Source organism: Ictidomys tridecemlineatus, chromosome 10, assembly GCF_052094955.1.
Source record: "Ictidomys tridecemlineatus isolate mIctTri1 chromosome 10, mIctTri1.hap1, whole genome shotgun sequence".
Lineage (NCBI taxonomy): Eukaryota > Metazoa > Chordata > Mammalia > Rodentia > Sciuridae > Ictidomys > Ictidomys tridecemlineatus.
The window spans coordinates 70589139-70733317 of record NC_135486.1 but is presented as its reverse complement, the minus strand read 5'-3'; the positions used below and the strand labels follow the sequence as shown (position 1 = coordinate 70733317).

General features: G+C 40.2%; 4 protein-coding genes across 10 annotated transcripts; 2 read left to right on the top strand and 2 right to left on the bottom strand.

The window, feature by feature from the left end:
• The first annotated feature begins 3169 nt into the window (after positions 1–3169).
• On the top strand, positions 3170–4032 carry LOC101976794 (calmodulin). Its single transcript, XM_005320313.4, has one exon. It carries the CDS (start codon positions 3293–3295, stop codon positions 3740–3742), a length of 450 nt encoding a protein of 149 aa, XP_005320370.1. The 5' UTR covers positions 3170–3292; the 3' UTR covers positions 3743–4032.
• A 26536-nt stretch (positions 4033–30568) lies between these two features.
• Net1 (neuroepithelial cell transforming 1) lies at positions 30569–59960 on the bottom strand. Of its 2 annotated transcripts, XM_005320314.4 has the most exons (12): positions 59699–59957; positions 53700–53766; positions 50377–50436; positions 37101–37208; positions 36523–36690; positions 36071–36133; positions 35654–35750; positions 35449–35525; positions 34467–34724; positions 33864–34034; positions 32737–32923; positions 30569–32474 (listed from the first exon to the last, which is right to left on the bottom strand). In XM_005320314.4, exons 1-12 carry the CDS (start codon positions 59824–59826, stop codon positions 32071–32073), a joined length of 1788 nt encoding a protein of 595 aa, XP_005320371.1. In that variant the 5' UTR covers positions 59827–59957; the 3' UTR covers positions 30569–32070. The 2 variants fall into 2 exon arrangements, with proteins under 2 accessions (XP_005320371.1, XP_077879284.1); XM_078023158.1 differs by lacking the exon at positions 33864–34034 and having other exon boundaries at positions 59699–59960.
• On the top strand, positions 42483–76887 carry Tubal3 (tubulin alpha like 3). Of its 3 annotated transcripts, none has more exons than XM_078023160.1 (5): positions 42483–42608; positions 57893–57959; positions 69411–69654; positions 74193–74345; positions 75474–76887. In XM_078023160.1, the coding sequence occupies exons 3-5, from the start codon at positions 69561–69563 to the stop codon at positions 76412–76414; spliced, it is 1188 nt and encodes a 395-aa protein (XP_077879286.1). In that variant the 5' UTR covers positions 42483–42608; positions 57893–57959; positions 69411–69560; the 3' UTR covers positions 76415–76887. The 3 variants fall into 3 exon arrangements, with proteins under 3 accessions (XP_077879286.1, XP_077879287.1, XP_077879285.1); XM_078023161.1 differs by having other exon boundaries at positions 42494–42608; positions 57827–57959; XM_078023159.1 differs by lacking the exons at positions 42483–42608; positions 57893–57959 and adding an exon at positions 65793–65860.
• A 15093-nt stretch (positions 76888–91980) lies between these two features.
• On the bottom strand, positions 91981–136966 carry Ucn3 (urocortin 3). 4 transcript variants are annotated; one of them, XM_078023154.1, is made up of 6 exons: positions 136411–136966; positions 107114–107208; positions 103671–103772; positions 102411–102498; positions 99610–99806; positions 91981–92888 (listed from the first exon to the last, which is right to left on the bottom strand). In XM_078023154.1, exon 6 carries the CDS (start codon positions 92880–92882, stop codon positions 92379–92381), a length of 504 nt encoding a protein of 167 aa, XP_077879280.1. In that variant the 5' UTR covers positions 92883–92888; positions 99610–99806; positions 102411–102498; positions 103671–103772; positions 107114–107208; positions 136411–136966; the 3' UTR covers positions 91981–92378. The 4 variants fall into 4 exon arrangements, with proteins under 4 accessions (XP_077879280.1, XP_077879279.1, XP_077879282.1 ...); XM_078023153.1 differs by lacking the exon at positions 102411–102498; XM_078023156.1 differs by lacking the exons at positions 102411–102498; positions 107114–107208.
• Positions 136967–144179: the final 7213 nt, after the last annotated feature.

The window sequence follows — 144179 nt, the reverse complement described above, 5'->3', positions numbered from 1 at the left end:
ACCTCCCTGGTGTCCCTCACACATGGCCCAGGGCCATGGCCACCATGGCTGGGGATGGATGGATCTGCTTGAGTTTGCCTCTCAAGTAGCCCCAAGGGGACAGGGAGCAAGTGCCAGGTCCCCCTCGCCTTGAGATCCTCACTGCATGAACTGTATCCCTTCCTTTTATCACACAGGGAGCCTCTCAGGAAGCACAGCCTAGTGAATGCACTTGAGCTGGGAAGGAACCCATGAAACTATGTCATCCTTAGGTTTCTACTACCTCTTTTACACACAGCTGGAATGGGCTCTGTGTCTGGGCTGCTGCACATTAAAACAGCCAAAGAAAAGGGCTTGCACAAGCTTATCCAGATTTTGGCCACAAAGGCAGTGTTGTCCCCTTTTCTAACACCTACTTTGACCCCTAGTATCAAGCTCTGTAGTGTAGGTGACACATGGATGACTGACCCAAAGAGGAGGGGAGAGTGGGTCCCATCCTTGGAGGCTGAGCCCACGTTACTGACTGCTCACTAACTGAGGCAAGAGTTTGGGTGAGAAAGAGTAAAGAAACCACTTCAGTGTTTATATCTGCTCTCAAAAGAGAAAGCATAGCCTTGCAGAGGAAGCAGGATCCAAACATGGCAGACCAAGGATGCAGAAGACATTCAGAAGTCACAGGACTTTTCTTTCTGGTAGCTCCATCTCTTCATCTAGAATATGAGAGTCAGTAAGAATGATCACCTTCCTGTCCCATGGTGGATATCAGCCGGATGCTTTTCTGAATGAAGCCCCTGCTGTGCATGGAATGACACCCCCAACAACCTCAGGGGGACAAGTCTTGTTTTTTTAGGTCAAGCAACAAAGGTATGAAAATAGAATTGAGAGTATACTCCCTCTTGAAGTGGATATCTTCCTGAGGTTTACATCAAAGGTGAGCCAGCTTGTCCTTGAACATATAGGTTCATCACAGAATAATGACACCTTCTGTGGTTCTGAACTTTAAACTTTGATCATAAGTACTCTCATTAGATATGGTGGGTGTATCATCCTAGTTAATAGGTAAAGATATCGAGATGGAAGTTTCCACATCAGTGACCGACCTGGAACCAGGAACTCGAGTCTTCTATTTGCAAAATTTGTTTAACAGCCAGGGAATAATAATAAGACCATAATTATGAAGCATTTGGATTTTAATCATGGGTCCTGCTAACAAGAGAAGAAGAAAAGGAAATTTCAAATACAGATGGATATCTTCAAATATTCTTTAAAAAAATAAATAAAAGAGCTGGGTTGAATCTAGTTATTAAGAGTTCCACCCTTCCTGTGTCTTTACCCAGCAGGATGCTTCCCTGTTCTGGTCTCCAGGCTGGAATGATGTCTCCACCTGAAACTGGTTGCCAGTTTTATTGAGAAATTGGTTGCTTAATGTATACTGAGTCCTCAGCACTATTCCAGTAGAGATGAGATAGCAATCCTTGTTCAAGAACTCTTTATAAAAGGAGTTGGGGCTGGGGATGTGGCTCAAGCAGTAGCGCGCTCGCTGGCATGTGTGCGGCCCGGGTTCGATCCTCAGTACCACATACAAACAAAAGATGTTGTGTCCACCAAAAACTAAAAAATAAATATTAAAAGGATTGGGGACACTGTGCCCAGCTGTAATCCCAGAGCCTCGGGAGGCTGAGGTTGGAGGATCACAAGTTCAAAGTCAGTCCCAGCAACTTAGCGAGGCCCTAAGAAACTTAGTGAGACCTGTCTCTAAATAAAATCCTAGTACAAAAAAAAAAAAAAAGGAGTTGAACAACTGCAACATTTCTATTTCTCTCTCTCTCTCTGTCTCTCTCTGTCCCCCCTGGACTCTGGGGGTGGCATGCCAAGCGGACGGGGCTGCACCTAAGGGAAGGAGAGAATGCTCTAAATGATTGGGTGAACCAGAGAAAGGGATTTTGTAAGTTTTGCAGGAGGAGAGTAAAGGAATTTATTCCTTATGGGAGGGGGGATGAGAATCCATAGAGATCAAGAGGAAACTTCCTTTAGAAAGTCACTGTGGGAACTCCATGACAAACCTCCCCTCAGAAGCAGGGATCCCACCACAGGAAGGACCTGAGGATGGCCCACTAAAGGCTGAGCTCTTGGTCTAAACCTTGCTGTTCTAGGCAGTGGGCAGGGATGAGCTTTTTTTCAGAGGGTAAATCAGATGGAGGGCTCTGGGGTCCCCGATAAGTAACCACACTTAGTGCTGATGCTCAGCGAAACCAGAGGCAGGCCAAGTTCACACTGTAGCGCCTGTTCTGTTTCCTCCTGCCCCACAGCATCAGCTGGGCTGGCCTTCTATGGTCAACCAGTCTCCAGGCGACTCTGTCAAGACTCCAGCCTCCTGGTATCATCCTCCTGTGAATGGGCCACAGCCACTCTCCTCCAAGGGTATCCACACAGAGGACCTTGGACTTAGCAATGGAAGAGAACTGAAGGAATCACTGAGCTGGAGGGCTCTCCTGGCAGGGGGATATAAAAGCCTTTGCCCTGCCTCTGAAATTACACTTCACATGTTCATTTGATAAGCAACAGCTTAGCATCAGCTGTGGTTCTGAATGGAACATGGCTCCTTGCTTCCTGGAAGCGAAAAACTTCCCAAAGTGAAGAGAACTCATCTGTTGCTCTAGACCTGTTGCCTGCCCTGGCCTGGGAGCTTGATGGAGCCCAAAGTTTTACCCATGGAGACTCATTTCTCCCACAGACCCCTCTACCAGCCCCTAGGGAAAGAGCAGAGAGGAGAGCAGCTCTCCTCCTGGGGACAGCTGTGCTCCTGAAGTAGGCTTCCTGCACAGCCCTTCCCCTCTCTACCCTAAGTCTCTGCAAAATTGGGGAAGCTGTCCTGAACCCATGGATACGGGTCTCTGTGAGTATCAGTTGCAAGGGAACTGTGCTCTGAGCAGGTGTCCTTGCAGTAGGGTGGCCTGCCATCAGGGCCAGGAGAGGTCACTAGGCCTGCAATTCCATGCTGCTTCCCACCCAACTCTTCCCATGGGCCCTCCCACTCCAGTTCCTGCATTTCTTGTCTATAGCAGGTCTGTCCCTCCCTGGGAGGAGGATCTTGCCTGAGGACAGGTGGAGGGTGGGGAGCCTTTCTCCTCCCTCTGCTCCAGTTGCAGAAAAGGAGGGGATTCCCACTCTGAGGCAAGGCTGTCCTGCAGCTCTGCCCTCTGACAGACACTGCCTCAGAGCCCAGTGGCTGCTCTGAACTCAGAACCACGATTCCTGGGAGCAACAGGTTGTCAGCAAACTCAGAAGCTTTGAGAGGTGCAGGGTCACAGACATGGCTGAGGAGCTGTCTCAAGAGCAGGTGGCAGAGTACAAGGAGGCCTTCACCAGGTTCGACAAGGATGGGGATGGTAACATCAATGTCCAGGAGCTGGGTGAAGTGATGCAGATGCTGGGCAAGAAATTATCGGAGGCCGAGCTGAAGGCGCTCATCGCCATGGTAGACACAGATAAAGATGGTGTTATCAGCTTCCAAGAGTTCCTGGCAGTGGTGGCCAAAAAGATGAAGGCCTGGGGCAGTGAGGAAGACCTGAGGGCCGCCTTCCGTGCCTTTGACATCAACGGTGACGGCCACATCAGTGTGGAGGAGCTCAAGCAGGCCATGGCCCAGATGGGGGAGCAGCTTTCGCAGGAGGAGCTGGATGCCATGATCCGCGAGGCTGATGTGGACAAGGATGGGCAGGTGAACTATGAGGAGTTTGTGCAGATCCTCACCCAGAAGTAAGGCTCCCAGGGTGCGGGCCTCACCCTGTCGGACTGATTCTGGCCCACCGGCTTCTCTGCCTTCTCTGGGCCTCTGCTTTTTGTGGTGCAATAAAGGGAAAATCTGGGTTGGTAGATGGGAAATTCCTCATCCATGAGGAAGACTGTGCTGTCCTTGGTCTGGATGCTGTGCTCTCTCCGGGACTGCTCACGAGCTCCTCTCTGCCGCTGAGACCCTGGGCAGAAGGTACCTCTTTGGACTGGTCCCTCCCCCTCTCCCTGCTGTGGAATGGGTGTTCCCTACCTCACAGGGCTGTCACAATGGTTTAAATAAAAGAAATGACAAGTCCAGCTGTGTGCTTGGTGTCTGATTGTAAAGTAGACAGTCCAAGGGACACAAACAGTGTATTTGAGATACTTTTGAGGCTCAGTCCCTCTTTTCACTTGGACCTGGTGGGAATACTGGTTTGAGTAAGCCCCATGGTCCACCTCTTACCTCCCCTGATACCACCAGAAAAGGGAAAGGTGGGTGGCTCTATGGGGGTGGGGAGGATGGAGGAAACAGGTGTCATGGCCCTAGGGACTGCCTGAGCTGCTGGGTGAGGACCAGGCCAGAGTCGGAGATCAGGGTGGGCAGCACCACCTATGCCCATGAAGGAAGGATAATGTCCCTGCCCACAGCCTGTTGGGTTTTAACCTCAAATAAAAAGATGGGGTGCGTCTCTATACATTTGTGTCTGCATGTATTTGTGTCTCTGTGTGTGTCTGCAATAAAGGGAAAATCTGTGTGTGGTCTGTGCGGATATGTGTGTGTGTGTACCTACCTCTTTGTTTATGCACATGTCTCTGTGTCTGTGTATGTATATGCATGTGTCTCTGTGTCTTTGTGTACATGTGTCCTATACCTGAAATACAGGATGCTATAGATATTTTTAAAAGGTGGGTCCTGAAGATGAGACCCACTTTGCATGAATGAAAGCCAGCTCGTCAGGAAGTGTCCAGAAATCAGGGCCCTGTGATGGGAAAAGTGTGGGGAGTGGCCCTGGAGGTGGGGACCACTTGCCAGTTAGATGAAAAGGGCAGAAATCCCAAGCTGAGGTGTTTCCAAGGCTGAGAGCAGGTCTCTGCTGTCCTCCGAGGACTCCAGACCTCCTGGCCTTGGGAGGCTCGACATTGCTTCTAGAGCTTCCGTCTGAAGAGTGCATCCCAGAGAGGAGTTAGGGAGAGGAGGGATGATGGAGAAGGAACACTGAGGTCTGCCAGTGGCTGCCACAGGCAAACTGACTGTGAGCAGGCCCACTCTTTGAACTTGGCGTAGGGTATTGTGTGTGGCTGTGAACATGAGACCAACAGGCAGCTTGTCATTTAACAAGCCTGGGCTTCTGCTTCATCCTCTGTGAAATGAGTTTTTTTTTCTGTTTTTGCTTGAGAGAAATTTTAATTCAAATGATCCATGATGGCACATTTATCTTCTTCTAACTGTGTTAAACCAGTGGTTCTTAGGCCAAGGTAGGGAGAGCAGGAGGGCCAGCTCACCAGGAGAGCTAACATGCTCACCCACTGGGAAATATTTTGGAATGTATCCTGCCTTTTTCTTTTGTCTCTAACCAATCCCATCCACCTCCTTGTAGGTACTTTTCCCTTCCCAGACATGACATGGTATCACACAGATGGTTCCATAATCTATGGATACCTTTTCTTATAAAAATAGTAGAGATGCACATCATTGCTTTTAGTGGTCACTTAATATCCCACTAAGTGGTGGCGTCCATTTTAGTGGCAGTCAATTCACCATGGCCTTTGGAATGAGCCAGGGAAGTCCGTAAATTCTCAATGGCCACTTGTTATCAATGTGACCATGAGCACATACCTTCACCTCTCTGAGTCTCAGTTTTCTTACCTGGAAGATGACATGCTGACACCTGAGCCACCAGACACCATGAAGGCAGCACCTGGCACCATGTCTGCACCTCATTAGAGACAACTCAAAGCCCAGTGTGCCGCAGAGTGATCCCCAGAGTAGCCATCTGCCTCTGGGATTCCACACATGGCCCCCGGGGCAGATTCTGACACCTAGTGTGCTCAGCACTGGTGTGGGTGTTCCTGACAAATCTCTTAATTGTGTAGCACTGCCAAGGGTGTGGGCGAAGGAGAGAGGATCCTGGACTGAGTTCCAGGTCTCTGTCCCTATCAGCACATGGAGCGTTACCTGGGAAAAATATCTGGGTTTCCAGAGTCAAGGCCTGCATCCCACCTGGTATCAGGAAGGCTGTGAGGCCACACCAGGGGGCAAGGGGGCGGGGAACGAGGGTGAGACTATGGCAGGAAGTTCTGTACTGATGCAGTTTGGGGAACGGCCAGGCAGACAGAAGACCATCCCCATTTTTAAGAAACCCTGACCAAAGAAGAGGAATGAAGGCCCTCCCACCCCCAGACAGCCCAGGGAGGTGAATGATGGGTTTGGGGCAGACAGGATATTAAAGACAGGACTTTGGAAGCCATTCGTTTATCACTGACAGACCCTTTCCCAGAAGGGCTTTCATGGGGCCACAAAACAGCTAAGCAGAAACTTCTCTTTATCTCTTGTCTCAGGAGACCAAAAAGGGAATCTGAGGACCGGGGAGAGGAAGTGATTCTCTTCAGGTCTCAGGGAGGTGCTGAAAAGGACCTGGAGTGGAATTCATGTGCTCAGAAGGACCACCTCCTGTTCCCAGCAGAGCCCGAGAGAGACTGGGAGCCCCCATCACGCGCAGTCCCCTGGGGGAGTCCAGGTGGAGGGTGGGATATCTTCAGCTGGTCATCTGAGTTCCACCCAAGAGCCTGTGCAGAATACCTAGGAATGGCTTCTGGGTGGGCTGTGGACTGCCCTGAAGGCCTCTGAAGACAGCAGCCGGCTGCACTCCATGACCAGGGCTTTACAACCCCAGAAGGGACCCGCGTGCATGAAGCATCTGAGAACCCAAAGCTGCTTTAGGTCATTCAGGGAAACCCAATTCTCTGAAAGCCACTTCTCTGAAAATCAATTTGCCAAAAGACAAGTTCCACAAACGGTCAGTCTTCTATTATTTCCCAATGTACCAAAAGACAAAAACCGAAAACAACAACAAAAATCACCCAAACAAAAAACAAAACAAGAATACTCCCAAAGGAACTTAATAAATTAGTTCATAGTGGAGGAGCTACTGAAATAATTTTTGAATTTCTCTCTGAAGTTTTATTTACCCCAATTTTAATTTTTTTAGCTCATTTAATTTTACATTGAGTTTAGTAAATTATTGTAGCTGCAGTCAATTCACCCAATCATTGCAGCATAACCCTGACAGAGAGTGAGGTGCTTTTTGTTTTGGTTTTATACTTTGGGTCTATGATTTGGGGGAAGGAGAGACCTTGTAACTCATTTCAAGATTCAGCTTTTGTATATGTCTTCCAAGTGAAGGATTTTATAAATTATAGATAAGGCAGGTTTCTCTATACTAACAAATTTTCAGTATAGTTGTTGCTTTTGTACTTCTCCTAATTCCCAGGTGTGTTAACTTGCTCAGTCAAATGAATATTTTCCATGTGTTTTAAGTCCTTGGTAAGTGCTCAGTGTCTGAACCATGAATCACCCCTGAAACTGACATTTAGCATGAAACAGATGACTCTCCCAGAACTGATAGGTGAAATAGCTTTGATGAAATCAAAACTAATTCAATTCAAGCAAAATTTCCCCCAAACTTCCATGATGTTAATTAGTAAACTGACTTTAGGTAAATATTAAACTCCAAATATTAAATAACACACAATTTTCATTGGATTGTCCCTGGATCTTTTAAATCCTAACTTATATTCATTCCCGAAAGGCCTGGTAACCCAGTCTGTCTTTTCAGGTGCATATCACCTGCCTCTTCCTGACAGCCTTCTAGAACAGGTCTTGACACAGCCGACCCACCCCCAATGTGCCCTTTCCTAGCAAATGATGAAATGTGAATTCACTTTTTGCACAGTTCTTATCAAAGTGCCTTCTGCATCACAATTCCTGGTGAACAAGGCTTAGTCTTCTTCCTCAGAATACCAAATATGAAAATGAAACCCATCAAAGGATTAGACCAGTGTTACAGCTTGGATACGAAGTGTCCCTCCCCCACCCCAAAAGCTCCTGTATTGATGTAGGAATATTCAGAGGTGAAATGATTAGATTATGAGAGCTGTAACATGATCAATCCATCCTCACTTGAATTGACTGGCTGGGAGGTAGCTGTAAGCAGATGGAGTACGGCTGAAGGAGATGGGTCACTGGGGGCCTGCCTTGGAAGGGTGCATCTTCCATCAATGTGACCCCTTCCCCCTCTCTCCCTCTCTGCTTTCTGACCCCAGCATAAGCTGAACTGCTTTCCCCCACTTGGTCTTTCCCACATGATGTACTTGTACTGGGCCCAGAGCAATGGAGTTAGCTGTCTATGGACTGAATCTCCCAAACCGTGAACCCCAAATACACTTTCCCACCTCTAAATTGTTCTTGTCAGGTATTTTGATCACAACAACACAAAGTTGACTCAAACAACCAGATTACAAACTCTTCAAGTACAAAACCCTTCTAGCACATGTACTGTGACAGCAGGAGACCCAAGACTTCTTCATCCACAGGCATTATCTCCAGCCCAGGAAGGATGACTCCCAAGATGTTTACAAGGCAAAAGGAATTTTCACGCCAGAGTACTCATCAAGAAGAGGGAAAACCCAAGATGAGACTGAAGAGGGCTTCTGCCTTATATCCTATTGTCTAAGAACAAAGAGCAGTCCTCTTATGATCCTAAAATTCTAAAACTTTATTTTCTTTTGGTAGAAATGAGATTCTACAGCATGTAACCCAATGAATCAGACAAAGATTTAAACATCACACTATGTCTGAATCAGTTTATAAGATCTCAGACTAATGCTTCTGATCCATAGTGGGTTATCTTCTCCCACACTGTTGTAGGGACAGACGAGGCAAGGCACTGAAGATAGCAGGAAACAGTTTTATTTGGCTGCAGCCAGGTTCAGAGGGCACAGCTTTTGCTGTAATCAATTAATTCCTGAACCCCGAGTTCAGGGAGTTTCAGAGTTTTATACCCAGTGTGTAAGGGGAGGGGCTCGGAAGTTCACAGTCTGCAGAGGTTCACATAAAAGCAGCTTTTTCTTTTACTGTTCTGGGCAAGTTAACTCTTCAAGGACAACACCTGAGAAGAAGAGAGCTTCTTCTCCCCTTTCTTTCCTCCCCCTGCCAGCTGTTACCATGGAGCCCAATTGTAACTTATCTTAAAAATGTAGACATCTCTGTGAAGCCCAGCTCAAGGCCAGAGGCCTTATTTGCACATTTCTACAAAGTACTATACTGGATATGTTTGTGAAAAACTAGTAAGGGGGTGCCCAGCACCTGGAGTGCTGGTATCTTCCCGGCCAGTAGCCAAGTAAACAGGGCGACACGAAAATAGGAAGTTTATATACATTGAACTCTTTTGCAGAGACTTTTTTGCTGACAGTCCTAAAATTAGCCATGGTGAAGATTTCTGGAGAGGCCCAGTTAAGATTTTTCAGTTGAGAAAGGAGGTGCCACTTCACCACCCCCCACCCCCACCCCCCCAAAAAAAATCATAATGGGCAGATTCCTACTCGGTATTGTCCATTTCAGATTTTCAGAAATAGCCTGGACAATTCTTTTCCATTTTCTCTGAAAATGAGTCTAGTTTTTGAGTTTGGAGATCCTAAACTTGGCTTTCATACCCATAAGGCACTGGAATGGCACTCAGTTGTCCTCTAGAGGGGGCAGATGTGGCCTTTCCCAGTCTAGTATTTGTGAAATCAGGATCCACCTATAGTCCTGGCCCAGCCCACAGATGACTTCACCTCACTCCTCCCTGGGCTTCTCTCTGGCTTGATGATAATCTGGAAAAGGGCCCAAAGGCCTCCTTGGGCAAGCTCCTTCTTGCTTATCTGTCGTTGTTCACGTCTCCAGGGATGCGTACCTCTCTTCCCCCACTTCAGGTGCCCTAGCCCCGGGGATGGGCACCTGCCTCCCATCTCAGCCCTGCCTTTCCCTCTGGCTCCTGCCATTTTGCTATAAGCTAGTGACTGTCAACACTGGCTGACATTGAAAACACCCAGGAGCTTTTGAAAAATGCCATCTGTGGGCCGAGGCCCAGGTAGTGCAGTTTCCCTCCTGCAGTCAAGGTTGGAAAACCAAGATTAAAAACTTCTGCTCTAACTTGTCCCTGGAAACTATGACAATACCTGGCACTTCCCACACCCAACTGCTCCTCAGCACCCCTGGGCAGGTTGGCACCCAGGAAGAGAAGAATCCAGGGGTGAGCATTCAGCTCACAGATCTCCACCAGTGGGAAGGCTGTGTGTTGGGCTCCCTGTGGGATCAAGTGGTGCTATGTGGGTGGCCTGCCAGCCAATGCCCCCTTGCCACCTGTAAATGCTTTGTGTGGGGTGCTCACTAATCTCAAAGCTCTGACCTTACTGCCCAGTGAACTTTGACTGTGATGGATTTCAAATCTCTGCTCCTAAAGGCCATGTTTTCCTGCATGTGGAGCCCTGTGACCATGACTGCATGGCGTTAGGAGTTGGGTACACTCAGTCCTTCCACAAGTGCTTTCTTAGGTGCCCTGCCTCACTGTAGGTCCAAGAGGACTTGGAGATACCACATCAACCTCTGCCCTTTAAGGGAGAGGAGACATGTATATATAAATGGCCACCTATGAAGACAGTGGGTGGCAGGAGCCTCCTTACAGAGTCCAGGGTTAGGAGAGTGCTCAGTGAAGGGTGGAGACTTAGAGGACATGGAGCCGGGCACTGGAGATGGGAAAACTTTCAACAGGTGAAGGGACATTCTTGGTGAGGGAACTTGGTGAGGGCCTTTTTTTAAGGCTGGAGCACCCTTATTGGTGACCTCCGTGGTTGGGCGAAGGAGCTCAGAATTCTTAAATCCCCAACAAAGTCATTTACTACGGTGTAACCTTGGGACATGTCAGACACACTCACATGCCTCAGTTTGCTCAACTGTAAAATGGGAGGTCAGAGTGACTTCTGTCTCAATGTTGGGAGAGGAAATGAGAGAGTGCTAAGGATGATGTCTGTGGAGAAGCAGAAGCACTTGATCTGTTTTGCTGTTATTAGAACAATTTTTTTTCTCCAGAAAATTAAATAAGAAGGTCTTTAATCAGAGGAGATATGTGGTCAGGTCGGTGCTTTAGGAAGATGATTTTGGCAGCAGTGTGCCGGACAGAGTAGTGTAGGGAGATGGAGCGGGTATGGGAGGGGAAACTGTCCATCAAGCCTGAGCAGATAACGACCTCAGGTGGGGGGGGTGGGGGGAGCTGGAGGCTGTGAAGAACAGAGAGGGGCAGGTGGGGTCTGCGGGACCCTGCTGGCTAACTGAGAGCTGAGTGCATGAGTTCTAGGAACGGGGCCTGACTTGTAATGCCCTGAGAGGGAGCCTCAGGGAGTTTTGGAGGAGGCAGAAAGGCTGTCTTGAGGATACCCAGTCTCTGCCAGGTGAGCCTCATCCCTGTGCTGGTCCATCCATCCCAGGTCAGGTCAGATGTTACTGCTATTGGCTATTGTTGGTGCCCTAAGGGGTGGAGAGGGCCAATATTAGGACATCTGGCCTCTTGCCTTGTCAGATGGTGAAAGCACATCGCAGTTCTCAGAATCCTGGAGCCACTGAGAGCCTCAGGGGCCTGCTGTCCAAGCGCTCAACCTTTGACAGGAACAGGGCAGAGTGTACCCCTGAACCTCCCCAGGGGCCCTGTGGCCTGTCTCCAGAATTTGGAGAGAAGACAAGCCCAGGACTTCCCTGAAGTCCTGACTATGCAGGCCTAGGGTGGGAGTTGGGGCAGCACTGGTTGAAGGAGGAGGAGGTGTGGTCAGGAGGCCAACCCACCTTCCCTCTCCCTGCAGGCCCAGGGCTGCTGCCCTCCCAGTGCATCCGGCCCAAGACAGGGCCTGAAGCCCAGCCTCACACCTTTCGCCCACTCCCAACACCCTTAGCAGGGAAAGGGAATTTCTGAGATTCTGCAGGCTTCTGCCCGGTGGGGAGTCAGGAGGGAGAGATACGACAAGGAGGCTCTCAAATATGCAGGCATTAAACAAGACCCATTCCTGAGCTGGGCCCTGCCGGGGAGTGGAGAGCTCACCGTCCTCCCTTCCTTCCCCTCCACCTTCCCCTCCTCCTCATTTCTTTTCTTCCCTCAGCCACTATTTACCAGGAAGAGCACTGGCCCTGGAGATTGGGGAAAGTGCTTACCCTAAAGGAGCTCTGCTTGGGGGAGCTGATTGACAGGGTCAGGGAAGAGCACAAAGGCTGGACTGTGGGAGCTGTGGCCACACCAGACGGATTCTGCCAGAGGGTCAGAAGTTGCCGGCCATTTCAGTTGGGTCTTAGCATCCAATAGCTCTGGAAACCAATGGGATATTGGGTATTGCAGGCTCGGGGAAGAGTATGGGGTGCTCTGGAGATTTAGGGGTTATAAAGCACCCCATTTCTGGATAACTTCTCTGGAAATCAAACTCGTGCCATTGAGAAGAGCATCCAGCAAGTGTTGTTGTGGAGGGGCTGGGACGTCTGTAAGGCTACCCAGTCCTCTTTCTTTAATGTCATTGAAAACCCATTCTGAAATTTCTATTTTTAAAAGTATCCAAAGGATCTCTACAGGGTGTGCTTCTTTCCCTGAGTGATTATCAGGGCGGGCCCACATCAGTGGCTCCACCACACCCTGCTGGGTTGGTCCTGTTGGGAGACGCCAAGATCTGAAGGGTAGGCAGCCAGGCAGGACAAGGACTGCAAGCTGTGGGTGCAGGAAGGAGAGGGGGCTGAGGTGACCCCTGCTGCCCCAGGGACTTTGCTTTAGCTGTTCTTTCTGCCTGCCTCCTTGTCACTCATATTTCAGCATAAATGGCAGTCCCTCAGGAGGTCGGCCAAACCCTCCAATAAGAGCTGTCACCTTGCCACACTCTATCATAGGACTCAACCTAACTCCCTGCACAGCATCTAACACCCTGATGTTTTTCTTGTTTCTCTCCATCTCCCTCATCTCTCTAGAACCTGAGCTTCGTGACAGCTGGATGTTGTCTGTGCCAACAGCTCACTTATCCCAGCACCAAAAATCCCTTTTTGTAGGGTGGATGCACAGCATACAGATGCCTTTTGTTTCTGTTTCTGGGCTCTCACCTCTCAAGGAACCTGTGCAAATGGGAATGGTGGGAAGACCCGCTGTGCAGCTGTGGGCCCAGAGGGGGTTCAGGTGCTGAGTTGGAGGAGGAGTCCCTTCCTGGGAAAGGATTCACTGGCTCCAGCGGCCCTAAGGCTGAAATTTGGCCAAGTGGGAGCTGCTGAGTGGCTGGTCTCTAACGGAGGACAGTGCTGAACTGCAGAACTGCCCCGTGTGCACCCTGACCTGGGGACGTTGGGGTAGGCAGAAGGGAACAGGTAGAGGAGATTCAGGCCATCTCACTGGACGTTGGGTTGGATGGATTTTGGTGTCAATTCCTCTTCCGAGATTCAGTGGTTCTCTAATTCTAATGCTGTTTCCAAAGACGAGTGTAAAGATCCTCATTCTACTGGAAGTAATGAGTTTTACATGGTTCTTAAAGCCAAGCCAACTGCCCATTTGCAATCAATATAGTATTTCTTGATATTTTCCTTCTACTTTGTGATTCATGGATGCCTTTGGGCTACAATGGCATTTCGTTCCTACAGAAACATATAAAAGTCTGCATAGTTTTTGTTTACAAAACAATATGGATTCTATCGCATTTTTTTCTGAATGTGTATATAAGCTTGAAATGCATGAAATAGAACACTACACATTGAAATATAAACAGTAGTCCTTTGTAGGATGTGAGATGATGAAGGATTTTCTTTGTTTATGTGTGTTTTCTAATTTTTCTTTGATAAACATGTACTTCTATTATTTAATAAGAAACCTCCCTGAAAAAACAAAACAAAACCCCCTAAATTATGAATAACTTAGGTGCATTTATTTACCTCTAGGGGTGTGTGTCAGAGCTGGCTCTTTCTGCCTCATGAGACTCATTACATGGATCTTTCCCCAACTGTAATGACTTTCATATTAAACCAAAGGAATCATAGACATCATGTTGGTAGCATGACATTGGTCATGACGGGAATATCTACACCACAGAAATCAACAAATGTCATAAATCAGGGCTTTTTTTTCCCCTCTCTCCTCTAAGAAAATTGGTTGTTAAACATTTCCCAGCGTACCACAATTTATATCCTGAACCAGGCAATACAAAATATTCAGGCAATAGATAAGAATGGGAAACAGTTTGCAAAGAATCTGTAAATAACCCATAAAAACAAATTTTCAAACTTTATATAACCCACAGAGCTTTACAATTTGTGGGTTTTTTTTTCCCTTCACGTACATTATGTCATTTAATCCTTAGGTTGTATGTCACAGATAAAACACTGCAAACACTGCAGATTTTGTGTTAGGTAAACTATGTAACTTTCAGTAGGGCTGAAGTCGTATCAGCTTTGAGAATATTCAGATGCCTATAAAAGCCATTTAGAGCTGGAATTCTACTCAGTTTCAAGTCTGCAGGGGAACTTTATGAAGATTGCCTATTTGTATAAGAGATGGTTTTAATTGTTTTTCAGGATGAATCAGTTGTGCAGTTTTGACATTGCTTTGACAGCACCCCCTGAGTTATTGCCCTCGGACAGGAGGGCATCAGAAGGGAGGAAAGACCTGGATGGGGCTGGGATGTGAGGAGGGCGCAGCAGAAGACCTCCACCCGGGAGCTCACTGCTTTCAGGCCCTGATGCAAACCAAGTGAATATTTCAAATTCAAAGATGTCCAGCTGCAAACAATCCCAGTGACTGAGAACACTGGATCTGGCATATTAGGTGACTGTATGAAATTTAGGATGAAAAGTTAGGGAAGAAGTAAGCAAGGCCAGGGCATGTGTTCCTCAGCCAACCCCGAGCGTCAGCACGCCCATGTGACTGCTGGCTGTGTCATGTGGTCAGGTGGCCTGCCATTCCCACAGACTTCTTGTGCAGGTAAGGTTGATGACACCTGTCCCACCCCTAGGCCTTGTCATTCCTTGTTATTTATGACGGTGGCAGGGATACCAGGATGGATGTTCATGTTGAGTACTTTCAAAAACGACTTTGCTATTTTTATGTTTCTGCTGGTTAAAGTGCTATGGTTTGGATCTTAATGTCCCCCGAAATCTCATGGGTCCAAAGCTTGGTGCCCAGTGCAACAATGTTCAGAGGTGGGCCTTTTGGAGTGACGGGTCAGGAGGGCTCTGATCTCATGAATGGATTAATCCACTACAGATTCATAGCTTACTAGGCCAGTGGGAGTAGTGGATCCTTAGGAGGTGGGACCTAGCAGGAGGAAGCAGGTCACTCACTGAGCATGTGCCCCTGGAGGTTAGGTTTTATCCCAGGACCCTTTCCATCATTTGCTTCTTGGCTGCCATGAGGTAAGCAGCTTTCCTCTGCCGTGTGCTCTGTCACAACATTCTGAGTCACCATAGGCCCAGAAACAACTGAGCCAAGTGACTATAGACTGAAACCATGAGCCTAAATAAATCTTTCCACCTTCAAGTTAATTTTCTCAGGTACTTTGTCACAGTGGTGGAGAGACAAACACTGACTTCCAGAGAAACAGCCATGGACCTTATTTTAGAAAGTAATTAAGTCCATTTAGTGTTGCTATAACGAAATTCCTGACACTGGGTACTTTATAAGGAAAAGAGATTTATTTTGGCTCATAGATTTGGAGGATCAGGTATTAATCCACTATGGTGAGGTGTTATGCTGTGTGATAACATGGCAGATGCGTCATAGGGGAAGCGTGTCCGAGGGAGCTGTGCCTGTGGGAAAGACTAAACTCGTAGGGTGGACTTACTTTGTGACAAGCCACTCTCTTAGTAACTAAGCTAATCCAAGAGACCTAAGCTGTTCCCTTGAAGTGCACATCAATCCCTTCTGAGAGTGGCTCCCTCATGAACCATTATCTTAAACTGGGCCCCACTGCTTGAAGGTCCTATCACCTCTCAATGCCATTACATTGGGGGAAAATCTTCCCCAGCACATGTGCTTTGAGACACAGACCATATCCAAACCATATCAAAAAGTATCGCAGAGACTTCTCTCACCCAACCTGAGAAAAGGCTCAAACTTCTTTGCCTTTGAGTTGAATTGTTGAATTTACACACTCAGTGAATAATGGTTGATTATTGCTAAGGAACGGAAGATATAAGAACGAGCAAGACCCGTGCTGTCTCTGTGTGGAACTTACAGTCCATGGTACACTGGGTTGAATGGTGTCCCCCCAAAGAGTCTTCCTAAAACCCACGAGTGTGATTTTATTTAGAACGAAGGTCTTCTGAGATGTAATCAAGTTAAGGATCTTGAGAGGAGTTACCCTGGGCCCTAAATCCAATGACTTGTTCTTGGAAGAAAAGACAGGAGAAGAGGGACAGACCCAGAGGCAGAGGGGAGAAGGCCATGTGAAGATGCAGGCAGAGACTGGACCAGTGCGGCCACAGGCCCGCTGACCACCTAAGCTAAGGTGGGGAGGGATGATGGGTTCAGACCTCCGGCCTCCAGAACCCTTGAAACAGATGCCTGTTGCTTTAAGTCACTCGGCGTGTGGTCCTTTGTGACAGTCGTAGGGAAGCGGGACAAGGGGATAAAAATGAAACACTAATTACTTATAAATGAGAGTCTGGAAGCAGGACGCACAAGAGCCTGTGGGCATCATCACCACAGTGAGGTCCTCAGTGTCCTCTCCAGTCCTTGATGAATACAAATAAAGAAAAGAAATTGTCACACATCGTTGTGGTTGGTCTGGCAAAAGACTCTTGGGAAATAAAAGGGATCTTTGTGAGAGACAGAGTTGGGAGCAGTTGGAGGAGAGCTTCTTAAAGATCCCTCCTGCTGCAAGGACAGAGATTTCCCAGGCCACAGAGGGGACTGGACTTGAGGCTTGGCCAACAAGAGCCAGGGTGGTGTCTAACCGTGGGGTTCATCCCGAGCCTGGCTCCACTTACTGCTTTTAAGTCAGGTGAGTCTTGAGGTTGGGCCTCCTGGTTCCTGTTAGGTCCCTGATGTCAAGGAATGAACCAGAGCTCCAGGGGCTCCGGTCAGTCCCAGAGTCCTTCAGGGCTTTGACTCCCGAGGGGCCCACCCGAGGCACAGGAGGATGGGGCATGACTCAGGGCAGGGTCCAGCTCTGTACCTGGACTCAGTTGTACTCTGGGGCTGTTGGAGAGGGAAAGGGTGGCAGGCACATCTCTTCGGGGAAGGGAGACAGGACAGACCAGAGCCCAGCTCACCATCACAGAGAAAGTCCTGGGCCCACTGTGGCTGCAGAGGGGTGGGATGAGCTGGCACCTTTAACACACCCATACTCTCCTCTTCCTGTGGATTTTCTCTTTCCTTTCTCACTCTGGGTGCCCAGGTCAGCTTCCTGAGTGGCCTTGGAGGGCTGAGCTGGGTGAGTCCATGAAGGCACTAGGCTAGATACACTGAGTGGAGCCTCATGCAGAGCAGTGAAGAGGGAAGGCAAAGGGAGCAGAGGCTCCATCACAGGAGGGGTGGGGGCGTGGCCTTGATGTTGACCTTGATCTTGGCACCACCTCTGAATAAACTCAAAGGGAAAGAACACCATGGCAGACTATGAGAAGAAGGGTCAAGGTGTTTTTGTTTGAATTAAGAAAGCTCACCCGAGTTCCCTCTTGAGCAAACCCTCTTGGCAGCGGTTTCCTTGCTTGGGAAAAGGAGACCTCTTCCTCTAAGGCTACCTGTCGAGTGGTTGTAAGAGGCAAAACCACCTCGGGCCTGGTGAATACAGTGAAGATGCCACAGAGGGAGGTGGTCGTGGTTGTGTGTGTGTGTGTGTGTGTCTCCGCATGGGCTCCGTGTCCCTGTGAGTGGGTGTAGCGCTTGCCTCCAGGGGCTTCAGGGCCTGGCCAGAGATGGTGGGCCTGTTTCTCGTGTGCAGTCCTGGGTGGAGGCTGACCAGCTTCAGTGGAGCTGTGCGGCTTCCTTCTGTGGGTTTTCCATGAGGCAAAGGGGATTTCCTGTCAGGAACCACCATGGTATCTGTGGACCCAGGGGGAGGGGATTGTGAAACAGCCCTTTATCTCTCCCCGAACACAATGCTGGCCCCTTGTTCTTTGGGCTGACTATGGAAAAAAGAAAAAAAAAAAAGTTCTTTTTAAGAATGCACTTTTAGACCAGAGAATTGTTTTTGTGTGTGTTATAATTATGGCAGGGAAGTGGATAGAGCAACTGGGAAAGAGAGGGGGAAAGAAACAAAGAAAAATAACTACAATGATAGCCCTGAAGAGCACCACAGAGAGCTTCAAATCCTAGTTTGCCCAAGTTTGGGATATGTATGACTTGTGACATCAGAAATGATTTTAAGACGGGCAAAGAGAAGAGGTGGAGAAGGTGGCCTCCCTCTGAGAGGCAGAAATATCCAGGCCGAGCTTAGGCACATGATTTTGTTTGTAGTGGGTTTATTGTTTCCCTCTGTTCTCAGCAAGGGAAAGAAGCTTTACACTCAGAGCAGTTTCACTCCTAGCGATGATATAAAGTGTCCACTTAAAACACACTTAGGTAGGGAAGTTCAGATTAAAGAGATCAAGTTAGATGATACATTTGGAATGAAACACTGTGATGTGGTATTCAGATGAGTGAACTTTTAAAGACATGGATGTAGGATGTAACACAAACCTCTCATGTTACTGAGGAGCAGACCGAGGTCACAGAGGGGTGGGCTTGACCAGCGACTTTCAAGAGAGAAGAACATGGTAGAGACAGGTGCCGGGGAACTGGAGAGAGCCAAGGTGTTGGAGCCTCCCACCTCCCAGGCCTGGTTGGTAGGCGACCCCGGCCTGGACACTCCTGTGTGTGAGGACTCAGCCAGAGTTAGGGCACAGCAGGTGCCTCTGGTCCTTGCTCAGAGTTGGGGGAGAAATTATGACCCACACCAGAGGTGAGTCTGGCCCCAGCCACAGAAGGGACTTTCTGAAGGTACAGTTCCAAATCTTGTGTTTCATTTCACCAAAGCTTTCTGAAAATTCCCTGAGATCTCACAACTTCTGTTTTTGCTTATCATGAAAAGTATTAGGGCCACTATTTTTTTCCGTGACCCATATAAATTTGTAGTCCATCCAAGGGGAGGCAGAGAAGCAGGGAGACTTGGAGCTATGTGGCCTGAAGGAAGGAAAGAGGGAGAGGTCCAGGAAAGGAAGACACTGGAGATCACCTTGAGCCCAGCAGGATCTTGGATAAATGTCTGGGAAATCTCAGCAGCAGACAGGTCATCTGGTAAACCTGCACAAGCCCTGGAGCCAGGAGCTTGGACTAAGTGCCTCTGGAAGTCTCTCTAGAATGAAGGTTCTTGAGTGGGTGCACAAGAGTGAGGGATTTTCCCTGGGGGTCAGCCCTTCTCACTGCACCTAATTCCCCTGGGGGCTTCCCTTGCACACTGGAGCACAGAGCTCAGGGCTGGTGAAGACCTCTGTGGGGAGCAGGAACCATGAATGGCACCAAAGACTGGATGGTTGAGGTCCTGCCCAGGCCTGGGGAAGCGTGTCTGAGTTCAGAGGTCTGTCGGGGACCACCAGATCACATCTGTGGATTACAGAGCCACTCAGGCTGTGAGGCTGGCTCCACTGTCTGAAACTCTGAGACTGGGACCTCAGTGAGGTGCAAGGACTCCCAGGGGCACCTTGAAGGACTGGCAGGGGAAGGAGCAATGACCATGCTGACAACTTGGGATCTTCAGGGGACGTGAGACATGGCTGGAGTCAGTGTTTCCCAAGCCCACTCCTAGATTAACGTCTCTGAGGACAGAGTATCTTCTGTCCAAGGAGGTGGGGACAGGAACAGGGCTGAGCAAAGGGTGGGTAAGACTGTTAGCCTGGGAGCCAGGAGGAGGCCGAGGGTGGCTTCTTGGGGGCACCAGAGCAGTCAGTGTGCGGAAGGTTCTGGACTACAGTATTCTCAGGTCTATCCCTTTTCAGGGTCTTAACTGAGATTTAAGTTCCTGGAAAAATTCCCTCAGTGGTGGTTGGTTATATAACTCACCATGCCAATAGATTCCAAACATTTCAAAGGTGCAACATTTTTAAAAACTCACATCATGTGCAGAGGAGCTGGAAAGAAGTAGTTAGGGATTAGTATAAACATATTCATAATGTCAGATTGATAACATGAGTTTAGATGAAGACTTTCCCAGAAAAATTGCTAAACAAAGTTAGGTAAGCGCATGACTGTAGCTTCTCATCCTGCGGTGGAGCACGGATTAGCTACCCTTGGGAGGAGGTGTGCTTAATTGCAGCCACTCTCAGTGATCATGGGGCACTGTGACTTCTGTTTTGTGGCTATTATCGGAAGCCCCCAATTTGTTATCTCTGTCTACAGCATCTGGACATGTAAGCCCCATGTATCCCCATCACAGTCCCGTGGCAGGACCATGCAGGTGCTGAGGGTCACTGTCAATCTCCCGGGGATGTCTGCTGAACACCCTCCAAGCTTCTCAAAGTAGATTTTAAGATTACCTAGCCTGTGAGTTTAGGTCAGACCATTCCAACCCTGACCTTGAAATTCATTGAAAATATCTCTTTGCAAGAATTTTCTTGTGATGTAGTAATAGAGGAGAACTTTATTATACTTATGAACACAAGTTAATGAATGGGAGCAAGGTAGTATTTTGGAGAATACATGGAATTAAAATTTGGAATACTGCAGGATGATCACAGGTTCCCACCAGTCTCTGTGTCCCTGACTTGGCTCCAATGCCCCTTGACAGCAAGAAGAGGAGGGTGTCTTGGCTGGGGGAGAGGTTGTGATGTAGGACCCCCTGTGGAATTGAGGGTTAGTTTTATAGGTCCTTGTCACCATAGCCACCCACTCAGCTCCAGGCCTCCCAAGCCAAGGGCAGCACCGACCATGCCCTTAGCCTGAGATGATGCTATTGAGCCACTTCCAGGGAAGGTCACTTCTAAACTTCTAAAGTGAACACACAGCTAAGGCAGGATGGAGTTTCTCCCTGGGCCCTGGTGATTGAGATCTCATGGGACCAGTAGAAAAATGTCAAGGATGCCTCTCTGAGAGAGATCTGGCTTCGTGCATGCTGAGAAAATCTTATCTTGTTGCTATGGATGGAGAATTAGGATGATCAGAAACCTTTAGGTGTGTGTCTGTAATCCCAGTGACCCAGAGGCTGAGGCATGAGGATAGCAAGTTAGTGAGACCCTATTTAAAAAAAAAATTTTTTTTGTTTTGAAAAAATAAAAAGGATTGGGGATGTAGCTCAGTGGTAGGACATCCCTGGGTTCAACCCCTATTACTGCAAACAAGAACAAAAACACAAACCCTTCAAGTATAGGAGAGAGATAGGGGGAAGAAGGAAGTAGAGAGCAAGAGGAAGAAATAGAGGGAGAGGAGGAGGCGGGGGGGGGGGGAGAGGGAAGCTCCTCTATTCATAGGGTAGTGCAGCAAAGAGCCAGAGGAACTGGGTTCTGGCCTCGTCAACAAGTGGATTCCCCTCTGGGTCTGTGTCTCTCCTGTGAAATGAAGAGAGATTGAGTAATTCTGGAACATTCCAGGTCAGGTTATTTGCTTGTGTCCACTGGGACATAGGATTCTTGGACAGAGGGCACAGGCCTCTGGCTTCAGACCACAGCAAGGCCTGGTGAATGTTTCTGTGGCCTGGTCCTCGGTTTTGGGCCCTGGGGAGACAAGGTCTTGGTGTCTTCCTGAAATTTACTTCTTGTTTGTTCTCTCTGTTTGTTCCAAGTGCTGGGGTGCTGATGAGGCCTTGCTGACCTGGCTACAGAGCTACAGCATGGCCCAGCCTTGAGGACTTAGATTTGTTATATGTGGCTGCAAAATTACGTAAAATCCTAGTGGTTTAAAACAACAGTAAACATGCGTCACCTCAAAATCTCTGTGGGGAAACAGCCAAGTGGTTCTGTCTCAGCATCTTCTCTGAAGTGCTGTCAGGCAGTCAGTGGGGGAGAGTGGCTGTATCATTTGAAGGCCCAACTGGGGGCCCTCACAGGGTAGGCAAGTGGGTGCTGGCCCTCTGCAGGAGGCCTGAGTTCCTGAACCCCTGGACCTCTTCACGGGCAGTTTGAGTGTCCTTGTGACATGATGGCTTCCTCCAGACTAGGGTAACACCTGTCATGATCTGGCCTTAGAAGGTACACTCAGTCACTTCCATCTTATTTTATTGGTCTTTTTCTAACATACCATCCCGAGACCCTGTGAGAAGGGTGTGTGAGTCCCAGGCGGTGGGACCCTGGAGGCCATCCTGAAGGCTGGCTCCCATACAGCCCTCTCAGCTCTGAGTGTCTGGCTAACTTGTGCCTGGTATCGTGGATAGTTGTTGATGGAGAGCTAAAATTGTGCAGAGCTTTCCTGGTTCATTCAACAAACAAGTTTGAACACGTTCTCCGTGTCAGGCAAAATGGTAGGATTGGGGGACACAAAGACCAATAAACTTGTAGACTAGTAGAGAAGGCGACACTCAACCTGGACAGTGTTAACTATGACAGGGGCAGCAGTAGGGCCTTGGGTGGAGTGAGTGGGGGCCAGTGGAGGGAGTGATGGGTTCTATGAGGGACTCAAGGAAGGTGAGACTCGGTTGGGGTCACCAGGCAAGGGTGGAGGAGGGAGAGAGGGCATTCCACACAGGGGCACAGTGAGCAAAGGCACAGAGCGATTGCTGGCCTGAGCGTTGCCAGAGTTAGGATGCCATTTCTCCACGAGCCCTGATTTCAGGATCATCTAAAACCAACAGCACATTGCTCATCGCTGCTTTGTGTGTTCCTGCAACCAAGAAACTCATCGGGTAGCTCTGCTGACGTTCTGCTGTGGAGGACCTGGCTGTTAGAACAGCAGAGGACAGAAATAGTTTCCATTCATGGAAAAGATTGTCTCATGCTCCTTTGCTGGAGGCAAACGTAGTTTTGGAGCACCAGGGATCCATTCCCACTTGCTGTCTGGGGGGTTGTTCTTGAGTGTGTATTTACAGACTGATGTGTCATTTTATTTTGTCTTGGAAGAGTGCTTTACCTGCTGGGATCAGTGGAGGTCCCCAAAAGACACCTGGCCCTCCCAGGTCTCCCATAGCAGAGAACTGAAAGGCTGTATTTGATTTTCAGCCACATCTGCTACCTGTAAAATGCAATGAAGAATAACAGGCTATCAACTTACTGAAACATGTACTCTGTGAGCCTGCTCAAGGTTCACCCTGTGGTCTGCTTTGAGTTTGCCTTAGACTATCTATTCCTTGAGGGCAGAGACTTTCTGCAGACTCCTGCCCTCCTGTCCCATGCACAGAGAGCTTTGAGACACCAGAGCGCAGACTACAGTCGACACATCTGCTTCCCCTTATCCGGGGAGGCCTGGCTGGCTCCCCATCCCTGCTTCTCCCTCCTTGAGTCCCTCACGGCTAGTTTACCTCCTTCCTCGGCTTCATTCCCCCAGCCATGGCAGAAACCATACATTTCTCTGGACTGTGGGGTGAGCTCACACCTGGAAACCACCCAAGATGAAGAGAACTGCGCATGCCTGAGCCTGCAGGGGGCAGGGTGGGATGGGCAAGGCCTGTTATGCTCCGAGGTTGGCAAAGGCAGGCCACGTCAGATCACAGATGTCTTTTTCCAGCCCTGCAGCAGTTTCCGGGCGTGGAGGGAGGACTGATGCCAACCTCTCCAGCCTCCTTCAACTGACAGTTGTAGTTTGAACTGCCGAGAGAGGGACCTGCGGGGGAAGAGAATCACAAAGACACGAAGGCTCCAGCCTCATCCCTCATGACCTCATCGCTCAGACTTCTGGGGAGGAGGGCAGGCAGTGACTCTGGGCCCATTCGTGGTGGACAGAGAAGAGGCCCTGCCTCTGCCTCCACAGGAGCCTTGCCTGTCCCACCTCAAGGCCCGGAAGAGAGGGGGATGCAGAGGCATGGGTCCGTCCCAGCTCAGCTAGAGACAGAGGCCAGTTATAGCCTCAGTCTTGGCTGGGGAAGGACTAAGAGGTCACGCGGCCCTTCCTCCCCAGTGGAGACTGTGATTAGGAATCTGCCCTCTCCTCCCCTGCACAGTGGCTTTGACCTGCTGGTGAAGGAGGAGCCCGAGGTTACATTCACACCCAGTGGAAGGTTGCCTGGAGCTTCAGGCTGTTCTCTGGAAAGCTGGGTGGGCCTGGGCTTAGGCCCAGAGGCTCCCAGTGCTCTGGCTGGGGAACTCCCCCAAGCCACTGTGGCCTGAGAGTGAGGGTGATGGCCCAGACATCAGATGGACAGGCTCAGCTCACTGAGCATTTACATTCAGTGTTTGTAGAATTTGTACAGTGTTATTCCCGTTTTTATGGCTATGACTCAAAGGAAGTATACTCATGGCCCATGTTTTCTGGGTTTGGGTAATTTTCCTCTTTCTTTTAAAAAAAATAGACTTTTTTTTTTTTTTAAAGAAAAGTTTTACATTCACAGTTAAAACAGAGCATTAAATGCAGAGAGTCTCGTATACTACTGGACCCACACAGGCATTGTCTCCCCCACTATCCACATCCTGCATCGGAGTGGTGCATTTGGTAAAGCTGATGAATTCACATGAATGCATCATTAGCCAAAGTCCACAGTGGAATGTGAGGTTTGCTCTTGGACATTCCAGGGGTTTCTGCAAATATGTGATCACATGTATCCACCATTACACATGAATCATACAGAAGGGTCTCACTACCCTGTAAATTCCCTGTGCTCTGTCTGTCCCCTTCTTTCCCTCCAAGCCCTGACAACCACTGATTTTCTTGTTGTCCCCCTAGTTTTTGCCTTTTCTGGTATGTTCCCTAATTGGGATCGTACAGTGGGTAAATTTTCAAATTGGCTTCTGTCACCGAGTAACATGCATTCAACATTCCTCTGTGTCTTTTCATGACCTGAGAGATCATTTCTTTTGAGTGCTGAGTAATATTTTATTGTTTGAATGTCCCATGGTTTCTTTATCTATTCACTTACTGTCAGTCCATTTGTGCTGCTCTAACAAAATACTGGAGGGAGACTAGGTGATTTGCAGAGAACAGAAATTTATTGCTTACAGTGCGGAAGGCTGGGAAGACCAAGGTGAAGATGTCAGTAGATTTCATGTCTAGGGAATGCTGCTCTGCTTCCAAGGGAAGTGGTAGCATCTGGTAGCAGCACCCTCGGGAAGTGGGTGAACACAGTGTTGTCATATGCAGAAGGGACAGAGGGAATGAACCCACTTCTTCAAGCTCAAGGACCCAAACCGACTTCGAAAGGCCTTACCTCTTAATATCACTTTGGCCATTCAGTTTCAACTTATGATTTTTAGGGGACGCATTCAGAAGAGCTAACAGGAGAGATTATGGGGAGGTTTTTATGGGTATGACTTGAAGGAGAATGTGTGTTTCTTAGAAAAGTGTTCTAAGAAAAAAGGAGGCATATGATCAGTTGCCCTGGGAGGGTGGAGCCACTGGGGATGGGTGGTGCAGTGCGTTCAGTCGCCATTTCTTAGAAGTTGGGTGGTCAGGTAGGAAGGAGTTGGGAGTCTGGCTGACAGAGCCTGGAAGTGCAGTAGCATAAGCTCAAGATGGTGGTGGGAAGAGCAGAGGGAGAGGAAAGCACCCAGGCTTAGGAGGCCTATCCCTGAGTGGTGGTGTCTGGGGAAGAATCCTGGATGGGAAGTCTGCTTGATGAAGAGCCGGTCTGTGCCTGAGCCAGGCCTTTGGAGTACCTCTGGGTGAAGAGTCTTGTATTTGGAGAGGATGGACTACAATGCAGAGAGCCCCTGCAACAGGAGATTCCACACATCAGGGTGGAAGGAGGGCAGGCTGAGTAGAGCGTCAAGCTTGCTCGTGGCACGATGTGGAGATAAAGGGCATCAGGCAGCAGAATCTTTGGGCCTGAATCTCAAGAAGCAGAGTGGGGCCTGTATCAGTGGTTTATGTGTTATGGGAGTAGGGAGCCACATTATTATCACGTAGGTTGACCCCGATAGTGAATGACTTCAGGTACTAGCCAAATGTGAGAGTGTCATGTTTCTGAAACCTAGGGAAGCCCAGTGTTTGAAGAGAAAAAAAGGATAAGGAATAGAAGTTTGGTAACTGCAGGGGGATTGTCCCAGGGCCCTCTGTGGATAGCAAAATCCCCTGATACAAATTTTGGCATATAACCTATGCAATCCTCCCATGTACTTAAATCATGCCTAGATGAATCATAATACCTAATGCAATAGAAACACTATGCAAATAGTTGTTGTATTGTATTGTTTAAGGAATAATTACAAGAAAATAAAGTCTGTAATTTTCAGTATAAACACATTTTTGCCCCCCAGTATATTTTTCAATCTGCAGTTGAATGCAGAACCCATGGATGCTGAGGGCCCTGTTTTCACTTCCAAGGTCTGTCTGCATAAGTCGAATATCAGGCAGATAAACTGAGCCAAGCTTTAGAGTGTGCTGGTAGCAAAGAGGCAGTGTCTGCAGAGGAACTAACATCAGAGATGTGTTTAATCTCAGCTTTGCCATAAACCAGCTGTATGGTCTTGGGTAAGTCGCTTGCTGTTTGTAGATTTCAGATTCCTCAACTAGCTGGTAAAGAGAGGATCAGACTAAATGATCTATGTGGGTTTCCAGGTGTAACTTGATAGATCTGTCCCTGCTTGTCAGTTCAGTAAAAGAGGGAAATTAAAAACCCTTCCACCTGCCCCCAGGAGCAGCTGTTGAGAAATCTGAATTCTATGGGAGATTATCAGAACTCTTTGAATCTAGCTAATTTTGTCTTACTTTCAGATCTAAATAACAGCACAAACATTATCAGATATTGCAACACTATCTCCTTTAAAGATGGTAATATAGTTAGTAAACTAGCCGTTGGTAGGAATTCTCAGATAGGCTGAATGCAGTTGCTTCCCTGGAAGACCTGGAAACTATATAGCAGTTTCCCTTTGTCCACAGGGGAGGTTTTGAGATTCCCAGTGGATAGTACTGAATCCTGTTTTTTCCTATATGTCCATCAGTGTTGCTAGAGTTATATCAATCACTACCCTTGTGTTCTGGGGCCATGAATAAAGAAAATAAGGGTTATTTGAACGCAAGTCCTGTGGATACTGTGACAGTCAGTAGGATAACCAAGACGACGACTAAGATAGCACATACAGCATGGGTGTGGGGCACAGGGGTGATTTGCATCCAGGATAGACAGAGAGATGTCATCAAACTATTCAGAACAGTGAACAATTTTAAGACATATGAATTATTTCTGCCATTTTTCATTTACTATATCTGGACCATGGCCAACCATGAATAGGGAAGCCACGAGGAACCACTGTACTGCTTCTTCAATGCCTTGGCGCACATAGATGTTTGTGTGGAGGAGAAAAAAGAAGTACAGAAAAAAAAAGGCAACACACAATACTGAGAGACAAAGAGAGGAGGACCACAGCCATATTGACTAAGCCAGAATCAGGTTAGGCTAATGCTATGGCCCAGTTGTAATGGAAAGAGCACAAGTATAAAGTTCAGGAAAAAGATGTGGGTTTCTGTGAGATGACAAAGGCAGCCACATCACTGAACATTCTGCCTTTGTTTTGGAAAGTAAAGGTTGGAGATTCTGAGGGAATGAAGAAGTCGAGGAACTGGAAGCATAAGTGACAGCTGAAATTTCATGTTCTCTTTAACTTCGTTTTTTAGAGAATTTCCAAACATGTACAAAGATATAGGCAAAGAACAGTTTATGGCCAATCTCATTTCCTTTTTATTCTCAACCATTTTCCTGCCCCATATTTTGAAGGACATCCCAGACATCACTTATTATATTTCTGTTTGCTGCTGGGAATTGAATGCAGGGCCTCATGCATGCTAAGGAGATGGTCTACCATTGAGCTACCATTGTTAAACATAAACTACTTCAAATATACACTTGATTCTGGGTAATTCCCTGATGATTTTACTTAAAAACTTTATTTGGTTTAGATGCAAATCAGGTCAATATGATGCAGTTGTTTGAGATTTAAGTCAGATTCTGCAAACTCCTCCATCTTTTTTTTTTCTTTTTACTGTTTTGTTGAAGCAACTGTTGTCTTAACGGCTCAGGCCTGACCTTGTCATGACTGCTTAGGTGGTGTGCACTTCTTAGGAGGTAGCAGTGCCTGTCTTCCTGTGTTGTGTCCTTCATTAGTCACACTAGGACCTCTTGGTCCATGGTTCATGAGGGTTACACGTGGCGATATTCCATATTCCCCATCAGTTGGGCTTCTGCTATGAGGAGAATCTGACCTTTCTCAGCTACTTGGTTAGCCTGAGGGTTAGTTTGTAGAGGAAAGTTTAGGGTAAATGCTTGATTCTTTTATTTACCAGGTTGCAAAGCAGTAAATTGGTTCCCTGAGATATTCCAAAGGGGATCATAAGATTTAAAGAGTCATTATGAAGCTACAGATTTAAGTATATTTGATGTTTTAATTAATCTATTATAGTTTTATCCTGATGTTCTGCCTCAAATACTTTTAAAATAATACATTATTCATCGTAAGACAACCTGTGTACTGAGATACTGGACAGTCACCTCATGCTCAGAAAAGGAACTTAGTTTCATTCAAGTCTCCTCACCATTAGCCCATCTTCTGGGAAAGAGAGCAGGAGTTTCTGGAGAGAACAAGGCTCAGAAAGGCGAAGCATTGTGAACCTAGGACTGATAGCACACTGAAAGTATTATACAAAAAGCACACTTTATTTTTGCATCATCCTGAAGATAATTATATCCAGAACAGTCAAATTTGTCACAAGTGTGGCTTTGAAGACCAACTGCAAGTATGGAAGATGAAAGTTTTCATCTATTATTTGCATAGCAAGGGTAGTATCAATGTTTTCAGAACCTACAGGGAAAAAGCAAAATCTTGTTCTCCAGCAGGTGTTCTAAGAGTCCTTGTCAGGGCAGACTTGAGCAGATCTGAACTTGACCACAGTGATTTGGGATCTTCCTGAACCCCTAAGTTGTATGGATGCATAGACACATTTTCTCAAAATACGCAATAAGAGAGTACAACTGGGTTTGAGTAACCATCAATGTATGAGGTCTGTCTTGTGGTTGGTTCTGAGGATTGCTGAGATGTGCAGAAAAAATAAAACTATTCTGGACCCAAAATAATCTAGGGAGATTAATTTACTAGCATGTTCCTCTCAGGGGGACTAGAGGTTCCTTGGACAAAGGGGCATTAACTCTTTGTAGGTGTTCTTTCAGGCCAATTTGAAAAAGCTGGTCTGTAGGTTTAGTTATCTGCTTTGAATCCTTAGGACATGCTTATTACCAACCAATTTCATATCTAGGGACAGGCAAGCATTTCAAATGAGGTGTATAAAAATGAGGATGATGATGAAAGTAGATGGCCATTTTAGGTCTTTATGTCAATCATCAAAATTTATAGATAGGAGACTTAACTAGGCAATATCTGAATCCTGCAAAACTATTAACATTATAGTTAGCCACATATACTGGAAAACAAAATGTATCCTGCTGAATCTGCATACTCAGAAAAGCATTAAACACAAAGTAGACCTAACTAGCACACAAGTAGCTGAACACTTATGGGGTCAGTGGAGGAGCTGTGTCTTAATAGATTGCAGGATGATTTAGTGACACTGTCATTCCACTGATTGCTACTTAGATGACTTGGTTTCTCCTCATTACTTTGTGTGCATACATTCTGAGATGGAGCACTGAGTTTAACAAGATCTTCTGGGTAGAAAACTATCCTTTGCTGCAAATTGTGAGCATACTGAAAGAAGTAGATTAGATTCTCTTCAGATGCAAGTCTGAACAGGTTAAAACAAACTGGGTGCACACACACACACAAAACCCTTAAGACTCAGTGAAATGGTGTAAATGTGTGCGAGGTTAGGGGGGAAGCCTCAAGTTACTTTTTGAAAGTATCCCTGGTGATTCTGATACTCAAACATGTTTAAGAACTACCGGGCTAGCTGGGCACGATGGCACATGCCTGTAATCCCAGTAGCTTGGGAGGCTGAAGCAGGAGGATCTAGAGTTCAAAGCCAGCCTCAGCAACAGCAAGGTACTAACCAACTCAGTGAGACCCTGTCTCTAAATAAAATACAAAATAGGATTGGGATGTGGCTCAGTGGTCCAGTGCCCCTGAGTTCAATCCCTGGTATGGGGGAAAATTTTTTTTTAAGAACTACTGGGCTAGATCATCAAATGTTCTCAAACATAAATGTCATTTCTGAAGAACATTCATTTCATGTATTTACTGTTTTCTTCTTTCTCCCTTGTGGGAACCAAAGGAAGATATAGCTTCAGATATAGAATCTTTCTATTTATGATGTCTGAGCTACCCTTTGCTTCTATAACTTTGGAAGTTGATTAAGGTAATTAAGGAATGATATTCTATGTAGCATCTCCAAGAAAGGAGCAGAAATTTTGATTTCCAGTGTTGCAGATCATAATCAATGGTGTAATCTACACTTCTGAGGTATTTAAGTCAAATAAGAAATTAAACAAAGTAGAACACTTTGCTGTTGGCTTTACTATTCTATCCATAAAGTGATCAGGTGTGCAGTGTCTTCAATATGATTGCAGTTGCTGTTTATACTTTGTAGAGTTCTTAAAAGATTACACAAGATTCGCAGACCTAACCTAAGTGAACCTTTCTCTTACTCATCAATTAATTTCAAAGACTTATTTGTGATTTTTATAAATTTTTCTGAGACTTGCCAATCATCTATTTCCTTTGCCATACAAACAAACATGTTCTAGCAGGTGCCCCAAAACATTCACCAGGCAAGAAATCTTCAGTGATTATGTGTGTGCTTTTTTTTAATTGTATAATTCGTTTATACAGAGAAATCATTTGATTGATCTATTTACAATTTTTTTTCCAATTTTCACTTCTACTGGCAAATATATTTCACATAATAGTCAATATTGACTTGAACTGATCACCATTACAAACCTGCAATGACACAGAACTTTTAGTCATTTCTCCCCGTCTCATTATAACAGAAACATTTTGCAGTTAAGATCCAGAAGTCTTTTTTCCACTTTATGACTAAATCCACCAAAATTGACCTAACATGGCCAAATTTTCAACACATTTCATTGTTTCTTTTCAAACTTATTTGCAGGTATCATAAACCAAGGCAAATAAAGTCCACATCCCCTCGAGCCTTCTACAACTTACTACACACCCTCAAAAAGAGCTTTTCTATCTCCTTTCATCCTCTGGCACAACCAGACATTTTTACTTTAAGACAATACTACTCTCTTTTCCCCTCTGTTTTCTTTTACTTAGTACCAGTCAATTGCCTTCCCTCTTGCTTTACAGACAACACTAAAACTTTCAATGAATTCCTTGAAGTGGTTTTTCTTTCAGTAGTCTATAGATTATATGGAGTCATTTCATGCGTCTTCACCACCCTGAAATGCTACACTGTAAAAATTTCAATTTCTTAATTGGCTCAAAAACAGTATGGCTTGGTTTCACTTGGCAAAGTTAATACAATTAAAAAAAAAAACACAAAAATATATATATATATTTATATCACGCACACACATACACACACACACATACACACATTTTTAATCAGGAAGAAAAATAAAGATATGCCAATCTGAAAAGGCATTAAAGTAAAAAAATAAAAGCAAATGCTAAAAACTACTTTACAATAAAAAAATTAAATAACTGGCAGGATAAATGAATGAAAAATGAGGAATGTGCAGTGAAAAACAAGCTAATATATAGCATTCCAGTTGATAAAATGGAAAACTTGTTAAGTTTTGTGGTTTGTTTTCCAGGAAGCTGTTTCAACATAAATTTTGAGATACTTCAAACATAAAATCTAGGTGCCAATGTTAAAATTTCAAATTTTGCAAGCAAGCCTTAATAAAGAAACTGGTAGAATTCCAGTCTTTGAAAAATCCTGTTTTGGCTGACACTGTAAATATCATAATTGTTGTTATGGAAAGTTATGATAAATTCAGAATTAGGAGGAAACCCAGTTCCTAAATATTTCATTTGATTAAAAATACCAGGCTTGCACAATCTAAATAATCTGAGAAAATATCCTTTTTTAAAAAAGTCTGCAATTTAACAGTAATCTGCATATCTTTAGCTGCCATTAAAAAAAAAAAAAAAAAAAAACACAAGACATAAAAAGAACCCCAAACCATGAAAATGTTACAACTGGTACAAAGTAACCCTATGATGTGCCCACGCTCCCATTACAAGGAAAACAAAACTGTACACATTTATAAATAAACAATCTCTCCACCAGTTAATACACAGAGCTTCCTTTACACCAAAGTCTCCTTCCGTTTGCCGCAGAGCTGGGCTTTGTCCCTGGCTCTTCGGAAGCCAGCTTGTGTCCGGTGTGCTTTTGCACTCTTGGTGTCTGCCGCCTGCAAGCTGGAGCTAAATTCTGAGGCGTTTTCATCACCTTCTACCTGCATCATGCTGGAAACTGTGGACGCCCTTCTCTGGGCTCTGAGGTTCCCAGCAGAAGGGTTGTTCTCTTCACACTCTTCATGGAGCTCTGGCAAACCCTGAAGCTCTGGTGCACTGACGGCCTGCTGGAAAGGGGCAATGGCGGTTCGGATACAATTGAACCACTGTTGCTTATGGAATACATCATTGGCTTGCAGAGTGTGAGACTGGCCTGGAGAGGGGTCTTGGAAGCGGACTCTAAAGATATTTTTAGCTGTAAAAATAAAAATTGAAAAAAATGGAAATGAGATTTAAGAAACTGTTTAAAGAAAATGGTCATATAGACCTAACAAAGGCACTAGGACATATGTAACTTGCATACTGTTAAAGTGAGCCATCACAGTCACAAAGCACTTGATAGCTCAAGGTGTGTAATGAGCACAGGATAAGAGAATCATTTCATTTTAGAATTCTTAAAAAAGTTCAAATTAGATTTATTTAGATTCTGAGCTTAAATTTCAAAACTTGTATTCTACCTTTATCTGAGTTGCCAAAAGCCCCTCGAAAGGAGCCTCCCATGCGCACATCTCCATCTTGCAGGTCTTCTAGCACCAGCTCCTGGACTGGGATGGGCTGCCGGTAAACCTGGTAGGAGTGGCGCTCATTTCGTGTAACAGGCCGGGTCAAAACCAAGATGTCTTGAAACAGGAATATGTAAAGTTTCTAGAGAAATGAGAAACAAGTGTTTTTTAAATATGAAACTTCATTGATTTCAAGTGACTGAAATATACTGTTAAAAACTTGATTTAACAATACTAATTTCATCAAATTTATTTAACTAAGATCTTTCTTTGACTTTATAAAATAATGATTTCACAACTGCATGTTTTATTTGGAAAACTCAATCCAGACTTGATACATTTTTTTTTATTATTGTGTGCTATTAGGCAACAGTTGAGTAAACTATGCATCATAAAGACCTATTAGCAGTCTCATGACTTGAATCACCACTATTTCATTTCAGTTTTCTAAAAAAGTAGGAATTAAAAAATGCAAGCCAGATGAATGTTAATGATTCCATTTTGTCCACAGAAATTTAAACCTTTGTAAAACAATTATGCCTTGTGATGGAAATCGGAGATGTCAGCTTTCAACTTTTCTAAGTAGACCTCAACTTACACACTGTGCTTTTAAACAGCACATAATAAAATGAAAATATTATTTCATGACTAAACTTAGTTCTAGTAAGTACTTTTGTAAATATTTCAAAAATAAATTTGCTTCCATTCAATCTGCTGTAGAAATTTGTTGAGTAGTGCTAAAAACTACTTCCATAACTCTATACTCTTAAAGGATTCTTTTTATTAAATATTACAGAACTTAGGAAAGAACCCTTAGCTAAACAAATTGATTTATACTTCAAAACTGGAAAATGAATGTTACTAATTCTTCTCTGAGACATTTAAGTCAGTTATTCTATTACTGTAGAAAACAAATGCTTGCTTTATCAAAACTGATAACAGAATAAAAATCAGTTACTTTCTTTCATTATGCTATAAATTTACTTTCATAAACTTGCTTCATAATTTACATGCAAAAAATTAAGCTGGGTGTGAAAAGGAAAATAATGGCTTACTTCCTGTTAATACTGAGGTGTACTCACATGTCCATTTTTATTCTTCAACTCCCCGTGGCACAGAAGCACCTTACTTGCTTCAATTCTAGGGTCCTTCTGTTTCTCATCCAGATACTCTAGCTTGTCAATGTAATACTGGCACTCAGATTCACCTTTCTTCAAGTTGATATCGGAGAGAACTCCTTGTATTATCACTACCTACAAATAATTAAGAAATGGATGGAGTAACTTTTGTATATTAACTTATCCTGCTTCCCTATGGAGTAATAATGTCACATGAAATGATAAAATTAAAGGCTTGAATCAATTAATTCAGTCAGTCCTTTCATTATACAAATGAAGAAAAACAGTCTCAAACTGGGTGATTTGTCTGAAGTTAACAGCTAGTGGAAAAGACTGGATTAAAACCCAGTCCCTAGACTAAAATATAAATGTAAAATATAATTATGACAGATGTGCATCTCCTTATTACTTAGTGCACATTACATTTATTATTTGGTACTTAAAAACAATAAAACCCTTTGCTATGCTGATTCAATACATGTAAGATTTCAGAGTACATTCTATACTTTTCTAAGGCATCCCAGTATATGAATGAAAAATGAAGGATTCATTTAATGGACTACTTACTGCTTCCTCCAGAAGCTGAACATCAGGGTGGTCTTTTGGAGTGTGTCTAAGAATTTCTTTTAACAGTAAAGGGTATTTGACTAGGCGACTTCGAGGGATATCTAGGAAGCTCCAAAGATCTAGTTTTCTACTGAAGGGAGACTCAAGACATCGCTGGAGAAAGTCTTGGACTCTTGGATCTTGTTTCTTTTGATCAAGAAGAGCTTTGGCTGCCAGCTGGTTACTACAGTAGCCTTTGTAGGCATTCAAGCCTGGTAACTGAAGAGTAATAAAAACAAGTAAGATGCATTCCTGCTATGACTGAGTGCATCCATAAGCCTGTGAACATGAAATGCAGAATGACAGTATAGCTATGCTTGAGTTTTAACAAGCTGTCGATATTTTCTAGAGATGATAATGGGAGCAGAAAAGTATTCTGGACCAACATCACAGCACTCTTTGATGAGTTCCTTAAGTTGGCTAAATTCAATTGAAGACTCACTCATATGACTTCTACTCCCCCAATCTCACTTTGATGTCAGTTGTTGGGAGTTCTAGGACACCTGAGCATCTTCAATCATATTCTTCACTGACCCTGAGACTGTTTATGGGTTCAACTATTCCCTGACAAGGGTATAAATACAGGTCTTGCACTATGGAATCCCCAGTGTCCCTTCCTTGAACAGTGTCTAGCATTTAGCAGGCACTTGAATTTTTAAGTGAAGGAATGCAACAGGTAATCAACAGCATATAATGTGAAAATTCTGTCCAGGCAGGAACATATATGTAAATATATTTGTAACATGATCAAATTGTACCATTAATCAAGTTTTATTTATTTATTTTAAAAAAAGGTAACCTTTTTATCATACAATTTGTTAGTTTTAGAGCTTTTTCTTTTTGTAGAATCTAGTTATGTGATCAAATTGTTTTGATATCCATCAAAAACTGTTGTAGGGCAAATCTACAAAAAATTGAGGGGGATCAACAACTCTATGCGTACCCAGTTCACAAGAATATGCCCGATCTGTTCCACTGTTCCATCAGGCTTGGTGGCTTCTCCTAGTCTTGCCAACAAATCTGAAGTACAAAAAAGCAAAAGGAACAAAGATTTTAAAACAGGTGAGAACTACATTACTTGTTTAGATTTAAAATTACTTGTGTTACTGCTGTTTAGATACTTATGAAAATTAAGTAGTATATCTAACCTTCATGCAGAGGTATATAAGCATCCAAATCACCAAATATGTGTGTGAGTTCTTCTTCTGACATGATAGACAACTTTAACATGGGGTCATGGTAGGCCTAATCAGAGGGAGAAATGTGTCATACAAAGATCAAGCAAAGCAAACATGATGAGAGATGCACCTGAAAGTATATGAATACATAAAAACCAGTGTGGACTCTGTTTGCCACACATAGAAGAAATTAAAGTATATATCAATCCCCCCAAAGGCTCTCTAATACTCATTTGAAGAGAGATGTCTAAATCTCATCCCAAAACTATATTTATCAGTAGATATTTTCTCCTTTACTATTTTTAAAGGTTAATAAACCTATTCTTCAGAATTTTTGAAATGTAATTTTTAAAAACTTGGGTTTCTGATAAAAAATGATCTACTAACCTTTCTTGCAAGCTTGAGATCCTCAATTAAATCCTGTTCACCCCGGGACATTTCATATATTGCCTAGAAAACACCCAACAAACATCAGAAGTCATTGCTTTCTTTGAGAAAGGAAAATTATTTATAATTGATATCTATATTTAACTAATGATTTGAACAGCTCTTTTTTAAGTGACCTAAGTCTGAAAACTATAATTTGGAATGGAATCTCAAATAAAAGGTTGTTATACGTTTTATAATTTTATCCTTTAGAGTTGTTCAAGTTGATGACGACCACCCATCACAAAGAACTGTTCAACATGAGTTATAAATTTTTACTCAAATATAAAAAATGCAAGTTAATTCTGTCATACTCATTACTATGCTATTCTTTTGGCAAAACATTTAAAAAGCATGTCTTTTTTCTTAGTATAAGCCAATAAAGATGCTCTTGGTGCTGAAAGCCAGCATACCTCCTGACGTTTGATTTCTCTGGTGGTCAAAGACTCCTTCATGCTGATGTCTAACATCTCTGACCATAGCACACTGCTTCTTCTCTTGGCTGGTGTTGGGACTGTTGATCTGCTAGATGACTTCTGGGCAGAGACTGGGGATCTGTGATCACCACGAAGGGTAAATGACTGAAAGAGGCAAATAAAAGAAAAAATGAGATTTGGAGGCTACAATAATTATCGTTCTTTAAGTGAAGAAAGAAGAAAAAGTTCTGAGTTTCTCAATGCAAATCAATCATTTGCCAAAGTTTCAATCTGTAATTTATATAAATACTTGTCAGCTCAAATTACTTTTTGAGAATAAAAATTAAGACTATCTTTTGATGCATCTTAGTTCAATACAGGTTATATAAACACTGTTCTGCTAATATTATCACTTACCAGCAGATTCCAAAAAGAAAACTCCTAAGTTTGAATATTAACAGTGCAAACATGTTTGTATAGCTCAAAGAAAAATACAACTTTTAGGCTCCTATAGAAAGTCTCCTGACTGTACCCCTTACCCTTCCCTGTATCCATTTATATATTCATTTTTTTACCTGTATTGTTTGACCAAAACGTCTGACTGCTCCATTTCTTACAGGAGAGATTAAGTTTGCCAAGGATGTGACCCGAGCAAGAGGTCGAACTCTTTTATTGCTTGGCTCCTGTAAAAACAAAACCAGACTACACTAAATGTGTGTTTAGGTGCAATGATTTCATACATGCCCGGACAAAGTTAAGCCCTCTCACAGAACAGTATTTCTATGTTTTAAGATGGACAAACACAGAACTCAAAAAATGAATATTGTTCTTCACCATTAAAACAGACTACTACTGAATAACTTGCTAAAAAATGAATATTGTAAGAAAGGCTAGTCAAATATCTGAATATTAGTTTTAATAATGTAACAAATTTACACTCAGAAGAAAAACTAAGATTAAAACAAACAAAAATCCTATAGAACTTTTTAGTTTAATGAGGAAAATAACTTAAAAAGGCCTTATGAAAAATTTCAAACACACACAGAGTGGAGAAAAGTATAATGAGTCATTCAACTTCAACAATTTCTGGTATAACTATTTGTCTCATTTCTGCCCCTATCTGAATATTTTAAAGCAAATCCTGGACATTATATAATTCCATTCTTAACGACTTCAATTAAAAAATAATTTATATAAACAAGTCTGGTATTGGAGTAAATCAAAAAAATATTTAAGCCATGACAGGGAGCTGATTACAAAGGCTTCCAGACTCTAGGAGTCAGAATGTTTTGGCTCAAATTATGGCTCTGGTACTTGTTCAGGCATTCCCTGGGCCTTAGTGCTCTCATCTGTAAAACTGGGCTAATAATTATAACTTCTTAAATGTTGTTGTTGTGAAGATTAAATGAATAAACAGGGATCAGAACAGTGCTTGGTACACACCAAATTTTAGTTACTGCTAACATTCTTAAGGTATTTCCACTTACTACTTAAACATAGGGGTTTATAAAAAATTAGGTCCTCTCTCACATGATTAATTTATTAACTTAAAGGAAAATACAAATTCAGAAGAAATAGTTATTATTCTGAGTCTACTGCTAGCAAAATGGAGGCATAACATTAGGTGACTCACATAGTTATTCAGATAAAAATGGTACATCACAAAATAGTCATGTCTATTCTTTAAAATGTTGATGGGATATAATTTTTTTTGTATTTGGTGCTCTTGACAATTATACAACAACATGATTTTGATGAGAATTCAGAAAGATATTAAAAATTATTAAGATCACTGTTTAAAAATACAAATTGTCACTTAAAAATTGTAGAAAAAACCATTTTTTTTTCCTAAAAATTCTTTGACATAACTAAAGTCACATAAAAAGGGATGAAGAAACCAAATTAAAAAAAAATTAAAAACTGTAAAGGAACTTTAATGATTGAAATATCCAAAGCAGCAGTTATACTTATGGAAGCTCCTAAATGTATAATACATATATAATATATATAAACTAGAAAGGAATGTAAACTGTTGAAGAGACTTTGTAGATAATTAAAGAGAATTAAGAACCTTGACTTTGGGAGAGAGCAAGCAAGTGAGCAAGTCAGATATGTTAGACCACTCCCCAATTTCCAAATAATACACTGCAAAGTAAGATTCTGACAATGAAACAGCTAGTGTGTAAATGTTACATGAACTAAAAAAGAAACCTTCAAGATATGCAGTAAGATGGCACAGGCTGTGCAGCGGAAGACATGTGAATGTTTTTACCATACACATCTGTGCAGACTGAGTGACACACACGTGTGCAGAGGCCAGTGCAAGGCATTCCTTTCCATTTAGTAAAGACAGTACAAAGAGTCTTCTGTTTGAATGAAGATAAGATTACCTCACAAAGTAAGATATGCCAACATTAACTAGAAACAAAGCAGTTGTCAGAAAGTTCTGTTCTGCTTTTTGGAAACAGAAGTTAGCTGCTCTTCCTTGTTTAAAGTGTAACACATTTGACTTCCCAGTAAATCATAAAACATGTAAGTCCAATTTAAAAGTCTTTGAAAAGGTTCTTCCTGGTGAATTTGAAAGGAGAAGCTAGTTTAGCCTGGGGAGAAAGAATTTTTGATATTTATTTTATTACATGAAATCAAATTCATGTTAAAATTTTTTATCTTTATAGAATTAGTTATCGTACAACTATTAATTTCCTGGCAATTAAAAATTAGGTAATATTAAAAAAACTAAAGAATTTAGATTTAGATATAAATATATCACAGCATGTTTCTGACACTAACATGGACTTTGTTTATTCAGTCTCCTTAGGGTGGTGGGATATCATGCCAAGCAATATTTGGTGATTAAGTTGCATGGTTCTTTAAAAACAACTATAATCTTGTTTCTCCACAAAGGACATGTTACACTTCAAGTTTATCAAGCCTAAAGTGCTTGCCAAGAAAGGATGATGCTAAGTCACAAAATATGAATGGGGGAAGGGAGAAGGACACCTCCGCACTTTTTTGTACATATTTTTTGGGACATGATAAAAACCTTCCTGCTTTAGTCAAAGAACATATAGGAAGAAAGTTTGTCAGATACAACACAGGCCTTTTAGCATACGTGTATTTCAAAAGAGTTAAATTTTAAGGAATAAAATAACTTTAAAAGTGTGATTATGAAATTTAACAGTGCAATACTAAAAATGGCCTACTGCCAATTTCAGAATTCATATGCTATTTGAAAAAAAATGCAGAAAATTTTTGTGGAAAAGTAATATTGATTAGGCATTCATGGGTTACCTAAAAAGCAGGGACAAAAAAACCTATCCCTTTTGGAACACGGGTTAGGATCTGGCCCATGTGACTTAGAAACCTAAGTAGTAGTCCTAATTGAAAAAAAAAAAGGTTTTTCTTTACAGATCCTCTGAACCATTTCAATGATCGGAAGTTTATCATTAAAAATCCAAATATGTGTCACTGTCACAAAACATATTTCTAAGACAAGGTTTTTAGAGAACTGGTATTACACCTATATTCACTTCTTAATACTTACAGGAAATAGATAAGGTATTTGGAGGCAATGAAAAAAAAGTAGAATAAGAATATGCATAACTTCCCACCACCTAAAGAAGGCTCAGATAATTTTGGTGGTGATGTATTTATTTCGAAGTGCTGGAGGCATGTTATGGTGAATACAAGAAGCTTAGAACAGATGTGGATATTTAAACAATAACTCTCCTCAAAAGACATTTCAATAACTCTCCTTCCTCAAAAGATAATCTGAAAATCATGGGTATAAACAAAGAATACCAATAAGGTTTCCATGCTCAAAGACTTTCTACTGTAGACAATTTTTCACCAGGGATAAAGTTCACTTGGAAGGGGAAAAAACCCAATGCTTTCACAATAAGTTTGTTGTTTGTTTTGGTTAATTTTTAATCAGACTATCCAGTTTAGATAGACAGTCCCATGTATTATCACAGGAAATATGCCTTTACACTGGGCTTATACTTACTTTTCATAATTCAATTATAGTCAGCTTTTTGTGCCCTAAAATATTTTCTGGATGTCCATAAACAGAAAATTGTTAAGATTAATTTAGTTTTTTTATCAGGATATACTTTATAGATAAATGTAACACCACAGAAGTACATACATTTAAAGTCTGAATTTAGCTTTTTTGCCAAGAAGGGTTTTTCTAACCGTGCCACTTAGAGAGTATATTTTAGGACATTGACTTTTCTATGGTCAATTGAATCAAGACAAAAAAGTCAGTTTGTGTCTGGGTTTATTTGTTCTGGGTTACTAGATTAACAATTCTTTCCTACCTAAGGAGAACTTTAAAATCAGAAGAGTAAAAATAAAGTTATTTTCAAAAAACATAAAAATAAGTTATGATCACATGGGTTTTTTTTCTCTTTTAGACTTGGAAACAGAAATAACTCAAATTATTAAGCTGTTCTAAAACAATACATTCCCGGTGTTTTTAATCTTCAAATAAAGGTATGACAGAAACATGGCCCATATCCAAAACTAAATAAAAAAGCCTAGTTCTTGATGGGCCAAAAGATGATCAGTTTTAGAATTAACATTGATGACCGTGTATGTATGAGTTGTTTTACTCAAACAAAACACTTATATATTTAAAGAACATTGAAGCCCACAAACCAAAACCAAAACCAAACAAACAAATATACAAGGCAATCCACACTAAATAAAAGCATACCTCTCTCTTAAAGATGGTAGCTATTTTAACTGCCAAAAGGTGTGTAGATATGTATGAAAAATGGCTTCACAGAGGTATACAATAAACTGCACATATGTAAAAATGTATAAGTTTTGACATATGTATACGTCTGCAGATCCATTACCACAATCCAGAGGTATACAGTTAGCTGAATACAGGAATATTATTTCTATTACATAAGTAACAACGTGGTATATACCAACAGTTCAAACTTTGCAGTACATAGTACAAATACTTCCCAGTACATAATACATACAGAATACCATATAGTGTTAAATGCCAAGATTATATAAAATGTCAAAAAATAATTTTATTAAATGTTCATAAAGACTTTAAAAAGCCAAAATGACATCAGAAAATTAAAGCAAGGAGAAATACTTAAGCAAGGAGAAAGAACTTAGATAATGTTTCTGTGGCTTAAATATTTTAACACATTTTTTTCTTTCTGAGAAAAAAGTTGGTACACAATGAGCTTATTAGAGGTGGAAAGAAAAACAAACACACGCATCAGTTCAGACAACACTTCACTGGCATTTTGTTCACTAGCATTAATTTGTGAGGAAGAGATTCTTATTTTTTCTTACACCACTAAAAGAGTTCCTAAGACTTGGTAATATAAATTCAAACAAACAAAAAACCCAAAATGCAACCACATTAATCATCAGAAAGAAATGTGACAAATGTAACCAGAGAAGTACATACATTTAAAGTCTAGTGCATACCCAAGCAGTTATATATAAGCCTATTTATTTCAATTTAGACTACAGCTCCTAAATGTATTTCAAACTTGCATATCAAAGTCATACATTTTAAGATTTAATAAGACCAAAAATTTAAAATCATAGTTCATAAATTGTTAAAAATTCCCAAATGTTCCGTGGAGTTAGAAAACATTCCTCTGGCCAGTTCTCTTAAAATTCTTACCTCTTGTTCTCTGAAGGACTGGTTATTAACATCTAGGACTCGGATAGTCCTTTTAATAGGTAAGAGACCTCCAATATCATCATGCGCCACCATGCTTTACCGAGTATCCCTTCAAATCTCTTGAATTAATCCACATGCAAGTCAGCCCCGTAAGGAAGCACCTAGGAGGAGCACAGGCTTTTCTTCTGAGTGCTCAGCCTCCGCTGGCAGCCATGCGCCCATGCCTCCTGCTAGTGGTGGGGCTGGCCGCGTCTGCGAACCGCAGGCAGCAAGCACTCAGACCTCAGGGCTCTGGGGGCGGAGCTGCAGCCAGCCAGGCTCCAGGGGCGAGGCCCCGGTGCCTCGTGACTTCAGTTAGCCGCCTGCTGGGTACACCTAGGCTTCTCAGCTTGCACTGTGTAAGAGAAAGCTCTACTAAAAGGTATGGGACTTGTGGGAGGGCAAGTGGTTAAAGATGGGCAGAACGTCTCTCCTTGATTTAAAATGTGTTCTCAAAGGAAAATGAAATGCTATCTAAATTATCTACTCTTTCACTTAGTCAGACGAGGGCTCCTTCTTTTCCCCCTATAACATTCTATTGCCTAGGAATAGAATTAACTATAGTAAGGAAACAGGAATTTAGGGTTAAGTAACAATATATTTAAGAAAAGCCTAATTATCCAGGGAGCTTGATTTTATTATACATAAGTGTAAGCATATTAGCAATTTTAACATTATGAGAGTCTTTTATAAGATGGTTCTTACCATTCCCGCCCTCCACCCAAGACTAGCAGGGTAATACAGTAGACAAACTATATTCACTCCATTGCTGAAGAAAATCTTAACTTTTAGGATCAGTATTACAGCAGATATTTTCCCTGTAATGTTTAAAAAACTTAAAATCTGTGTACCAAATGTTTTGTAAAATAAAAAAATAGATGATTTTTGTTCTAAAAATGTACAATAGGGTCCCTCTCTAAATTAAAAGAACTGATCTTGATATAGTTCTAATAGAGTCAGTCAAAAGACCTGCTTAAAAAGTCTTGTGATACACAAGTGAGGAAATAAGGCTAATGAAGGTAAAGTGATCTCCCTGAAATGATACACTACTAACAGTTTTCTAAATTTCTAGTCTTAAGATAAAAGAAATTTACTGTATAAAAGGCACCATTCTAGATGCTTGGGTGATTAAAACACAAACAAGTAGGTTTCATTCTGCTCCTAAAGTGCTGCAGGCCCCATGAAGTGATACTGATACAAGATGGCTTTTGCAAATTGCAAATAAATGGTGTAGCTTAGTAAGTGCCTCAGGCTGTAAGATGTTATTTCAATAGGGTCTTGAATGCCATGTTATTTGTTCATGGGTTTAAGCAAGAGAAAAATGCAAGTGGGATGAGGGAGTAAACTCACACTATAAGGTAACAGGTTGTGGGTAAAGACATAAGAGCAGATGACTTTACTAAACAAGTGAGAGAGACAATGAAAACCATGTTGTAATAAGATATGTGACTGGTGTTTAAGGTGGTTGAAACTGAAAAAATAATGCAAAATCACAAGGAGGGGTCAAGAACTTTTCCTAAGGTAGGGGCTTTGGGAAAGGAAAGAATATATTCAAGAAGTCAAAGATGCCTAAGATTTTAAGCATAGGACTATAAACGCAAATAAAGAAATAAGGAGGAACAAGTTTCAAAGGAAAATTATTTCACTTTAAACATACCAAACCTGAGGCAGTGAAGAACATATAAATGAAACTATTCAGTTGGTAGATGATGGACAAGGCCTTGGAAAAAAAGGCTGGAGTGGATTTAAACTGGAGAGTCAGCTACACAGAGATCAGAACTAAGCCTTGGGAATGAATGAGATGCCTCAGAGGGAAAATCTGGACAAAAAGAACACTGGTCCAAGGACCCAGGTCTGCAGAACTGCCAAGGGAAAGAAAATTTTGCAAAAGGAATAGTTGGAAAGAAAGAAAGAAGCCAAGGGCATAAAAAGTATAAATTATAGCAAAGACGTTAAGGAAGGTAAGAAAAGATCCATGGACTTAGTGATTACAAGTTTCATGAGGTTCTCAATAGTGCTAGTACAGTAGAATAAAGATAGGTGAATAAATAGGTGTTGAAGATTGAACAGTGAAAAATAATGGACATAAATACTGCTAATAGCAAATAATCTATAAAATGTAATTTATTAGGATATGTGAAATAGTGCTAGTTTTTGCAGGAAGGACCATCATTGCCCTTCTGTAGCTACCACGGATGTATTTTGTATACAAGATGATGCTAATGCTTCATCTTTCTGTTTTGAATTTTTTAATTTTTAAGTGATTTTTTAAAAAAAGAGATTGGTTATATTTTATCATCTATTCTCTATTATTTGGTCACATATTTTGGAACTAGGTGTGATGTGGTTGGTGTTAAGAGTGAAGAACTGTTTGTAGAAGATATTTCTATAGAGTATTACAGTGGAAGCACCTAGACAATGTGAACTCTAGCTCCCTAATGTTACAGGTAAGAAAACTAATCTCCCCAGGTTCTCAAGAGCTATAGGAATAGCCTAGGCTAGAACCTTACAGTTTGGTTCAGTTAGCTTTATCAGTTAAAAGTGGTGTCAGTGAAGCCAATACTTTATGGTCACTTGGTCTCATAAGGGAATAAAGGATAATGTGCAGAGAGTTAGGAAAGAGGTTATTAGGGAGTTCTTGTGGGTCTCTTACCCTATGTCTTTCTCAAAATTATGTTTTTCAATTTAGTTCTGTTTGAAGTTATTCCAAGTTAATGAGGGAGAAGGGATATCTTTCATTTTCCTCTTTTAGCTGGGGACTCAAGAGGTAAAGGTAAGAAGTCTTTCTATGTACAAACAGAAAACATACATGAAACAAAAAGGTTCTAGTGATAATAAATAAAAAAAAATTCCTGGCACATCAACAATGAAATTTTAGTTTCATTTAAAATGTGTAGGTTTGTAGTCTAATTACATGTAGATGTTCAATTAGTATTCTGAGAGAATGTGAGTCTTTGGATTCCATAAAATCAAGGTGCAGGGTAGGCAAAAAGATAATACAAGGTGCAGGGTAGGCAAAAAGATCCTATTTCAAAGAATCATGATACTTTAATTATGTTGTTAATAGCAACAGTTTTTTACTTTCTGTAAATGGTATAATAGAGGCAGATTGGTTAATTGTCTTTGTGTAGAAAATCTAGAATTTATAAACCTAAAAACCAAACTGAGTTATCTAAAAATAATAATGTAGTTTTGTAAAAAGGATCAAGCTTTTTAAATTTTTTAAAATACTGTTTCCTAAAGACATGTTTAGTTGTAGCCTCTGTTTTGCTTTTAAAAATGGAGCTTTTAAAAATGCTTTCTTCTCCTAAAATATGAATAAAATACAGAGAATATTGTTTCGACCTTCTCTATAAAAAAATGACTGCTACCTACTTTTCTCCCTCTTTTAATGTGAAATATGTTTTGAAATGTAGAAATAAAGTAGAATTTAAGAAAAATCTGAGCTGAAGATGTAACTCTGTGGTAGAGAGCTTGCCTAGCATGTGTGAGACCCTGAGTTCAATCCCCAGAACTGAGGAAAAAAAAAAAAAAGGATAGTCCTTATCATTTTGGTCTAGGTACTATTTTTACTTACTTATATCTACAATAATAATGAGCATTTGAATACTAAGCTAGGAAAGCCATATTATGGGCAGAGAAAAACATCTAAGTTCTCTTCTGCCCTCTACAGGAGATATTATGAACTGCAACGAAATTTTTAACTTGTTTTGTTTTTGTTTTTCAATTTTGTAATTATGTTCGCAAAGACATTGTAAAGATGACTACATCAACAATCTTTGAATCTGTATAAAAATATGAATGACAGCAAAATTTGTATATTCAGTTCTTATCTAGTTTTCACGTTTCGTATTACTAAATTAAACATATTTAACAATCAAGTATATTAGAATTTTACAATTCACAGGAAATATAAAGGCTTTTCTAAAATAAGAAAACCATGTTCCATTTTAAAATTATAGATTTAAAGATTGCAAATACTACTATATCTCACTAAAAATGGGTTAAAAACAGAATTAAAAATCTTACTTAAAAAAGGAAGCACTGATTAGAAAATGGAACTTTTGAGAAACCAGAGCTCTAAAATATCTAGCAATAAGTTAAAAACAACACACACAAACACAAAAGGAAGTTACAACATTTGGACTAAATGAGTATGAAAGAAGCTAGTAATGAAATTATATGTGGATTTGGGTTTTTAATATCATTTGGATAAAAATTTGAGTGTCCTATTTATGTTTTATTAGGAATTTGGTCTAGGAAAAGATCATAAATTTGGATCAATTAAATACTATTAGAAAGAGGTATATAAACAAATAGTTTGGCAGGCTAGGAAGTATTTATCAAAGCAATGGTTCTTTTTGCAGTGATAATAAATAATAATAAACAGTAAATAAAATAATGTACACAGGATTTTAGTGATGACTTTTTATCTCAAGTATACATACAGGTTAAGAAATAATTTCCAGTATAATGTATGATCACTTATGCTCATGTAGTAGGATGTTAGGTGGGATCCCTCTCATTTTCCCTGACTTTAATTAAGACTCCACATTAAATACAAAACACTATTGAGTCTTAAACCCAGTTTCCTCTTTTTTCAGCCCATTCTCACTTCACTCACTGCTGTAGCAACCAGCTTCTTTAAAGGTGACCTTGCAGCTCCTGGTCTTAGCTGCACTGTGCATCCCTTGCCTTCCACCTGCTTACTGGAGGCTCTGTGTAAAATCTATGCATACGTAGCCTTACAGGGTAAGTGACAGATACCTCAAGGGCCACCAATGACTAGTGGAGAACAGAAGGTCCTCTCTTCAGTCCCCTGATAGAGCCCCAGTAAGACCAATTCCAGTTGCCCACAGTGGTGTCCAGATTAATTGTAGACATTGCATGAACCCCCTCTGTTTTACTTCCTCATCACACCTCAAGATAGATCACCTGTCAAATGAGCCCTCATTTCAGGCCCTGATTTCTGGAAATAATTTAGGCTAAGACACTGTCAATGAAACTGGTCTAGTGGTGAGACACAGGACAGGACTCTGGAATAGGATTTCTCATTAGTAAAACGGTGACATGGTATGGATCAGGAAGAGGTACAGATGAAGCAGTAAAGGCAATGGCTTCGGTACTCATGGTAGCAAATGAACAAGACAAGGGGCAGTGGTAATTTTAAGCACTGTAGAATTGGGCTGGCATTTATTAATTAATTGCTTAAAAAAACTTGAAAAAGCAGCTGGTAGATCCTTCATGTTTGTCCTTAGTTATTAAGTGGGAACAGCCAAGTAAGAGTACCTGAAATTTCATCACCCCAAGTGGGCCAAAATAAATCAGAAGCAGTATTGCATACCAGGAGTGTTGGTCCATTAACCAAGGTCCAGAATGTAGGAGTGTTGGTCTCCACTATATGCTCATTCTGTTTATCTGAGTGCCTCTTACAATGAGATGAACTGTGGCGAATGACAGTGGACCACTGCAAATTTAAAGTTCTATTCTCAGCTATTGTATAAAATGTACAATCTTTAATGGGAACAGACAACAAATTCTCTAGCATTTGGTATATGGCTTTAATCTGGCCTATGTGTTCTTTTCAGTTCCTATTGGTAAGGTTGATCATAGTAGTAGCTTTATTTTCTGGACACATGACAACTGCCCCAAACTTTGGGCTAGCTGATAAGTATTCATATTATTTTTCCTAAAGATTATGGTAATTAAAATAATACCAGTAAATCCAGTATCAATGAACTCTGCTACAATTAGAAGAAACTGGACGTTGCCTTTTACAATACGTATAATGTAAGGCTTAACTTTGGAAAAAGGCTGTGGAAGTGGCAGTTTTATGGTTTCACTTAATCTGCCCATGAAAGCTCGTGGAACAAAGACTGCAAAACCAAAACCCAAAGTCAGTATGTATAGCACTACATGACAATCCAAAATTACAAGTTCATGTGGATAAACAACTGTAAGACCTGTATAAGAGAAGAAAGCACAGAAATATGAGGCATCTGCCAGATCTCAGTACAGAATTCCAAACTATCAACAAGTACTCGAAGCAAAGTGAGATAAGCCATTTTGGGAAAAGCAGCTGAAACTGCGAAGTGTTTTACATATGCAAGAGTAATGGTAAGGGATTCATGGCTGGCACACTCCAACCTTAGAACTCTCAAAGCTCACTCACAGGACAAAGCTCTGTACTATGGAGAAAATTTAGAGAGTAGAGCTCAAATCGAGTGGGACAGAGGAGATGGAAGCAAAGGAAGAAGAAATAAAAGTTGGGGAGGAAACTCAGGAAGTAGGAATACATATATTTAAATATATGTATTTATTTCTCAAAAAAACAGAAGAGCAGAAGAGCTTTGGAGTCAAGAAGCTAAAAAAAGATCTCCTGAACTCACTCACTCTTCCTTTTTCCACACAAAATGAGCAGTATTGTAGTCAAATCTTATAAAAGTCTTTATAAGAAAAACAAACATCCCAACAATAGAAATATGATAGAAAAATATGCGCCCAAACATAAAAAAACTATAACAATGTTTTAAAATTAACCACGACACAACATAAATCAGAATTAGATGATAAGAATTAAGGAAAGAATTAGAAATAAAAGAAAAAACAGCTCAGACCAAAAAAAAAAAAAGACTAACCTAGAAAAAACACAGAGCAAATTAAAATACCTTTACCTTCAATACACTAGGAAAATCTGTCATCACTCTTTATCATCTGGATCCAAATGACTAAATGTTTTTAACATTTTAACATCTTAAGTCATTTTACAAAGCATGAACAAGAGGTAATAGGGAAAATAGATTCATTAGTAATTTTAATAATTTAAACATAGCAAATTTCTTTATATCAAGTAAATTTTGATATAAAGAAATTTAAAAAAAATTTTCTTCAAACACTGTAAACATCACATTTGGCATATAAACAATACATCACTTTTTAGTGAAACAAAATGGTCCAGATATCTAAAATCCTTTACCACAATATTTTATCATCATTCTTACTCAAATTAATCAAGTCCTCTTCCCTAATAAAAGCTTCATTTTAAAACCAGATTTACTTTCCCCCCTTCTAAAACATTACTAAGATTGTTGAGGTTAATTAGTGTTCTCTCTTATTACAGTGTAGAATAAACTCAACTTTTTCTTACCAACAAGTTGTTCTGGTAATATTTTCAAAAAGCCAGAATTCAGTAGGTTATGAAGTGTAGAAATAGCACTGTTATCTGTCAATATGCATTCACTATCTAATAATTATGAAAATGTCTCCCTCTATTTCCTTCTCTTTGCCATTATGGAGAGAAAAGACTAAATTCTGATTCAATGAAAGCTAAAAGCAGACAGTAGAGATACTGTCTCCAGTCTTTTTTCACACTTTCCTGAAAGATAATTCAATGTTAGTCCTCCCTTATTTGCAGTTTCACTTTTTTGGTAGTACTGGAGATTGAACCCAGGGTACTCTATCACTGAGCTACATCCCTCACCCTTTTAATTTTATTTTTAAGACAGGGTTGCACTAAGTTGCTAAGGCTGGCCTTGAACTTGTGGTTCTCCTGCTTCAAATTCTCAAGCTCCTGGCACTACAGGCATATGCCTCTGTGCCCAGTGGTTTCACATTTTATAGTTTCCATTTACTTGCTGGTCAACTTATCAGAAATGTAAGTAATACCATAACATGGAAAATGATATCATGGAGATGTGGAAAGCGCTAAAGGAAAAAAATGACAGTTTCTTCAATAACAACAACAACAAAAAATTATAAGAAAACAAAGAGCAACAGGGAATCTATAAATTAAAAAAACACTTAGATATAAGTAATCACAGATCATCAAGTATGAACTGTATCTGATCATATTAAGGGATTTTTGCTATTCCTTAAAGGCTAGAGCACCACAGTGCTTCCTCTTCAGCAGACTTGGCTGCCACACACTAGCCCCAGTCTAACAGTTTTGAGAGTGGTTCCCCCTTATTTTTAACCAAGAAGTAGAATAGCAAAAAAGAGGGTCTCTGTGAACCAGTATTATTCATTTTGCACTTAAAAATTCTACAAACCATCTTTCCCCTAGAAACTTGATATTCATTCTTATAGCATAGAAATAAAAGGATATCCACAATTTTTAAAGTGGTTTTCTTTAATAGGGCATCAAGGCTTACCTTCAGATCAAGGCTGCTAAGGCTCACAACATCATCATCTTTCTCTCTTCGTTTTCTTTTCTATAAGGAAAATAAAAAGATTTCATCCTTATGTACAAGTGGTACATGTTAGCCCATAAACAGACTGCAACAAATAGAAAAATCACTTAAAAATGTTAAGCTTTTGTACATATATGCAAAGGGAAAGTATTTTGATGAGGAACATTTATAAATTGTCTTTGGCACATACACTATCAAAATAGCCTCCCCCCCATAAGTGATCTCTTGCTGAGAAGTGATTCCACCATATAAAAAAGTGTATTTATGTAAAGGTCTCAGAATAGTACTCATATTGTTATTGGTCTGTGTGTACTTTGAGGAAAAAGTAAAATAGATTTTATAAGAGAAGGGCAACACTTTTTTTTTTTTAAAGGAATACTTACTGTTTATCCTGGGGGCAGAGGAGGGAAATTTTCACTAGGGAAAAAAAGTCCTTTTTTCTTCCTGGCCCAAAGTAAAGTAACTAAGCAGGATTTAGCAAGTGAAAGCTGAAACTGATATCCCTGGATTTACTTTCCACTATCATTCAGCTCTACTGGTGATAAGCAGTAGAAAAACTGTGTACCTATTATTTATGGTTTATAGTCAATATTGAATAACTACCCTTAAGTAACACTTCATCTCAATATAACTTTTTACAGTACTTGCGACCAGTTTAGCTCTTGTGAAATTTCAAAAATGGATCAACCAGGACTCCCTTAAGAGTTCTTGGCTCCACACAGAAGAGAAACTACTAGGAGTCTAATCAGAGTTGAGTAGCACAGAGTCAACAGAGAAAAGGAAAAAGGAAAGACAAAGTACAGAAGGGAAAGGGGGAAATAATAGAACCAGGAGGTCTCAGAAAGCAAGCCAACATAAAAATAAGGAGCCCTGTGAAGTTAGAAAAGTTACCTAAACCCAGCCTCCTTGTAAAAGTGGAGAAAAACAAAATTCACATTAAGATGAACAAAAATTCTCAAGTTAAATCCTGTACAAAATCATTCTAAGAAAAAAAGAGAATAAGGGGCAAACTACCATCCTTTTAAGGAACGAAGGCACAGCAGAGGGAAATGCTTGAAGGGGCAGACAAAACTGTAATACGCTATTTCAAATTGAACTAAAAGAAATTAAGAAAATGAAACGAGAAACGAAAGAACAATATAAATCAGAACTGGAAAAAAACTTGAATATAAGGCGACAACATGAAAAACAAAAAGATCATATCCAGATGATACAGAAAAGTATGAATAGTATGATCACAATGTTGAAAAGCCAACTAGCCAGATATCCTGCATATGTGTATCCATCTGTAGGCCCATGTGTGTATTAGTTAATTATAATATGAGCAAAATATAGAAGTATACAAATGGTGTTATTGTTATGGGTTAGAGTAGAGGCTGGGGATAGAAAGAAGGACTTACATGGGGAAGGACAGGGAGGAAAGAAGGGAAAGGTAATTGCCTAGCAAAAAGATTACAATGAGAGAAAACATGTAAATGTCACATGAAATTGCATACGTGTGAGTACATGCTTGAAGAACCTTTAATAGGCTTTGAAACATTCCACTGTAATTTCTTTAAAATATCTTGAAATCTCACTTCATTGAGCCATCTGGAATTTACTTTTATATGTATGTAGTATGAGGTAGGACAGTCAGTTACTCCCACCCTGACAGAATTTGTTGAGCGCCTATGACTCCTTTATTATGCCTGTGATACAGTAAGTTCTAGCATCATGTGGGTAAGTATCTGGGTTCTTTATTTTGTTTGTTGGTCTGTTTATCATTCCTGTTCCCATATCACCCTGTGTTTTAATAACCAATACAATATAGTTAAGTCATACACTTCCTATCTTGTGTACTGCTTTTTGTTTTGGGGTCCTCTACTCTTCCCCATGAATTGTAGAATGAGATCTATCAAATTCCAAAAGGATTTCTATTAAAACTTCACCAAATATGGAGTAATTTGCAAAAAGTTGTCATTTTTATGATAGAGTTCTTGCATGAAAATAGTAATTTCTTTATTTAATTAGGTCTTTTATATTCTTTTTTAATGCTTTCCAATTTTCTCCATAAAGTTCTCATACATAAATCTTTCATGGATTTATTGCTAGTTTTTAAAAAAATTCTTCCTATATTCATATAGGTCTTTAAAAGTCACATTTGATTCTTTTATTGCTAATGTATATAGATTCTTGTTTCAATTTTTATTATTTTAGTAGATGCTATGTACATAGTATTCTATGTAGACAATCATACTGATTGATGCTCACTATCATTAACCTTACCCTAAGTGAATACTGTGCTTTAAGATAGCTCAGAATATTACTACATAAATTAAAATATACACTAGGAGTACATGCTCAATATATTTTTACTAATAGGTCTGCACAATCAAATGTATGGAGACTCTTATTTACTGAATTTCTGTTTGAGGTTAGGCTTATCAGCCTATAAGGAAAAAGGGCCAAGATGGGAAACGTTTCAAAGGAAAATATAGAATTGCACTAAAAATTAGGAGACTCTTGCTATGAATGCTTTAGTGGCTAAATGACACATGTAATGGGAATAAAAGCACAGAAATCTTCAACAAGAATACCCAACAGAAACATGTATTAAACAGAAAAGAATGCAAATTAATTCTGTATTGCCTAATTCATTAGAACATTATCAAAAGATATATGTCACAACTGGCAAATTAGAAAAAGAACCATTTTTGCTATCTTCCCCAAATATAAAAGCATAAGAAGTATATGATCTATTTGTATAATTTATTTATATATGTATTATACTGTAATCAGGTTTCTAGTGTTATATCACACAAAAATAAATGCCTTTGTAAAATCTTGCCTTAAAAATAATGCATCAATTTCTCCATCCTGAGATGATCAATAGCAAAAAATGATTTATCTTATATATGTATATTTATTTCGAATAACTTGTTTACACTAAATATGTATATATGTAATTTTATATATGTATAATCAAACATCTTATATTTTTAATTAATATTTCATAACATATGATCTTAAATTTAACATTGGTAGGAAGTGAGAAAGGATTGTATAAAGATTAATATATATTATATATATATGAGTGCTTTGCAAATTGTGTTTTACTGACTTGAAATAAAAAAATTCTTCCAGTTTATTAGCAGAAAAGAAAAGGACTAAATTGGGCTGCAAAAGATGGCTGTAGAAATTCTATTCAAGATATTCAGAAGTAAAGACAAGTGAGACAAGAGACTGAAAGACAACCCAGGAACTAATTCTAATGCCTTGAAATAAAAATCCCATTATGGACTTACCAAAGTGAAGTCCCAGTGGGGGCCAGGTGTTAAAAATGTGAAGGAGCTACCTCTCCGAAGGGAATATCTATGAAGAGAAAATTCAAACAATAAATAAATAGACTACATAGTTTTAAAACCATTTAAAATTGCCTGATTAGTCATTCAATCTTGGAAATAAGAGGGACAGGGCACAAAACAAAAAAGGACACAGATCCTGGTCATGTTCAAAATCTTTAGAGTAAAATACCTTATATAAAATTAGTGAACAAGCTGGGCACAGTAGTGCACACCTGTAATCCCAGCAACTTGGGAGGCCTAGGCAGGAGGATCATGAGCCTCAGCAGATAAGCAAGTCACTGTGAGACCTTGTCTCTAAATGAAATATAAAAAAGGGTGAGGATGTTGCTCAGTAGTTCAGCACTCCTGGGTTCAATCCCCAGTATTCCCCTCTTCCCCAAAAAAAGAGAATAAAAAAATAGTTCACCAAACCAAGCAGAGTTTATTTTAGAAACACAGAGATCAATAATATAGAATTTATTAATATAATACATTGCATTAATAGGTTAAATAAAAACCGGCAAGTTGAACTTTCTTAGATTAAAAAATATGAAATTCATTCATGTCTAATATTTAAACAAATAAAAACAGAAGAATATTCTTAACAAGTAAAACCTAGCTGGGTGTGATGGTGCACATCTATAATCCTAGATTTTTTTAAATCAGGAGGCTAAGTCATGAGAATTGCAAATTCCAGGCCAGCATAGACAACTTGGACAGATCCTGTCTCAAAAAAAAAAAAAAAAAAAAAAAGGGTTGTGTAGCTCACTGGTAGAGCACCACGGGTTCTATCCCAGTACCACCTGCCCCTCACCCCCAATTTAAATCCATGTTATTTACATTGGTATTGAAAATCCCTGCTGATTTAAAAAATTCAATTTTAAACTATATATAAAGCTCTGAATAATACATTTGAGATAAAGACCTCAAGTAAGATTAAACTTTGGTTAGAATTTTGTTCCTTAAGGATTTTGTTTTCCATTCACTCTAAAGAAATAAATCAGAATATTCCTATGTCAAAAGCTGTCTTTACTTTCTAAAATACAAACCTCTCTCTATATAAAAATATAAACTTCTTTGTTTATAAAATATGTAGAAAAGCAAACATAGCTAGCATAGGAGATAAAGGCAGTTTATAAGCCATATTTATTGTTAAATTAATTCAAATGTAAAGAAAAATAAAGCAGAGATACGTCCCCAATCTCACCACCATGGAAATAACTGAAGAGCAACCATATGAGAAAAGTAAAGAGTATTATGAGTTTACTATGGCAATGGAGTCAGCTATCATCATTTGCATTTTAACAGAGGAGCATGAAGCCTTATAATGAAAAAACAGGGGAGGTTCAAGTATGTCCTGAATGTAGACTGTCATTGAAGGGAAGTTGTAGGCGAGCTAACTAAAAGAATGTGTGTGTGTGTGTGTGTGTGTGTGTGTGTGTATTGTGATTGGATAAGGTGCCTATCTGGCTTACTTTGGTTGGTCCTAAGTAGGAAATGGGACCAAAGTTAGGAAACTGACAGTTATTAATGAAGTCCTGGCTATTTTAGGCTAAGTATTATAGAAGTTATTATTTAGCTTCTTGGATTGTCGGGCCATAGTCCATTTGTGAATCTGGTCTTTTCCTTTGACTTTCATGATCTTTGTTCATCATAAATTTAAAAACACCACAGATGGCTGTCATTCCTGCAGAAATTTACAAGTTTAAATTTGCAAGTTTAAATCAATTCAAGGGTTTCTGTAGTTTTCTAAGTTCAATAAAGTGTGTACTTTATGATAAGTCAGTTCTTTATAGTTTTGTAGTTTAATTGGAAGAGTTGTGATGTTTTCATAAGAATATATATATGTATATATATATTTATATATACAGTGCTTGTTACACAGTAGACAATAAATGATAACTAGCTATTGCTTTTTTAACTGTTTGTTTTAAACTTCATTCCATTCTACATTTTACAATGAAACACCTTGAAAATAATTCTGTTTTTAAGAATGTGATTTTTCTTCCTGTTGGCAATCATATTGTTTGATACATTGTTTGAGAATGCCATTAAACAGTTTAATACCTTTCTTCTATTTATAATTCTACTTCAACTCATATCTGTCATGGTAGAAGAAGGCAATGACATATCAAAATCTCTGAAGATATAATTTGGCTTTAGAAGAATTAACAGAATGATTCTCTTTTCAAACAGCAGCCTTACCATTTCTAATTATGCTTCATTTGTATTAAAACTAGTTTAATGTAAAAATAATTTACATTGTTCAGAAACACATCAAATAATATTAAAGAAAGTATGTTGGATACAAGGGAAATCACAGTGGCATTAAATAAAAAAATATGTAATAAACCACAATAACTCATTAATGTATTATTTTTTACTTCAATTTTATTATTGGGCATATTTAAAAGTATATTCAATATATGGACAAAAATATTTGTATATATGGATAAAAATTTTCGAAAAGATGAAGGACTACCATTTCCAGCTTACATTTCAATCTTTTAAACCCCTTCCCCCACCTTTTAAGTAGAATGTCCTGTGGGGCCTATAAAAAGGCCACTTTTAATCTTAAAGTCTTATGAAATTGAAAAAATTTTCCCATAAGAATTTAAAATAGATACTAGATTTTGAGTCTGCCTTCTATAAAAAAAAATGTGTATCTTTCCAAGATTTTTGGAAGTCTGGCACTGTCACACATGCTTTCTGGACATAATTTGTTTTTTAGGTTTCTTTTTTCCATGGGAATTCAAAATAAATAGACTCTTATTATTAAAATGGGGGAAAATAGCATTATTGTAAAGCTGATTACAGATAATACTGGAAAGAATCTACCATTGATTTGGAAACGTTTTTCCATTCGTTAATGTCTTAAGAATTCTTAAGAGCTATTTTTCTTTCCAACTTTTAGACATCAAACTCTTTCTGAGCCCGACATGGTGGTATATACCTGTAATCCCAGCAGCTCAGAAGGCTGAGGCAGAAGGACAACAAGTTCAAAGCCAGCCTCAGCAATTTAGTAACCTGTCTCAAAATAAAATATAAACAGAGGTGCACATGTGGCTCAGTAGTTAAACGCCCCTCTGGTTAAATCTCCTATGCCAAAAAACAAAAAAAAATCCAAAACAAAACAAAACAAAACAAAAAAAAACCTTTCTGAGGTCAGTACAGTTATTTCTGTGTAATAAAAAGTATTAATAGCTTTAGATTTGTAATTCTTCTTAATACTTGTCCTATACCCAAAAGGAAACGCTTATTAAATATTTTAAGTGCCACTGTGAATGCTACTTTGTAACATATATTTGTATTAGATTAAAAATAATCTTTTGAGATCATTAATTGCTGCTTCTCAACCCACTCCTCACATATGGCTTCCATGTAGTTATACAATAGCACTTTTCTACAGCAGTATTTTTAAAAGTCTAATCTGTGCACTTATATAGGAAAGAGAGCCTGTCATCCGCATAATCTTTTATCATTTATCATATTATATCTACATATTATTAAGTGACATGAATTATAATTTATTTCAGAAGACTTTTTTATTAAAGTGCCTTGTTCTAGCTTTTAATAAAAAAAAAAACTTTGTTGTTCCTTGACTGTGCCCCCAATATAAACACATTTCACCACCTCTCATGCTCACATGTTGTATCAACTGCAATAACCTCCTAATTGGTCTTTTGTTATTCCATCTTTGCTACATAATAGAGTGAGTCTTTAAAAATATATATCACATTGTTTCCTCTTATTTCCCAATTGTCTAAATCAAATTTAGCAATGGTGCACCAGTTACTCCATGGTCTAGCCCCAGTCATCTTTCTGATCTCATCTATCATTCCTCACTTTGTTTCACTCAACTCTAGTCATCCTGTGTTACAGTATGGATGTCAGATGTCCCCTAAAAGCTTAGGTGTGAGACAATGCAAGGTTTAGAGGAGAAATGACCGGGCTGAGAGCCCTAATCCAATATGTAAATTAATCCCATGATGGAATTAACTGGGTGGAGACTGAAGAGGGGTAGGGTGTAGCTGGAGAGGATGGTTCCCTAGGAGCATGCTTTTGAAGTATATATTGTATTTGGCCAGAGGAGTCTATCCCTGCTTTCTGATCATTATATGAACTACTTTCCTCCACCACACTCTTCTGCCAAGATGTTCAGCCTACCTCAAGCCCTGAGGAACGGAACCGGCTATCAATGGACTGAGACCTCTTGAAACGGTGAGCCCTCAAAGAAACTTTTCTTGCTCTACAATTGTTCTAGTCTAGTCTTTTAGTTGCAGCAGCGAAAAAGCCAACTAAAACACCTTGTTTTCTTTGAAGTTACTTGAACACACCCAATAGAATTCTACTTCAAAATCTCTGCACTTGCTGTTCCTCTCTATCTAGAATACTCTTCCCCCAAATATTGCATGGCCTAGGTCTTTCCTTCAGTCTTTGCTCCATTTTTTTTTTATTATCATCAGAGACTTTCCTTGTGATCTTTTAGAAATAACAAACTACCCTCTTCCTAACTCTAGTCTTCCTACCATATGCCTGATTCACTTTATGTGACCACCTAATATTTTATATATTTGATTACTGTTTTGTCCCCCAACCAACTTGCACAAAAGAAAGGACTTCATCTGTTTTTTTTTTTTCAGTAGAATTTCCATTATCTACAACAATGTCTGATACCAGGTAGGTATTCAGCAATAATACTGAATAAATGAATTTAACACTGCTTCCAGTAGATAATATATATTTTTTAAAAATTTTACTTTCCCTGTACTAGTTTTTCCTGATTCTCCTACTTCTTAGTCTCAAGAGATGGTAGCTTCTTTTTCTCTGCTCTTTCACTACTTCTTAATGATAGGCTATAATTGGTATAGAGAAGGTTTCAGAAAGATATATTCAGATAAATATTATCCTAAACTTCAAGTAAAAACCAGCTTGAAGCAGGAGGATCATAAGTTCAAAGCCAGCCTAAGAACTTAAGAGACCTTGTCTTAAAAAATAAAAAAGATGGGGGATGTAGCTTGGTGGTTAAGTACGGGGGTGGGGAGTTTTTCAATATCTCGTATCAATAAACAAATAAATATCAGCTCGAGTGAAAAACTCTAGCTTTTTGCAGAGTAACTTACATTGGGCTTATAATCATTTTGTTGCTGAAACTAAGTGTTTTTTCCCCCTATTTCTCAAAAAGGGATTGACATATCCAAGCCTGACGGGAATGTAAGTTATATAAAGGACTGCAGTTTATCTAAAATAATGTTCGTGAACAACAGGGACTTCTGAAAAGATGGAGTAGACAGGAATCACTATTTTTATAGATATAAACCAGACAAATGACAGTTAACAGGACAAGTAAGTTAACAGTTTTTTTGTGTACAGGCACATTCTAAGCACTTTACATTCACTAAATTTCACATGGCCCTTGGGTACTATTATAATGCACTGTGCAGAGATATTAAGAGGTAGTAAGCAACTCAACCAAGGTCATTCAATTTGTAATTGGAACCAACCGCATTGCAATGGAAAGCAACGTCTTCATTATTTTTTTACATGACTCCTCTTCCAGATACAGCTTTCTGAAACCCTAGTCTAGGGTCTATCCTTTCCAGACTCCGACATGCAAAGAGGATTCTGGCTTCCGAAAAACGTTTTACTGAAAAACTCGCTTTTAGGTTCAAACTACGTGAGAGTTTTGGTCGGAGCATCTGCAGCCCACGACCAATCAGCTGTGGAGCACAGAACCAGGGTGGCTATTCCTCTGCCTCTGGGAAGGGCCAGGAGGAGAGTGTCAACAAGCCCGCCCCTCCTCGCAGGGCTGGGCAGCCGCAGTCGGGGCCTCACGGACGTCAGCTCCAGGCCGAGCCCTCCGTCGCTCGGGCTGCCCACCGCACTCGGCCCCCGGGAACCCGTGCCTTGCTCCCCACCCCCGGCCTAGGCCCACATCCTCCGCAGGACCTCGCGCTCACCTCCCGTCCAGCTCCGGCCGTGGGGTGTCGGCCGAAGGACCCGCGGCGCCATCCCCGTTGAGTACGGAGGCCCGGCGGCTTCGCCTCCGCGGCCGGGGCTGCTTCTGAGCCGCCGGCTCTAGCTCCATGTCGTGGAAGAGGGGGTGGGGCGGTGGCCGGGTGCCCGGGAGACCGACAGGGACGGGCACAGTGCCCGCCGCTTCTATGAGGCAGCAAGTGCCTGTTAGAGAGCCACCACCACCACCATCATCCGGGGATTTGAAAATGGCGGCTGCGCAGCGATCACCCAATCAGGAGCAGGCGACGGTTGCTAGGGGACGAGGAGTCCCGCCCCCTCCACTGCCAGACCTGAAGGCGCCCAGGGAAAGGGAGGGAAGAAAGACTGGATGGGAATTGGGAAAGCTTGGATTTCATTCCGACTGTATTTCTCAATCCCCTAGTACTTCTTTCACTGTTTATTAGCACTTTCACTGCAGTCCAAGGCAAATGGACTGGAAGCATTTCAAGTCATTAGATCTTCATTAGCGTTCAGGGAGGATAGAGGTTGTAAGTAATGACCTATTCTGAAGCTTGGTTATTGACTATACACAGACTAAATTATTCTTGTGAGATATATCCCCAATTGCCAAAGATCATGGAACTGTCTCTGGAAACCCGGGCTGTCTCTAAGAAACCAGTGAAATCTAGTTATGAGCCCTATGCTAGGAGACACAGACTTCTTTGTGTCTAAGAAGGCAGCTAAAGGAACTAGTAAATAAAGGATCCTCTCAAGAAGACGATTGTGAAACAAATGAACATGTTTTTTGATTTTAAATATTGTACTGCATGTGTTAAAGTCTTTAAAAATTTTCTCTTATTTGGCACTATAATTCCATTTCTTGGAATTTATCCCAAGAAATAAAATTATCTGTACTTGAAGATATATTAATGACATTGTTGTTATAATAGAAAAATTAAAGACAACTAAACCAAACAATGATAGGAGAATTGACAATTCTGGCTCATCTACTGGAAATAGTAGTTTCGGCCAATAAAAATAAATTGGGACGTGTAATAGAATAATACATTGTAATTTTCAGTAAAAAACATGGAACATGAAGGTGTATTCAGTATATTCAGAGTCATGAATTGCAAGATATTACACAGAGGGAAAAGATGAAGTCAGTGTACGAAGATGTCTGTAGGTGTCAGACTTTTGGGCATTTAAAACATTTTTAATTTTACTTTCTTATGTTGAATACTTTTTTGAAAAGAGTGAGATACTGAACTTGTATTACCTTTACAACACAAGGGGAAAATGCTTTAGTTTTGAAAAGGATAAGAAGTTAGGGAGTAGGATATCCTTCACTAACAAACACCTTTACCCCACCTACTCTTCCCTCAGAATTAAAGTGGGCTGGGGATGTGGCTCAAGTGGTAACACGCTTACCTGGCATGTGCTGGGCGCTGGGTTCGATCCTCAGCACCACATAAAAATAAAGATGTTGTGTCCACCGAAAACTAAAAAATAAATATTAAATAATTTCTCTCTCTCTCTCTAAAAAAAAAAATAAAGAAGGAAGTACTATTTTAGTACAGTTACATTATAATAATACAGACTGTAATCCCAGATAGAGCTTTATAGGATGCAGATATTTGGACAAAACCACATTTTTACCCACAGGAACAGGTGAGATCCTTAGAAGTCAGAGTTTGTCCTCAGTTCTGCAGGTCCTGAAACTGGTTTTGGTGGTGTAATGAGAGGTGGCCCATCCTTTTGGAACCTGTAACAATCACTGTCAAAGTGATAGATACTCCAGGATGTTGATGTTCATGTGGAATGATTTAGCAGGAGGGACTTTCCTGTGATCAGAATACTGTTGTTTTAGGTGGGGAAATGCTTTCCAAATTTATATTCATTTGGGAACTTACTATTTTGTTCAATTATTCACAATTGTGTATTGAATTCCTACAATAATATTACAAGTACTGGGCCAGATAGTAAGGCAGGAAGTCAGGAATAGAAGACAATTTTTAAGCAGAAAATTGCTGGGCACCATAGAAGCAGAACAAAGGAAAGTGGACTTTACTGAGGATTGGTCATTGAAAACCTAGAAAAGGCTGGTAAAGTCTCCTGGTCCTACAGGAGATCAACTTACTGGTGTCTGAATATGCCTATTCCCAAATTCAGTGTCTTACTCTGCCTCGAATACTCAATACATGACAAATATTCTCTGAATCCTTATTTTCTCAGTTCCATGCAAATCATCCCTTTCCCTTCACATACTCTTCAGGTCAGGGATTAGGAAATTAATTAGATTTCAGCTTTCATATATGTGTATAAAATCTGTCCAGATCTCTCTCCTTGAGCAAATGCTATCATTAACTTTATTGGGCCCAGATTTCTTTAAGTGTCGATTAATGATCATAGATTTAGAAATATTCTCTTGGAGGATTTCCAAAATTTTTAGCCATATGCATTTGATTGAAATTTTTAGGCAGATTAATTTTAAATATATTAAACAACTAGCACACTAATATAAATTAATATGTAATAAATGATAAAATCTATTCCTTATATAAATTAAACACTAGTTTTACAAAACTGCTGATCAAGGGATATATATCTTATAGTGCAAAGCATTTATCAAATCCAATCCAATAATTTTCTAATTATTTGTTGATTTTGGTGTAATGTTTTGTTTGCCATTATCACTAGCTAAATGGAGCTTGAAATTACATAGAGAAATGAAATAAATTTATGAACAAAGACTTTCCTATTAGGGAACTAGTAGTCTTAATAACTAGGAAATTTCTCTTTATATCATCAATAATTTTTTCTTTTTGTTTTGAATACTCTTTCGATAAATTCATAGCAATTACCCTCAAGAGAATGAATGTGTATATATGCGCGTGGGTATAAGTACCTATGATGTAATAATTTTAAAAATAAAAAAATACATTTAGTATCTCTATTATTGTTATGAAAATGTTTATTAGACTAATTTTTAGTTGTGTCCAAACTTAATTGCTTCTGCCAAATGGAAGACATTGTAGTCCAATAGTTAAGTATGTGGCTCTCATCAGGAGGTGGTGATTCAAATCCTGGCTTACCTACTCAAGGTTTAAGCAACTTCCCTGCCTATCAGTGTCCTTGTAAAATGTTTATGGGGGGCAGGGGTCATGATAACTATACTTATAGTACTGCAGTGAGTTAATATACCTTTAAAAGAATCATTGGCATAGTCAGACCTGTGCTGCCTTAGCTCTCAATGCCATGAACAAAATTCAAGTTGTTACAAGTGAAGGGTGGGAATTGGGTGGGTATTAAAAATTCATCCATAAAATGGAGGTAAAATTCGATTCCTATAGTGAAAGTTACAACTCCTGTACAAAACCATGTGACAATATCCTGAGATACTGCCAGTAGAGTTAGATGGCTATGGGTCTGGGAGGTCTGAACCTGGTGTTTGTTACTGGACTTCCAGAGCCTGCCATGCTGGGGAGATACACAATGGTGGGAGTTCATGTGCCTAAAGCAGAAGACTTGGCTGATGTGCTCAGTGGTACCTCCTGGACTGCCTAAGATTGGGTGGGCATTCCTTACCACCTGGGATTCCTAGGAGAAGCTGTTGAGGGCCCTGGAGCCTGGACTTTTAGGATAACACTGAGCCAGATATTGAGCCAGGCACTCTTTAGTTTCTGAATTGTGGGGTAGGGGAGACCCCAAAGGGTGGGGTGGGACTGGGAAGGTGGGGCAAACTTAGGGGACACAGAAAAGTAGTTACCAACTAGTACAAAAGTAATTTATTATTATTTTTTCTAACAACCAGTAAGCTTATACTAGTTTGTGCCAGCTGTATATAACTTGGGCTTCATAGGGAAAATACTGGAAATGCCCATTTCTTCCTTTTTCTTCTGCCATCCCAACAATCTGATTTACCACTCTACATTTTAGATACTTCAGTTCTTTCATCAAATCTTCAGACTCATATTTGCAGAAATATCAGAATTAGAAGAATGCTTTAAAGATACCGGACCTATTATTTTTCTTATGCTACCAATGGGAAGGTCACCTTTGTGGTAATTATCTTACAAGGAAAAATTTCAGTTATCTCTAAGAAACAAAAGTATATGATGTATAGGCACGATGAAGCAGTATATTTGAAATCAGGTTTGTTATCTTTTAAAATCTATCACGTGTGGCTTAGGAGGTTGTTTTTCTTATATCTATCTATCTACCTACCTACCTACCTACCTACCTACCTATCGTATAATTACTGTGTTGGTCTGCTTTCAGATATTTCAATGAGGAAAACTAAAATTCCAGAGATAGGGTGTTAGCTGTTGGTTTTAGAGAAGATGACTCAAAAGTTAACAATATAAGTGTGTGACCAGAGAAGGCACTATTGATCAGAAGTACACTGAAATTATTTTTTTATGATTATATCATCTTATTAAGAGATCACAGAAGATTTAAAAGTCAGAATGGTGTTCCTAGTGGGAAGGAAGGATGGAGGAGGAAAAGGGAAGGGTTTGGCTTGATGGGAGGGAATAACAGTAAACAGTGATTTGGGTTGCTTCCAGGATTGCCAATAGAGAATTTTCAAAGAGAACTTCAGAAACCTCAGAATATTGATAAAAATAATTTTAAAAACAAAAATATTCCTTGCTGACAAGGTTTTCTTTCTTAGCCAGTGAATTGGCAAGTGGATTGACTGACCTATTTACTGAGTAATATTTCAGGAAGGAACTTTGAAAAGAAAGGGAATCCTAATTGTAAACGTCACATTTTTTTTATCACATGGAAATTTTTTCATTTTTTCAAGACCCAAGAACAGCTATCAAGTGTGGCTGAACCAGTAGTGCATATATGTGTGCATATATATGGATATATATAGTGCATATATATCCATCCATCTCAGATCTCTAGAAACTGAGATCCCAAAGGTAAGTGGGCAGGCTGGAAAATTCTTGAGTTGGTGCTGAAACAGAAGTTGTCATACATAGCAGAAATTTCTTCTTTCTTAGGAAGACCTTGGGCTGGGGATATAGCTCAGTTGGTAGAGTGCTTGCACAGGGCTCTGGGTTCAACTCCAAGCACCAAAAAAAGGAAAGAAGACCTCAATGTTTTCTCTTTATGCCATTCAAATAATTGCAAGAGGCACACATATATTATTGAGTACCAAAAGAAAATGTTTGAATACTATCCACAAATTATATTTAAATAGTGATATTAATATTTTATCACAGAGATTTTAAAGCAAAAATTATTAGTACCAATGGTGATTCAAAATAATGTTTCAGTTCCACAGAAATTATTAATTTAAAATTTATATGCTCTTGATGACATAGTCTCAAAATACATCAAGCAAAATTTGACAGAAAAAGAAATGGTAGATGAATTCATAATCATAGCAAAAATTTTGACACATCTTTTAAAATAATTGATACCGAAAATTTGGACTACACAATAAATCAGTGTGACTTAATAGATCTATTTATTGATCTTACCTGTCTCAAACACTATTGTAAACAACTGTTTAATACACATTCTTTTTAGGCATTCATGAAACATTTTCAAAAATGTACCATATGGCAGAATATAAAGGAAATTGTAACAAATATATAAAGAGAGAAATCACTTAAAATGTTTTTTGATCTTAATACAATTAATAAAACATCACATGGTGGTGGACATGCATGAGTGAGAGGTAGACATTTTTTGGTTTGCTCTATATATTTAGGATCTTTTGACTTGTTGAAGAGAAGCTATTCAAAAAGCACTCAGGTAATAAGAAAAGCTGATTTGCTATCACAGCAAATTTGCTTATACTCTTTCTTTTCCCCTGTCAATGGTTAATGAATTCATAACCCAAGAGGAGAATTTTTAAAGATGCTTGTTATTTTCAGCATAGGTCTGTGATAGAAGCAGATTGTGATAATCTGTCATTAACTCACCTGCAGTTGGCACAAACTTTATCACTGGTCGTTTAAACCCATCACAGGGAATTTGAGACCAGAAAAGTGTAGAACTAAAAAGAGACAGTACTGCTTTAAGTGAAGAAAACTTTGCAGCCCTCAGGTGGAGTCATTTCCGGGTCCTGTGATTAAAGCATAGCTAGAAATGATTGCTCCTCAATCATTACCACTGGGCAGTAGGGGCAAGTACAGATCAGCATGGTAAGTGGCTCGGTACCTGCACATTGTTGACAGTGCTGATTTGGTGCTGAGGCAAATTTTACTCATCTTTTCCTCCACCCAAATTTCTCAGTAAAGTCTTACTACAAGAGAAGAACTTTTAAAATAGGCATTTGTTTCTTTCAGCACCCATTAGATGTTGGAAGCAGATTTGGATAGGTTCTAATCTGTTCATCTGTAGCTTTGCTTCTCTCAAGGTGAAGGTAGGTTGGTTTGCAATCCTTCACTGCTGTATTAAAGCACCGAAGCAAGAAACTCTCCTTTAGTTTTTACATTTGTTTTTGAACCACTATGCTTATTTTTCTGTAGAAATCAATTGCTTAATTTCCATTTATGCTTTGGAGTCTCTGGGGACTTCAGACCCAGGCTACTATTGCTAGGATCATAAATACGTGACAGGGTAAAGTGCACAGACACTTTCTTTGCTCTCTATTTCTTTGAGTATAATAATGAATATTGTGCTTACAATAATTCTGTTTTGAGACCATCTTTTAAAAAATTTTTGTCCTTTTTAGTTTTTCATGACAGTAGAGTCTATTTTGATATATTTATACAAACATGGAGTACATCTTACTCTAATCAGGATCCCAGTCCTGTGGATGTGCATGATGTTGAGACTTACTATGGTGTATTCATATATGTATATATATATATATATATATATATATATATATATATATATATATATATATATATATATATATATATATATAAAAGCTATGTCAGATGCATTTCCCTGTCTTTCCTATTTGGGAACCATCTTCTAAGGCCCACTTCATCTGTAATCTTTTCTATGGAAGTGAATAATTTTAAGTATCTTAGAATTTTTTGTCCTTAAAGCAATCTTTAAAACTGATTTCATCTCTAATTATCTTGTCCTGTTGTTCTCTCTTTCCAGCATTTTACAGATTAATTTTTTTCTCTTAAGAATTATGCCTTCCAACAAGAGGAATACATCTAGTAATGGAATGTTCTGTATCTTAACTATAAATGCTATTATTCTGGGGTGATGTTTTACTATGGTTTTGCAAGATATTTCCTCAGAGGACAAATGACTAAGGAGTACATGAAATCTTTTTGTGTCATTTTTTAGTACTGCATATGAATCAACAGTGATCTCAATCTTAAATGTTTAATTAAAAATTATGCTTTCCTAGTAATTCAAATAAGCTGGGTAGCAGCATTCATTAGTGTGCTGTGACCTGTCAGTGTTGAGATTTTGTGGACATTTTGCAGTCTTACAGTGTTTCCTATTGTGACTAGTATTTTAGCAGGAGGGAGAGGATAAGAGAAGATTAAGGTGAACATGGTTTTCTACACCCCTGGACCCAGTTCTCTTATAAACCCAGCTTCCTCTAAAGCCAAGCAAGGGGCTTGTTGAACCAAGTGACTCCTGCTGAGTTACAAAAGGACAGTATTACTCTGTTTGAGCCACATGAAGAGCAGTGATGAATTTTTTTGTTAATGATTATTTTTACTGTGAATCCTGTGAGCCACAACCACATTTCTGTGCAGTACAGGACAGGGTGATGGACAGCTACGGAAGAGTTAGTGAGAGAAATGTACATCTAAACTTTACTGATTAAGAGGCTCTAACGATGTGTAAACAATGAACACTCTCTTCCGCTTTCTCAATTTTAACTTAAATTTGGGGAATAAAGCTTTGATCTGATTACAGTAGCTAATGTATTCATAGCATTTAAAGTCTGTCAGGTGGGGAGAGGAATGAAAACTCTTTGCAGATAAAGGCATTTGAAGAATGTTTGCAATGGAATGTGTTGTTTTGATTTTTATCTACCAAATAGAAGTAGGAATATTAGTTCTAAAGAAGGTGTTTTCAAAGTTAAGTTCTCAGCCTTTATCATGAGACTGATAGTTACACAGAGAAGAAACAAGAAGGAAGTTCCCCTAAGCACTTAGCTTGAACTTCTCATGAAGAAGGCTGCAATTTGCCTCCTGAATCCAAGACACAAAGTACAAGGATTTGAGGCTGCTGAGCATGAACAGAGTCCAAGTCAGATTGCAGGGGTGTGGCTGGTCAGAACTTGCTCTCTCCTCTTGAGAAGAGGTCTGTGTTGACCATGGCCAGTGATTGTTGGGGAGGTCCAAGGTCTTTTTGTAGTGGAATCTGCTCAGCTGACCAGGTCAGACAGCTTGAAGGGCCTGATGATTTGGAAGACAGGCTCCTCCTTATCTCTCTGACAAGGACTTGTTCTAGGACCACTGGCAATCAAAATGTAGCAATATTAAAATCAGTAATTGCTGTGACTTTAGATTTCTGGGATTTAACCTTTTCTTTTCATCTCATAAAAAGTAAATAATTTTGCCTGCTTAAATTACTAAAAAAGTTGTTTGATTTAAAAAATGGGATGGAAGCTGGTAAGAAGAAAATAGTAAGTTTAGATAAGAAAAAAATTACTTACTATCCAGATGTAACTAGGATTAATATCTTGATGCATTCATTTTCTGTGCCTTTTTAAAAATGGATAGAGCACCAGACCCTGTAAATATAGTAATTTGTCTCAGATGCTTCGTACTTGATTTTTTATCCTAAGCATTTTCCACGTATTATTTTTTGGTAAATATTTAAGAATTATATAATATGCTCTTTGATCGAAGTACAATTCTTTAAATAAATATCTGACAATAGGTGAATGGTCAAGTAGATTGAGTAGATGGTTGAGCAGATTGGTTCTTGGTTTTCACCATTATACATTATAATGTTATGAATAACATTGTGCCAAAATCTTTGTTTTTCAGGGTCTCTCTTTTGTAATTCATTTGTTTATGCCACTTGCCTATTTATCTAGCATATATCTTAAGAGTTTTAAAAAATCAGGGTATATGCAATTAATTTATACATAGCCCTTTATATAATACATATTTATATATATCAATTTGTTATGGTAAAGAAGTTTTACATTTTGGGGTTGATAAAACTATCATATTTTGTCCTTGGCAAATTTTCTACTAATTTTAGCTTAGACTATTATTTCTTACATAGAGCAAATATGCACAATAAATATAAAATTTCAAGGTCTGAAAAGATAACCCCTTTTATTTGTCTGTGATGATTTATAATACCTGATAAGGTTGGAAATTGATTTTGGTTTTATTCCTTTACAATAACTAGCTAAATTTTTTTCTGGGTGAGTTGGTATGACACCAACACTCACATACTATGCACACACACACACACATACCCACTTCCCCATGCATGCTCACATGTGTACATACACATACACATAGATTATATATATTCTTAACTCAGTTTTAGCCCAATGTACAATAGGTACTTAGTTTATGTTGTTGAAATAAACTTTCTAATAGCATTTAAGCCAATGGTTCAGTTGTCTCTGAAGTTTAGCTGTATGAACCCTGGTCTTTGGTTTCCATTGGACATTTTTGATTATCATCAGAAGATATTTATCTTGTGGGCTTTAGCTGGCTTCATCTGTAGCTAGAAGTGCTGAGCAACGGTGCTCATGGTCTGAGTGCCTGTCCAGTTCTAATTCACTGTGGCTTATTTCAGAGGGAGTGCCTTTCCATTCACATTGGTCAAGCTGGCGTCCAGATTGGGGATGCTTGTTGGGAACTCTATTGCCTGGAACATGGAATCCAGCCAGATGGCATCGTTCTTGACAGTCAACAGGATCAGTTGGAAAATTCTAAAACGAAGCACATGAATGCATCTTTTGATACCTTCTTTCATGAGACGAGGGCTGGGAAGCATGTGCCCAGAACACTGTTCATGGATTTGGAACCAACTGTTATAGGTAACATAAGGTTTATGTTCTAGTGTACTTCATCATGTCCACACTCAAATCAAATGGGCAGAGCATGAGATTGTACTAAGCCATCTGAACAGAATCATATAAACCTTTTCCAAATTTAGAGCCTCATTTAATAGCCATTTAGGGTGATGAACGTGACAGACATACCCAAAGAGAAGACTAGGTCTTTTTTTTTTTGTGATGAAACTAATTAAAACCTTATTAATTTGACTGCTCATGTATTGTAATAGAACACTGAATTTTTCCTGCGTTTGTGAGCCTGTTGCCCGCAGCTACTGGCAAAGAATTTGAAAGTTTGTCATTATTTTGTTTATCGAGACCAGAATATTTGAAGATAATTTCAAAGCAGCAAGGAACCGAATAAATATTCAAATTATGGGGGGAAATCAATACCAATTTATGATTAGTAATGATAGACTTTGTTGTGTCTTGGGAAAACTCTCTTGGGGGCTAGAGAAATGGGGCTAGAGAAATACTGGAGAGAGAAGAGTTTATATTGACATGGAAAACAACTAGAGAGCAGGGTAGATTTGGGTTTGAGATTGTGTGTCAGTTATCTGTTCCTGTGTAATAAATACCCTCAAACTCGGTGGTTTAGGGTTATAATCACTATGTTGTTCATGAATCTGCAACTTGGTAGGGCTCAGAGAGGACAGCTCCTCTTTGTTCCACAGGGTACCAGCCAACGAAGTTCAGATGGGAGCTTGGAAACAGGGGATCTACTTTGAAAGAGGCTCACTTAAATGGTTGGCAAGTTGGTGCTGGTTGTAGGCTGAGATGTAGGCCAAGCATGCTTCAGGGCCTTGGTTACTCTTTGAGATGTAGGCTTCTGTGGGCTGCTTTGGCTTCCTCACAGCATGGTGGCTGGGTTCTGAGTGCAAGCACCATATTAGAATAAGAGAGAAGACCACGGCACTTTTATCACCTAGCTTAGAAAGTCATATAGTGTCATTTTAGCTATTCTGCATGGGTTGAGGTAGTTAACAAAGATCCACAAGGGTGGGGGGAGCATATGAATGAACCCTACCTGCATGCAAGACTGGTGAGATTCTAGAAGCACATGTACAATGGGAAATATTTTTGAAGTTATTTTTGGAAAATATAGTCTGCCTGTAATAGAAAAATAGAAGACATTCACACTAGATTGGAGTTGATTTCCTTGTCAGAACAGAGACAAAAAAAAGTGACAAACTGATGGGGGCAGGTTGATTGATGTCACTGTAAACGAAAAATAGAATTTTTTTTTTTTAAGAGAGAGAGAGAATTTTTTAAAAATATTTATTTTTTTAGTTTTCAGCGGACACATCTTTTTTTTTTTTTGTATGTGGTGCTGAGGATCGAACCTGGGCTGCATGCATGTGAGCGCACTTCTGCTTGAGCCACATCCCCAGCCCCCAGAATGTTTTATTGAGAGGAGTGGGATAGAAATGCTGAGGCCAAGAGACCCATATACAAATTCAGTATTACTCTGAAGATGCTGTGAAAGAGTAAAAAATAAGAAATTACAGATGGCTTTGAGAACAGATGAGTTCGGCATGGTGGTGCATGCCTGTAATCCCAGTGACTTGGGAGGCTGAGGCAGGAGGATCATAAGTTCAAAGTCAGCCTCAGCAACTTAGTGAGGCTCTAAGCAACTTAGTGAGACCCAGTCTCAAACAAAAACAATAACAACAACAAAAAATAAAAATAAAAAGGGCTGGGAATGTGGTTCAGGGTTAAGCACCCTTAGGTTAAATTTCCCATATCAACCAACCAATAAACAAAACAAAACAAAACAAAACAAGACACCAATCACCACCAACAACAAAGAATCCCAAACAAAGAAACCCACAACACCCGGTAAACTCCCCCAAAACAAAAAACAAAAGAATCACCAGATGAGACTGGTATGGAGGCTAAGATAAACAATTATGTTATAGTGTGATTCAAGTTATAAGTGCCTAAAGATAATATATACATTTTTATGTAAGACTAAGGGGAGTTTGCAACTGTGAGCCTTAGCTGGAGTCTAGTGTTCCAGGAACCTAGGCAAAGTGGATTATGTGTGTTTCCAGTGGACTTTGGTCAGTGTCCTTGAAGGAGCAATGTGGATTTGAAGAGGCTAAATCCAGTTATCATGGACATCACAGTAGGTATTTTAGCTTTTGTTAATCAAAAATGCCAGGCAAATAGAAGGATTAAGGCCCAGGATCAGAAGCTGAGAAAGTCAAAAGATAGGAAGGTAGCAGCAACAATTGGAAGAAATTCCCTAGTCCTCTAGGACATAGCTCACAGGGAGCATGATTTTGAAGGTCCTGAGCCAGTTCAGACAAAGAGACAGAAGAAAAGTGTTGCAGGATTTAGAGGGAAAGCATTGGTTTTCATTGTTTTATTCAACAAGTAAGAGTGCCTCAGTCATTCTAGGCACTGTTCCTGACATTGGATATGTGTATGTGGGTGTATGTATCTCAGTCTCCATGGAGACAACATTCAAGTGAGGTGCAGACCAAGAAAAACCTAATAAACAGTTTTTCCGATGATGACAAGTGGTCTGGAGAAAAATAAAGCAGGGAGATGAGGAGGGGCGTATTATGTGTGTGTCTTAATGAGAAGGAAATGAGGACATAAAGCCTATCTTTTTGGAAGAGATTAGAAAAGACTTCATGGAGAAAGTGATATTCCACCTGAGTTCTGAAGAATGGGCAGGGGAATTTCAATAATTCATAGGTGAGAGTAAAAGAAATTATGACCACAGACACATTCAGATGCCTGGGAGTATTGTTTTGGCTTGAACCTGAGGAAGCTGTTCATGTAGAGGAGTTATAGGAGACTTAAACTGGAATGTTTCTTTTATGGCAGAGAAGTATCATAATCTATTGGCGAAAAAATGTAAATAGTTGTTACAGTTGGAATCTCAGAAGGCAAACCATGGGATCTCCATGAATAAGATGTTTGATTTGTATTTGATAGGAAATACAAATAGTGAATAGTCTAGATTTGGGAGAAAGGCAGATTTAGAACCATGATTTGAAGATTAATCACAAGATTTATTCATTAATGTACTTGGCATCTGCTATGTGCAACATCATGACACAAATAGTGTGAAGAAAATTATAAGACTGTTGTAAAGGTACGAAGTTATGAAAACTGTTTAGAGTTGAGGTGTCCCTCAAAATCTCATGTGTGAGACAAAGAGAAGGTTTAGAAGCCAAAAGATTGGGTTATGAACTCAGTGCATTAGTGCACTTGAGTGGATTAACTGGGTAGTGACTGTAGGCAGTTAGAGTGTGGCTCTAGGGGTCATGCCTTTGGGGTTTATGTATCTAGTGAGTGAGAGCTCTCTCTGCTTCCTGGTGCCATGAAGCTACTTTTCTCTGCCACACCCTTCTGTCCTGATGTCTGCCTCACCCCTGACTCAGAGCAATGAAGTTGGCCATCCATGTCCTAAGACCTATGAAACCATGAGCCCCACATAAACGTTTCTTTCTCTAAAATTTTTCTTTTCAACTCTTTTGGTCACAGTGGTGAAAAAGCTGACTGAATCAGAAATGTCTTTCAATGTTGGCCTCACTGAATTCCAGACCAACCTAGGACTTGATCCAAGAATACATTCTTTCTTTGTAGAATTTTCTATTGTTAGTAGATTGAAGATGCAGATAAACTCATGGAGGAAAATGAAAGATAGCTGAATATTTTTGGTTTTCATAAACTGTTTTGTGCATTCATCCTTCCCGAATTTGAGTCCCAGGATCATTTGAGTTTGTGTGAGTGACTTTGTGGTTAAAATCTCTTATAAGTCATACCGATTATAATTTAGATTGGTGTACTTTTCATGTTATTTCAGCACATAGTTGGCGATTTTTAGAGAGGAATACTTGTCTCAAAATGCCAAAGCATCATGGAGTATTGAATAGTGTCCCCTCTAAACTAATATTTACCTGGAACCCCAGAATGTGACCATATTTGTAAATGGAGTCTTGGCAGATGTAGTTAGTTAAGATGAGGTCATGCTAGATTGGGGTGGGCCCTAAAGTCAAAGAATTGTGTCTTCCAAAGAAAAAAAGAGAGCACATTGACACAGAGGACATGTATGACAGAGGCAGCTACCACCCAAAGATTGTTAAAAGTCACTAGAAGCTGGGAGAGAGAGGAGTGAGGGAGGGGAGAGGGAAGGGAGGGAGAGAGAGAGAGAATGGATTCTCCCTAGAGGCTCCTGAAGGAACCAACCTTGCCTACAACTTGATTTTAAACTTTTGGCTTCCTGAACTGTTAGAAAATATTTTTTTTTTTGCTGTTTTAAGACAAATTTGTTATGGCAGCCTTAAGAAACTAATACAGGGTATATGGTGGAAAATATACTTTCAACTTCTATGTAAAAGATTCTACCTTTGTCTAGATAAAGAAAGCCTAGTTCTGAAGTATGTTTGTTCTTTTACCACAACACTGGGGGAAAGGGTGGGGACAGTATGGAGCCCTGAGAGGATCAGCAAAGGTCTGACAGTTGAACTGCACGTGTGCACTGACTACCTTTCCCTCTGCAGATGGGATCCGTACAGGAAAGTTCCGTTCACTCTTCCACCCAGAGCAGCTTGTGAGTGGAAAGGAGGATGCTGCCAACAACTATGCACGAGGTCACTACTCTGTGGGCTCCGAGATCATCAGCCTTGTGCTGGAGAGGATCAGAAAGCTGGCAAGTGACTCTTCTCTCCTCTGATCAGGCCATACCTGGGCACTGGTGGTCTGCAGTAGGATGCACCAACATTATCTACAGGCACCACCACGGCCACCCGATCCTTTCATCTGGATGTCTTTGTGGGTGCTGAGACCTAGAAAAGGGTCCCAATGTTGGTTATGACTATACCTTGTTACATAAGAAGGGTGACACAAGGCTTTTACTTACTAGGTGGTCCCATCTACCTTTGCTTCTACTAATGCAGGGTTTATCTTGCTATCACAGACTTTTGAAGCACTCTGAAGCACATAATTTTCCAAGTCACCACTGCTTGTGAAGTTTTTAGGACACAGATCCTACATCTAGAGATTGGTTACCCTATTTACTGACAGTTCATTCTTCCATAAGGACCAAGTCTGGAGTAGGTGGTTTGGCATAATCATTAGGTAACATGATGTCTGCTACATCAGCGGTGTAGATGGAAGGTTTAGAAGAGATAGGTACTTCAATTATTATTTCACTAAAATATTTTGCTCATCACTTTCTTTTTTACTGATAAAGGCCTTGCTTCTCATCATCTACCAATACACTCACTCATAGAGGCTAATGAAAGAAGGTAGAATATCTATGCTTTGCTTATATAGGTTGATAATCCCTAATCTGAAATGCTTGGGACTAGAAGTATTTTGGATATTTTTTTTTTCAGATTTTAGAGTGTTTTGCATATGTATAATGAGACATTCCAGGGATGGGACCCAAGTCTAAACACAAAGTTCATTTATATTTAATATACTCCTTATATACATAGTCTAAAGGTAATTTCATATAATATTTTCAGTGTCCCTATGTTTTGACTATAACCTGTCACCATGAGTTCAAGTATGGAATTTTCCTCTTGTAGCTTCATATTAGCACTAAAAAAGTCTGGGATTTTGAACTTGGGATGCTCATCCTGTAGTAAAACTCAAAAGAGCTTCCCCTACTCCAGAAGTACCACTTAGGTATATTCCAAAGTAATGTTTGCTGTGGAGTTAAAATGTAAACCAGGCCTCTCTAAAACTTGTGGACTTTGTTTTGGGGAACTTATTGTGTCTTTGGTTCTGCATCGATTTGGCTGCATTCTCACATTGCATGCACTTTTCCTAGGCAGAACAGTGCAGTGGACTTCAGGGATTTTTGATTTTCCGAAGCCTTGGAGGAGGTACTGGATCGGGATTTACTTCTCTCCTAATGGAGCAGCTCTCTGTAGAGTATGGCAGGAAGACTAAACTGGAGTTCTCTGTCTACCCAGCCCCTAGAATCTCCACTGCTGTAGTGGAGCCTTACAACTCCATCCTCACCACCCATTCTACCATGGAGCACTCAGACTGTACCTTCATGGTGGATAACGAGGCCATCTATGACATCTGCCATCATAAACTTGGTGTTGAACGCCCCTCCTATGCAAGCATCAATAGGCTGATAAGCCAAGTGGTATCTGCCATTACAGCTTCCCTTCGGTTTGAAGGACCCTTGAATATAGACCTTATTGAATTCCAGACCAACCTAGTACCCTATCCAAGAATACATTTCCCCATGACAACCTTTGCCCCCATCATCTCTGCTGACAAAGCCTACCACGAGCATCCGTCAGTGCCCGACATCACTGCTGCTTGCTTTGAGTTGTCCAACCAGATGGTCAAGTGTGATCCTCAGCTTGGGAAGTACATGGCCTGCTGCTTACTATACCGAGGAGATGTGGTCCCTAGAGATGTGAATGCAGCGATTGCAGCCATGAAGTTGAGGAACTCTGTTCAGTTTGTAGATTGGTGTCCAACTGGTTTCAAGGTGGGCATCAATCATCAGCCACCTGCAGTGATGCCCGGAGGGGACCTGGCCAGGGTCCAGCGAGCTGTCTGCATGTTGAGCAACACCACAGCAATTGCAGAGGCCTGGGCCCGGCTCGACTACAAGTTTGACCTCATGTATGCCAAGAAGGCTTTTCTACACTGGTACATCACAGAAGGCATGGAACAAGGGGAGTTCTCAGAAGCCAGGGAAGATCTGGCAGCTCTGGAAAAGGATTATGAGGAGGTGGGGCTGAATTTCTGATGTAAATAGGACTAGTGGAAACAATGTGAAGTTAAAATGTCACGCTTTCTGTTCAAGCCATTATACACTTAGTGGCTACAGTTCCCCGTACTAGAAGAAAAATGAAATCAAGTTAGGCAAGAACCTAAATTCCACACTAAATTAAATGGCTCTTTATTAATAATGCACATATATTTCCTTGTCTACGGTGTAATTCATCTCTGCTGACTGGGAGCCTTCTCGGGAGTCTTTTGAACTGGGTCATGTCTAGGTGTTTTTTTTTTTTTTTTTTTTTTTTTTTAAATTTTAGCTTTTATGTTAGAATGGAAACTGGGCTTTCTTCTTTGCTTCCTTTAAAACTAAGAGAGTATTAAACCCTAAAGTTTATGCTTTTCCTTTTCTGTGACTAAAGCAGAAAAACACTCATATTGATTGTGAATGTTATTTCCCCTGTATCTCTATTTTGTCTGTTGATTAAATAACACATATTTTCAGTCTGTTTCTTTTCCTTCCTTCCAACATGGGCTTTAAAGTTTCCATTTGCTTTTCATGCAAACAAACCAGAATTCTCTTGGGTCTTTATAAAATTTGGTTTAGTTAAAATGCAAATTCTGAGCTTCACTGGAGAGGGTGTTGAAGGAGAACCCTGGGGCTGGGAGGGGTGTAATCTAGGTACCCGACATTATAAAAAACACTGTGAAATCAGTTCTTTGGTACTGAACAGTCTCATTTCAAACAACAAAAATGTTCCATAGACGCAATAGCTATGAGTGCACTGAAACTGCCAGGGAGATTTTTGCAAACCATGATGTTTAGTCTGACTACTATTGGAAATGAAGGTGAATTAGATATTACAAAGGTGCATCCTTGGGCTTAGGTGCAGTTTTTGGGAGTGATTGTGGCAGATCATCAGGAGCCTCATCCATCTGTTCTGTTTAGCTTGCAGTCTTAGCCCTCCAGTTACTCACTCTTGACCTCAACCTGGTATATACTTTGGCCCAAGTAGACATGTAAAGGTAGTAAGTGCTCAAGCCACAGCTACAGGAACACAGTTGTTTTGTGAGACTTCCCAAACCAGAAGGATGCCACCCTCTTCTTGCTCATACCATTTGGACCCAGGAAATGACCCTCCATTATTTGTAAAAGGGACTTTCATTTTTAGAAGAGTTTTAGGTTCACAACAAAACTGAGTGTACAGTATGGCCTTCCATTTGTAACAGTTGCCCGGGAGATTCTATCATGTTCTAAAATCATCATTCTAAGAAATGGCCCTCAAGAATGCCACTCTGACAATATACCATATTGTATATTTTCAACTGAAATCTTTGTTCTCTTGGAGGCCAGTGACCACAGGTGCAAATGATATCTAAGTACCCTTGAATGCCTGCACAAGTGAGCTGGATTTTTGATCAGTTCTCAGATTTCTAAGTACTGGCTGGATCCTTCTGAGACTCTACTTCTAAGCCCTTCTTCCAAGGGCTTTTTTAGATCTGACATTAAGTCAACCTCATGCCAGAGTTCCATTTGGAATGTAGGCCCTGTTAATTTTGAGATGTGCTAGGATTTCAGGTATGTAGCAGGGAAAGGATCATAACTCTTATTCTCATATCTCTAATTTGCAGTGATCAAATATTTGGAAGAATACTAAAATTTTTTTCCTTTAAACCAAAGAAGCAATTTGGTAATTTTTATCAACGTTTAACACAGATCAATAGTGGACTGTCTGAAGTGTGGAAGAAAACCTTCTTCAATTGCAAAAACGTATTGTAGTGTTTGTCTTACTGGGTTGGGGGGATCCACTTTTCAATTTACCTATGTCTCTTATGCTTGCATTTAAAATATTATTTCTCTTAGTAGTAAGTAAAGCTGTTTGATGACTTAAATAAATACTTGTGAGTTTTAAGATAATGTTTCTTAAAGAGTGGTCCTTAAGTCTCAAATACTTTTCTTTATATCTTTTCTTTGCATTAATTTTGTTGCTTAATGAACAATAGGGAAGAAATATTAGGAAGGGGGGATACCAATCATGGCACTGTTGCAATTAGGTGACCTTGAAATAGATGCTTAACTTCTCCATACATGAAAACCCTCATTGTGGACAAGGTGATTTCCAGAGCCTTTCCAGTTCCAAGAGTCTGTGAGTCTAAGAATTGGTCAATTGTTAATGTCAGTTGACTCTACATGCCTTACATAAGTATTATGTTCATGTATTTATCAACTTTCTATCTTTCATGGTTCTTCTTTATTAGCTTGTTAAATATTCTTTCTAAAGATTCTTTTTGTGGATACCCCAGAGATAACTACATTCAAGCTTAACATTAGCATCTGTCATGCAATAGCACTTCTTCTGCTCCCTGGAACTTCTTTTTCTTTCCTCCTGTCTTTTGTATATTGTTACCTCATATTTTAATACTACATATATTTTGAACCCCACAAGATATTATTACTATTGTTTAAACAGTGAGTGTTTTTGCATAGATTTGTCCTCATAGTCAGGTTCTCTGATGCTCTTCATTCCTTTTTACATGACTATACTTGCATCTGGTATAATTTTCCTTCTGACATTAAATAAAGACAAAACCACCAAACTCCCCAGAAATCAGAAAACAAAAACACTCTGCAATGTTCTTTTAATGTGGATCTGCTGTAAGAAAATCATTTTAGTCATTATTTTTCTCTAAGCATCTCATGTTAACCATCTTGGAAGGATATTTTCTCTGGTTAGGTGTAGACGTCTAGGTTAACAGTTATTTTGTGTCAGCACTTTAAAATATGTCATTTCATCATCTTCTTCTTCTACCATATCCATTGAGAAGTCAGTTGTCAATCTTGTTCCCCTTTGAAAGTCATGCCCTGCTTTGGTGTTTAATAGTGAGATGTGCTTAGGTGTGGTTTTTGTTGTATTCATCCTTCTTTTTTTTTTTTTTTTTTTTTTTAAAGAGAGAGTGAGAGAGGGGGACAGAGAGAGAGAGAGAATTTTAACATTTATTTATTTTTTCTTAATTCTCGGCGGACACAACATCTTTGTTGGTTTGTGGTGCTGCTGAGGATCGAACCCGGGCCGCACGCATGCTAGGCGAGCGCGCTACCGCTTGAGCCACATCCCAGCCCCCTGTATTCATCCTTCTTGAACTTTTTAGAACTTTTAGAATTTATGGCTCGATGTCTTCTATCAGCTTTGGAAAATTCTGGCCAATAATTCTTTAAATTTTGTTTCTAACCGAGTTTTTTCCTCCTATTTTCATGTGATTACACAGGTTAAATCTTTTTACATGTCCCATGTAAATGTTCTACTTTCTGAGATCATTACTTATTTTTTTTCACTCCTATTTTGTAGGAAACTTTGCTCTTTCATCTCTTTTGTACATCCCTTCTCTTTTTGCCCATTGATTTATTTTTTCCCCTTATTTGTCTGTCTAAGTTCTTCCATTCAAAAAGTCAACATAGGGGTTGGGATAGTAGCTCCATGGTAGCATGCTCACTTAGCATGTGTGAGGCACAGGGTTCAATCCTCAGCACCACATATAAATAAATAAAATGAAGGTATTGTGTCCACATACAACTAAAAAAAAAAAAGTCAACGTAGTCTTTTTTATGGATTCTGCTGTCTTGTAATGTACTGTTTTATCTATCCACTCTGTCAAATTTCCAAAAGAATATATGTTTTCTATCCTTACTTCATCTTCTGCTTGTGGGCCATCCTTTGTAACTGGGTTTCTCCCCCCTCCCAGCCTTCCTACTGAAATGATCAATTTGAAGATGACTGATCAGACCATTGGTGTCAAAACAAGGATCTTTTTTGCCTTAAGATTTCTTGAACTCAGATTTTGGTCATTTTGTTGAAGTCTTTCCTTTGACTCTTTTGTGTCATTGCTTGGTGTGCTTTCTGCATTTAACATCTCCCCAGATTTTTCTTCTACATTGTCTTCCCTTTGTGGATAAATTTTTGGTCATATTCTGCCCTTATTTATCATACAGCCACTTATCACAACTGAGCAACTGTTATAGTTCAAGGTTCGATCTTGAACCGAAAAACTCGGTTAGAAACAAAATTAAAATTTCTTAAGTCATATCCTGAAAATTCCACCTACTGGCTAGGCCTGTCATCCCCGAAGCTTTACCCACACTTAAAATTCCATTTCATCCTGGAAAAACATTATTTTGAGGAGATCCAACATGGCGGCGGGCGGGGAGGCAGCGCTTTCAGTACCTCCCCAATAATGGGGTCAGAGAGACGCATTGATATGCTTAGATTCTACCTGCTGAGAAACTCCTAGCAAAATTCCACTGAAGAGAGACCGGCCAGGAATTAGTAGGATTTTTGGAGGTGACAGTTTGCCCCAGACAAGTGAATCTCCTCCATGCGGCGCAGAGGTCCAGACCCGCCAGCCACTGCCCGAGCGACTTGGCGATCATTGGCTGCCCTCCCGCAGCCCCCTTGACTGGGCGACTAGCCTCCGAGGCGCAGCTCAGCAGGAGAGGCGCAGGGACTCTAGGAAGAGGTCTCTAGCCAAGCCTTCATGAAATAGCAAACCAGGAACTGAAACCAACCAGAGACAGACCAGTCCCACCCCTCCCATCTGACACTCCAGCAAGGAGCCTGGGGCCCGCCATGACAGAGAGGTGACGTCACCGAAGTTTGGCCAATGGAATTCCTTCCCAGGGAAATCCACTTTAGCAGGTGTGTGACTCCTACCTCCTCCAGATACAAGCAGCCGGGAAACCTCTGGAATCTCTCCAGGGGTGTGTCTGTAGGGAAACAGAGGGGATTCCCAATCCCCAACTCCCCTTACCACCAGCGGTGACACCCAAGGTCTTAGCTGCCAGTTTCCGGGGGCATGCCCACCAAAGGGGTCCGGAAAAATTAAACTGTTGGATCCCAGATCACCGCTCCACAGCACTGGGGCTTAGATGAATGACAGAGAGAGTGCTCAGTCGTTCGGGACACGCGGTGGGGCTGCAAGTGTAACCAGATCCTTGGGGAACCGCCTCCAGCTGGCTGGCTGGCAGGAGGAAGGGGGGGAGGGGCTGGAGAAGTGAAATGGCTCTGGACTAACAGGATTGAGAGACTCCCAGGAGCCGCCTTACAGGGATTGCTGTCGGCACATAGAGGGCAGAAGCTCCGCTTGGAGGGCACAGCTCCGCCTACTGGAAGAGAAGAAAATGGATCTCTAAGACTTCAATTTTTTTTCCTCTCTTTTTTCTTTTCTCCCCTTTTCCTTCTTTATTTCCCATTTCAAGTTCTATTGTTCTTTCCATTCTCCTCTAATCTATCTCTCTCTCTCCTTCTTTCTTTTTAAGAGCACCTTCCTTCCCCTACTCCCCAACTTTCATCCCTAGCATTACGTCTTCCATTAAGTGTAATTGTCTAAATGCAAATAGGTGAATGTTTCGAGGCTGTCTATAGGGCTCCTAAATACCTAGCTACTACCAAACACCCTGATCCAATCACCTATTAATATCCCCCTTCAGTAGAGCAATCTTCCAAAGTAGCCAAGACATACTAACCCTCATAACATCCTAACCTAAACATAAAGTCCTAAGACCAAACAACAGATCACTATATGCATACAGAATTCGGAAGCTTTTTATGAATTGAATGAATCAGCTTTAAAATACAATAAAGCCCAACATTTCTAGCCATAGCCTCCCACTACAAAGGAGAGACCACAGAGATATACAAAACCAAAACAAATTTATAGGAGAAAACAGAAACACAGCAGTTAAACAGAGTTGGAAAGTAACGTGAACAACATGAAAAAACAAGGGAAAAAAAGGATTACAAACAATGAAAGACAATCTAAATCTACAGGAGAACCTAGAGGCATCAGAAACATGGACAGAGAAAGAACTCAAGGCATACCTGACTCAGAAGGAATGGAATCTTAGAGAAGTCATGAGACAGCAAGTTGAAACAATGCAAAAATACTTTGAAAATGAATTGCATAAGCAAATTCAAATTGCAAAGAAGAAACTCTTCCAGGAGATAGACATCCTAAAAACAAAAATCAAACAGTAATCCTAGAAATGCAGGAAACCATAAACCAAATTAAAAACTCAAACGAGAATATTACAAATAGACTAGATCAAATAGAAGTCAGAACATCAGATAATGAAGACAAAGTTTATCAACTTGAAAAGAATATATTCAAAGCAGAAAGGATGTTAAAAAATCAGGAGCAATTCATGCAAGAGATATGGGATGTCATAAAAAAACCAAAATTGAGAGTCATTGGAATAAAAGAAGGCATAGAGGTTCAAACCAAAGGAATGAACAATCTACTGAATGAAATAATCCTAGAAAACTTCCCAGATATGAAAGATGGAATGGATTGCCAAATCCTGGAAGCCTACAGGACCCCAAACATTCAAAACCGTAATAGACCAACTCCAAGACATATAATTATGAAGATAGCCAATATACAGAACAAGGAGAGAATATCAAAAGCTATGCGAGAAAGGAGGCAGATTACATTCAGGGGTAAACCAATTAGGTTAATGGCTGATTTTTCATCACAGACTTTGAAAGCGAGAAGATCCTGGAACAACGTATTTCAAACGCTGAAAAATAATGGATTCCAACCAAGAATACTGTATCCAGCAAAATTAAGCTTCAGATTTGACAATGAAATTAAAATATTTCATGATAAACAAAAGCTAAAAGAATTTGCAGCCAGAAAACCAGCACTGCAAAGCATTTTGAGCAAAATACTACAAGAAGAGGAATTGAAAAATAGCACCCAAAACTAACAGTGGGAGGTATTTCACTAAAGGGGGAGAAAAATAACCAAAGAGGAAAAACTAGCCAAACTAAAATAAATAAATAAATAAACATGACTGGAAGTACAAACCATATTTCAATTGTAACCTTAAATGTTAATGGACTAAACTCACCAATCAAGAGACATAGGCTAGTAACCTGGATTAAAAAATTAAATCCAAAAATATGCTGCCTTCAGGAGACTCATATGATAGGAAAAGACATACACAGACTGAAGGTAAAGGTTGGGAAAAATCATACCACTCACATGGCCCTCGGAAGCAAGCAGGAGTGGCCATACTCATATCGAATAAAATCAACTTAAAACCTAAGTTAATCAAAAGGGATAAAGAAGGACACTATATACTGTTAAAAGGAACCATCCACCAACAAGACATAACAATTATCAATTTGTATGCACCAAACAATGGAGCTGCAACGTTCATAAAACAAACTCTCCTCAAGTTCAAGAGTCAAATAGACCACACCACAATAATTATGGGTGACTTCAACACACTGCTCTCGCCATTAGACAGATCCTCCAGACAAAAGCTGAATAAAGGAACTATAGAACTCAATAACACAATCAATAACCTAGACTTAACCAACATATATAGAATATATCAACCATCATCAAGTGGATACACATTCTTCTCAGCAGCACATGGATCTTACTCAAAGATAGACCATATACTATGCCATAGGGCAACTCTTAGTAAATATAAAGGCGTGGAGATAATGCCATTCACCATATCTGATCATAATGGAATGAAACTGGAAATCAATGATAAAAGAAGGAAGGAAAAATCCTGCAACACCTGGAAAATGAACAATATGTTACTAAATGATCAATGGGTTACAGAAGACATCAAGGAGGAAATCAAAAAATTCTTAGAGATAAACGACAATACAGACACAACATACTGGAATCTATGGGACACAATGAAGGCAGTTTTAAGAGGGAAATTCATTTCCTGGAGTTCATTCCTCAAAAAAATGAAAAAAACCAACAAATAAATGAACTCACACTACATCTCAAAACCCTAGAAAAGGAAGAGCAAAACAACAGTAAAAGTAGTAGAGGACAAGAAATGATTAAAATCAGAGTGGAAATCAATGAAATTGAAACAAAAAAAACCATTGAAAAAATTGATAAAACTAAAAGTTGGTTCTTTGAAAAAATAAATAAGATCAACAGACCTTTAGCCATGCTAACGAAGAGAAGAAGAGAGAGAACTCAAATTACTAACATACAGGATGAAAAAGGCAATATCACAATAGACACTACAGAAATACAGAAGATAATTAGAAAGTATTTTGAAACCCTATATTCCAATAAAATAGAAGATAGTGAAGATATCGATAAATTTCTTAAGCCATATGATCTGCCCAGATTGAGTCAGGAAGACACACACAATTTAAACAGACCAATAACAAAGGAAGAAATAGAAGAAGCCATCAAAAGACTACCAACCAAGAAAAGCCCAGGACCGGATGGGTATACAGCAGAGTTCTACAAAACCTTCAAAGAAGAATTAATATCAATACTTTTCAAGCTATTTCAAAAAATAGAAAAAGAATGAGTTCTTCCAAATTCATTCTATAAGGCCAACATCACCCTGATCCCAAAACCAGACAAAGACACTTCAAAGAAAGAAAACTATAGACCAATATCTCTAATAAACTTAGATGCAAAAATTCTCAATAAAATCCTAGCAAATTGAATACAAAAGCATATCAAAAAAATTGTGCACCATGATCAAGTAGGATTAATCCCTGGGATGAAAGGCTGGTTCAATACACAGAAATCAATAAATGTTATTCACCACATCAATAGACTTAAAGATAAGAATCATATGATCATCTCGATAGATGCAGAAAAAGCATTCAACAAAGTACAGCATCCCTTTATGTTCAAAACACTAGAAAAACTAGGGATAACAGGAACTTATCTCAACATTGTAAAAGCTATCTATATATGCTAAGCCTCAGGCTAGCATCATTCTAAATGGAGAAAAACTGAAGGCATTCCCTCTAAAATCTGGAACAAGACATGGATGCCCTCTCTCATCACTTCTATTCAATTTAGTTCTTGAAATACTAGCCAGAGCAATTAGACAGACAAAAGAAATTAAAGGTATAAAAATAGGAAAAGAAGAACTTAAATTATCACTATTTGCGGGTGATATGATACTATATCTAACAGACCCAAAAGGGTCTACAAAGAAACTACTAGAGCCAATAAATGAATTCAGCAAAGTGGCAGGATATAAAATCAACACGCATAAATCAAAGGTATTCCTGTATATCAGTGACAAATCTTCTGAAATGGAAATGAGGACAACCACCCCATTCACAATATCCTCAAAAAAAAAAATTAAAATACTTGGGAATCAACCTAACAAAAGAGGTGAAAGATTTATATAATGAAAACTACAGAACTCTAAAGAGAGAAATAGAGGAAGATCTTAGAAGATGGAAAAATATACCCTTTTAATTGATAGGAAGAACTAACATAATCAAAATGGCGATATTATGCAAAGTTCTCTATAGGTTTAATGCAATGCCAATCAAAATCCCAATGGCATTTCTTGTAGAAATAGAGAAAGCAATCATGAAATTCATATGGAAAAACAAAAGATCCAGAATAGCAAAAGCAATTCTAAGCAGGAAGTGTGAATCAGGCAGTATAACAATACCAGATTTCAAACTATATTACAGAGCAATAGTAACAAAAACAGCATGGTACTGGTACCAAAACAGGTGGGTGGACCAATGGTACAGAATAGAGGACACAAAGAGCAATCCACAAAATTGCAACTTTCTTATATTTGATAAAGGGGCTAAAAGCATGCAATGGAGGAAGGATAGCATCTTTAACAAATAGTGTTGGGAAAACTGGAAATCCATATGTAACAAAATGAAGCTGAACCCCTTTCTCTCGCCATGCACAAAAGTTAACTCAAAATGTATCAAAGAGCTTGATATCAAATCAGAGACTCTACGCCTGATAGAAGAAAAAGTTGGCTCCAATCTACATATTGTGGGTTGGGCTCCAAATTCCTTAATAGGGCGCCCAAAGCCCAAGAGTTAATAACAAGAATAAACAAATGGGACTTACTTAAACTAAAAAGTTTTTTTCTCAGCAAGAGAAACAATAAGAGAAGTAAATAGGGAACCTACATCCTGGGAACAAATTTTTACTCCTCACACTTCAGATAGAGCCCTAATATCCAGAATATACAAAGAACTCAAAAAATTAAACAATAAGATAACAAATAACCCAATCAACAAATGGGCCAAGGACCTGAATAGACACTTCTCAGAGGAGGACATACAATCAATCAACAAGTACATGAAAAAATGCTCACCATCTCTAGCAGTCAGAGAAATGCAAATCAAAACCACCCTAATATACCATCTCACTCCAGTAAGATTGGCAGCCATTATGAAGTCAAACAACAGTAAGTGCTGGCGAGGATGTGGGGAAAAGTGTGCACTTGTACATTGCTGGTGGGACTGCAAATTGGTGTGGCCAATTTGGAAAGCAGTATGGAGATTCCTGGGAAAGCTGGGAATGGAACCACCATTTGACCCAGCTATTGCCCTTCTTGGACTATTTCCTGAGGACCTTAAAAGAGCATACTATAGGGATACTGCCACATCAATGATCAAAGCAGCACAATTCACAATAGCTAGACTGTGGAACCAACCCAGATGCCCTTCAATAGATGAATGGATAAAAAAAATGTGGCATTTATACACCATGGAGTAATATGCAGCACTAAAAAATGACAAAATCATGGAATTTCCAGGGAAATGGATGGCATTAGAGAAGATTATGCTAAGTGAAGCTAGCCAATCCTTAAAAAAACAAATGCCAAATGTCTTCTTTGATATAATGAGAGCAACTAAGAACAGAGCAGGGAGGAAGAGCATGAGGAAAAGATTAACATTAAACAGAGACAAGTGGTGGGAGGGAAATGGAGAGAGAAGGGAAATTGTATGGAAATGGAAGGAGACCCTCAATGTTACACAAAATTACATATAAGAGGTTGTGAGGGGAAAGGGGGGAAAACAAGGGAGAGAATTGAACAACAGCAGATGAGGTAGACAGGGAAGATGGGAGGGGAGGGGAGGGGGGATAGTAGGGGATAGGAAAGGTAGCAGAATACAACAGTCACTAATATGGCATTATGTAAAAATGTGGATATGTAACCGATGTGATTCTGCAATTTGTATTTGGGGTAAAAATGGGAGTTCATAACCCACTTGAATAAAATGTATGAAAGGTGATATGTCATGAGCTTTGTAATGTTTTGAACAACCAATAAAAAAAACAAAAAGAAGTCAAGGAAACACCAAAAAAAAAAAAAAACCACCAAAAACATTATTTTCATCAAAAGAGATCCATGTTCCTTATGTGTTCTCAATCTCATTTGTTTATGCCAATATCTTTTTCCCAAAGCAGGTTCTAAACAACACTGTCATTTTTTGACTGACCCCCTCATTTCTACATATAATTAAGTTCCATAGATTTGGCTTCTGTAATGTTTTCAGGATCCATTCACTTCCCTTTTTATACACGTCATCAAATCCTCTCGCCACAACTAGCACTAATATCTAAATGCTTTTCTGCCTTTCTGTTTGTCTTCCTAACTCATCCCGAACACTATTCCATGGCTGAAAATTCCAAAGCACAACTTGGATCATTTTGCTCCCATACCCAAAGCTTTAATGATTCCGAGTTGCTGAAGCCCATCTTCCAGCACACATTATTCTCTCTCGCCTCTGCTCTCGCTCCTTTCCCCGCTATGACATGTGATGTATTTTCTACTTCAAGATGTGGTTCAAGTGTTACCTGCTCCATGAAGCCTCTTGGGAGTCTTCTTCCTGTGTCCTCTTAACAACCAGAGCTGTCTGGAGCATCCATGCACTCATACCCAGAATTTCTGGACGGTTGAGATGCACTCTGGACTCTCTCAGTATATTGAAAATATTGTAGTAAGTACTCGTTGATGATTTTTTTCCACTTGTGTACCCTATCCAGTGATTCACAGTTTCATTGTTTTTCTGTCCTATTTATTTATTTTGCATTACAATTATTAATACACCATTATACAATAATTTATCACATCTCTGATTATATATAATGTATGTTGACACCAAATTTCATTAGGTTTTTTAAAACATGAAATTTTACTTCAAAAATTTCCTTTAACTTACATGTTGTTTCTGACTTTAGCCACTGGAGGGCACTAGTGAGACACTTAAGTAACCCTGCTCAGCCAGCACAGCGGTGGGCCCTTGGGTGTGTGTGTTCTGTGTATGCGTGTGTACACGTGCATTCATATTCATCCAGAAAGAGACTGACAACTTTCGTTTTTCAAAATTACTAACTTAGCTTAAGATGAAAAATTTAATTACTCCTTAAGCTTTTAAGGTCTGCTAGTGAGTCTTATTATTTATGTCTAGTAAACTTGTATAATGACTTTCAAAGGGAATATTCACCAATGTTTGGACCCATTTACAATCTTAGGAAAGTGCTCTTAACTATTTAAGGTTGAATATAAATTTAATATATTCTATTTTAAGGAGTTTGACAAACTTTCCCAAATACCCTAAGTAATTCTTTCTAAATCAAATAGTTTAAACTATAAATATGATGAATGAGAACATTTAAGTATTCCAAACTGTCTATAAACTAACCAGATATTTTAAGATCAAAGTGTAAATGTATTTATGAAATTTATTTATTTTAAAATTGAAGTCACAAGACTGAATATGATTCTTTTGTCAAAACCCCTTAAATATTAAAATTACTGCACTTTAAATGCCAAATATGAAGAGCTTTCTTATCACAAGAACATCAATACATCCTTATCTAATTTACCAACTATTCACTGAGCACCTGCCACATGCTCATTGCTATTCTAGACACTCCAGATACAACACTGAACAAAGCAAAACCCATCCCTACCTTGTGGAATTGAAGCTAGTGGAGGTGAGAATGGAAGATATAAACATGAAGTGTATGAATACACTCAGTTCCATTGGCTGTCCTCAGTGGGTGTCCTCTCTTACACAGTTTCCAACATGTTATGTGTTACGTGCATTGCCACATTGGTCAATAATTTCTTCTGCAGAATTTAGTCATGTTTAACTCAAAAAGACCCTAAGTAACCCCCTTCAAACCTTTAGTGACACAGGGTGTATGTGTTCATTAGTAGAAAGCAATGCCATTGACTTGAGGACACAGACACCGAGCAATTGGCTAGACTTGATCAGTAAGTAGATAATTAAATTGTTCATGCACATCTGCCTTGAGGAGTAATTCAAAATTGTGACTTAGAAAAATGGCAGGTTATTATTGTGAAAGTCCCAATCACAATGTTAAATTCTGTGTACCAAGAGCTTACTCTATCACTTGCTGGGATCTAGGACTTGCTATAGTAAAATGCTCCCTGGTCCCAGTAACTTGCCATTACACTGAAGGGTTAAGTTCTTGCAACTGGAGAGGCTATTCCTGCTGGTGTATCTGCCCTTCCCTGACTCAGGAGAAGGAAGGGGATGACCAGAGGTTTTTTTCTAAAAATCCTTTTAGAATAATGAAGATTGCTCTATCTCCCTGCCCCTCCCCAAAGTGTTACACAGTGAAGTCAGGAGTAGCAGATAAAAGTAGTGGTGGTCTTTGGATGTGGCCATCCCACCTTCCAGCATTGTTGACATTTTTTAAAAAATTTATTTATTTATTTTAATTAGGTATATATGATATTTTTATGAACCCATGCTGAGAGGTGCCACTTGCTCTCAATTAGACCCCAGCGTGGTGGGCAGAACTGTGGAATGGGCGCTGTCCAACAGGAAATCTTGAGCTTTCCTGACTACTTGGTAGGTTTGGTTTTGGCCCACTTCTCTTGTTCATCAACCATCTGCACACTAAGTCATCTGCAAGATGCTGAAAGCCAATCAAATACCAGCCTCACCTGCTGGCTTCATAGTCTTGAATCCCAGTGTCTGTGTGGTACTCTTCCAACTGGTTCCACTATCTAGTTCACTTGGGTCTGCTGATAGCACTGGGAGGTGGGGTGATTGATATTCTCAATGCTCTTTATACAAATTAAGGGTTAGTTTTTCATGGAGGAATGAGAAAGGGTTTGTGGCTGGGCAGATCTGACTGCCATTTAATAGCTGGGTTACCTTGGATACATTTCCTAAATTCTCTGGGCTTCAATCTCTACCTTTAAAATGGAAAAATATTATGGCTACCTTGAAATAAACTTGAGAGAATTAAGTGAGATGATGCTCATAAAATACCTTTCAGTGTTCTTGGCACACAGATATTCACAGAAGTTATAGGACTTGTTCATAGATACTTAATGTGTAGATGAACAGAGATTCAAAGAATAGGTGTTCTGAGTCTCAGAACATGATTCTTTCTGCTCTACTGTGTGTTTTTTCCATGGTTGGACACAATAGTTATGTTGGTCCTTTTAAGAGATGGGGTATTTTAAATTTCAATTTTAGCTTTTTTAAAAAAACTAAATTTAAAGATTTTAGCAATGCCTGACAGAAACATGATTATTGGGTTATAGGAAAGACAAATTTGTGGTTTTGATAAATACTGCCAAATTGTGTCTCTATGGTTTTACCCCCACCAGCCAGCAGGGGAGGGGGTGGCCATTAATTTCACCAATGGGGAATATTGTCAAACTTAGGGACTTTTGCTAACATGGCAGGTGAGAAATTGTCTTGCTATTTTTTTGTGGTACTGGGGATCAAACCTAGGACCTTGTGCATGCTGGGCAAGCACTCTACCACTGAGCTACACCCTCAGCCCAGGAAATTGTTTATCAGTGTAGTTATTAAGAATGAAATTGAGCATCTTTTCATATATTTAAAAGTTATTATTATTTGTGTGTATGTATGTGTGTTTGTGTGATCTATTCGTGTCTTTGTTTATTTTTCTTTTGGGTTTGTTCTGGTTTTCTAGTAATTATATATTTGTTCAAAAACCCATTTTTCTTTTACATGAGTGGCAAACATTTTTCCAAGTTTATTGTTTATTTCTCTTTTGACTTTGCCTCTGGTGGTGGTGGTGAAATTAGTTGCTGGTGTGTGCTGCTTGTTAATCATTTTATTTCTTAATGATTTGTCACTGTGCAGAAGTGAGAGGGACCATAGTCTCTCCTCTGGGAATCTGGCCCCTAGGCTTTGCTGCCGGGCGGGGGTGGGGAGGTGGGGGGTGGGTTAGCACACTTGCTGATAACCATTTTTAGTGGAGTTTTGCTCCTATTAACTATTCTCTTCTGAATTCCATATATATATATGTCTGTTCACATTAATTATTACCAGTTTGCAATTCATTGTTTGCATACTCCCTGGTGATCTTTGTGGTATTTGGTTGATTTGTGGATAGCAAAGCTGTGGCTCAAATCATTATTGGCCCTAGTACCCAGCACAGCATCAGGTGGGTACTGTGGGTTCAATGAGAATTCAGTAAAGAAGCAGTGGCCTGCACCCTAGCAAGCTGTGGAGGAGTTGGGGTTGTTATGAACTCCCTCCCTCTTTTAGCCTGGGGGTGTAATGGAAAATGGATCCCAGGCTGTGTCCCCTGAATGGGATCTGGCCAAGGAGATGGCTCTGGATAAAATGACAAAAGCTGACCGACTCTCAAACTTTCCTTTACTCCTTTTATGACCTCCCAGAACCATGTACACCCATCTTGGAGAGATGAATTGACTCAGCAGAACCCTCCCTCACTAGCCTTTTTTTTTTGTTCTAAGCTCAGACTTTGGAGAAAGAGGAACTGAAAACAAGCCAGGAGTTCAAGAAGCCACTGGTTTTAATGGGGTGAGAAGGTAGGGAGGGTGGACAGTGCATCTCTTGGTCTCTGTTGTGGCAGGGTTGATGTGGGGGCTGGAGCCAGGATGCTCTCCTCAGGCCTGGGGTCAACAGGGAGGAGCTTGGAGAGGAGTGGGAGAGCTGTGCCTCTTGCCATGGGGAAGGAGAAAGGAGACAGAGGACAGGGGAGACTTTAACTTCTGACCTCTGAGAAGGTCGGACAATACTGCACTTCTGTACAGAGGAGAAGGGAGACTGGGTTGGCAGCAAGGAAGGATCAGAGGGGCTCAGCAATGAAGCAGCCTGTGAAATACAAGCCCCCAGTGTCCCTGTCCCCCACCTCTGTGCCTGGCGTGCTGCCCTCCTGTCCAGCCTCTGCTGCTACTTCTTCCGCCCAATCTGCGCCATCAGGTGGGCATTGGCAGCTGCCTTGGCCCGCAAGTTTTTGGCCTTGGCGATGTCGAAGAGGATGTTCATGATGTTGGTGGGGACATCCAGGGACAGGGTGAACTTGGTGCGCCGGTCGCTCTTGGTCTTGTCCTGGTACAGCTTCCCCTTGTGCTGGGTTTGGGACAGGTATTTGTACCGGGTGTTTCCAGCTCCACCCCCACCCCCAGAGCCTGGGAAAGTCCTTTTGTCCTTGTTCTGCTTTTCCTCCTCCTCCTCCTTCTCTTCTCCTGAAGACGGGTCTTGACTGGGCAGGGAGTGGAAGCTCCTCTTGCTCAGCGGGGCCATGTCCTCCCACGGACTCTGCTTGACCTCAGCTCCCGCTGTACTGAGGCAGTTGAAGACCGGCCGGGCTCTGTAGAACTTATAGGAGAGGCCGGCCATCGGATCTCCCAGGAGCAGCAGCAGGAGAAGCAGGAAGTGAGCTGGCACCAACATCTCTCCCTGGGGTAGAAAAGAGGGATGTGGGGGAGGGGCGTGAGAAGAGCTGAGACCTCAGAAAGACAAGGAGCAACATCCAATGGTGAGTTGTTTTGTGTTCTACTCAAAGATCTCCAAAGCATGGTCCTAAGACTGGTAACAGCAGCATTGCCTGGTCCCATTTGTTAGAAATGCAAACAATTTTCAGGTTTTTTCCCCCAAACTAGCAAATCAAAACCTCTTGGGCCTAGTGACCTGTTTTAACAACTCCTGCAGATGGTTCTGATGTTCTCTAAAGTTTGAAAACCATCAATTTTTGTTAGTATCTAGGGATTTTGTTTAACTCAGCTTTTGTGGATAGTCAGTGGCCCCGAAAGGGAATAAGAAATATGTTAATGAGCACTTAGTAGCCTAACTGGGTTGATTAGTATGGTGAATATGGTGAATAGATTTTTTTTTTTTTTTTTGGTACTGGTAATTGAACCTAGGGGTGCCTAACCACTGAGCAACATCCCTGTTCCCTTACTTTTAAATATTTTATTTAGAGACAGGGTTTCACTAAGTTGCTTAGGGACTTGCTAAGTTACTGAGGCTGGCTTTGAACTCCTGCCTCAGCTTCCTGCAGAGATGGGGTTACAGGTGTGCATTACAGGTGTACATCTGGCAACGGCACTTTAAGTTCCCTCCTCATTGGCAAGGCCGATGGAGTACATTCTTACTGCTTCATGTCTAGCCTGAGCATCTAGTCACTGTTTCTGAGGCAGATCTTCAAGACAGGTCCCCTCCTACATTATCCTAGTTTCTTCAGAACCGTAAGCTTTGTGAACTTGGTTGGGTTTATTATAGTTTTCAGGAAGCAAAGTCAGTTTTGTATCTATGTGAGACCACGTGCCTCCCAAAGAGCTCCTAAGTTCTCCAGTCCCAGGACCTCCATCTGAATAGATACCCGTGTGCCTGGTTATTATTCTGACTGAGTGAGGGTGATGGTCCAGAGTCAATCAGAGCAGCCTCTGTCTGAGGACATGTCCTTCTGGGTGAGGCTGCACACCTTCTTCCAGGTGCTTGTTCAAGAAACTTGTTGTCCAGAGTGAGAAGGAGGTGCTGAGAGGCACGGGAAGATCATCGCCTACAGTGACCATTTGAATCTATTTACTTATTGATTTTAATAAGAAGCCTAGGGCTGGTGAATACCCCTCCATATCAATACCCCCTCACCCCAGAGTTCACACTGTTCGGGCTCTAAAACACCATACATAGCTGTTGGCCCACCCCCAACCACATCAGATAGGATTTCAGCTTTCCTTTTCATCCAGGAAAAGGGTCCGTGTTAAGCTATCCATGCTCCTCTTTCCAGTCTTGTTTATAATAACAGCACAGGGTTGTGCCAGGTCATCAGAATTAGGCTTATCTGTGGCCTCTGGGAAAATTGTAGAATTTGCCTCTGGTGCCCTGGGGTGGAACCCGCCTGTACCTCAGTCCCCTTTGCCTGGTCTGTGGGCAAGTTTATTTCCAGCTTATTTACTTCATTGTCTTCCTTTATCATGCATGAGAAAACATGGGGTCAAATGTCTGGATTTTATCTAAATCCTTCCTCAAGCAAACACAGCCCCTCTCAGGCCTGGATGTACTGAAACCTCATATGCCTCGTTCCCTAGTCTCTTGGTCAGAAAGAACCACCTCCTGGACTGGACTGTGAGATACACGTAGTGAAAGGCTCAACTTCACATTTGGGTATTTTTCTTGAACTTGGAATTTATTTAGTAGCTAACTATGGAACTCAGGGAAATTCTTGTCTTATGGGAGTTTTAAAAACTGTAACAAAACACTGGAGAAGTAAATAAACAAGGGAATTCTCCTGGGTACTTGGCAGTGCCAGGCTGGTGTTGGACTGTTTTGTTTTCTGCAGACTCAGGGTGGCGTAGTGCCAGGAGGACCTGGTGGTAAGAGGCCTAAGTTCGAGCGAGACCCAGCTCTGTTGGTGAGACTTGACGGGGCCATTTCCCAAAACATGTGTGGGAAGGGACTCAAGCCCCTTCCCATTTCTTAGGCTGTGAATGATGGTTGGGACTAGAACTGACTCTTAAAAAAGACCAGTGTCTAGTTCTCCAAAGGAGGATCTTTTAAATTTCTACTCTTTCATTTGCTACCAACACACACACACACACACACACACACACACACACACACACACACAATCTAAGTCAAAAAACAACAACAAAATACACTCCCCCAAACACATGTACATACACATGTATACATATAAGAATATACACGTACATATCTCACACCTATACATGCTTAACACATGCATACACACGTATACACACATACACCCATATGCACACATGTACACACAAATGCACATATGTGCATTTCCTATTCACCCGGAGAGTGCTCTGCAGCACTTGCTGCTTTCCTAGGACTATTTCAGTGTCCTTGCCATCTTCCTTCTCTGGACTACTTTTTATAATCTGTTTGTTCCTTTATTTTTAGAAGACTTTGAAGCTTTTTTTAATCTAACAACATTTTTCATATTTTATGGCAAAATATATGATCTTTACTTTAAATAATCCAAATGTGTGTACGAGGGAGGTTTGGGTATGTGACATCCTGCAGGGACATCCCTATACTCTGGAGTTAGACCTAGGCTTAAATGCCATCTTGTCTTTTTTTGCCAGAAGGCCTTGGCCAGATTCCTTAGCTTCTGTGAACTTCAATTTCCTCATCTGATAAATGGGGTAACAATAACTCTCTTATAAAAGGCAAGTGAAGGATTAAATTTAAAATGTCCCTGTGTGAAGGATCTTTGGTTGAAACAGGCACTCAATGTAGCCTAGTTCATGTCAGTTTAGATGGAAATAATCTCTGTGTCCCCTTAGGAGAAGTTAAGGTATGCACAACTTTTTTCAGAGTGTATTTCAGCCCCCTCCCAAATGAGAGTCTGATGCTGCAGGTCAGTGTCCTTACTTTCTGTTCCTCTGGCTGCATACTGCTCTTTCCAACTCAACTTCTGCAGCTTGTTTGCCCTTAACATAGTGCAGGTAAGCAAGTGGTTCTCAACTTCAGAGTGCCCTAGAATCTTGTGAAGGGATCATTCAAACACACACTGTGGGGCCTCATGCAGAGAGTTATTGGGTCAGCAGATCTGGGATGGGCCTGAGAACTTGTGATGTTGCTGCTGCTGCGGGTCTGTGGACCACCCTTCAAGGGCCCCTGTTCTTTGCATTCCAACTCCTCTCTGTCTCCTTGTGACTCAGGCCAGAGTTCCTGGAGGACATTTTGCAGTGCTGGATCCACAGTTTCTGTGGAAAACAGACTTATTCTTTCCTTGAATATTGTGTTCAATAACCAGACTTTAGCTTTACCAAGTAGGAAGAATCCAGGTAGGTATTCTGCAAAAATTGGATATGAACTATGATTAGTTGCTGTAGGCCTTGAAGGCATCTTAAAGCTTGGGAGCAATTTTGAATGGCTCGTGAACCCTGAAAGAGTTTAAAAACAGCCAGCTTAGAGAGGGTTAATATTGGTGAGAAGGTTGTGGAGAAGCATCCATCTCTCTGTTCCTCTAAACCTTTATTCCCTGTTCCTTTCTCGGATCACTATACCAGCTCTTGACTAAATGCCCAGGATCTCAGAGTTGTCATCTGTGAGAGCAGGGGATTGAATCCGATGACTTTCTTCTCCCCCCCTCGATTTCTTTCTTTTCCTAGTTTTGAAAGCAAGCAGTCCCTCTCCCAAAAGAACTGGAAGAAGGAAATGATTTCTGTTCTCCTCAAGTGAAAGTCTGTGGACTCTGGAAGTTTATAGGAGGCTTTCGGGGGGCAGCCCCTCACCTTGATGTTCCTTCCATTTTCCCCCCAATAAAACATCTGCAGCAATCCAGGGAAGCAGCAGAACAATGTTCTCCCCTCCTGACCTTTTCCTCTCCCCGGGACAGTGTTCTGCATTCACCCTCAACCACCGAGAATTTTCTGCAATAACCACAAATATTGCTGAGAACTCAGATTACATTCTGTGTCCAAGTCCATTTCAGGGTAAATATTTATCCTGGGTAAACGTTTGTTAAATAAACTGAAATTCAGATTAATATTTAGGCACTTAATTAAATCAATTTTCCCTTGGCAGGACAACTGTTTTAAATTCTCTTTGTAGGTATATAGCCTTTCTGTAAATACATGCTATTACATACCACAGAGAAAAAAATGCTTCATAAGGCACACATTTTTTTAAAAAAATTTGAAATCATACATGCATACCTGGAGTCCATTGAAGTCTCTGAACATGAAGGAGTTTTACCTAAATACCTTTCTACAGTTTTCCCAGGAAACACTTGGGAAGGTTTCTCCCTTGCCCTGAGCTAGCCTCTGGATGTGTCCCCTGGAAATACCACTCATCTCAATTACCTGAGAAATTCATGGGGGCTGGGGAGGCAAGGTCCCTTTTAACTCTTCATTTACATTTTCCTATGTTTTTTGGTCAACTTGTAAATATTATGCCTTTGTCAATTTCATTACCTTCTAATTTTTCAAATGCCAAGTCTTGTCATCAAGAGAAGCTGCAAGAAGAAACTAAAATGCCCTTGTGTGAAAGCTCTTTGGTTGAACCAGGCATTCAATGTAGCCTAGTTCATGTCTGTTTATATGGAAATAATCTCTGGGTCCTATGAGGAGAAGTCATAGTATTCACACAATCTTTTCAGAGTGTAGTTTACACACACACATACACACACACACACACACACACACACACACACACACACATACACACTCCACAGACAGTATGAGGTTGCAGACCAATAATCTTGCTGCCTGTTCATGGAGGGGATGCCAAAGAGTCTAAATAATCCAACTGTGTTGGGAGCAAGTGTCCTGGGTGGTTCTGTTCTGGTGCAGCCAAGGGTAACAGACCTTCCTCTACAGCAGACCCCGGACTCTGGCTGTGATAGGGTTGTGGGGATTTGGAACGATATCTCCTTATCCTTAGCAAGATGCAAAATTATAAAGCAGAGAGAGATACTTAGAACTATGAACTATAAATTATAGGGAAGCCCCTGAAGTCTATTCTGATCTTAGCTCTATATTGTCTAAAACATAAGCGCCCTTTGTGATCCTGGATATTTTTACCATCAAACTGAGAGGTTGGGGGCTGGGAGGCACACTCTGATTTCTTTCTGGGACTTTTCTTTTTGGGATTCATTTGGATTTGTTTGAGGCTTGCAGGTTCAAAGAAAAGAAACTCTCTACAAAGAAAAGACACACTTTGCTCCCCAGGTAATGTCTGATTCCTGAGCAAGTTTCTCCTCTCAAATTCTTCCGGCTCTTTTTCTATACCCCCTCTTGAAACAACACAGAGGATTAAGATTTCCCTGCTTCCAGCTGTGGAAGTAATTAAGAATCATGTAGTTAGATTTCAGGGCAAAACTCTTCACCTGTGTTTTTCTCTGTGGGTGCCTGAACCCCAACCATTCATTTGGGTTCTTAAAACAGGAGTCTTCTAGGGTGCCTTAAAGAGATACAGTTCATTCCGAGAGCTGTGGCAGAGGCAGTGAGAAAGGGTACCAGCCTCACATTCAGAGCACCTTTCAGGGGGAGAAACAATCAGGGGGCAGAGAAGTCAGGAGACAAATGGCACGGATTCTACAGCTTGCCTAGAGTGCAAACCAAGGCAGAGCTAGTCCCCATGTGGCCCAGTTTGTTTGAGAACACTGATAAGAAGTTGAACCCCAAACTGAACCATTTACAGACACTTAAGCTGAGGCTGCAGATCCTAAGGAACTCTTTAGCATTTTGAAAAGCATTATAGAAAAAAGCTTTCTGAAATGTTTCAGACTTGTGTGGAGGGTTTATGTGGGACTCATATGAACACAGACCTGTAAGCAATTCACCCTGAAAGGAAAAGTGAGGGTTTATACCCTTCCCCTGAGGAGCACCGACAGCCAGGAGGAAATTGTCCTGTTATGGACAATAAAGGGCCATTATAATATTTGTTCCACTCTCAAGAGAGTTTGTGTTTCCTAGAGAGCTATGTTCGGGGAGGCTATGGCAAATGGGGTTTTTCAGAAAACTTGAACATCCAAGGTAGACATCAAATCTCCCTCCATATGCTATGCTCCCTCTAGTCTCCACAGGTGGCACTTAGTCATTTCAGATATACCCCACCATCCAACATTCCCTGTGATCCTGGAGAAGCAAGGCAGAAAGGACTCTGAGCTAGAATATTCCCTTGCCTCTTACTTGCCTTGAGCTGGTTCCATAAGCTCTGAAGTGACTTCACCTCTCTGTGTCCGCTGCTGCGTTACCTGCCTCTCAGGTACATCAGGGAGAAGGACTCTGGCTCCTGGCATCAATAAATGCCTGTGTCCTGACTGCTTTGCAGGTGGTGTGCTCTCTTTTCCCTGCCACCCCACCCTGTCCCCAGTTTGAAAAATCTCACCAAGGACTGTTTTTCATGTCCACAGCTGAACTCTGTTCAGAAACAATAGATTTGAATGAGCACCTTCTGCCTTAGACCTGCCACCTTTTGCAAAACAGGAACTTTACACCAACAAGGGCAGGATCATTTTACCCCCTAAGAAACTTCCCTGGTCTCTTGGAGGCAATTTCTGCTGACTGAAAACAGACGAGGCCTGGAGTTCAGCTCACTCCCTTGGGCTCCCACCCAGGGCGCCAGTTCCTCTCATCCCTCACCTTTCTCAAGGAGGCAAACACTTTTACGCTCCATCAGTCAGTCCCTGCCACAGACTTACCTGTGAGTGGACTTCACTCTGGAGTGGGTGAAGCTCTCAGGGTGGTGGGGGCAGCTTCAGGACCAGGAGATCTGCCCCAGGCACATCCCTGGAACTTCTGCCTGCTCTGGGGTCGGGGCTCCTTCTCCTCCGGTATTGCTCCTAAGTGGGGCTGTGATCCTCCCTCTCTATGGAAACCGCTCCACTCCCTTGTGTATCTATATAAAAGTGACAGATCACTGGGTGGATAGTAATTCCAGACGTGCTGTCTATGCTGGGATGAGATTTCATTTAAAATTCAACCAGAGCCAGCTGTCCACGTCACGGAGATGACAGGTACTCTGTAGTCTCGACCCCTCCTACCCTTCCCGCTCCCCCCCCCCCCCCCGCCTCCACTTCCCTTTCGGCCCTAGCAACTTGCTTCATTCATTAAAATAATAATGAAAAACCCCACTGGTAAACTAAGAAGCAGTATCTTCCAGGAGTTTTATGACTGATATGAGTTCTGAGGATTTCAGCCTCGTTTACATCTATCTCCCTCACTAGAACCCTCCTGTTTTGAAATGGGGAAAGTGGTTTGGAGCTCATTTGCTGTCTGTCATTTCTGTAGTTTCTGACTGCACAGTGCTGGCTTGGTTACCTACATGGCCCATTATGTTTGTGCTGGTCCTATGCGCCGTGCCCAGAGCTTTTAATGGGAAATCACTTGATTTTTTTTTACTCACATATGCACCCTATATTTATTGAGCATCTAGTGTGTGCTGGTACTGCCTGCTCTCAGGAATTCAGGGATAAGTGTTGGGGCCTGTCCATATGGGGCACTTGTGGGTGAGGAGAGAGAGGTAAAAGCAGAATCTAATTTCCATGTGCCAGAGGCTGTAGTTCATCAGGGAGCAGCCTCGTCTACCCCAGACTGGTCTATGTGCATTAAGAGAGGGGAGTGGCTGGGCTTCACCCGGCAAGGGGCAGGGTGGTGGTTTGTGTGGACAGAGCCAAGGGAGAGAGTCAGCTGGGAGGGAGGTGGCAGCAGCATGCTGGGAGCCTGTCCACCCAGAGAAGTGCTCTGAAGACGGGTCCAGGGGGTAAATTTTATTCCCTCCATCATGGAGATATGGGAGATTTCAGGAGGCTCACCCTTGGTTCACAGTGGAGGAAACTGAGTCCATAAAAGTGACTAGCCAGGATCACATAGGCCTGGGTGACAGTGGGGTGAAAACCAGGCCCCACACTGGACCCACGGTTTTTATGTCCACCTTGAGCCTTGGGCTGAGTGGATCACAAGGGAGCTGTGAGATGGCTGGGTCTCTTGGGCCTGTTGTCTAGACCACAGTCCTTACCCACATAGCTGCTCCTGGGGTGAGATTCTTCTAGAAGTGAACTCCTGAGGTTTTCAAACCTCTCGAATGCCTTCAAGTGTTTTGGGGAACAAATGGAGAGCTGCTTTTGACAAGGGCTCCAAAATACCTCTCCATCCCCAATTTTAACCTGTATGGAGATGTGCGATGGGGCTTCCTTCCCATTTCTTCTTCCAGAGCTGTCTGGGCTGGGATTCTCTAGAGATTGGAGGTAACATGAGACTAGATCTGCATTTTCATCTAAATTCATTACTTCATTCATTCATTTGTATATACTGGTCTGGGGGAAGGTTTTTGACTTTTCCACTTCAGATAATTAGGTGATGATGAAATTTATGAATGTCAAGAGTAGATTGTCTAATTCTGCTTTCTACCTGAAGAACTCTTGGATGCCAGGGACCAGTCTTGTGAGGATGCAGACATTGGTACCCTCAGGACAGAGTTTTCAACCTCAGCATGATTGACATTTGGGCCAAAGAATCCCTTGTTGTGGGGGCTGTCCTGAGCATTAAAAGGATATTTACCTGCTTGCATTAGACACCGGTAGCATACCATCTCATCCCCTCCTCCATTTGTGACAACCAATAAGATCTCTAGACCTGTTCCCTGGGGGCAGAAGTACCCACAGTTGAGAGGCACTGCCTTGGAGTGCAGGGTTAGAAAGACAATAAACCTTGGATTCTTTCCCTGTTAATCTGTCTTGTTTCCTCAGGATTTCCCAGAACCCTCTTCCCCTGAGACCAGACCCTCTACTGGAACCAAGGCATCTGTGTGGCTGTGTGGCTGTGGCTGTCTTTGGAGCCCAGGGTCCCCTTGCAACATAGAGCAGGCTCGTTGGGTTCCACTGGTCCATCTGGGGTTGGCTTTGGAGTTGACCACTGATCTTTGTTATCCCAGACAGAGCTCTACACACAATGCCACCTAGACAGGCCAGTGATGAGTGGGAAGTGTACTTTTCTTGGAGATGAAAGCCTCATGAAGTAGTACTGTTTGCTTTACAACTTAAAACTGTCCCTGCTGACATCTGTTGGGGGAGATGCTTGGATGGTGTGAGGATGATTAGTGAAGAAACCCCCAGGTGTCATTTCCTATAAACAGCGATTTCCCTCCCCACCCATCCCTGAAATGTAAACAGGCCATGCTGCTTCCCTTGCACTTCTCTCCGGCCTTGGTGAGCCATTGGCATCTTTTATAAATCTAATAGCAACATTTAGAACATTGTTGAGGGAGGTAAATACTCTGTAGAGAGTCTGCAGAGAGTTAGGGTGAGAAGAAAAAGCTGATCTGCTCCATAGACGAATAGAAATGGCTCATCTATTCAAAGCTCTTTTTCTCCAAAGTTCTCAAAATACTGGCATAAATAATACCGCTCCTTTCTCCCAGCCTGAGCTTGGTAGTAAAGGAAAAAGATAGGAAATAGACATCAGGGAATTGCAAGAAAGCTTGATTTGTGCAGAAGAGTTTTACCTTGGAACCAGGAAAGTCAGTTTCATTTCTTCCTCTATGGCCAGCATGGCTATTTGATTTCAGCTGTCACTCAGTCCTCTTCTGTTTCCTGTTTTATGAAGTGTGCATTTGTGTACTTTCCCTTGTTTTTTAACGAGTTCAATGCCAAGCCACTAGTGTAGGCAGTTGATAAAGTTTGGCTTAAAAGCAGAATATCATGTCTGTCTATCTTGTTCCGTTTTCCCCCTTATGTTCAGTTCTCCCTGACTGATGGACGTTGCTTTATCGGGTTTCTTACTCTAAGAACAGTGAACGTTAATCTCCTCTTGTGTTTGAGAATTGTCTATTTCTTCTTTTGTAAGTGTGTCCAGCTTTGCTTTATGCAGCCAAAGTGTTTGGTGTATGCAAATGATTCCTTTTGTCATTTTGCTGCAAATCTTTTTATCCCAAATAATTTTTTTTTTGTGTGTGTGTATCTTAAAATCTGCTTTGCCTGAATCAAAATAGCTATCCCAATTTTCTGTCAGGTAACATTTATTTGCTGTATTTATTCCAGACTTTTTTGTGTCAAAATTCTTCTGTATATGGTTTATATTTAAATTTTAAAAATGAAATCTAAAATCTCTGTCTTTCAGCCAAAGACATTAACTCATTATTTGAATAGTGATTACTAGTAGATTATCTTATGTCTTCTCACATTGTGCTTTCTATGGCCCTGTTTTTTTCTCTAATTAATTCCTGTTTTTCCTTTTCTGCATCTGTTGATCAAATCTTCATTTTTGTTTTTTCCTCTACTATTTACATTTAAAGCTGTGCTTTCCCCTTTAAGTACTGCTTTAGCTGCATCCTGCAAATTTTGATGGATTGTATTTTCATTGTCACTCAGTTCAAATATTTTCAAATTTTTTTTTGTGATGAAGGGTAGTGGACTATGCAGCCCAAACTGTATCACTGTAACATAAGCATCATTAAGCTGAAAGCAATTCAGAAAAAGCAGATCCATATTTGCTTAACACAGGGTATAAATTTGTAAACGTGTCCCTCCACCAAGAAGAACAGAAATGAATCCCCTGAGACTTCTTTGGCCTGGAGATAGTACTGGAGGAATCTACACAACATACCTTGCTAACCCATTCTTGTCTACCATTATACCTTCCCACAATTTGCTCCTATAGAATCCCAGTTCTTTTCCTTTGCCTTATCACTGTTTGAAAAATGTATTACTGTTTTGATAAGATGCTATATAAGCCCAAGTGTTAGCCACCCTTTAGAGTTACTCACCTGTACATGCTCCTATGTGAATGAACAGTGCACAGGTCAGCAAACTTCTGTTCTTCTCTCATTAATCTGTCAATCTGATTTATAGGACTCCAGCCAGAGAAGCTAGGGTGGTAGAGGGATTGCAAAGCAGTTATTACTTATTTGTTCCATAAATAGTTTAAAATGTGTTATTGAATTTCTATATATTTGGGCTTTCCCTAAATACTTTTAATTTTTTTTTTGTCTAACTTAATTCTGTTGTGGTCAGAGAATAGACTCTGTGATTAGATCCTTGAGTTTTGTTGAGGCATGATTTTAGTTTACTTGTGACCTAGCTTGGCGAATGTAACATGTGCACTTAAAAAGATTGTACATTTTTCAGTTGTTGAGTATTGTGTTCAATAACTTCCTATTAGTCCAAGTAGTTGACAGTGTTGTTCAGATCTTCTGTATCTTTACTAATATTTGTCTAGTTGTTCTATCAGTTACTGAGAGAGTGTGTTAAAATCCTCTATTATGATTCGGGAATTTCATTTTTCCCTTATAATTTTATTAATTTTTGTTTCTCATTCTTTTGAGGCTCTGTGATTAGGGCATGTCCTTACCTCCACTTTATTTTGTGATACTGGGGATTAAACCCAGGGCCACTCATCCACTGAGCTCCATCCCCAGCCCTTTTAAGACTTTGCGATTTTGAGCCAGGCTCTCAGTAAGTTGTCAAGGCTGGCCTTGAATATGTGACATGCCTCTTAAGTAGCTGGGATTCCATGTATGCACACTGTGCCCAGTGCAAGCCTGTGCCCTTTTATGATTGTTTTGTCTTTCTTATTCATTGATAACTTTGCCATTATCAAATATCCTTCTATATACTTGGTAATACTCTTTTTCTTGAAGTTTGTTTTATCTGATATTAATATAGCTTCTTCAGCCTTTTTATGCTAAGTTCTTGTGAGGATATTTTTATATGAATTTATCTTCAATCTATCAATACCTTTATAAGGAATGTCTCTTATGGATGACTTATAGCTGAGTTTTGCTTCCCATCCCCCATTCTAATGATCTCTGCTTTTAAATGGGCTGTTTATTAATGCTTAATGTAATTATTATTATGATTGACATTTACCTTTTATTATTTCATTTTACATTTATCTCTTCTGATTTTTGTTCCTCTGTTCTCTTTCCCCTGCCTTATTTTGGATTATTTGAAAAAAAATTTTAATTCCATTTTGATTCATCTATTTGACTTCATACAGTGGACTTAGAGTACTATCACTCAATGCCACATAAAATATAGAAATCTTGCAACTATGTAGGTCTGTCTCCTTCCTTTCTTTCTTTTTGTTACTAGTATATATCAGTTCTACAGAATAGTGGGTTTCATTTTGTCATAATCAAATATACATATAGCTTTTTTTTACCTGAAAATGCCAAAATTTTATTCTCTTTTAATGCTGAGCAATATTCCATTGTGTATATATGCCACAGTTTCTTTATCCACTCATCTATTGAAGAGCATCTAGGTTGGTTCCACAATTTAGCTAATGTAAATTGAGCTGCTATAAACATTGATGTGGCTGTGTCCTTGTAGTATGCTGATTTTAAGTCCTTTGGGTATAGACTGAGAAGCGGGATAGCTGGGACAAATGGTGGTTCCAGTCCAAGTTTTCCGAGGAATCTCCCTACTCCTTTCCAGATTGGTTGCACCAATTTGCAGTCCCACCAGCAGTGTATGAGTGTACTTTTACCCTACATCCTTGTCAACACTTATTTTTGCTTGTATTCCTTTTAAAATCTGTTCTAATTAGTTATATATGACGCTAGAATGAATTTCAATTCACTGTACACAGATGGAGCACAACTCTTCATTTCTCTGGTTGTACATGATCTATAGTTACACCATTCATGTGATCACACATGTACCTGGGGTAATGATGTCCATCTCATTCCACCATATTTCCTACCCCTCTGCCTCCTCCCTTCCACACTCCCCTTTCCCTATCCAGAGTTCCTCCCTTCTTCCCATTATGGATCAGCATCCACTTATCAGAGAAAAAATTTGGCCTTTTGTTTCTTGGGATTGGTTTACTTCGATTATCATGATATTCTCCAACTTCATCCATTTACTGCAATGCCATAATTTTATTTTCTTTTAATGTTGAATAATATTCCATTGTGTATACATACCACAGTTTCTTTATTCATTCATATATTGAAGGACATCTAGGTTGGTTCCACAATTTAGCTATTGTGAATTGAGCTGCTATAAACATTGATGTGGCTGTGTCACTGTAGTTGCATATAACATTTTGATCATTTACATTCTCCATCATTCACCATGACTCCTTCTCTTCCCTTTCCCTGGTCCCATTATTCTACTTTTATGTCATCTTTTTTTGTTTTTTAAAACCTAGATTCCACATATGAGAGAAAGTATGAAATAATTGTCTGTCTGAGTCTGGCTTATTTTGTTTAATATGATGATCTCTAGTTCTATCCATTTTCCTGTAAATAACAGAATTTTCCTCTTTATGGCTGAATCATACTCCATTTGTATATATACATTGTTTTAATTTATCCATTCATCTGTTGGCAGGCACCTAGACTAATTCTACAACCTGGCTATTGACAATTGTGTGGCAACACACTTAGGTATGCAGGTATCTATATAGCATGCTGACTTAAATTTCTTTGGGTATATCCTGAGGACTGTTATAATTGGGTCATATGGCAGTTCTATTTTGAGTTTTTTTGAGGAATATCTTTATTAATTTTCATAGTGACTGAACAAATATATGTCCACCAACAGTATATGAGTTCCTTTCTCCCAACAGTGTATGAGTTCCTTTTCCCCCACATCCCCACCACACCCTCAAATTTATTATTTTTGTATTCTTGATGCTTGCTATTCTGACTAGGGTGAGGTGGAATCTCAGTGTAGTTTTGATTTGAATTTCTCTCATAGCTAACAATGTTGAATGTTTTTTCATGTAACTATGGGCCATTCATATGTCTTCTTTTGAGAATTGTGGGTCTAGTTAATTTGTCCATGTATTGATTGGGTTATTTGCCTTTTTTGGTGTTAAGTTTTTTGAGTGCTTCATGTATGCTGGATACCAAACCTCTGTTGGAAGGGGAGCTGGCAAAGCTACTCTCCTGTTTATAATCTGTCTCTTCACTCTGCTGACTTTTCCCTCTGTTGTTCAGAAACATTTCAAATTTTGATGCAAAATTTGTCAACTCTTGCTTTTATTTCCTGAACTATAGGGGTTCTTCAAGACACCTATATTGATCCTAAACATTTTAGGTTCACTGGCATGATAATCATTTGCTCTTAGGTTACCTGGTTATTGTTTTCCCAGATGTAACATTTTTTTCATTTCTAATATTTCCCACTTGTCTTGCTCATGTTTCCTTTCCTTCTGTTCCTTCAGAGCACACACTTTACCTCTTTGAACATGGTGTACCTGGACACAAGGTAGGTCTGAACTTCCATACTGGTTCCCACTCTGCTGGTTTCAGGTAATATGTGAATTCCACTGAAAACAATCTCTGACAGATCCTGGGAAAGAAGTGTTGGAGAACCCATATATCAGAAAGGACTGGAAGTGATTGCATTGAGAAGGTTACGCTACTAGAACAGAAATACTAATCCTCAGTAATTAAATCAGTTCAGCTTGTTGGAGGAAGCATGAGTCAAAGCCAGTCAAAATCTGTCTCCCCAACAAACTAGAAAGTTTCACCTGGGAAAAGTGGGCAGTGGATTGAATGAGAAGGGATATGGAGATAGCAGCCTGTGAGGGCAGCAGGAATCTCAGTGGGCCTTTGGTACAAAGGTTACAAAGGTTGCCAGAAATAGTATGGATTTTATCTCTGACTTTCTGCACTCTGGTCCCATCATATAGTTTTGGCTCTTCATGCACAGCTTTTAGATTAATTTGCATTGAAAAGACAATACATTTTAAACATACCCATTGGTGGAATAGATGCTTATTTTCGTGCTCTGGTGTCTTCCAGTATTCATAGAAATAGGGAGGCATTATAGCAAGTATCCTGTTAACAAATAACATGATCTTCATTTATATGTTGCCCCTGCGAGGCTCTAAGGCAAAGGGCTCCTCCCTTAACACGTCCCCTTTGTCTTTCTGTAGGCTGGTGTTGTGCCTGATGTGTAGCAGTTGCTCAATAGCTAAATATAGAAATGAAAAGAACTTTAAAATACCTTAACACAAAATTGGGTCTTTGTACAAATTTAGTGGATTGGTGAAATTGAGATATTTGGCTAGAACGATAGAATTAAAAAAAAAATGATTGGAAAACTGTGTTGGGTTGTCCACAGCTCTGGAGCTTCTTACCACAATCTTCCTAGTAAATTCTTGCTCTGAACTCCAACTCTGCACTGTGTTGGATTGTGGTAGTCATTAGCCACATGAGGTGATCAAGCACTTGAAGTGGCATTAAGCTAAATTGAGATGGCTTCAGTTATGACATATGCATGAGGGTTCAATGGCTTAATTTACTAATACAATAAAAGGTAAACTATCCCCTTAATAACTTCTTTATATATTGAAATGAAAATATTTTGAATATGTTGGGTTAAATAAAATATATTTTTCAAATTAATTTCTCTGGTTTCTTTTTTTTATCAGTTAAAATTTGGCTACTTAATTCAAAATTTTATGTAATGTTATTGCATTGTATTTCTATTAGACAGTGTTTTTCTGGGAAAATAAAGTCGGGTCAAAACTGTCTTGGAAAGATGTTATGCTTTGCAATGGGACAGGTTGGTTGTTTTGACCCCACTCTGACATAGTTTAATGTGAATGATATTTTGCCAGTTACTTAGGTTCTTTGGACCTCATATTCCTCATCAACAAAAATGAAGACAATTGTACCCAGCCTGTTGGATTGTGTGAGAATTAAATGAGATAATATGTGTTACTGCCTACTACAGAGACTAGCCTGATAAAGGTGCTTTTGAGATTCAATTTCCTCCTTCCTTTTTTGGAGACCAAAATTGACAAGTCTATTAACTTAAGCAAATAATGCCCTGATATATGAGAGACCTGATCTCTTTATACCCTTGTCAGTTTTAACTGTTAATTTTTAGAAAATATTTTTTCCGTTTGTGTTCATTTGCTTTTTTTTGTAGTAATGTGGTGGGACATTTTCAGACACTGTTGGTGGTAGTAAAATAAAGTTTTCTGAAATGATTTCATCAAGAATCTGTAGAATTTAATCTTTTATCCAATAATTTCATTTCTCTGTATCTCTTTTTAAAAATGGAGAAGAGGATCAAGGTAATTAAGAATCTGGGGTATGCTCAGGAATGATCTTTTTAAAGATCAGGTTAAAATTCTTACGCCTACTTCAGGCTGGAGGTCATTTGGAACATCCTGGGGTCTCCTCACTTCTCTATCTCATCCCCTGCTCCCTCCCCACTTCTCCTCCCTTACAGCCACCACCCACTTTTAACCTGGTAAAAAATTTTAATTTGTAGGATAGGGGAGCCCCTGGCTCCCTGTTTTCCCCAACCTTTGCTTTAACCCCTCTGCTCTCATATATGTTTGGGTCTTTGGAAACCAAAGCTGGTGTGTATCTGCCTGTCTCCTCCCTCCCTTGTGTAATGGAACCAAGCTAGCCCAATAGATCAAATAAGAGCTGATGAGTGAAAAGCACGCTCTATTGAGAACAGAACAGCTCTGTTAATAACTTCAAAACATAACCTCTCAACACACATTACGAAAATGTGTGGGAGCAAGACCTTTGCTCTGTAAACTGGGTCCCTCATGTAGAAATCTCATCTGGCAATGAAACAATTGATTAACTATTGTCAATATACTGAAATTCATACAAAGATTACTGATATTTGGACAGTATAGTGGAAGTCATATGGATAATGTTCTTTATCCTAGGAGCAGGATATTTTTTTTTTTTTTAGAATATCTGATCCTTCTCCTTATCTTTGAAAAAGAGGTTCTAGGGTGTCATTAGTGAAATAGGCCTGGAGACGATATGCTTCCCACAGATGGAAAATTAAGTTTCCATTATAAACCTATTACTTCAGTAAGTGAAGAAATACCTAAGGCACCCTGAAAGGAGGACCCGGAAATGCACAGCAAAGATGAAAATAAGTATTTGCAAGAATATCTGTTGAGAGCCACAGCTGAAGGGGCCCCAGCAAACTTCCAGCTGCAAGCAAACTTCCAGCTGCCAGCAAACTTTCAGACTGCCAGCTGATGATTGGCTCACAGCGGCCCCAGCAACATCTAGCTGATTGGCTCCTCTGTGGTGATGCTCATTGGGCTGTTTCTCCGCCCTTTTAGACTGCCAGCTGATGATTGGCTCACGGTGGCCCCAGCAACATCTACCTGATTGGCTCCTCTGTGGTGATGCTCATTGGGGGACTTCTTTGGCTCCGCCCATGCAACCCAGCCAATCGGCCTCAAGAGCAGGAGGATTGTGGGAGGTGGTGAGGCTTGTGTTTGGTGAGAGGCTTGTGGGAAGCTGGTGGTGGCAGTTGGGCTCTGAAGGTTTTCCTGAGGAGCTGTTTTGTTTGGCGTGTGTGGTTCAAAAAATAAAGTTTGTTTTTTTTGACAAGTGGCTCCTGAATTGTGCCCAGCCAGACTGTGGCATTTGGTGGCTCGAACGGGGAACGAAAGGTAAACTGCTCGCCCGTGAGGGCAGGGCGAGAAGATGGGTAGCCATTTTAAGATTCCTCTTTTGTGTTGCTTCACTTTTGTTTTAAGTTGCCTGTCCCTGGAGATGAGTGAGAGGGAAGAAAAACCGCTCACATCTGAGGAAAAACTATTTACGTCTGAGGAACAGATAGGGAGAAAGGACAGATGCACATGTCAGGAGGATAGAAAGGCTATAATGAATTTTTGTGTTGTTCCATTTTTATTTCATTCTGTCTTGGTTTTGTTTGGTGTTACCTTATTGGGTTGTATTATAGTAGAAATATGGGATCAGAAATTAATAAAAAACAAACCAAAAGAGTGTTAAGTAAATTGTTAGAGGAAGAAGGCATCCCAGTAAAATCAAGAGCAGTCAGGGCATACGTTGATACAATACAAAAATGTAGCCCATGGCTTTTTAAGGAGGAGTTGTTGAATATATCACAATGGAACCATCATGGTGAAGATTTAAAAAGAATAGAAAAGAACAGCCCAGGGACTCTGCCAGTTGGCACATTGCCATTGTGGACGTTCGTATCTGGTTTGCTTAGTCCAAAGCCTTCAGTTCAGACAAAGATAGAGGAACAAAGCTTAGAGCAGAAAAAGCCATCAGGGGGAAAGTTACAAAAGGAGACTGCTACTAACAACTTTCTATCACCAGAGGACGTAAATGTCCAACTAACAAGGCCACCTCCATATGCTGGGAGGCCCTCAATCCCCGCAGTTGATAGTTCGGATCCTGAGACAGGATCTCAAGTATTATCATGCCCTGTATTTGAGGTAGGAGGGCAGCGAATTCACCATGCTTTAAATTTCAAAATAGTGAAGCAGCTAAAAGAGGCTGTAACAACCTATGGTCCTCAAGCACCCTTCACTGTAAGCTTGGTCGAATCCATTAACAACTTGAACATGACGCCAGCAGATTGGGCTAATATGTGTAAAGCTGTGCTAAATGGAGGTCAATACCTGTTATGGAAGGTTGCCAATGAGAAATTTTTCAAGGAGACGGCTAGGCGATATGCAGCAGCTGGTTCTCCTCAGAGAAATCTAGATATGTTGTTAGGAAAGGGACCTTATGAGGATCAGCAGCAACAAATTGCATATGATCCTGGCGTATATGCACAAATTGCTGTAGAGGCGGTTAGGGCATGGAGGACTTTACAAGGACATGGAGGTTTACAAGGTCAATCTAAGATAATACAAGTAGCTAATGAATCTTATGCTGAATTTGTAGATAGACTTATTCAAACAGCTACCAGAGTTTTTGGGAATACAGAACAAGCAATGCCATTAATAAAACAACTGGCTTATGACCAAGCGAATCATTGGTGCAGAGATATCATTAGACCATGGAAACATGAAGATTTAAACACATATATTAAATTATGTAGAGACATTAATGAACAAGAGCAAGTCGTGGCAGCTGCAGTAAAACAGGCTTTAGATGCCAAGTCAAGAACATGCTACAATTGTGAACAAACAGGACATTTTAAAAGGAATTGCCCCATAGGAGGAGGGTTTAACAAAACTAGGTATCAAAGGAGTAGAATACTGGGTATTTGCCCACGAAGCCATAGAGGGAGACATTGGGCTAATGAATGCTGTTCTCAAACCACCATAGAGGGTACTTTATTATCAAAAAATGAACAAGACCAGGTGTTTATCCACGATATCATGGAGAAAGGCATCGGGCTCCATTGCCAAAAAATGGACAGGGGGGCCCAATGCTCTGGTGCCCCAAACCACAAATATACGGAGCACTGGAGGAACCCAGCAACCCCATCAGGGTAGTGCCCAGGACACATTGTCCATCAGATCCCTCATCAGACAAACCAGAGGGAGTGCAGGGTTGGACATCTGCGCCTCCACCAGATCAGTACTAACTCCAGAGATGGGAGTTCAAATCATTCCCACAGGGGTAAAAGGACCTCTTCCCAAAGGAACAGTAGGCTTATTATTGGAATGCAGCTCTTCTACTCTAAAAGGACTTATGATAAGTCCTGGGGTAATTGATCCCGATTATGAAGGTGAAATAAAAATTATAGCCAGTTCTCCAAAGAGTATATCAGTAATTTCACCAGGAGATAGAATAGCACAGTTACTAATAATATCAAGCCTACATGATAAATTTTCCAGTCGTGCTGTAGAAAGAGGTTCCAAGGGATTAGGCTCCACAGGTGTAGATTGGGTCATGCTTTCTTTAAATTTAGATTCTTGCCCCATGCTAAAACTAAATATTCAAGGACATGAATTTAATGGGCTACTGGATACAGGTGCAGACCTTACCATCATCTCTCGTCAAGAATGGCCAAGACACTGGCCATTACAACAAGCTACTCAAACGCTTCGAGGCCTAGGAGTGGCGACTAATCCCCATAGAAGTGCAATGGTATTAGATTGGAAGGATCCTGAAGGATGTGAAGGAACTATACAGCCATATGTATTGGATCATCTTCCCGTAAATTTATGGGGACCAGATGTCCTAGATCAATTAGGTTTGACATTAACAAATAACATCAATCAATATGCACCCACTATTATGATTAGACAAGGTTTTAGGAAAGGAAAAAGATTAGAAAAACAAGAACAAGGTATAGCAGCACCAATACAAATAGATCAAGGAATAGACAGACATGGGTTGGATTTTCAGAAAGGGCCACTGAGACAATAAAAATTACATGGAAATCAGAAAGACCAGTATGGGTTCCTCAGTGGCCCCTGACTAAAGAAAAGATACAAGCAGCCCATGATCTGATCAAACAACAATTAGCAGAAGGACATATACAACCTTCTGTATCTCCCCATAATACTCCCATTTTTGTCATCAAAAAGAAATTTGGTAAATGGAGATTATTGCAAGATTTAAGAGCCATTAATAATTAGATGGTTATTATGGGACCTGCTCAACCGGGGATTCCTCAATTGTCTGCTTTGCCAAAAACTTCGTATGTTTTAGTTATAGATATTAAAGATTGTTTTTTTTCAATTCCAATTCATCCTGAGGATAGTTCACGTTTTGCATTTACTATCCCTGCACTGAATCATGAAGGTCCTAATCAGAGATATGAATGGAAAGCACTCCCTCAAGGGATGGCTAACAGCCCAACTATGTGTCAAATTTATGTTAACAAAGTAATCCAGCCACTTAGAAATCAAAATCCTGAACTACAAATATTTCACTATATGGATGATGTATTATTAGCACACAAAACTAAAAACACATTGCTAGAATGTTATGCCACACTTACAAACTTATTAAAAAATTGTAATCTAGAGGCAAAGAACCTCACCCCCCTGCTGGTACAAAGACTTCTCCACAGGTGTGGCTGTATACTGGACTGGTAGTCAGTGACGGGTAAGATCCAATTGCAGTGGTACCAACCTAAGACAGGAGGCTGACGCCTTGAGGTCAGCTCATCTGATAACGGGTAAGGACCATATGTACTATTGGACAACCTAAGGCAGGCACGGTCCCTAAGCCACATGCTTGTTGTTTAAACAGAGGGGGAGGTGTTGAGAGCCACAGCCGAAGGGGACCCAGCAAACTTCCAGTTGTCAGCAAACTTTCAGACTGCCAGCTGATGATTGGCTCACAGCTGCCCCAGCAACGTCTAGCTGATTGGTTCCTCTGTGGTGATGCTCATTGGGCTGTTTCTCTGCCCTTTTAGACTGCCAGCTGATGATTGGCTCACGGTGGCCCCAGCAACATATACCTGATTGGCTCCTCTGTGGTGATGCTCATTGGGGGACTTCTTTGGCTCCGCCCATGCAACCCAGCCAATCGGCCTCAAGAGCAGGAGGATTGTGGGAGGTGGTGAGGCTTGTGTTTGGTGAGAGGCTTGTGGGAAGCCGGTGGTGGCAGTTGGGCTCTGAAGGTTTTCCTGAGGAGCTGTTTTGTTTGGCGTGTGTGGTTCAAAAAATAAAGTTTGTTTTTTTTGACAAGTGGCTCCTGAATTGTGCCCAACCAGACTGCGGCAATATCCTCAATAGACAGCTTGCTTATCTTTAAAGTTTTTCTTTGAGGAATGCACCAAACTCTGATGTTCTCATTAAGAGTGAAGAGAAAAGCTCTAGATAATAGGATAAAAAAATGCAGAACTATTTTTGAGAATGTATAGCAAGACACATATACATTCCAAGCATTACCTGTGTGTGTGAGAGTAATTTGAAACAGTGATAATAAACCCACGCTTGATTTGAAAGGGTTAAGTGATGAAGGTACTGAATGTGTTATAGCAGCCAATAATAAAATCTCTGAGGAGATTTTGTCCATAGAGGAGAGGACAGGAGGGAAATCTGAGGCCGAATTGGAAAGGTTACAAATGGAAGATGGAGTAGATTCTAGTTGATAGAGAGTTGAATGAATGAGAATTACAAAAGATTCAGAATTTGCTTCTTGAGCCAATGAAATTCTCCTTTCCCTACCAAAATAAGTGTAAAGTCTCCCTGTCACCATGAGTGACAGTGACGGAAAGACCAAGATGCAGAAGCTTTGGGGTTTTGTGGAATGTTTCTGATGGGATGAGTGGGATAGGAGTGAAAAAAGAGGGGAGGTAGAGATTTGGTTTGCCTTCTGGGCTAAAACTAGGTTGTTGACTTTTCTCTGTCTTATATATTGGAATTCTGCATGGAATTTTCTTTGGAACATGGCTTTTGTTACTGAATCAAGTTTAATGAAATAAACCTGAACTGAAAAGTAATGAACAACCCTTCCAGGTCACAAGTATAACAGTGCCACTGAAGAAAAGAGGATTGAATTAATGAAAGCAGAATATGGCTGGTGCTGGAGGTGGTTTTGCATATGTGCAGGTAACTTGGTGACAACCGCACTAGGAATACATCACAGAGAGGGGAACAGATGTGGGTCATCCGATTCCTAGATCTGTGTAGTAAACGTGTTAATGTGCTTCCTCTGTGAAATCTAGAATAAGGTAGAACTATAAACACACACACACACACACACACACATATATATATATTTGTATATATACACTAATATATATGTATTATGTATAATATAAAAATATATGTATATACACTAATATAGACATATTAATTGCAATTACATATACATGAATGAGTTTCTTCAATTATTTTAAAATGTTTTATTTTTTTGTGAACTTTTCTAGAATGATATAATGATAGAATGGCCTAAAAGGAACAATCTAGCTCAATCTCCTCATTTTTCGGGGGAGGAAACTGAGACATAGATGTATCCAATCACCTGGACAGGGTCACACACGGGTTATGGTCAGAGCTCATGCTTCCCAACACCAATGTTCTCCAGGCTGTTGTGTTTTTCAAATCTGGGTGATTTTGCATCTCTGACCATGAAGGAAGAACAGAACTCTGCTCTGAGGGTGAATAATTGTTTTAGACATGGAGCCAATAATTGAAGCTAATACTATTGAAATGAGATAAAATGAGGGATTATTAGATACTTATTCAAAAAGACAAGTGTGGGGAGTCAGATGACATTGAGATTATATTTTATCTCTAGCAATCAAAGCAAGATGAAGCATGTGTGTTTTGTTCCCTGAGGATCTGGGGCAAGGTTAGAGGCTGTAACACCACTAACAGTTTGCTTCCCATAGCATGAAATCACACAAAATTAATTCCCGTTGCAAATCAGAAGGAGCAATTTAAATGAAAAGTAATATGCTTTTGTGTTTGTGTGTGTGTGTGTGCGAGCGTGTACTTGAGTGTGGGAATTAGGAGATGGTGAGCAATGAAATAAATCTGAAATTTTAGCCAATAGTTGTTAATGATGGTACAATGGAAGCCATTTACATTAGGAAGAGAAGCTCCTGGGTTGTAAGATTCCTAGAGAGAATGGGCAGGTCCTCAACTCTTGATGCTTTTTTCTCATTTGATTCCAGAGGCTAAAAGACGAACACCCCTTTACCACTTTTGCTTTCACCTAACAGAGCTCCAGTCTCACATCTCCAAAAAAATAGCAGAACATGAGTGGAATGAAGGGCAGATATTGTGAGAAAGCTTTATATAAAGATACTCTATCATTGCAGAAATTATAAATTCAAAACATGTTTATTGGAAACCTACTCTGTATGAGAATCACAGGTGCTAAGGACCATAGTACTTAGTTCAAGCACTTTAGGATCTGGATACTCAAGGTATGGTCCATGGACTGGCAACTTCAACATCACTGGGAGCTTGTCAGAAGCTTCCACCCAGACCTACTGAGCCAGAAACTATATTTTATCAAGAATCCCAGGTGAGAAGAATACTACATAGGGTGTGCTAACAAATGGTTTTATTATAGGAATATTTTTGAAGACTGGTTTGAGAAATAACAGTATTGAAAGGAAAATGAGCCCTTTAAGAGAATTAGAAATGGTTGGCTTAAAAATTTTTGTTGTTGAGCAGAGCTTGACTTAACCCCATTGAAAATTGGTGGGAGTAAAGTCACTCTGGTCCACTAGGGCCTGCTGCATCGGGAGAACTTCTGGATCATCATTGTGCATGGCTGGAAGTGGAAGAATAAAAGGGCATGTAAGATCTCCCCAGAAATAGTGCACTGGGCCCTGGGTCAGAGTGGCACAAGTGGCACTAGTGTTTTCAGTCAAGGGCATGAACAACTGGTATCTGTAGCCTACGGAATCTTGTGTTCTGTGCATTTGCAGACACAGCAGAGGTGTTGTTTTATATTCTGCCTTTCATTTCCCCTCTCATTGCATTTTTGAACATTTAAAAATCTGCTTTTCTTTTTGCTCATTGGAGACCTTTTTCCCCATTCAGCATCCTGGGAGTCATAACATTATTATTCTCATTTCACACTCTGTGCGTCAGGTGGATGGCTCACTGAGGTCTGCAGGAAGTGGGGGAACACTCATCTTTATGAGCAGCAGGCCAACAGGCAAGTCTCAGGGTGTACAGAAGGTTTGCTGACATCATACCCGTGTGGAATGCAGAGCAGTCTGGGCCGAACCTGAGCTGCTAATGAGAACTTCACTGCTGCCTACGGTTGCTCTCAGTAGCCCAGAAGTGAAAATGAGATTTCCCACAACAATTATTCATTGTTCATTTCTGACTTGCTCATCCTTTTCACCTAGGCTTATTTTTAAACACCTGAACTTTGCTATGGAAGAGATGGCTGAGCAAAGTTTAAGAAGTGATGCTCCCTAAGTTCAGGACTTACTACAAAGCTATAGGTTATGAATCAACAAATAGATCATATCACAGTATAGAGGGTTTAGAAATAGGTTCATATACATGTGATCAATTGATTTCTGACAAATACATAAAGTCAATTAAATATGCAAAGAAAATATTTTTTATAAGTGGTGCCAGGGCAACTGGATAAATGTTTGGGGAAAAATAAACCTCAATTTCAAGTGTATACAGAAAAAAGAATTCAAGATGCATTGTGAACCTAAATATAAAAGGTAATAGTATAAATCTCCCAGAAGTAAACATAGGAGAACATATTTTATGGCCTTATGTTGTGATAAAAGCATGAACCATAATAGAAAAATATGATAAATTTGAATTCATCAAAGGTGAAAAAAAGTTCATCAAATGATATTAAAAGGCAAGCCATAGACTAGAAAAACAGTGTTCAGATCTCTCTCTCTCTCTCTTTCTCTCTCTCTCTGTGTATGTGTGTGTGTGTGTGTGTGTGAGTATGCATTTGACAAAGAGTATGCATGCAGAATGCATAAAGAACTCCTATAGCTCAATTCTAAAGACAAACCCCAATAAAAACGGCAAACACTAGAACAGGTAGTTCATAAAACAATATATAAAAATGGCAATATGCGGAAGGAAAAGTTGTCAACAGTATTAATCATCAGAATAAATGAAAACCAAATCAAGAGGCTTCAAACTTCTGCTTAAGACATAGAAATCTGCAAAGAGGGGCTGAGGTTGTAGCTCAGTAGTATAGCATATGTCTCTTATGTATGAGGCACTAGGTTCAATCCTCAGCACCACATAGGAATAAATAAAGATATTGTGTCCATCTACAACTAGAAATATATTTAAAAAAAGGAAATCTGGAAAGAATCTGCTCCTCCTTTACAACAACAAAAGCTAGATTTTCTGTAAAACTGTAAGTGTCTATGAAAACATCTAGAAATTGAGGTTGCAGGGTTTCAAACTCATCAAAAATTTAAGAAAACATGCACCTCCAAGGAGAGTGGAACATGGCAGTTGCTAAGCTGAGCAGATGGCAGATACCATGCAAGCTGGCAAGAACAATTTACCTAAAATTGTAAACCAACTGCTAAGGTCAGAGGTAGGGAACTCCCAAGAGGCACAGGAACAGAGGAAATTTGTACTCACTTGTAGGTTCTTCTTAAACCTTATGGGGTGGTCACTGAAAAGATTGAGCAGAGAGCCACAGAAATCCTATCTGGATATAGACCTAGAGAAAGGCAATGTTGTCCTGGTAGAAAAGACACAGTGCCCTACCCAGACAGACACTTGGATCTGTGTCACCTTAGAATAAAAGCAATGCTATGGTCTGAATATGTCCCCTCAAATTCATGTGTTGGAAACTTAATTTCCACTGCAACAGTATTAGGAGATTAAACTAATGGTTTAATGCTTCCGTAAAAAGACTGGCAGGAGTGGGGTTTCTCTCTGTGTCTCGCCTTCTGCTTTCTGTCATTTGACAATAGCAAGAAGGCTCTTAACAGGTTTCAGTGCTTTGATCATGGATTTTCCAGTGTCCAGAACTATAAGAAATTAATTTCTGTTCCATATAAATCACCGAGTCTCAGGTATTATGTTATAGCACCATGAAAATGGACTAAGACAAGCATTAAACCACTGGAGGAAGGTTAGCAAATCCTGCACCCGCTAGGAAAGAAAACAGAGACAACCTCCTTCTAGCTAACCGCTAGGGATATGGCTGGAGTGTATTGAGAAATGGTATTTAGAAACCAAATTAAGTGAGAGATGGTAGGTTTGCTCTGTGCTATTGAACTGCAATTGCTTCTAGGTCCTTTCTACAGATAAAGTTAGGAGACATTTTAAAAGATAACTCCTTCCCAAACTGATCAACAGACTTGGTTGGAATATCTTGAAAGAACTGCCACTAGGAGAAGATGAAGATCAAGGAGCAGATCCCATCTCTGAGATCCAGAAACATGACCTAGGACAGCAAAGAATACCCCGCCCTCTTCCTCTGCCCTCACCACTGAGCTAGAAAACAACAAGCAACAAGTAACATGTTTTTGCTAGGGGAGCATCATGAATGTGGAGACTTTTCCTGAGGTGTAAATGCAAAGGGAAGAACTAAAGCTGAGGGAGAACAGTTTGGGAAAACCTCTGACATATTAGCTTCTTCCCTAAACACAAGAAAATTCTAGAAGAATTTGTAGCTTGTGTATACTGTGGGTAACAATGGAAATAACAAATCCCAAATCCAGCTTGGATAGATTTATTCAGTCCTACACACTAAAGAGTTAGCAATAAATAAATAAATAAATAAATAATAATAAATAATATCCATTTCTAGATATAAATGTTGTTTACCAGAATCTCCACTTGTCCTACTCAAGAAATACAACATAGCACACAGTGGAGAGACATCTTTAATGAACTGAGGGACATGCCAATATACAATTCTGTAACTAGGAATGTTACCTTTCAAAATTGAAGGAAAAATATTATTCAACAAAAAGTTGAGACATGCAAAGGAAGAAGAAAAAAATAATCAACACATTGTTGAGAGCCATCAGAACTAGACTTGGATATGACACAGATGTTGGAAATATTAGAGAATTTAAATATTAGAGAATGTCAAAGGTTCTATGGGAAAAGTGGAAAACATGCATAATCAGATGGAGGAACTGCAGCAGAGAGATAGAAAATATAAAATGGAACCAGACTGACATGTAGAAATATAAAATATGATAACAGGGGTGAAGAGATGAAGATGGCTTTGAATGGAGCAATTGAATGCAGCTGAAGCAAGAATCTGTGAACTTAATAGGAACTCCTCGAGTAGACACACACAGAGCAGTCAGTGAAAAACCGGCCAATCGACCATAGAACAGAATACCCATGGACCATGGAACAAAACAAAATATACTCGAGGAATATACCTATAAAAAGAACTCTCAGGAGGAACTGGTGGTGGGGTGGGGGAGGATCAGGAGACATATTTGAAGAGAATGGTCAAGAATTTCTCCAAATTAATGGTCAACAACAAACTGGAAATCCAAGAAGCTCAGAGAATACCCAGAAGGATAAATACCCCATCTGGACACATTATATTACAACTGCTGAAAACCAGTAGCAAAGAGAAAATCTTGGAGGTAGTCAGAGGAGGAAAAAATATTTAAAGCTCTAAAGACACAATTTACAAAAAAGTTTTTTTCAGAAACTGTTAGAAGACAATGGAGAGATATCTTTAAAGTACTAGAGAAAAACTACCAATATAGAATTCTTTAACTAAGAAAATTATCTCTCAAAGTTTCAAAATTCAAAGACCTTCATGCTAAGATAAACTAAGAAAAGACCTGTGCAACAAGAAATGTTAAAGAATTTTTTTCATACCAAAGATCAAAATTTGAATTCACATGAAGAAAAAGAATAGCAATAGAAATGGTTCAAGTGAATGCAAATAAAAAATAGTTTTACTATTTTTAATTGCCTTACAGTGTAAGTAAGTGAATAAAGAAAAACAGTAGTAATATATTTTTAAGAATAAGTAAATAAAAGTAAGATATATAAAAATAATAGCACAGGGGATGGGAGACTAGAAATTGGAATATATGATTGCAAATCCTTATGCTACACCTAAATGTAATAAAAGAGGTAAACTATAATTAATAAAAATTTATACTTTAAAATCAAGAGTTACTAATAACATTTTGAGAAGTACAAATGATAAATGAATATGAGATAAAATGGAATTATAAAAATAACTCATTAAAAGTTAAGAAAATAAGAAAGAAAGGTAAAACAAGTGGGAAATAGCAAAGGCTAGATTTACAACTAATAACATAAATAATTAAGTTAAATGTGATCTTTTCAAAATACATCAATTAAAAAATGTCAAATTGATTAAAGGACAAATAAATTCTAGTATTCAGTTTAAAAATATATAGATTCAAAGACCAGTTAAAATATAAATATGTAGATTCAAAGTAGAGGATTAAAGAATATACCATGCAAATACTAATGAAAAGAAAGAGTGCTTATTTTAATATCTGGCAAAGTAGACATAAAAGAACAAATATCATACATAAAAATAGGCATTACATAAGAAGAATCCATTTACAAAGAATCTATTGATTCTGAATGTTTATGTGCCTAAGAGTCTCAAAATACTTGTAGCAACACTGATAGAATTGAAAGCAAAAAATCCATAAATCCACAATTATAGTTAGAGACTTCAACACTTTGATCAGTAATCAACAAAGCATGTCAAGAGGAAACTTGGTAAGAACTGGAAAACCTGAACTAAAGATTCAATTCATTTGACTTTACGGATAGTTATAAAACACTACATCTAAAAAAACTCATAAAAAGTTCACAAGATAGACCATAGTCGGGGCTATAAAATAAACATCAATAAATTTTTTAAAAATAAAATAATATAAAGTGTATAATTAACTCAAAATTAATAACACAAAGATATATGTAAAGCCCTGTAACTTTCACAAATTAAATGACATATTTTAAAATAATATATGGATCAAAGATCAACTTACAAGGCGAATTTAAAAATATTTATAAAAATTAGAAAAAAACAACATAAAAATCGTTGTATGTATTTAATGTCAGTTGTGGTAAATATTAATAGATATAACCTATATCCACAAATGCTCCTGAGGGGTTCTCCTCAGGGTGTTAAGGAGTTCTGAGATCAAAATTTTGAGAATCACTGTTATTGTTACTAGAGGTTATAGGAGCTCAGCATCAGCATTTTTCTGTAATCATATTAACCAGTGCTCTCTGGAGAGAAAGATCCTTGTGAAAATTAAGGAAAGGCTGTTTTAGGATCAACTTGGGTTTCATTAAATACTTGGGTTAGGTAAGGCTCTCAGATGGCCTATAAGTGCCAGTTTCTCACTATTGATATTTATTAACTCACAGGCAAAGACACTATTTTAGCAGATGCTTCAGAGGCACTTTATTTTAGATTAATGCCAAGCACAAGGAGCATGTAGCTTCTCCCAGGAGTCAGCAATGCCCTGAATGCTTTGGTTTCTGACCATTTGACAGATTTTGCTCACTTGTTCAGGAGCTAACTTACTTAAGACTCTTACTGGCTTGGTTTGTGTCCATGGAGATCTCTGGGGTACCAGACAAGGCTCTTTGTGTGTGTGTGTGTGTTTTCTTGGCACTTATCAATCGCAGTCATTTGCTGCATGCTAAGGAAAGCACCCAGTCTCTCCTCATGCTAATTGCTGACAGAAGCTGTTTGTGTTCGCTCAGCTCTTGGGTAGTCACCCTTCTCCAATGCCCTGACCTTTCTTAGCACTCCTCCACTGAGGGAAGTCTGGAAGAATTAGGTGTAAATGAGGATAAATCAGCCTCTGGAATGGATTCTCTTCAGAAATATTTGCAAGAGGGAAGTAGGTGGGGAAATACTTAAATGTCAGTAATAAATACATTGCTGTCTTCAACACAGGAAGTGGTTCAGAGTTGACCTGTTTTGCTCTTTGTCATTTCAAAATGATAGGGACTGCTTAATGGTCCCATTTGGAAAAGGAACATGATGTTGTTGTTACTTTTTTTTTTAAATGGATTTTACATTATGAAAGTAATCTGAAATTTTGATAAGGTCACTCATGCACTGAAGTATTTACTGAATACTTATGGGTGCGAAGGGCAGCAGAAATTAAAAATGAGTGGCACCATCAGAATGCTTGCTCTCAGTCTCAGAAGACACTGGAAACTTATTTCTGATCAAGAATGGATACTTTCTAATTATTTTTTTTTAGTCCTCACATTAGATCTCAGCTTAGAACTGTTGGACCAAAACATCTATACTTTAATAAAATTTTGAAAAATAATATGATATTTGAAAAAGATTACGAGTTGCCCTCAATAGTAGTCACATCAATTAACACTCTGGGCAGAAATGCATGAGAATGTGAATTAAGGTCTGTTGGATCTGACTCAGAGCAGGTGTGAGCTTCAATGGATGGGAGAACAGTGCCAGCCAGTGAGATGACCTGCTGCTGCAAGAGGGGAACCTTCAGGGCGCGAGGACAATGAGGAGAGCCCCTCATCCATCCTTGGGGTTGAGGAGAGCTCCTGAGATGTCTCAGCTGGCATTTCACATGAGGACTGGAAGATGATCCATTCCCAATCCATTTCCTGTGGAGATGAGCTCACCATTTCCTCTGAGCGATGCTGCTGTTTTGTTGAATCCCTAATGCCGCAGTCTGGCTGGGCACAATTCAGGAGCCACTTGTCAAAAGAAACAAACTTTATTTTTAGAACCACACACGCCAAACAAAACAGCTCCTCAGGAAAAACCTTCAGAGCCCAACTGCCACCACTGGCTTCCCACAAGCCTCTCCACCTCCCCCACTCCTCCTGCTCTTGAGGCCGATTGGCTGGGTTGCATGGGTGGAGCCAAAAAAATCCCCCAATGAGCAGCTCCGTGGTCTGAAAGGGCAGGGAAACAGCCCAATGAGCATCACTGCAGAGGAGCCAATCAGTTGGCAGCTAGAAGTTGCTGGGTCTGCTGTGAGCCAATCATCAGCTGGCAGCTGGAAGTTTGCTGGGGCCCCTCCGGCTGTGGCTCTCAACACCTAATGTTTCTTTCTTTCCTGGGGTTTCTATGTTTAATTATTCTTATCAGAAGAGAAGGCAGGGAGAAGCATTGAGAAAGTTCAATCAACTTAAAATATGTGTTACTTGTTAAAATCATTAACAAAGAGCGTGAAACTTCAAATTGTTTATTTGAATAAGTAACCGGTTCATATGGTTCAAAACATGAAAGACACACAAAGGAACACAGTGAAAAATCTCCCTTCCCTTGTCCACCAGCCATGTAGTTCTCTCTCTGGAGGACTCTAAACACATGGGTGCTTCCTGGTAAAGTTATTTCACGCATAAAACAAACACATATATAAACACTCTTTTACCTCTCTCTTTTTCAAAAATGACAAAAAGTACATCCTCATTCTTTCATATTCCAAATTAATGAAATCATTCCCCTGTTGATTGTCAGGGTGATTGTTTTCAGTTCTTTACTGGGTCGAGCATGCCTCTGCATGTGTATATCCATAGGTAGTGTTACAAGGAGGGGAATTGCTGGATCAAAGGATCTCCACTGCCCTTGTCTAGACTGTGTTAGGCCTGGTATGATTCTCAGCACTGAAAAATCAATCAAATGAAGAAGGATGTGTACTGTTTTAGCCAGCTTTTTCATTGCTGTGATCAAAAGACCTTGCAAGAGCAACATAGAGAAGAAAGAGTTAATTTTGGCTCATGGTTTCAGGGGTTCAGTTCATGGTCAGCCTACTCCATTGCTCTGGGTCTGATGTCTGAGAACATCATGGCAGAAGGGTGTGGCAGAGGAAAGCAGCTCAGGACATGACAGTCAGGAAGCAGAGAGAGCTACTCATCAGGGACAAAATATAAACCCCAAATGCATGCCTCCAGTGACCTACTTCCTCCAACAACTCCCTCCTTGCCTACAGTTTGGCTAATCCAAATGAGTGGATTAATCCACTGATTATGTTACAATTCTCATAATCTAATAATTTCACCCCTGAAAGTTCTTGTATTGTCTCTCACACAAGCTGAGGGTGACAATTCATATCTAAGCCCTAATATACACTTTCAAAATTTTGAAAAATATTGCCAAATTTTTCTCCCTAATAGAATATGCCAGTTTGTACTCTCAATAGAAATATTTTGGAGATGGGCTGGAGAAAATAATTCTACAACAACAAGAACTACTCAGGCTTTCAATAAGTGTGATCTAGTGGATGCAGATGATAAGTCCCATAGAGTGATACAGTGAGAGTGGATGATAGTACTTTGGGCCTGAGAGGTCCCTGCCAGCACAAGTTTAATGTGGATTTGGTGGTCAGCACAGAACTTTGACATGAAGGTCAACACCGCAGTTATGTGGAAGGACAAATGTATCATGAGACTCAGAGAACAAAGAAAAAATAGAATGTGAGTTTTGTAACAAAGTTATACTTTACACTATAATGATCAAATATCTCAGGATCACCAGTTGTGGGAATTTAGATGGATCCCCATTAATATTAAATATTCTCATGACTATAATCCCCCCTGACTGAATCCCCACCTGTCTTTTATAGGCTTTGCCCTCAAATATTTCTGGGCTTCCTCAGGCCTGGTACAAGTGGTAACAAGTCATTCCTAACCATTCCTAATTGTATGGCATCTAGCTATGACTGTACAGTCTCATACCTATATAATTCCTAGTGGACTCTGCTTTTCCAAGGACGGGGTTGTGCTCCAATGTCGTTGTGAGTACTGTACCTTCTGCCTGGAGAGTTGTGTGCTGCCTGTCATTGCAATAGGATATTGCCACCAAGTCTGGAGGGCAGAGTCTCCATGACAATCACCTTTCTTCACAACATCCCCATTGTGTTCATTCTTAGTTGAGGGTCATCGAACAAGGTTGTTTACCTTAAAAGTGTGACAGCAAAAGCTATTTCAAGGTACAAACATAGCTTCTCTTATGATTGCCTTTAGGAGAGTTCCATATCAAATAACACTGTATCTGAAACCCCATTGCCTGTGGTGGTCAGTGCTTGTTACCTACCCTGTCTTCTGGGTCAGAATCTTTCTACATCTGTGGTTTCTTCCCTGTAATCAGTTCTCCACCAAGACTGGCCCAGAGCATTAGACATCTGAACCTCTACAGTGGATAACTCCCATTGGCTTCTTGGCCTCATATAAAAAAGAGGGGACAAAAATTGAATTTTGTACAACTTTCTTTACCAGAATTATCTAACCCCAAGGCCCTGCCTGATGAAGACATCTGATAGCACAAATAATAAAAATTGACATAATAGAGAGTAGATTTCTGAATGGAAAAGAGGTAACTCTGAAGAGTTGTTTTTATAAGAGGAATTATCAACCAATATATTTCTGTTTCATTTTAACCGTAGTGTCTCAAACATATTTAATTGCTTTAAAGAAGTGCAAATAGAATGACCCTCGTACTTATGTATGATGAATTATTAACCTGTCTGATGGCAGATATAGTTAACTCAAAATCATTATTATTATCCTGGGAAAATTATGTGTTGAGGAAGTTTTTTCATGCCCCTGGGCTTGTTCCAGGAACCCACAGGACTGTTAGGTGGGATGGTGGAGGAGGGAGACACTTTTGTATTTTTCCTGAAGAGAAAGGATAATGCAAATTAGTACCAAGGGCACTCCTAGGTGTCCACAAGGGGCTGAAATTTTGGCAGGAAGAATATAAATAATCATGCATTACATCAACCTACTCTTCTTTCCTTTGGTTGCTTTTCTCTGGTCCCCTGCTGTCCTGCATCTATTTACTCTTTGAGTAGTAAAATATCAAAAGCTAATTTTAAAGTCTGAGACTTGGGAGGACAGGTGCAGAAGGGTATTCTTTGTGGTTTCCCCTTTGGTCCTTGGCTCAAAGACACAAAAAGAGCCCTTAGGCCTCAGCAGAATCAGGAATTCCATTTAGGAGTCTAGGGTTCAAGCTCTGGTAATAAACTGTGCCTTTCCTGAGGGGTCTCCAGCGTGTCTTTCCTGTGGGAGCATAGTGGTTCCCAGGAAAATCTTCCAAACTTGACCCAACCAGCTGTTCTTTCAGAATTTTCTCCAAAGAAAGATAATGAAAAGTCAACTTGCAAGTACACAAGATATAATATAATCAGAGTAGTAGATAAGAGAGGGCAAGGCTTTGGAGGCACACCAACTTGAGGTCAAACCCCAGCTCTGACCTCACTTGCTAGAATCAAGAATAGATTCCAGAAACAAGCATTTGATTCTACAATCTTCATGTGCAAAAGATAAGGGTAGTCATTTCAATCTCATAAGGTTGGGGCAAAGTTCCAAATGAGATGACTTGTAAATTCTTAGCAGAGCACTCAGTACAAAGTACTCAATATATGGCTGCATTATTACTTGGGGCATAATTAAAAATATCATTTGGTATTACTTGTATTTATGATTATTTTACCTCCTATTACAGTATCACAGGTATCAGTGGCTGAGGGCACATATAATCAACCAATGGGAACCTCCTTGGGCAATGGGGAGGTAGTGGTATGGAGACTACGCCCACCTAGCTGTAGGATGCCTGACCCAACATGACACAGCAAACACAGAAAGGAAGGGAGGGAGGAAAAGAAACCAGTTAGGAACAAGGACACTTGCATAGAAAGGAGGTTTATGAGGGAGTTTAAAAAAAAGTTTAAAACCTCCAGTTGATGGTCAACAGAACTAAATTTGGGTAGGATTTGAGGCCAAGGAAAGGGGTCTCTGACCCCCAAATGGCTTGCAGCATGTTGCCTTAGAGCTCCTGGGAGAGGGAATTTCTTTTAATTTTGTCACTCATTTGTAAGTTGGTTTGAGTGGGGTTCAGATTACCTTCCTCGGGTAAAGCTGCTGCGCATCCAAAAGGCACCTGGTTCTGGAGTGAGATGACAGGAGAAGGAGGCTGGGAAGAATGTCCCCAAACAGAGCACTGGGAGCCACTTGGGTTTGAGTCCTTTTCTCCAGGACGGACCACTCCCACCCCACTAGGGCTGGCTCCTGGCTCCGTAGGAGGATCTGAACGACCCTTCTCATTATTTCATTTCAGTGGGTAGCACAGACTTTACAGGCTTCCCCATTGCTGTTTGGTCTTTCCAACCTAAAAGTCATGCACTTTACTTAGGCTCCCGTGGGCGGGGTCATTTTCCCACCTTGTACTGACCTAAAACTTTTCATTCCTTCTCAGGAGCTTCAACATTTCCAGATGCATACACGGGAAGCTCTGTCTGGGCTCCTGTGGGGCCAGGTGTCCACAAGAAAACATCAGATCATTGATCTGACTAGTAATTATTTGCCCCCTTTCTGACCCTCCCTCCCGAAGTCCTCAGCTTTCCCACAAATCCACTTTTTCCTGTCTGCTCCCTGAATCCTCAGGGACTCCTGGGCATCAGCTCTTTCGGAAGTACATCTGTTTCCTGCAAAGAATGGCTGAGGTAGAAGAAGAAAAAAAAATACAGATAAGCTGGAGTGGATCAGAAAAAACGGTCCTGGAAAGCTAAGAAAAGTCTTTTTATCACCCAAAGCCCAGTCTGAGGGCTTTGCCATAGACCTTTGCTTAGAATTGAGTTGGTATTTGAGGAAAATGAATAACTATGAAAGAACATCACACATCCATGCCATAAAATGTACATAATGACACATTCACCCCACAACACACACCATTACATACACAGCAGAACATAAACACCCCACACCACACATACTCACACCACATCAAATTACATGCACGCACACATCCCATGACACACACACATACACATATCCACACACTCCCAGTATGTCATAGATTAAAGAACTCTCCTGATTGACCATAGAGTGGGATTATATCTAACTGGTAAATTATTATATTATTATATAATTATTAGATTATTAGATCTAACAGGTAAACCAGAATGACTTTTTCTGTAATGGAAATAAGAATATAGAGCTTCTTTCTAGCTAAGCTTATTTTAGTACCTGCTGATGCAAAGACCAGCTTTGTAAAACATTGAGTTTGGGGACACTGTCATGCTTGGAACCTTTGAACCTTGCCAGAGGCCATCTTCTGAAGGACTTGATGGGAAGTATCTGCCAACTTCATTCCCCAGGCAAGGTACAGTTTTCAAGCTGTTCCAAGGATCAGCAATGAGATCTAATAAGGTTAGTCAATGACTTGGGGTCTCAGAACCAGATGCGAGAGGGCACATCTCATTAGGAAAGGTGATGGGTGCAGAGCATGTTCTCCCACACTCTCCTCCTTACTGAATCAGCAAAGCTTAGCACTTCTGCTTCCCAGGGAACTGGACAGCGTCCCCTCAGTTTCCTCCCTCTTCTCAGGTCGCAGTGGCAGCACCATCTCATATGTTTGTTGGTTGGTCTTCCATTCTTGCCTCCTTTTCTTTTAGTGCTGAGTGGATGCAAACCTGCCCTTGCTCTGTCCCTCCACTGCCCCAGGCTCCCCTTTCCTACATTCTCCTCCCACCACACCGCTCCAGCCTTCTCCTTGCTCATTTTCCTTTTACCCATCCATCCAGCCAGCCACCAGCCTTTTATCGAGGGCTTCCTCTGTGCCTGGGAACCATGCAGACAGTAGAGGACATGAAGATGAGCAAGACCTTTCTTGCCCCCAGGAGAGCCCACAGTCTGGTGGACAGGAGGCCAGTGGAAACACTAGCCAGGGCAGATACTCAGGGCCTCCCTGGGACACTTACCATTTCTGGGACAGCACACTGTCCTTCCCATTCATCCTCTGAGACATGGAGTGAATGGGTACCTCCTCAATCAAAGTTTCGTTTCCAGATTTGATGTTCCCATGTCATCTTGCAGGTGCCACAGTGGCATTAATTACCTGCCTCCTCTACTGACTTCCTAAGGGCAGGGCCTGGGCCTGACTTACCTCAGGGCTTTTACCCTGAAGCCTAGTGCTTACCAGGTAGAAGCTCTTAATAAAGCCAGCTGAGTGAGAATGTCGACTGTTAAAAGCCAGAATAGTTCAGGGGGGCAAATTCTGATCACAGTGAGGGAAGCCCTATGTGGTGGGCAGCACAAGCAGAACTGTGGGAAGAAGGAGCCAAGAACCTCTCACGTACTCACTCATTCTTCTGTTTCTATGCCTAAAGCTCTTCCTCCCCAGCACTTTTCTGTCCAAACCTGGGAAGGATTTGGGATGGGTTCTTATCACTGATGCCATTTCACTTTCACAATTGGAGGAGTTTGGCTGCTTGTGCATGAAAACTGTGCTTCCCACCACTATGCATCTGGGCTCCTTCTGCCGTGTGGAAAGGCTTTGTCCTCTCTGGGTCACTCAAGATGTAACTGGAGCCTGAGGTTGGGTGGTTTGTGCAAGCTCATGTCGCTGGTAAGACCCAAGTCATCTGACTTCTAGGGCAATTTTGTTTTTCTTTCTTTCTCTTTTTCCTGCAAGTCTCTGAAGCTCTTTGAGCAGTAATTGAAGACATCAGCTTTAGCCTTCTCCAGGGAGTGAGTCAACTTCCCCACTATTTCACATTGACGTAAATGTCAGTTTATGGGTTTATCAGATGTCGTCTTAGAAGTGAACACGGCAGTGCTGAAGGTGAAGGGAAGGAGGAGATGAAATCCCCAGGGGATAAAATCATTTCCTTCCACCCCTCTACTCCTTACCTGGGACAGTGCCCTGGACTCTCAGTGGGAGAGTCCCAAATCTTGTCAGGGCTCTAGAGAAGTGCCTTTCTTTTCTGAAAGTTCAATGCCATTTAACTGTGCTAAATACCAACTAATTCTGTATTTCTTTTTGCTACAGACTCTATGACAAACCCATTAGTAGCTTATTAGCCTGGAAGGAGCCGAATTGATTCTAATTAAGGAAAATTAGTTTGGAGCTTCGGCCAATACCGGGAGTGATCCTTGCCCAGCCTAACAAGAGCTTGATAAATGCCACAGCACAATTGGCAAATTCTGGCAATCAGAAGCAATGAAATCATTAATGGCTTTCAATAATTCAGTCAAAAAAGGTCACACGTTAGTCAGGGATGGGATGAGCAGAGAGAGGATGTAGAAGTTAAAGAACAATCTCATCAGGGATCCAATAAATTTGTCAGATTTGGGGACAGGAAACAAAAGTGATGTTCAAGACTGAGCTCCAGGGCAACTATCCTGCCAAATGTTAAAGAAGATTTGCTCCTGATAACCTTTATGACCTTGGATTCCTTACTTTTGAGATAGAAATGTTTGATAAGTTTGGATGCACTGTGGAAGGTATAAAAAAGAATGCTTCTAATTTGAAAAGCTCCTATTTTTTTTTTCTTAATCACGGTACCTCTTCTTTGATTTTTGCAATAATTCTGTGAGATAAGTGAAGGCAGTTAAGTCTACAATAGCTTAGGGAGTGGAGCTACTTAAAGACAGGACAACTACTAGGTAATTGTACAGTCTTTGAAGTCCACTTCCGGTCTGCGGTTCTGATGCTATAAATTTAGATCCAAGAACCTGTGGAATAAGAGGACATTGTCCTTGGTTCAGTCGGGTTCTACATACTTTAATACAAACAAGTCACCCCACTTCATAAACATCAATATCTCCCATTTCACCCGAAGGGATCATTCCTTCTTTTTAGGCTGGTTAGTACCTTGGGGAGACTTCAAATGTAGAACTTGTGAGACTAAGGCCCTTTTTTTTTTTTTTTTTAAAGAACGATTTTCATTTAAATTTATATACAGTACACTTGATAGGGGATGCGTGTGATGTTTATGTGTGTTCTGTTTCTTGTCTACTTGCCCAATAGTACAATCTCCATCACATTTTACAGATGCAATAGATTCTTGAAGGCAACCTGTCAGATAAAATAAATGCTACAGAAAACACGTCCATGTAAGGTGAGGAATATCACTGAAGCCTGGAGCAAAAGGATCTGCTAACTAATAACAGGGAGTAGATATTCTGTCTGCATAAGCCCTTTCTCCTAAATCAGAAAAGGAATGACATTTTGCAAATAATTTTGAGGCTTATTTATTCCTGAATATGTAGATTTTTAAGGCTGTTTCCCTCAGGCTGATTTTCACAAATGCTAATGACTCCCAGATTTATATGTTCATACCTTCAGCCCATGCTTGTCTTTCTGACTCCACCATATGTACCCAGCTGTCTAGTCCACAGCTCTACTTAATGCCTAGAAGTCATCTCAGATTTCAGTGGCACAAAGCTGAGCAGATTTCGAAGCCCCTTTCCCTTAAAGAAACAAACCCTACCAAAAAACAAACAAACAAATCGCACTTACTCCCTATAGCCTTCCCTGTTTGGGTAGATGCCAATTTTATTTACTCACTTGCTTAGGACAAAGCTTTTGGCATTGTATTTGACTTCTCGTTTACTTTCAAGTCTCTTGTTTGATCTTTCAACACATCCTATAAGCTTGAGGTTCAAAATATAGTATTTGGAATCTTTTGAGTTCTTTATATATCGTGGAAATTAGTGCTCTCTCTGATGTGTGTGTAGTAAAGATGTAGGCTCTTTCTTCAGATTACTGATCATTCCCTTTGCTGAGAAGAAGCTTTTTAGTTTGACTCCATCTCATTTATTGATTCTTGATTTCTTTAGAAGTCTGGTTAAGAAAGTCAAGACCTAATCTGACAAGATTAAGATTTGGGCCTACACCATGATTCATCCCGGGAATGCAAGGCTGGTTCAATATACAGAAATCAATAAATGTTATTCACCACATCAATAGACTTAAAGATAAAAACCACATGATCATCTCGATAGACGCAGAAAAAGCATTCAACAAAGTACAGCATCCCTTTATGTTCAAAACACTAGAAAAACTAGGGATAATAGGAACTTACCTCAACATTGTAAAAGCTATCTATGCTAAGCCTCAGGCTAGCATCATCCTGAATGGAGAAAAACTGAAGGCATTCCCTCTAAAATCTGGAACAAGACAGGGATGCCCTCTCTCACCACTTCTATTCAATTTAGTTCTCGAAATACTAGCCAGAGCAATTAGACAGACAAAAGAAATTGAAGGCATAAAATAGGAAAAGAAGAACTTAAATTATCACTATTTGAGGGTGATATGATACTATATCTAACAGACCCAAAAGGGTCTACAAAGAAACTACTAGAGCTAATAAATGAATTCAGCAAAGTGGCAGGATATAAAATCAACACGCATAAATCAAAGGTATTCCTGTATATCAGTGACAAATCTTCTGAAATGGAAATGAGGACAACCACCCCATTCACAATATCCTCAAAAAAAAAAAAATTAAAATACTTGGGAATCAACCTAACAAAAGAGGTGAAAGATTTATATAATGAAAACTACAGAACTCTAAAGAGAGAAATAGAGGAAGATCTTAGAAGATGGAAAAATATACCCTTTTAATGGATAGGAAGAACTAACATAATCAAAATGGCGATATTATGCAAAGTTCTCTATAGGTTTAATGCAATGCCAATCAAAATCCCAATGGCATTTCTTGTAGAAATAGAGAAAGCAATCATGAAATTCATATGGAAAAACAAAAGATCCAGAATAGCAAAAGCAATTCTAAGCAGGAAGTGTGAATCAGGCAGTATAACAATACCAGATTTCAAACTATATTACAGAGCAATAGTAACAAAAACAGCATGGTACTGGTACCAAAACAGGTGGGTGGACCAATGGTACAGAATAGAGGACACAGAGATCAATCCACAAAACTACAACTTTCTTATATTTGATAAAGGGGCTAAAAGCATGCAATGGAGGAAGGATAGCATCTTCAACAAATGGTGCTGGGAAAACTGGAAATCCATATACAACAAAATGAAACTGAATCCCTTTCTCTTGCCATGCACAAAAGTTAACTCAAAATGGATCAAAGAGCTTGATATCAAATCAGAGACTCTGCACCTGGTAGAAGAAAAAGTTGGCTCCGATCTACATATTGTGGGATTGGGCTCCAAATTCCTTAATAGGACATCCATAGCACAAGAGTTAATAACTAGAATCAACAAATGGGACTTACTTAAACTAAAAAGTTTTTTCTCAGCAAGAAAAACAATAAGAGAGGTAAATAGGGAACCTACATCCTGGGAACAAATTTTTACTCCTCACACTTCAGATAGAGCCCTAATATCCAGAGTATACAAAGAACTCAAAAAATTAAGCAATAAGATAACAAATAAACCAATCAACAAATGGGCCAAGGACCTGAACAGACAATTCTCAGAGGAGGACATACAATCAATCAACAAGTACATGAAAAAATGCTCACCTTCTCTAGCAGTCAGAGAAATGCAAATCAAAACCACCCTAAGATACCATCTCACTCCAGTTAAGATTGGCAGCCATTATGAAGGCAAACAACAAGTGCTGGCGAGGATGTGGGGAAAGGGGTACTCTTGTACATTGCTGGTGGAACTGCAAATTGGTGCGGTCAATTTGGAAAGCAGTATGGAGATTCCTTGGAAAGCTGGGAATGGAACCACCATTTGACCCCCCTATTGCCCTTCCGGACTATTCCCTGAAGACCTTAAAAGAGCGTACTACAGGGATACTGCCACATCAATGATCAAAGCAGCACAATTCACAATAGCTAGACTGTGGAACCAACCCAGATACCCTTCAATAGATGAATGGATAAAAAAAGTAGCATTTATACACAATGGAGTAATATGCAGCACTAAAAAATGACAAAATCATGTCATTTGTAGGGATATGGATGGCATTAAAGCAGATTATGCTAAGTGAAGCTAGCCAATCCCTAAAAAACAAATGCCAAATGTCTTCTTTGATATAATGAGAGCAACTAAGAACAGAGCAGGGAGGAAGAGCAAGAGGAAAAGATTAACATTAAACAGAGACATGAGGTGGGAGGTAAAGGGAGAGAAAAGGGAAATTGCATGGAAATGGAAGGAGACCCTCATTGGTATACAAAATTACATATAAAAGGTTGTGAGGGGAAAGGGAAAAAAAACAAGGGAGAGAATTAAATTACAACAGATGGGATAGAGAGAGAAGATGGGAGGGGAAGGGAGGAGGGATAGTAGAGGATGGAAAGGTAGCAGAATACAACAGTTACTAATATGGCATTATATAAAAATGTGGATGTGTAACCGATGTGATTCTGCAATCTGTATACGGGGTAAAAATGGGAGTTCATAACCCACTTGAATCTAAAGTATGAAATAAGATATGTTAAGAGCTATGTAATGTTTTGAACAACCAATAAAAATAAAAAAAAAGATTTGGGCCTACTTTTTCTTCTATTAGGAGCAGAGTCTCTGGTTTAATTCTTAGGTCCTTGATCCACTTTGAGTTGAGCTTTGTGCATGGTAAGAGATAGTGATTTAATTTCATTTTGCTGCATATGGATTTTCAGTTTTCCTAGCACCATTTGTTGAAGAGGCTAACTTTTCTCCAGTGTATGTTTTCAGTGCCTTTGTCTAGTAGAGATAACTGTATTTATGTGGGTTCGTCTCTGTATCTTCTATTCTGTACCATTGGTCTTCATGTCTATTTTGGTACCAATACCATGCCATTTTTGTTACTATAGCTCTGTGATATAGTTTATGGTTTGGCATTGTGATGCCTCCTGCTTCACTCTTCTTGCTTAGGATTGCTTTGCTATTCTGGATCTCTTATTTTTCCAAATAAATTTCATAATTGCTTTTTCTATTTCTATGAGGAATTGTTGTTGGGAATTTAACTGGAATTGCATTAAATCTTTCTTAAAAAAATTCATGAATGTAATTCAACACATGAATGGACTAAAGAAAAAAACTGATACCATTATTTCAATTGCTACAAGAAAATCATTGAATGATATTTAACATATATTTTGACTGAATAAATCTTATTAAATTAAAAAAGGTAAAAATTTCTTTATGTGAAGAGTATAAAAACCTGTAAAAATCATCAACCTAAATAGAATGTTTCTAAGCTTTGAAGTCAGGAACGAGACAAGAATGATTATTATCGCTTTGACTCAACATTACACTGAAGGTTCTAGGGAGTACAATAAGACAAATAAGGAGAGAAAGAGGGCGAGGGGTGGTGGGGACGAAAGAAGGAAGGGAGAAATGCTGTTTATTCTGTTTTCCTTCAACAGGAGCCCACCAGGGTGTTTGCTTATGTAATTCTATTGCTAAGTGAATCAACAGATGAGGAGTGTAAGCTCTGTTAGGCAAGGATTTCACTTTTGATTCTCCAACTCTTAGAAGAACCAGCTACGTCATCTGCAAAGTAAAAATGTGGGGCTCCTTATTTTAAAACTTCTTAACATTTTCAAGATGGTGTAAGCAGAGCATTAAACTCATTGTAGGTGACCCTCTGTAACTGTGTAGGTATCAAGTGTATAAGACCAGCCCTATCTAGAAACGGCATGGTAAGTACTCAAAAAATAATTTCTAAGTGAAAACATAAATGATCTTACCTCATCATCTCAGGGTTCATGAAGCAGTGAGTGCAAATGAAACTCAGAGTCTTCCCCAGTTGAAGATTCTAGGTTGAATTAAAGGGAATGAATTGGTGATTCAGGACCCTCAGGATTCATTTTCTGAAATTATTCATCTTCCCATATCATCCCCAGATTTTTTCCAAGGCCTTAAGTAGATGGTGAAGGTGGCAAAGTTTCTCTTGTTATTGATTATAGGGAAAAAAAAGATTCTTCTGATCTTGAACTACTGTAGTTTTTCTTGATATCAGAAGATTACAGTTTTATTAAGTCACTGATTTGTTTCTGTTCCCTTGACCTCCAGGAATTTCAAGCTAAATATGATTCCCAAACTTAAATATTATGAAAACTATGATGCTCATTATAAATTCCCTTTCTGCCTTAATGCTAGATGCTTTGCTGTTAAATTTTAAATTTAGTAGTTTTGTGCCATACGTTAAAAATATTGCACGTTTTAAAATTATTTCTGGAATGTGATGGAGTGTGGATTATTGTGAACCGGAAGTTTTCTAGAGAAGCTGCATCTGTATTAAAGATGCTACTCAGACTGCTTGCCCTTGACTGTGGAGAGATAGAATATTATTTGGGTTTTCTTAGGCCCTTCAATGGCCATTTATCTTAACATTTGGATTTGGCCTAACATTCTCATGACTATTACGTAAACTTCTTGGAAAGAATCTCTAGCTTAGCTGACCTTCCACTTTCACCAAGTCTAAAGATCAGAATGCTGCAAGAAAACATCTGAACCCTTGGACAGCTTCCTGGTATAGCCAGACTACCCGATGCTCCCACCAGTGCAATTGGTAAAGAGATTGATTTAGGACTTTCTTTTGTTCTTTGATTATAAAAGTTCACGTAACCTCTTCCACAGTGGAGCATGTCATTCAAGATAACTTGAATCCATGTTTCCAGGTCATAGCCAGTCAAATTTGGTGCAGAATAAACCATTTTTTAAAAATTTCCTTTAAAGCAGAGTTGTTATTTTGTGTGGACATGATCAATGAAACAAACTTAGACCAACTTGCCTATTTCAGTTTGCAGGCCTAAGTCACGTGGAAAAAAGTCACAAAAGGTAACTGGAACCCAGTGTATCAGCTTGGTAGGGCCGCCATAACAAAACACTACAGACTGGATGGTTCAAACTACACAGTTCTGCAGGCAGAAGTCCAAGTTGGCCTCTCCTGAGAGATTTTGGGGCTTACTGTATCCTCACAAATTCTTCCCTCTGTGACCAGGCATCTCTGGTGTCTCTTCCTCTAATCAGGATACCAGGCCCATTGGACTAGGGCCCACCCTTATGATCTCATTTAACCTTCATTATCTTTTTAAAGACTCCTACATAAAAGAACAGTTACAATGGGGTGGACTTAAATTTATATTAAATACGAATTTTGTGAAGTGACACAATTCAGTCTGTAACACCAAGTCTAATTGAATTCTTAGGAAATAATCAGAAAGGAAACTGCCTGGAAGCCAAGATTTTGCTTTCTGTATGGCCAGGGACGGAGTATAGCTAAAGAGAAGGAATCTACCCATTGTTTTATTTTGGTGGCTGCTCAGGTTGCTTGACCGACTGCAGGTGATGCACCTGTTCATGGCTGCTTTTTCTGGTCTCCTTATCTTTCAAACTATAATTCTCTCTCAGTAAGAATTTGACTTGGGCTGGGGATGTGGCTCAAGCGGTAGCGCGCTCACCTGGCATGTGTGCAGCCCGGGTTCGATCCTCAGCACCACATAAAAACAAAGATGTTGTGTCCTGCGAAAACTAAAAAATAAATATTAAAATTCTCTCTCTCTCTTAAAACAAAAGAATTTGACTTATGGAATTTAACCCACCCTTTGCATTGACTTAGATTCCCACTGTCGGTACCATGTTCTGCTTGCTTTTCCTTAAGATTTTCTGTCTCATTTTATATTTGAAAAAAGGGTGTGCTATGTCTTGCTCATCACTGATATTTAAGTTGGTAATTATCTTTTATTATTTGTTCCTCTGATTGGCCCTTTTGCATATTGATTTCAGCTTTCCACTTAGATGGTCTCTGAGCTTAGAAGCTTGTAATATGCATGAATTTTACCTCTATCCTATCCCTAGCCTGGAGAAATTGAACAACTCCCCCAGATTTGCACAGTGCAGTAAGGTTTTCCCAGTCCCATCTCTGATCCTATTTCTTCATCTATAAACATATAAAACGTAGTTAGATTTCTACATTCTGCTTCATAGGTTTGCATTTAGAACAGTAGAGGGCACATGTCAAGCTCTTGTGGATGTCATCTCCTGTCCTTTCATCATCTTCTATTGTTGGTATGCAGTAGGCATCCACCCTCCTGATGGATTATAACTGAGGCTGGGAGAGGGCCCAAGAGTTGCAGCTCCTAGTTCCTTGTTTATGAGGCTGTGTTCTCTGTCATCATCTTTTTGACAATTGTTCCTCTTGGAATGACCCAAACTAACTGGTTGGAAAGCTGGCCTCAGCCCTTACCAACTCCACCAGGCTAAGCTGGTGATGCATCTTCCTGAGTTTCTGTTGGTGCAATTATAAGGGGGCTTCCCATGCATGCCGTTAGTGACTACAGCTCTAAACTCCATGTCTTGTTTGCTTCACTGACCTTAATGTTTCTCTCCTAGCCTGCTCCCGCTAGGTGCACTTGGCACACTGGTGTCCACAAAGAAAGCTTGCTGAGGGTTAGTCAATTCAGGGGACAGGAAAATCGAGGCAAGAACAGGGGACCCAATTTCCATAAAAACTCCAACTCTGAGCACCACACTGCCCTCTCTTTGAGGGGCCTGTGCAGTTCCTATGCCCTATGTTGCCCTTGTTTCTCACTCTCTGGGTTTGGTTGACTACTCTGGGTTTCTCTTGCTCAAATTCTTTCTGGCGGAATCACAGGAATTGGTATCAGAGGACCACCATGGCTGCCCCAGCTCTGTGACAGACCCTTGCTCTGTAACACTATCAGCATATTTTAGGTGTGCTTAAGTGAGCCATTATAGGTGACAAAAATAATAAAAGGAAATCCACAGAGGTGTGTGTGGGTGGAGTATGATTATGTAAAGCTCAAACCATATGAACGCAGAGCTTCCTAGACTGGTGTGGCTAAAATTTTCCACTTTTACTCTATCACTTCTTTTCTATAACCCACTACTTTAACTGTGAAAAATGGTTATTATTATATCACTTTAAACCATACAACATTTTAAAAGATTAAAAGATTGCCTCAAACTCACATGTGGTAGGTTCTCAATTATTTCTCTTTTCTTTCCTTATAATCTAAGAACACACATAGTTTAGTTTGTTTCTACTTATTGTTACACTATAAGCACATTGCCAGGTGTCTGTATTCTTCAAGGGTCTTGTGGCTGCAGAATATAACCTGAAGTTGCTGTATTTAGTCACTCTTCTGTGAGCATTTTGTTTTTCTAGTTTTTTCCTTATCATGATTGCTTTAACACAAATGTGTTTACGTACTTTTTTTTTTTTTTAATTTTGGACTTTAAAAACTATTGGTTTGGGAATACATTGCCAAGGCTGGATTTAGTGGATCAAAGCACAGAATTTTGATGGCTTCTGGAGGATCTGCCCTAGGAAATTTATGTCTGATTCATTCCATTGTCTTTCCTGTTCCCACCCACTCCCTTCCCTTCATTCTCCTTTGTGTAATGCCCTGAACTTTTATTCTCTCCTACCCATATTATGTGTTAGCATTCACATATCAGAGAGAAAATTTGACCTTTGGTTTTTGGGGATTGGCTCATTTTATTTGGCATGATAGTCTCCAGATCCATCCATTTGCCAGCAAATATCATAAAGTCATTCTTCTGTATAGCTAAACAATACAATACTTCATTGTGTATATATGCCACAATTTCTATATCCATTCATCTGTTGAAGGACACCTAGGTTGGTTCCATAGTTTAGCAGCTGTGAACTGAACTGCTATAAACATTGATATGGCTGTGTCACTGTAGTACACTGATTTTAAGTCCTTTGGACATATACCAAGGAGTAGGACAACTGAGATGAATAGTGGTTCTATTCCTAATTTTTTTTTTAAGGAATCTCCATATTGTTTTCCAGAGTGGTTTTACAACTTGCAGTCCCACCAGCAAAGTATGAATATACCTTTTCCCCCATATACTCACCAACATTTATTGTTACTTGTATTCTTGGTAATTGCCATTCTGACTGGAGTGAGATGGAATCTCACTGTAGTTTTAATTTGCATTTCTCTGATTGCTAGAGATGTCAAACATTTTTTCATATGTTTGTAGACCATTCATATTTCTTCTTCTGTGAAGTGTCTGTTCACTTCATTTGCCCATTTATTGATTGGGTAATTTGTGTTTTTTATTTTTTATTTTTGGTGTTAAGCTTTTTGAGTTCTTTCTACATCCTGGAGATTAATGCTCTTTCTCAGGTGAAGGTTGTAAAGATTTTCTTCCATTCCATAGGCTCTCTCTTCATGCTTTTAATTGTTCCTTTGCTTTGAAGAAGCTTTTTAGATTGATATTGTCCCATTTATCCTCAACTATATTTTAAACCCTGGTGAGGTAAAGGGCTGTGGATTACATAGGTTTACAGCCTTACATACCAGAAGTGCTGAGCCCACTTCCAAGACTCCATACATAGTTGTTCATCATCAGTAAGTAGTTTTTGATTCTAATTTATTTCTTCTATTATTCCCGTGAGCTCTCCCTTCAAAATCCTGTACTAGGCTTCAGTTTTATTCCACCAGGTGAAAGGGAAGGGAGTTGGATCTTGAGGGCATGATTTAATTGCTTTGAAGGTGATGAATTGCATAGAAGTTGTAAATAAGAACAGAAAAATTTTCTGGAACATATAAGCAGAGGGAAATTTAATTCAAACATAGGACATAATGTTGATGAATATCAGCAATTATTGATTGTCATAAATAGTGTTATGTAACATCCTAAAACTCAGTTAGCTTAAAATCATAACCACATGTCAGCTCACAATTATGAGGTCAGCACTTTAGGCTGATGGGTCTCCTGGTTCAACTGAGTTTAGATACAAGCTTGGGTTTCAAGGGACTGTTGATTGCTCAGATCTCCTGTGCCTGTCTCTCCTACATCTTGAGTATATTCTTATGTTAAGGAAAAAAAGGTAGGAGTAGCAAAGCAGTGTGTTCCAGTGCACCAGAACCTTCCCAAATCTCTACTTGCCTTGTTTCTAAGGTCCTATCAAAGTTAAAGCAAGACCTACAGCTCTGCTAAGTCAAGCATTGGATATCTCACCAGCCCACACCTGGAGAAGTGGAAGCCACACAGCATCCAGTCTACTGTGAGGAATGTGAAGAAATAGTGACTGAGACCATGCACTTGTCTTGGGGTGGCCTTCTAGGAGAGTGGGATTTAGAGGCGGAGGAGGTGAGGAACGAGTAAGGATTGAACTGAATGCCTTGGGATGTGGGAGTGCAAGGGCTCCATGAAGGAGCGTGCAGTTCGTTAACATCTGCTTTTGCTTCATCATCAGCCCCACAACACAGAGAAAGGCCAGGTGTGCTCTTCACCCCTGTTCAAGAGGGAATGAAGGCTTGGTAGGTTGTGGCCCAGCCACTCAGTGTTGGAGTCGGGCGAGAACAGGAGTCTGCCTGCTGGGCAGAGGCCATTCAGGGTTGGCAGTGCAGGGGCAGCTGCTGCCTCACCTTCTTCTTGATCTCTCTCTATCTTATCCGACTCATGTAGGTGACCAGATAGAGGTCTTTTCTCTCTGAGGAATGGGGGTGAAGTCCCAGAACTCCCTGCTGTGTTCAGGACGCACAGCATATTCAGTATGGTTTAAACCACGGCATTTGGCATAAAGGAAAGCAATATGACCTTCATGTTATTGACATGATCTTGAGCATGGCCAGGTGACTCTGCAAGCATTTTCTAAGTGAACACTGGGCTCCAGGCATTGTGAGAGGATCTACGTCTATAGAGATGAGCATGGAAATGTGTTGTCCTCGTAGAACTTGCTTACAGTAGTGGTGATAGGAACATAAGTTGATCAATACAATGTGGTTTTACAATAGCGATGTAAACAGGGTGTTGTAAGTGCTAGCTCCATCGAAAGCAGAGTCAGATGCAGGGCTAACGTTTGGGAGAACGGGAGGAGAGACAGAGGGCAGAGGTGATAATGGACATGATGAGAGTAGATATGTCCTCTCAGAGAGATCTCTGTGTTAGAGGTGTCCAACACATGGGAACGTCATGGATGAATAAATGTCCCCTGCATTTCCAAGTGCGAGGGTTGGGCCAGCACAGGAGTCAGAAGCAGGGGCTCCACTGGAGTCAGGACGGCCTCCTCTCTTTCCATTAGACTCCCAGCTTTCCAAGGGATAAGGTTTGCCATCCAGCTTCCTTGGTGGGCAGCATTTGTCACTCGTACTTGCTAACATCTTTTTATGTCTTCCCTACAATTTGGTCATTTCCCGGATAATGAGTCATTTGGATATTTCCCATAATTCCCAGTTCTGCTTCCTTGGGGCAGACTCTATGACTCACACCAAGGCAGAAGCACATAACTTAGGCTCCTCCGATGGGATGCACCAGATGAGAGTGGACTGGGAAGTGTGCGCCATGAAGAGGTGGCAGTCCTCCAGGGCACAGGCTCTCCTTGGGAGCCCGGGGCCCGGTATTTGGCTCTGTAGAGGTAGACATGGTAGAGGTTCCCAGCACCAGAACCTGGCAGTCTGGGCCATCAAGAGAGATGTGGGAACCACCAGCCTCAATCACTGACTTACAGAATTGTGACAGAAGAGCCCCCTCCTTGTGATCAGATACTGTTCCTGGCTTTCTGACAGACTACAATGCTCCTACATAATACCCTTAAATAAATTTCTTTTCTGCTCAAACTATGTAGTTTTTTATTTTGCTAGCTAAGAACATTGACAAATCACATGGTAAAAGACCAAGCACAAGAAAATGGACAAAGATATTGTCCCGTATTTGCTCCTTATACCAACCTCTGCATCAGCCTGGGTAGGTCTGCAGCCTCAGTGGAAGATCTTTGAGCTCCTGTGAGAGCTGATCTGAGTACCATGGGGTTTGGCCACATTATGAGTGGAGTCAGGCCAGAAGTGGTGGAGACAGAGTCTAAAACTATAAGGCTTGCACCAGCAAACTCCAGTTGGAATAGTAATGGGAGGAAAGAAAAACTGAGATTCAGTATTCTTATTGGGTAGAAGGAGGAGGGAGATGGTTAAAACTGAGTCTGAAGGAACCTGGGGATGTGCTGGGGTGGAGGAGAGAAGGCAGGCAGGGCTAGGAGAAGCTGGTCACTGAAAATACACCTGCCTCATTTCTCATGCCTCTGGGGAACGCAGGAGTGGATCTCTCTGTGGGGTTGTAGTCTCAAGCAAAGGCAGGCAGCTTCGGTCACATGTCTCACTTCATCTTAGGATGACTGTACACAGGCTTGTGTCTCAAGTCCTTGCTCTACCTTCCTGGTTTCTGGCCCCCTCACCGCCTTTCCTCTTGTCAGAATGTGGATAGAAGACGAGCATGCCAATTGTATTATGGGCAGCGCAGTGATGGACCTGTGTTCTCTGCATTTGAAATCAAATCAGAGTCAAATCAGATCACGGAGGAACAGAGAAACTCATTTAAGCCCTGGCTTTGCTTGGCTGTTTCCATCACTTTCAGTCTGGGAAGAAGGAAACTGGTTCAGGCAGGCTTGGGTGTGGTGAGGGAGAATCCGTAATAGAGGCTAAGGATGGAGTCCTGGGATAGCCTCTCCTTCCCACCC

Coding starts and splice junctions, on each gene's coding strand:
- Net1 (XM_005320314.4), bottom strand. CDS start 59,826: ATGGAGCTAGAGCCGGCGGCTCAGAAGCAGCCCCGGCCGCGGAGGCGA. Junction 37,209..50,376: donor TTAGCAGCCTTGATCTGAAG/GTAAGCCTTGAT, acceptor TTGTTTTTACAG/GAGCCAAGCAATAAAAGAGT. Junction 32,475..32,736: donor TTTTGGCAACTCAGATAAAG/GTAGAATACAAG, acceptor TTATTTTTACAG/CTAAAAATATCTTTAGAGTC.
- Ucn3 (XM_078023154.1), bottom strand. CDS start 92,882: ATGTTGGTGCCAGCTCACTTCCTGCTTCTCCTGCTGCTGCTCCTGGGA.
- Tubal3 (XM_078023159.1), top strand. Junction 69,655..74,192: donor TTTGGAACCAACTGTTATAG/GTAACATAAGGT, acceptor TTCCCTCTGCAG/ATGGGATCCGTACAGGAAAG. Junction 74,346..75,473: donor GAGGATCAGAAAGCTGGCAA/GTGACTCTTCTC, acceptor TTTCCTAGGCAG/AACAGTGCAGTGGACTTCAG.
- LOC101976794 (XM_005320313.4), top strand. CDS start 3,293: ATGGCTGAGGAGCTGTCTCAAGAGCAGGTGGCAGAGTACAAGGAGGCC.